Consider the following 144,179-nt stretch of genomic DNA (forward strand, 5'->3'; position numbering starts at 1 on the left):
TGTGTGTTTGATTGCACATATTGGTGTTTGTTGATGTTTGTTGGTACTTTCCTTGGATTTTGGTTTTGATGGTATTTGATGGTAATATATAACAATTGTCAACTTTTTTGTTTCTTTAAATATAGATTTATGGGTTTTGAAGAATATTTATAAGACCAAGAACAGTTAGTTGGAGAATGTCTGTTGGTCGTTGAAAGTGAATGGGTCAAATTATGGTGCTTAATAGAGGATATTGGTGTTCGTGTTTGTTGGAATATAATGCTTATTTAATGATGTGGCCAAGGTGAATATTTAAATGAAGATATGGTGCCAATTATTCACCTTTATTCCAACATAGCCAACCTTTCAAATGTCATTACAGTTTTAAATCATACATTACACAATAGATAAGTTATTTGTATTTTATGTGGGTAATTTGCTTGTTTGTATTATATTTATTGTTTGAAAAGCAACAAAAAGAAAAGATGCCTTGCGTGCATGCATATGGCCAAAATAACAGATACACAAAAAATAAGGACACGTTAAAAAGGGCGTACAAGGGTATATTGCATAAATTCGTAATAAATGTGCTTAATATTTTAATATGTACTAGACATTAAGTACTGGAAATCATTAATAATGATATTTTTGTCTACTTAAAATTTTAATTTTAAGTAAAAATGGCAAATCTGTTTATAGTAATACAAAGGCACTGAAATTTGCTAGTTCGTCAGAGTAAATTATATCAAACGTGTTATAATTGCTTACTTGAGATATTATTATGTAATAATCAGGCAATAAGGTATCATTAGTAAGCAAAATTGTAACAAGTTTGACATGGATTTACTCTGACTAATTATCACATAATTATCTAACACCATCAAACAGCAAAGCCAACAACCTCTTCCCAAAAAAACAGCAAACATTCCCCGTGAAACACCAACAATTGCCAACAATCACATTCAAACACAAACACCAACAAACATCAACAAACACCAACATGTGCAATCAAACACCATCAAACAGCAACATGCTCCATCAAACATCAACTTTATCCAGCAAACACCATAAAACAGCAACACTGTTCAACAAACATCATCAAACAGCAACTTGTTCCATCAAACATCAACATTTTCCAGCAAACACCATCAAACAGCAACATTCTCCAGTAAACATCATCAAAAAGCAGTATGCTCCATCAAACATACATAATAATAATGTTATTTTCATTTTATATATGTAGTGTATTAACATTTTGTACAATACATATCTAAAACTATATTTCAGAATGCATTAATGCCACAACTTATTATAGTAATGGGGACTGGTTTATAGAAATTACATCAAATATTATCCTTCTCTCCTTTTCCATCTAAAACTATAATACATCACTTAGAATGACCTTATGGTGGTGTTTTTTTTTCCTTATTATAGTTAATTCATATATATATATATATATATATATCAGATGTGAGAAAGTAGGAAGTGGATAATTTTTTTGTTCATTAAAGGCTAACACACCCTCATTTGGCCCTTTCGGTGGTTCATTGTCAGAATGATTTCCATTATGCCAAGACTTTCCTTCCTTATATTAGCACACTCAAATACACCAGGCTTCTCTCAACACAATATCCATTTATTATAGTAAAGTGTGTTGTTTTCTATTAACCTGGTTTTATGTGAACATGCTCTTTAGAAAACTGAATCGATATAAATTCATAACACAAGATGTTTTTTCTTCTTGTCTAAGGTGTATCAGTTGTATGATGATAAAGAGTATATGTGATATATTTGTCATTATGGTGTACATAGGGAAAGACTGATGAATGATTCATTCCTAATATTCTTTGCAATATTTTAAATTCTCTTACTGTACAGTTTATATAGAAGTTTTGGCATCCTTCACCATATTACATATTTTGTAAACATATTATAAACACAACCTCTACAGCAAATTACTTTTAAAATGTATTAATGCATACTTACTTTATACTTGAATGTAAAAAATGGGGTTGCTTTCCTGCCTCAGGGACTGGACAGCTTGCATTCTTTGATTCAACTATAAATTCTGCATCATATCAAAGAGTGCTTGAAGATAATGAGGTCATCTGTCTGAAAGTTGACGTTGAACCCGAAAGTGGACCTTTCAACAGGATAATGATCCTAAGCGCACTAGAAAATCCACAAAGGAATGGCTCAAAAAGAAGAAATGGAGGGTTATGGAATGGCCTAGTCAAAACCTTGATTTGAATCCCATTGAAATAATGTGTGGGGATTTGAAACAGGCAGTACATACAAGAAAACCCTCAAACATCTTGCAACTGAAAGAATATTGCATGGAAGAGTGGTCAAAAATTTCAGCAATTATGCAAAACATCTATAAGACATAATTTCTGCTAAAGGGGGCAATACTAGCTTCTGAGGCCAAGGGTGTACTTACTTTTTCCACAGAAGAATTATCACATCTATTGATATTTCTATTGAATAAATTATTGAAAAAGCTCATTTTCCTTGTGGTTTTGTTCAAGTATATCAACTTCATTAATAAGCGCTGTTTTAAAGATGATCAAACGTTTGCTTGTCCAAATATGTCAAAAAAAGCCAACAATTTCCATGGGGTGTAGTTATTTTTTAACATGATTGTATGTAGGGGAATGACAATAAAACTTCACTTGACTTAACTTGATTCGACTTTTCAGCATGAGGCATCAAGGGTAAGACTCAGGTCAATACTTGACTTGCTTATACAGTGCCCTCCACTAATATTGGCACCCTTGGTAAAAATTAGCAAAGCAGGCTGTGAAAAATCGTCTTTATTGTTCAATCTTTTGTTAAAAAAAAAAAAATCACAAAAATATTCTGCTCTCATGGATATCAAACCACTGCAAACACAACAAAGGTTTATATATATATATATATATATATATATATATATATATATATATATATATATATATATATATATACATAACTTTGTTAAATATGTGTGTGTGCCATAATTATTGGCACCCCTTTGAATTCATAGAGCAAAAGGGATTTCAGTTACTCTGTCAGATTATATATTTGAGCTAAAATTAAAGTTGCATCTCCAAATATGACACATTATTATATGTCAGATTTTGTTTTGTTTTTCATTTTATCTCATGAATGAATGAATGAATGCCTTTTATTGTCCCTATACACATGTACAATGAAATTAACAGCCACTCCTTTTTTTGTTCCGTGCCAACATGTACATAGAATAAACAAGAAGAATAAACAGATAAATAAGATAAATAAACAGATAAATAAACAAGATAAATAAACAAGATATTGGGGCGGATGGGGGAGGTACTATGAAATGCACAGTTTTGAGACACTATATACATATGCTGTGAACTCAGTACATGTCTGTGTTTAGAATGGTAATAGCTTTTGGGAAAAAAACTATTCTTAAATCTATTAGTCCTTGTTTTGATGCACCTGTAACGTCTCCCTGAGGGCAACAGATTGAACAGATCAAAACCAGGGTGAGAACTGTCCTTAATGATGGTTTTTCCTCTGCTAAGGCAACGGGAGGTGTAAATATCCATCAGGGAGGGGAGAGGGCAGCCAATGATCTTCTGTGCTGCTCTTACTACTCTCTGAAGCCTCTCCCTGTCTGCTGCGGTGCAGCTAATGTACCACACCGTGATACAGTATGTCAGCAGGCTCTCGACGGACGAGCGGTAGAAGATCAGCAGCAGATTGGAGTCCAGACTGTACTTCCTGAGAACCCTCAGGAAGTGTAGCCGCGTTTGAGCCTTCTTGATAACCGCTGTGATGTTGTCCGTCCAGGAGATGTCTGCAGAGATAAGTACGCCAAGAAACCGGAAGGTGTGGACCCTCTCCACACACTCACCATTAATGAAAAGGGGGGCCAGCTCAGTGTTGTGCTTCCTGAAGTCTACAATGAGTTCCTTGGTTTTCTTGGTGTTTAGAGCCAGATTGTTCTTTGAACACCAGGCTGCCAAGTTTAGGACCTCCTCTCTGTAGGCTACCTCATCTCCTTTTGAGATGAGTCCGACCACTGTGGTGTCGACAGCAAAATTGATGATAAGATTATTGTTGTGGACTGGACTACAGTCGTAGGAGTAGAGACAGTACAGGAGGGGGCTCACAGCCCTGTGGAGAACCTGTGCTCAACGTGCAAGTGGAGGAGAGGTGGGGTCCGAGTCTCACTGTCTGAGACCGGTTGGTGAGAAAGTCCTTTATCCAGGCACATGTGAGGCGGGGGAGGCCAAGGGTGACCAATTTGGTGATGAGAATGTCCGGAATTATTCTATTAAAAGCCGAACTGTAATCCACAAAAAGCATCCGGACGTAGCTCTGTTGCTGCTCTAGATGTCTCAACATGTAGTGGACAGCTACGGCGATAGCATCCTCTGTGGATCTGTTTGCGCAATAAGCAAACTGATCCATCTGAGCATTTTATCTCATGCATTTATTATCATCTGAACGCAGCAGGCCAGACTTCAAAGGCAGCAAGAACTTCAGAGAATGAGCCAACGGCAATAAATAGATTTGACTTTTAGTGTAATAATCAAATCTTGGTGAAAGATAGAGAGATATAATGGAAAATTTCATTTTTCATTACAAGATATGTGTGAGAAGATGTGTAAAATGTGTGAGAAACTGGAAGGTTCTTAAAGGCAAGCAGGTATTCATTGAGATAGACAGACAGACACCTGTCTATTTATGTGAAGATCTTCTAATCACATTATTCCATTATTAATGCAGTCAATTAATAAAGTTAACCTTAACCTCGGTAACCAAAATGAAATCTTTTCATTCAAAATTGCGCACAGACAGACAGACACACACTCTCACACACACACACACACACACACACACACACACACACACACACACACACACACACACACACACACACACACACACAAGTAGTGTAGAGAATGAGTGAGGAAGTGAGGAAGTGAGAGAGCAAGAAATCTTGAGAAAGAGAGAGAATACAGAATAAGAGAAAAAGAGTGCCTTCTATAGACAAGTACCCGATAACACATGGATAACCTGCATCAAGACAAATAAAATCATTTTTATAAGAAATTAATTACCTCAGATTATATTGAGATATTCTGTATCATTCATAAGCATTATTTCTCTGTGAACTGTTATATGGGTCATTGCTTGTAGTCGGTGACTTTTTCTTCTTGAAGGAAACATTTTTCAACTCTTATATACTATGTTAGACAGCTAAAATAAAAAAAAGCTTTGTCAATGAACCGCTGTCATAATATTCATTCATTCATTCATTCATTCATCTATCTTCAGTGCCGCCCTTCTATCATAACATTTATTAGACAAACAAATTACTAATCTACTATTAAACCTCCTTAAATTATATTAGTACATTATTTTTTAAAAATCTGTATTTTTATTCAGTTGTATTTATTTATGAATATTATTCCCCCGTCAATCTGTGCGACTTTTGCTTTAATAAATTAACCCAACCTACTCTGACTTCACAAGAATAAGCATCACACATATTTTAACAATATTCACTTTTAATATTTTTCATGTTTTGCATGTTTCACTTGTACACATGTGAAGCAAAATGACACAGAAAATTTATTCAGTTTCTTTCTTTCTTTTTTTTTTAACATATGTGATTAAATATGTTCAAGGCTGTTTCTCGTGGTACAAGGAAAACAACTATCAAGCCTTTTCTCTTCTCTGTATTGCCACCAAGATGGCTTCCCCTGGCTGTCAGAACAGCGGAGTCACTGGCTGTATTCAAATAACTACTAAAAACCCATCTCTTCACTAACCACTTGATCAATAGTGATCACTAAACCTTCTCTGGAGAGCGGAAAAATCTCAACTTTTACACTTACCAAGGTTTCAGCTTAATCATATACTAAGACCCTAGCCTGTTTGTACTAGCATGAGGACAGGTATTTGGAGAGTGTAAAGCACTTCTGTAAGTCACTCTGAATAAAGTCGCCTGCTACAAATGTAAAATAAACAATGCCCTCCACTAATATTGGCACCCTTGGTAAACATAAGCAAAAAAGGCTGTGAAAAATTGTCTTCATGGTTTAAACTTTTGATCTTTTTTTTTCAATCACAAAAATACTCTGCTCTCATGGATATCAAATAATGGTTTATATATATATATATATATATATATATATATATATATATATATATATATATATATATATATATATATATATATATATATATACATACACACACACACACACACACACACAGTATCTCACAAAAGTGAGTACATCCTTAACATTTTTGTAAATATTTGATTGTATCTTTTAATGTGACAACACTGAAGAAATGACACTTTGCTACAAGGTAAAGTAGAGAGTGTACTGCTTGTGTAACTGTAAATTTGCTGTCCCCTCAAAATAACTCAACACACAGCCATTAATGTCTAAACTGCTGGCAACAAAAGTGAGTACATCCCTAAGTGAAAATGTCCAAATTGGGCCCAATTAGCCATTTTCTCTCCTCGGTGTCATGTGACTTGTTAGTCTTACAAGGTCTCAGGTGTGAATGGGCCGTGGTTGAATCATCCTGCAGGATAATGATCCAAATACCTACATCAAAATCAACATAAAAATGGTTTACTGGCTACAATAAATAAATGAATATATATATACAGTGAGGGAAAAAAGTATTTGATCCCCTGCTGATTTTGTACGTTTGCCCACTGACAAAGAAATGATCAGTCTATAATTTTAATGGTAGTTGTATTTGAACAGTGAGAGACAGAATAACAACAAAAAAATCCAGAAAAATGAATGTCAAAAATTTTATAAATTAATTTGCATTTTAATGAGGGAGATAAGTATTTGACCCCCTCTCAATCAGAAAGATTTCTGGCTCCCAGGTGTCTTTTATACAGGTAACGAGCTGAGATTAGGAGCACACTCTTAAAGGGAGTGCTCCTAATATCAGTTTGTTACCTGTATAAAAGACACCTGTCCACAGAAGCAATCAATCAATCAGATTCCAAACTCTCCACCATGGCCAAGACCAAAGAGCTCTCCAAGGATGTCAGGGACAAGACTGTAGACCTACACAAGTCTGGAATGGGCTACAAGACCATTGCCAAGCAGCTTGGTGAGAAGGGGACAACAGTTGGTGCGATTATTCGCAAATGGAAGAAGCACAAATGAACTGTCAATCTCCCTCGTCCTGGGGCTCCATGCAAGATCTCACCTCGTGGAGTTGCATTGATCATGAGAACAGTGAGGAATCAGCCCAGAACTACACGGGAGGATCTTGTCAATGATCTCAAGGCAGCTGGGACCATAGTCACCAAGAAAACAATTGGTAACACACTATGCCGTGAAGTACTGAAATCCTGCAGCGCGTGCAAGGTCCGCTGCTCAAGAAAGCACATATACATGCCCGTCTGAAGTTTGCCAATGAACATCTGAATGATTCAGAGGACAACTGGGTGAAAGTGTTGAGGTCAGATGAGACCAAAATGGAGTTCTTTGGCATCAACTCAATTCGCTGTGTTTGGAGGAGGAGGAATGCTGCCTATGACCCCTGGAACACCATCCCCACCGTCAAACATGGAGGTGGAAACATTATGCTTTAGGGTTTTTTTTCTGCTAAGGGGACAGGACAACTTCACCGCATCAAAGGGACGATGGACGGGGCCATGTACCGTCAAATCTTGGGTGAAAACCTTCCCTCAGACAGGGCATTGAAAATGGGTCGTGGATGGGTATTCCAGCATGACAATGACCCAAAACACACGGCCAAGGCAACAAAGGAGTGGCTCAAGAAGAAGCACATTAAGGTCCTGGAGTGACCTAGGCAGTCTCCAGACCTTAATCCCATAGAAAATCTGTGGAGGGAGCTGAAGGTTTGAGTTGCCAAACGTCAGCCTCAAAACCTTAATGATTTGGAGAAGATCTGCAAAGAGGAGTGGGACAAAATCCCTCCTGAGATGTGTGCAAACCTGGTGGCCAACTACAAGAAACGTCTGACCTCTGTGATTGCCAACAAGGGTTTTTAAACCAAGTACTAAGTCATGTTTTGCAGAGGGGTCAAATACTTATTTCCCTCATTAAAATGCAAATCAATTTATAACATTTCTGACATGCGTTTTTCTGGATTTTTTTGTTGTTATTCTGTCTCTCATTGTTCAAATAAATCTACCATTAAAATTATAGACTGATCATTTCTTTGTCAGTGGGCAAACGTACAAAATCAGCAGGGGATCAAATACTTTTTTCCCTCACTGTATATATATATATATATATACACACACACATATATATTTATAAAACTGTATTTCCTTTGATATCCATGAGAGTGGATCAAAAGGTTAAACAATAAAGAAAATTTTTCACAGCCTCCTTTGCTCATGCCGTAGGAAGAAGAGGTAGGATTTCTCATGATTAGCTTCCATTAGATCACTTATATAGTTTATATCATCCAAATAAATGAGGGGTATATTCTCTTACCTTAGAGGCTTCCAGCGTACAGAATATTTCCCCATGTTTGAGTCAGTCGTGACTGGTGTGGGTAGCACAGGTGAAGGCGTGGTTTTGTATGTGGGCATGGCTTCTGGCACAGTTACAGGTGTGGATGAAATTTCAGATGAAGAGATTGTTTGATTCTGTTTACAGTGCTGAGAACCTAAACGGCACCGACACAGGCTTTGCTTTCTGCACATGGCTCTGTTATAACAATAAGGAGAACACTTTGCTGCAGAGAGAAAGAGAGCTTGTTAGATTGATATTATTACCCTAGTTGCTGTTGCTGTTAACACTCTTTCCATTGCAAATACTGCTTAAGTATTCACCCCCCCTTTCAGTTTTCAACATTTTGTACTGTTACAAATTAATATTACAATAGACTTTATTTGCACACAGCTTGACTCCATTCAGCTAATTATATGATTTCTGATGGCAAGTGGTTTACTCTATAACTAATTTAGGGGTTTACATTTACTTGGGTCAATATTTATGCAGTCAAATCTTTTACATTTTTTATTTGTAAAATAATTTTGCATACTACATTCATTACCCCCCACTTCAATATTATGGGTTTCCTCACATGAACTGGTCCTTAAACAACATTTCTATTGGATCAAGGTCAGGACCACTTGTGTGCTTAAGGTCAGTGTCTTGCTGCATGACTCATATTCTCTTGAGATTCAGTTCAAGGACAGATGTCCTGAAATTTTCCTTCAGAATTTACTGGTATCATTGAGAATTCATTGTTCAGTTATAACAAGGTGTTCTGGTCCAGATGCAGCACAACAGGCCCAAACCATCGTACTGCCACCACCATGTTTCAAAGATACGATAAGGTACTTATGCTTGAATACAGTGTTTTCCTTTCTCCAAACATAGCACTACTCATTTAAACCAAAAAGTTATATTTTGGTCTCATCCATCCATAAAACAGCAATGTTGCAATATTCCCTCTGTTTGTCTCGTTATTATAGATAGGGTTTTGGGCACATAGCTTTCATTATTAAAAATATATAATAAATATACTATATATGAATAGAGTTTCACAAGATTTTAAACTTAATCACTCACGTTTTGTGCATTTTTTAGTCTTGGGATGAATGATCCATCCAGGACAGCATCTCATTCCGCACACGTTTGGCCTGTGGAAAAACAGACTGATTATGAGCTTTTCATTGTATTTGTAGCAGTTTCTGATTTTTGCTTTGCTGGAAATATTCTTGTTATTTTATTATTTATTTGTTCAGCATTGAGATATCAGAATCAGAATGAGATTTTGTAAACTAAGTGCAGTAAATCTTCTAAGATATGTTTGTTGTCTGAGGTTTTGCATTGGAGCTATAAGAGTAATGTAGCTAACAGGTAAAGCATGCTCGATGCCTCCAGTTTAGCAGCATTAAAACTGCATGTAGAAATCAGTGTCATACAGTGGTGACATCCACATGAATGCCAGGACCCATGGTTTCCCAACAGAACATTGCCCAGAACAGCAGACTGCCTACATGATGTAAAAGCAAAGATGATTCATCAGAACACTTTCTTCTATTGCTCCATGGTGCAGTTCTGATGCTCACATGCCCGTTGTAGGCTCTTTCGTAGGTGAACAGGGGTCAGCATGGACACTCTGACCGGTCTGTTGCTATGCAGCCCCATACACAGAAAGCTGCAACACAGTGTGAGTTCTGACATCTTTTTATCATAGCCAACATTAACGTTTCAGCAATTTGTGTTACAGTAGCTCTTCTGTGGGATTGGACCAGACCGACTAGCCTTCACTCCCCACGTGCATCATTGAGCCTTGGGTGCCCTTGTGCCTGTTGCCGATTCACAGACTGTCCTTCCTTGGACCACTTTTGGTAGGTACTAACGGCTGCATACTGGGAACACCCCACAAGACCGTTTTGGTTATTTTAGAGATGCTCTGAACCGGTCGTTTAGCCATCACAATTTGGCCTTTGTCAGAGTTGCTCGGATCCTTACGCTTACCCATTTTTCCTTCTTCCAACACATCAACTTTGAACCGACTGTTCACTTGCTGCCTGATATATCCCCCTCGCACTCTAACGAGATAATCATTGATATTCACTTCACCTGTCAGGGATTTTAATGGTATATATATATATATATATATATATATATATATATATATATATATATATATATATATATATATATATATAGCTACATAGTGTAAAAAACAATGATACAATACATTGCTATTTATAAAATATAGTAAACAGAGTTCATTTCAAAGTAAACATATCAAGGTGCATGTAAAAAGCATCACTTCAAATTAATTTAAGGCTATGAGCATAAGCTCCTGCAAGACTTGTCTGAGTGTGAGATTAACACTCCACACTGACCCCTCACCCAACACTGAACTCAACAAAAGGATGAATAAGAAGTGATGAATAAGAAGAGGGGCCTCCGTCCATTCAGACGAGAGCTACACTTTTAACACCACTTCTTTTTTTTTTTCCAAGTGAGTAAACAGGATTTGATCAAGAGTCCTCAACTTGGCCTCCCTCTGTTTGTCTAGTTGGTCTCTGGGAGAAAAGCAATTAGCATGCTAACACAAGCTCAAGAGTTTAAAAAGGGAGAAACAGTAAAGCCGTCCACATGACCTAGACGCTTCATCAGCTTGGATTTGCGAAATTGGTTACAGTGTTGTGGTTTTATTGTGGGTCTGCCATGGTGTGTTACCTTTGACATCAGGATTGTAGGCATAGCTAACTTGGCAGATGTCATTGACAGAAACAGCAAAGAGGAAGATGGGGAGGAAGAAGGAGAGAATAATCAAAAAAAAAAACAGGGAATAAGAGAGACAGCAAGAGAGAGGGACATTCAACACAAAAAACACCTTACAGTTAATGTGGTTAATTATTCGCTTCATTTTGCTACACAATCATATTTGTAAACCCAGTTACACTGCATTAATGGATTTAATTGGGTAACACTTCAGCCATCAAAAATAAAACCACATGAATGGTCAAAAATAGAAAAGCCAGTATACTGTAAAGAAGCCATATTATTATTAGAAGAAGAATGGATTTTGTGTGCTCAAGCATTTGGAACAGAGCCTTAATTTGGCTGACATACTGTATAACCTAATCTAGTGTAAACCCTAACTACATAGATGTGAAGATTTGAATTGTCACCTAACTGTTGTGCAAATGTTAGCATGATAATGTTTGCATGGCACTAAGTTTAGTCATCTTACATGCTTGGAAAGCAAATGTGTTTGACCCAAATAAGGAAGTGTTCATGTGGAAAGCTGTTTTTAGCTGGACTTGATCACACACATGCCTAAAACAAATTAGACTTAAACTACACCTCCAACTGGATCTTTGTCCAGTTGTAGCTTTGTGATGTTCTACAGTTTGTTTTTACAAATATTAGTCAGAAATCACATATTTAAGTGTTTTAGAGACACTAAAGGGTGTATGATCATTTAGACATACAGTTATGCGAAACAGGAGTGTGTGTTAGCTGCATTAGTATCACAGCTCCAGTGAATAGATTGATTCAGAACCTAATTTAGTAAAGTCCTGAATGTGGGTTAAGCCGGGTGCACACTGTGCCATTTTTAATAGTCCTTTGCGACTGTTGCTTGTCAGACTGAACATGATCCCCACTGTAAGCCATGTCACACTGTAGGATCTCAATTGTCATTAATGTCAGGTTGTACGACAGACGTGAAACAGGGACGCACTCAAGAAGACTCGTACGGAGTAGGAGAAGCCACACTACAGGACTGTGCCTCGAATCTTCTGACATTGGCAGAATTTAATCAGAGGAAAAATTTTTTATCATAACGGCCGTTAATTGGTTGTCGGGGAACTTGTCAAACTAGTGATCAAAGACTACAGATTCTGGCCTAGGATTATAGGAATCTTTCAGGATTCTCAAAATTTGTCTCAGACGACCAAATCGTGGCCAAAATCATACAGTGTGAGCCCGGCCTTAGTCATAAACGAAGGTAAAAGCTAATTCTTGTTCATGGCTTTTTGATGGGGAGTTTTAGCCTTTCATCTTCATGGATCTTTAAGTGTTTGATTCAAACTATAGCATGTTTGATCCGCTTTAAAGGCATCAAAGAATTTCTGAAAGGATGAAATGATACTATTTATATACAACACAGACACACAAAGTCTAATATTATCACACAAAGTCAGTTCCTTTGATTTACCCCTACTGCTAGGCATTTCAGTTACTTTTATGACTAAAAAACTTCATATAGAGTGGAGTCCAAGAGTCTGAAAATGCTCCTGATTTGCATTCCTTTCAAATTTAATACAACAATTTGCATTACACATTATATTATTGACAACAACTTGAGTGAAAAGTAGAATCTTTGAAATATTTACATGAATATTTACATTTTCAATGTATGTCCCCTTTTTGCTTTAATGACAGTGTGCACTCGAGCTGACACAGACTCTACAAGTTTGTGCAAAACCTTATGATCCATTTTATATCAAATCCATCGGAGTGTCATCTGAACACGTGCTTCAATAGAAGAGATTATGTATGAGGAAAATCTGTCATTTTGTGCAAAGCAGTTAACATGCTCAATATCACAATTTTGCTTAAATTTCAATAGGAACCTAGAAATAGTGCAGAATTGCACTATTCAAGATATAGATTCAATGTTTCTTTGCTTTTATATCATTCAAAATGATAAATCCTCTTGATTATTTACAATTTATATGCAAAAAAATCCAAGATTTCTAATGTGGTCTCAGACTTTTGGATCCCACTGTATGTGTGTTAGGTAATGTTAATTCATTTAAGTTAGAATAATGGTAAACTGAGCTACAGTATAAGTTTTGCTTAACTGTTAGAAACAATGGCTCCAGTGCAAAAGTAAAGAAGGCAGATTCTGATGTCTTTTTAGCTTTGAACACAAAACTTCAGGTACATCTGGGCATTTCAGGAGCTGTGGCGAAGACGTCCCCTTTACAGGTCACCGAACATGCGGTTTTTTTTTAGGGTAATTCCAGCACAGTCATTCCCAGGATCAGCAATGTATGATGAAAGACAAAACAGTCATACCGGTAACTCTTTTTGTTATACTGTAAACTTTGCTCTTTCTTTGTAAATAAAGTAGAGTATGAACACGTAGATAATTGCGAGTTTGTTTGTTTTTTTATAATGGGGCAACAGCAGTTGAAATGATACTGAAGTTAAAAAGAACTAAGTTTTCACAGCATAATTTTTAGCCATGCATGATAGAATTGATGTAAAATCAGTAAGACTTTGAGCTTTTTTAAGTGATACAAGCATTTCATAACTGAATAGTATTTTTCAAAGATGAACCTGTGATCATGGACAGGTATCTGAAGATCTAGAAGTATGAGTGTAAAAGGGTATTTGGCACGAAACCCCTGTGATCATGGACAGACAACTATCTGCAGCAAATGTTTGTTTTTTTTTCCTCCCAAACTGTGAATGATCATTGACCTATGCAGATTCTCGAATAAGTGACACCTGACTGATGAGGCAATATCTGTTATGCTGTACTGAAACCCCTGGAAACATGTGTGTGCCAGCTAAGAGCAGTGGTGGCAGGTTGTGGTATTAGATTTCAGGGCTAAAATGTAATATCTGTCACTATTTCAACAATTAAACTATTAGGGTTGAGCAATGCATCAGTTACAGTACATAATATAAATATGATGGGGGCAAACTATTACACACACTTAAAGGAACATAGACAATTGCATTCTAATGTGTTTTTTTTTTTTTTTTTTTAAGTGTCTCAAATTAATAATGCCCTACTGGGCTCATGCCATAATTCCTCCAAATACCAAACACATTAAACAGAAAACTTGGAGCTTATTTGCTTGACCCAAAAAACACTCAATTACAATGTCTGATATTTGTCCTTTTGTGTACTTTGTAAGTCTGTCTATTTTTCTTATGGTGATGGTGTTATGCTTGGTTCCAAAAAAGAGGATCAACATTCACAATGTGAGTTTAGAGCAAAATTTTAACAGATGTTGGGCTCTTTAATCCATTTGGGAAGAACTGTACATACACACACATACACACATGATCTGCTCTACATTTACATTAAAGCAACCGTTTACCCAACAATTAAATGTATCCACAGTTTCCACTTCACCCAGATTGTAGTTTATCAGAAAGGATATTTTTGATATCTCAAGTTTGTTTCTTTAGCTTTCGACTGGAGCTAATGTAGCTAACAAGTCATTGACACTTATAGCCTCCAGTTTAGCATCATTCAAACTACACACCAAAATCATCACACACTTTTCTAAAAGTGCTCTCTCAAGTTGTTCAGTATCTGAGTAGCAGTATCTTAGTATTAAAAAGACTTACTTATCTACATAAGAATGGAAAACCTATCTACCTCAATCAAAATAAAACGACCAAATTGAACTCTATTTGGACACCACTCATCACCGACATACACCAGGGAATGACTTCACAATCGCTAACAAAACAGTCCCTAGGGACAAACCACATAACCAAAGTCATTTCATAGAAACCAAAGTTGGTGTTATACATGTTAATTTACTCAACTGACATTCCAACAGCTATTCTTTGCTCATCCTCCCCATAACTCCGCCCTCCACCCTCTAGTGTTTTGTCTCGTCTGCTGTGTTGTCTGGTATGTCCTACACACCACTCACCACTCATAATAACCTTTAAAGTACAAGAAAAAAGTAAAATAAATAAAGTTTCAATGGTCCCACAAAAAGGGGAGTGTCAGCAGAAAAGGGGGGGGACCCCTTTGCTTACGTGGTTTGAGGAACCTATATCATCTATATACCTATATTATCTACAAAAATACATCAAGGGAAATTGCAGAGCTATAAACAGTGGCAGGATCTTGACACCAGAACCACTTGTATGTAGTTTGATAACATTCCACACCAGCATCAGGTAGGTGTAGCTTTTAGATTTCACAAATTTCAAGATGGACCTGTACATCAAAACTGTTAAGTACAAATTATATCGTTTTGAGGATGTGATGACTTGCAGGTTGCAAAATGCTTAAATGTAATAAAACGAAACAAAACAACCCCCAGACCTGTGCTAAGGGGAACATTGTGTACATTTGACCTTCTTTTTGGCAAGTTGTTCCTTCAATCAAGCATTAGTCAGTCAGATAATAATAGATCCGATTATACCGAATATTGAATGTAGTTTACAAATACACATTTCTGGGTAAAAGTAATCTACTATAACTGAAATTTAATTGAAGTACACACTCACCCACTTAAATCAATCTGTATTCTTGTTCTGCTAGTGATGTACTGGATGTGTTTCAAACCAGTGGAATTAAGGCCTGAGTTGCTCTCAGTTTGTGAGTTTCCAGGTGATATCAATCCAACGGGTGGCTTTTTTGCCTCTGAAAGACAGATGCATATTAAAAACACACATCCAAATGCACAAATAAACAAATTCCTCCAGTGTAGCATGGTGCATTCAAACACTGGATGCTTTTTACACAGATTTGACACTAAAAGAATTGGACTAAAATTATATTATTTGTCATATCCATATATAATGTCTGCTATGTTCAACGAGGGTTGTATCAGATGATGAATACTGAGGCTCCTAGCGATGTACTGCAGTTGCTAAGACTCCAGCAGGAGTGTGAATGGGATAAAAGGATAAAAGAAAAGAAAAAAAATCACAGTCAATAGCACTCTGTAGGCACAAAGAAACAGCCAATCATATTTAAGCTTGTCATGCAAGGCCACACCTCCTCCCACCAGTGCTTTAAACCAAGGTTGTGTCCCACTCCTGCTTTTAACACACCCTTGTTGACTTCCCCTTGGTTGAGCACCTTTCTGAACTTTAAGGGATACTTTATTCATGAGAGATCAGGTTGACATCACTGAAAACTGAAGGACCTGTTTAAACAGGAGCATAACATTTAACTATGTGCTCAAATTGCATTTAATTCCACCAATTTTTCCATCTGGGCAGCATGATGGTGCAGTAGGTAGTGTTGCCACCTAACAGTTCCAGGATCCCTGGTGCGATCCTGAGCTCGGGTTACTGTCTTTGTGGAGTTCTGAGTATTCTCCCCCTGTACACATGGATTTACTCTGGGTTCTCAGGTTTTCTCCCACCTCCCAAAAACCTGCCATTAGACAGATTGGTGGCCATAAATTGCCCCTAGTTGAGAATGTGTGTGTGCGCATGGTGCCCTGTTCCCTTTACCACAAATGTAGCTGATCAGAAAGGATAAGTTTAGGGTCTAAGGTTTTACACAGGAGCTACACATACACGGGGAGAAAATGTGAAACTCCACACACCTGAGCTCAGGATCAAAACATGATCCTGGAGCTGCGAGGTAGCGCAACACCTTACTGAGATGTGTGTGTGTGTGTGTGTGTGTGTGTGAGAGAGAGAGAGAGAGAGAGAGAGAGAGAGAGAGAGAGAGAGAGAGAGTGAGAGAGAGAGAGAGAGAGAGAGATGAATTGCAGTGCATTTCAGTAATAGGTAAATGTAGTAAAAATTCAACATAGTACATAAAGCGTACAGGTGCTTTTCATTTCTTAAACTGCGCATCCTCATTTCCTTTCCTTGCTTCCCATCCCTTCCTCAATTCTTAGTTCCTCCCTCTGAGGAACCTGAAAGGAAGCAAAAAAGGAACAAGGACAGAAGGTATTGATAAACATTTTTTTTTTTAGATTGAGATGTTCTTTCTCACTGAACTATCCCTCTAAAGCAACTTCGGTGAATTTACTGTCATGTTGCCCAACTGTATTAATGACATAACACTGAATTAACCTTAATTACAACATTATTGTACTGTAAGTGTACACCACATGCTCGCTTGGTGGTGTTTTAGCCTAAACAATATTCTACTCATCACCTGTCTGTTTTTAAAGCATGGTATATTAACTGAAACGCAAACTAAAAAAGATAAACTATAACGGCTCATTCACAATGTACCCACAATCACAAGTTTTTTTTTCTCTCGGGATTTAGAAAAAAACGTTGAGGATTTAAGTAACGACTTTGCATGCACAAAGTCAAGAAAGATGATGTTCTGCTAAAGGTAAGGCGTATTTACTATTATTTCTTCAACATGGTATTTGTGGAATGGGTTTCTCTTTTAAGTGGTTGCTCAGTTAGTGATGCTTGTAAAGTCAATGTGTTTGACTGCTGTGCATCTCTGTGGTGCTAAATTCAGCCATTGATATGGCTCCTTGCAACAGTCTTTCTTGGGTTTATCTCATTTGGTGCATGTGTGCAATGAGGTTTTTTTTTTTACTCAGTCTTTTGCAAACCGTCCCTCTGCACCGCCTAGTGGTAATTTCGCGAATGACTTTCACATGGGACTGGTTTGAAAATGGCTTGTAGTGTTTCCGCTTTGTTGCTTCCTAGTCTGAACGTACCCTCAACTGACCTCCAATCAAACCCTAAACCCACACTAGGACGTTTCCCTGTATGTATCGACTGTGTTCACTACGTAGGTGGAAACCATTACTACAGTAGAGTTAGCGACATCATCAGTGGATATGGCATACGATACTTTCAGTAATAGAACTTTTGACTTAAATTATGAAAGGTCATAAAATATGAAAGAAGAGATGCTAATTTTACAAGAAAACCTTTTTAACGGGAATATACAAATTGGGAAGTGTGGCTTCTTCGGGATCTATTTCCACTGGCGGAGCAAAAATAAACAGAACATGTGGCCATGTTGTGCCCGAAATGCCGCTTACTCAATATTAATTTCTTGTTTATAGAACTTCCAATGGTGCGGTTATACAGAATATCGACACGATTGTGATTAGCTATGACACTCAAAATGCAGGTTCCTGTTTCCGGCCAAATCACAGCCGTTCCGATACTCAGTATAGCCACACTCTTGTTTGTGTGGTATTGCTTAAATATATTTTGTAGTTCTGGGGAAAAAACTCTTGGCAACAACTTCAATTCAATTCAATTTGATTTGTATAGCACTTTTAAAAATGGACATTGTCTCAAAGCAGCTTTACAGAAACATATAAACACAGGATACAGATTTTAAGTGTCTGAATTTATCCCTATTGAGCAAGCCGGTGGCGATGGTGGCAAGGAAAAACTCCCTAAGATGATATGAGGAAGAAACCTTGAGAGGAGCCAGACTCAGAAGGGAACCCATCCTCATCTGCGTAACAATGGATAGTGTGAAAGTAATGGGAAGTTCATTACGGTTTTTATATGAAGTCTGTTTTGTTGAACTGATCCACTGTTTACTAAAGGAGACTTGAGTGCAAAACTATGTGGTAATTGCAGTCATAAGGCCATAGCCCAGTGACCACAGCGAAATTGTCCATTTGAAATTGAGGTCCAAAACCATTCCCATAGGTTGTCTATGTATTACAACTAAGGTGGTCTATGTATAAGAAATTTATATTAATAGTTTCACTGGCAAAATTAACAAGCACACGCACAATCAAACCTCACGTTTTACAGTTCAGACCATATACACCTTGCCAAATGTGATGGACTAGAGCTGGGTTGAACGTAATGAATACGTTTATGTGTGCTAGTCAGTAGGACCATTATAAACAGATGTAACATTCTACAAGTGTCCTCAGGGGGCATTGTTTTTTTCCCTTTATAAAGCATTATTTAATGTTACCAGTTGCCTTTTACTGACTAAAGAATGACGTCTGACGGAGGATTATAATACACAGATTTATCAGCAAAACCCTCAAAAACTGCACTACAGCCTCCAGTAGCATGTAATGGATTACTAGCTGCACTTCATGCTTTTGACCACCAGATGCCACTAGCGTGCAATGTGTTGAAAAGCTTCGAGTAATTAATTCGGTTAATTAACCAGTTAGTGTACGCCATTGATCGTAAAAAAAACAACAACAAAAAAACCCAACTAATTTGCTTCGAAACCAAAGTCGTCTATAAGAAATTAGTATTATTGTATCAGATTTGCTTTGCCTATACCATAAAACAAAATAAAAATACAAAAGGCTTTTTGTTCATTATGTAATACACAGTATTATTTTAGGTTACGAGTTGTTTTTACTGTTAAAAAATGTTTTTAAACGATTGGAATTAGCTGGAACCCGAAACCCCGCTGCATGACCCACTGGGAGCTGCACTTCATACTTTTGACCACTAGATGCAAGTAGCGTGCACTGTGTTCAAAAGATTGGAGTAATGAACACAAACCAGTTTTTCCATACATTTGGGAGACAAGTTTCATTTCACCATCACTAGTGTGCTCTTGTCTCCTCATGCCTCGGAACCTGGACATGACGCTACTCCTGTACATGACATTTAATGTGATTCCTGGATAAAATCGTCAGCATATTAAAAAAAAAACAACAACAACAAAAAAAAAAACTCGCATGAAAGCCGCTGAGGGGCGCAGCAAAACCACAATGAGCATTTTGGCAACAGAGCGCGTGCTCAGCAGCAGCAGCTCTACGCATGCGCGACAAACGTGTTCGTCCACCTGACAAAGATGGCGGATAGATGAGAAATCATAATGATGTCTCGGAATTTTCACCATATTTGCGGGAACGTAAGAGAGCACAATTCTGCTGCAGAAAATATTTAGCCCTCTATGGTCCTAATAAGCAGGTAAGCGCCAAATGAAAGTATTCGCGGTACGTCAACATGTCAGTAGTGCCTCATATCCCAGGGTCTCCATGTAGCTCTGAGGATAGCTAGTTAGATAGCTCAATGCATTATTTATTCATTTTTTTACCTACCCGTATTCGAGAAGTTTCCACCTCCATTATTGGGATTGGGTTTTCGAACATTCGGGTGAGCTGATATCCAATCAGATCATAGAGTGTGCTGTCTCATTAGCCAATCGTAGCCAAGTAGGAAGAATTTGTCGCAAATATGGGTGCGAACCTGTTAGGCAGCTCGGTTAGATTAGTCACTCGCTTCCCAGCAGTGTTTAAATGCTACTTGGGAAAATGAAAATATTAGGTAGCCAATCTAAATTAGTTTTATTTTTCAAAAATTTATTTGAAAGTCGACTATATTTAACTACCGATACGTGTATGTATGTATGTACACACACACAGGCTGCCTAACAGGTTCGCACCCATATTTGCGACAAATTCTTCCTACTTGGCTATATATATATATATATATATATATATATATATATATATATATATATATAATGTATGTATGTTTGTGTATATATATATATATATATATATATATATATAATGTATGTATGTGTGTGTGTATATATATATATATATATATATATATATATATATATATAAATAAATATATATATATTTATATTTATATATATGTGTATGTATGTGTGTGTGTGTATATTTGTTAACACATTTTCTCAGTAGTTAGCTAAGCAGCTACTGTATTGTGTGTAAGTAACATACTGTACGCAGCTATAGCAGGAGCTAAATGTCATAAACACAACATTATAATGCCATTTTACTTCAGAATATTCGTTTTACACTCTAAACAATATGAACGTAAATGCAAGGGGTGTTGATAACTTAATTAACTAGCTAACCTGTTGTCCTTAAGTTCCAAAAGTGTCCATTGTTTCATTGAATCCGGATTGGCCCTATGAATGATCTCCTTGTTATTGCCCATCTCTCCTCCTCGCCATGATCTCATCACGTTGATTTAATTTCTCAGAATATATTCCCCTTTTATATCAGGATGCATTGTGGATTCGATGCGGTTTGGGTGGAGCATGTACCTGTATAGGGTCATGATGAATAATTATCCAGTTCTGAAAGTCATCATGAAATGTAATTTGGTTCTTTAGAGCTTTTTCTTCGAGAGTTTTGATGGTGTAGACAGTGTATATATATATATATATATATATATATATATATATATATGTATATGTATATATATATATATATATATATGTATATGTATATATATATATATATATATATATGTATATGTATATGTATATATATATATATATATGTATATGTATATATATATATATATATATATATATATGTATATATGTATGTATATATATATATATATATATATATATATATATGTATATATGTATGTATATATATATATATATATATATATATATTTAAAAAGACAATGTGTTGTGTACATTTCTTATGTTAATCTTAAAATCTGAAACGAAACAAAAAATTTGATGGCTCATTCTGTACTCCCCCAATTTCCTTCCAATCAAATGAACTCTAGTGTAGTGACGTGATGCCACACACCAGCTGTTAGTGGAGAGGAGAGTGATGTAGCCAATTCAGTGATGGAGATTATTTGGGGGCCATGAGGGAATTTTGCCAGGACACCGGGGTTATACCTCTACTCTTTTACTATAAGTGTGCTGGGATTTTTAATTTTTTTCTGTGGGACCACAGAAAGCCAGGAGCTCGGTTTAACATCTTATTTGAAAGACTGCTGTTTTTACAGTATAGTGTCCCCGTTACTATACTGGGGCAATAGGCCCCACACAGACCACAGGGTGAGCACTGCCTGCTGGCCTCACTAATACCACTTCCAGCAGCAACATTAGTTTTATGTAGCAGGTCTCCCATCCAGGTACTGACCAGGCTCAACCCTGCTTAGCTTCAGTGGGAAACCAAGTGAGAGCTGCAGGGAGGTTTGGCTCTGACACGGCAGGTTGAAATAATGTCATTTTCCACCACGTTTGTCTTGGAAAAAAACACCACCTTGTTCCTCTTTTGTTAGCAACTAGCTAGCTAGCTTGTTAACTGTAATGTGATGAGTGATTGTATATTTTCCTCCTCTAACAGCAAGTATAGTAAATGTATAATAACTGTTACAGATTTAACAAGTGAATATGTCTGCACGATGACTGCTTAAAAGCAAAAACTTGTCTGTACAGTATAATGCATTATGTGCTTTGTTTATTTCTGACGCTGTACTTCGAGGTCAATCCATAAATAGCGGAAGGAACTTGAGAAGAAGTTGAGAATACTAACTCAAGTTGAGGAGTAGGAATTTCAAGTTTGTGGGTGTTTTCATTGGTTTTTACTAGTTGAAGGTTGAGAATTACAAGTTGCACTGCAGCATTAGCATCAAACATGGGTTGTTTGTGTAGTTGTATTGAGGTTGGGTGGGATCATTCTTCTTCCAAACAATCCTTTGTCTTTTGAAAAGATGGTTGGGGTTTACATGCGTGCATGTGCTCGTTCTGTCTCCGAAATCTTGATCTGGGCTCAAACGTATGACTGTTGCAAACTGTTGCACAGTTTAATATATAGATAGTGTGTGTATGAAACGGCGAATGAGCAAACACTTGGATGTACCAAAGCTCTTTCTCAATACGGTTTGATTTTACTGCCTCAAATTAGACAACAGTTAATCTTTTCACTCTCTTCCCCTGCTCATACATTAGCAGGGAAAAAGGTTTTTTTAAAAAAAGGAACAAATGACCCACTGCTCGGCATTAACCCGAATGTCAGACACGACAAAGTCATCGAGAAATCCTACACCGCTGAAACCAAGCTCTGTTTAAACTGGTGGCCTCTTACTGTATTTAGCCGGTTTCCTAAAACGTTTGGATTGGCATATCTTGAATGCTTTTGGTTGTTGTGGGAATCAGTCAAGCAATATGACACACCCCTCCTTGACTTCATCTTCCTAAAAGGAAATATGTCAACCATAAGAATCCAATCACAGCTCTCAAATCACTTTATGAGCGCTATAAGATTGAATTATATAGATGTAGATTATCGCAGTGTTGAGCACTTCTTCATCCGTGCATTGTAGCCGTGGGTGTGTGGGGGTGTGTATTGGTGCAGTTGGTCAGCTGTGTCTATTTTGGTAAATCATCTGGGATTAGTGGTGCCCGCCAGTGTGTAGGAGTTTATTTGGCGACAATTGTATGTCCTGAGACTCGTTTAGACATTTATGGTTTTCATATAGTGTTTCTGTGAAAGACGTTCTTTTGGCATCAAGGTATTTTTTTGTTTTTTTGTTTTGGGCATGTAAAGGCAATAAGCCAGATTGGCCTAACCATCTTCCTCTTCTGTCACGTATTACATCTGTCACGTATTACACTGTGTTACATCTGATAGCCAGGTCCATAAGTATTTGGATAGCAACACAATTTTTGCATTTTTGCCCCTGTACACCACCACAGTGGATTTGAAATGAAGCAGTGAGGATGTGATTGAAGTGTAGACTCTCAGTTTTAATTCAAGGGGTTTAGCAAAAATATTGCATTAAAGTACTTACTTATATTTGAGCCTGTGCAAATGGAGGGACTCTGCAAAAAAAAAAAGTCTGTAATTCCTAAACGGTTAATGCAATATTTTTGTTAAATAATGAGATTCGTTTGACAGCGATTTTCATAATTGATTATTTATAATCGGTTTTATCGATTAATCATTTTTAGGAAATCAGTGAATTGTATTGTGTAATTTGTGTTAATTGAAATGCTGTCTAGAATGCATTTTTCTTCCACTGTCAACAAACTGCAGGTATTGCTCTACGTCACGGACTTCGCTGAGCGACACTGGTAGCTCTGTTCAAATGGCATTTATTAGGAGAAAAATGTTCAGTGATCAGGGATAACTGTTAGGATTTGTCATTAATGAGAAATCCAGCATAGAAGTTTCAGAATGCAATGCAGCTATAACTGAGATCCGGTAGAGTCTCAGTGCTGTGTGTTCGTGATCTACACGCTGACGGTGGTATTAGCATGAAAGATTACAACCTGTTTGAGTAGAGTGTACAGTTGAGGAGTTGAAAGAGGTGGACGGACTTATGGCCGGGGGGGTATTACAAGTTTATTACAAGTTTATTACATGTGAGATAAGAAATTATTTCAACCCAATTCAATATTTTGTGTCCAATTATTTACTTTTCCTCATACTTTTCCCCGACCCCTGCACTGAGCTAAAAGTTAACTTACCTTGCATTCACTATAAAGTGGTGGATGGTTGTCACGAAGATGGCTCAGCAGATTGGACGTGTTGCCTACTTTCGCAGCGACTTTCATCTGCCAAGCTCTGCAGACAGGGTTACCATCTTCTGTTAAGTTTGCCTCAGCATTTTTATAAAATCCAAAATATGACCACTCTTTGGATTTAGTCCTCTTGGAAGGTTGGAAAATCTCCCGAGCGCCGTCACCGCCTTCCGCCATGTTTTCACGCTCAAAAAAACAACAGTGTTGCATGCTGCGTCTGCGTTAGACTCGTGCTGGGTGTGTGGACAGCACTTATCTTGAGTTTTACAAATCACGATAATCACGCACGGTTTTAACGATAAGTAAATGTGACATGGTAATACTAACCGTCGGGGAATTTTATCGTGGTTTACCATGAAACCGATAACCGATTCATTCCTAGCGTCCATGTTCGTTATTTGTTAGCTACAAGCTAGTGAGATATTTATATTGTCCTTCCGAAAACTGCGATCTGTATAGTCACTATTATAGATTTAACAAGCGAATATCTCTGCATGTCGATTGATTTAAATGAAATACTTGTATATGCAGCATAACTCCTTTAACTGTACACTGAAAATCTGGAATATGTGATCAGTTATAGTTACCTAATCTGTAAACAAATGCCATTATGAAATCTTGTGAGGTTGTTGGCACTGACAGGAAACGTAACTATGGAGTTAAATGACCAGGATTAAAACGTGTGTTCGAGTAACACAGTGGTAACGTGGCTGTTCCAGAAAGCCAGCAATCTGGGTGTGATCCTTAATTCAAATCTCGATGTTTTACTTTGTGAATGTCTAGATACTTTGTGAAAATCTATTCTCATTTCAAATATGCACAACTGTATAGTGGACATCGTTGGTGTATTTTGCACTTCATAACCTGCCACACATTCTCAGTAAGAGATCACTCTAGCACACGCGCTCTCTACTTATGCAACCATGCATTTATAATCCTGGCAGAATGCAGGGCTCCAGGCAAAAAAAAAAAAAATCCAGTAGCCATTAGCTCCTAAACCCCAAATTTTTAGGCGCCAATTAAAATTTTCAGGGGCCAAAATATAGTGATGTCATATGACATATGATGATGTCATTGTTAAACGGCTACCTCACACTGCCTTTTCTTTACCCTCTGTACTGTCTGCCTTTGTTTACTCTGCCTCCAATAGTTTGCACAAAGTATTCTTTACGTACACAATATGTGAAATGTTCAGTAGATCATACTGAGTCATATTACCTTAAATACTTAAATGTCCAGTCATTTGTTTCTTTTTTTCACTTTTTTATTCAACTATGTACAATTAGTTGTTTCCCGCTTATTGAGGCTCAGAGTCATGTAGGCTGCATTGAATTTTATTTTCAATTCTCTCATCTCTTTTTCTGTGACTTGATCACTAGCATGGTTGCACTGCTTTCACGATTGGGGTGGCACGAGGGGCAGACCTAGCAATGACACAATCCCTGGCGTGCTTATGTTTTTTACTGTCACCATGCTTCTTCACGGTTTCTTTTTTAAAATGACTTGAACGGGTAATGAACTCTGTTTTACCGGCAATATCTTGTCCTGCTTTAGCACAAAATGTGCATTCCAATTTTTTAACCTGATAAACGTGATGTTAAACCTGTTTCTGTTCATCAATACAGCCAATGCTTCAACCACTGCAGGACAAGAGTGCAGAGTTTATTTACTGCAAATCATATAGGAGTGCACGGGATAGGGCATGTAGACGCAGACACGAGAGGAGATGAGAGTTCAGTATCCTAACACAAAAAGATTTTTAATATTTTGTTTGTGGGTAACGGTGGCCACTGGCGACTGGCAGAAAAAACATGGTCGCAAAATTAAAAAGTTAGTTGCATTGGAGACCATTTTAGTAGCCATCTGGAGCCCTGGAATGTGGTTCGGTGTTGTCCTGCTGGGAAATGCATGGACACCCATAGAAAATACAGCGCATGGATGGCAGCATATGCTGCTCCAAAATGTGTGCAGATCAACCCGTATACCCCATGTAACCCATGTAATGGGCACTGACACACTCCCATACCGTGTCAGACGCTGGCTTTTGGACCTGATGATGACCTTTCGGATGATAACAGCTTGGTTGGTCCTTTTCCTCTTTGCCCCCCAAAAAACATGATGGATGTTATGTCCAAAAACCATTTGACTCATCGGCTCACAACACTCGATTCCATCTCAGATGAGACCGAGCCCAGTGAAGTCAGCAGCGCATCAATATTAATGTATGGCTTCTGTTTTGCATAGTAAAACCTCAGCTTGCATCTGTGGATGCAGCCGCAAATGGTGCTGACTGACAGGTTTACGTGTAATGTCATGATATGCAATACAAATGATTATTTTTAAGACCTCTGAAGGATCGGAGATTACCTGCATCCAGATTTATTGACAATTCCAAAACACAACCCGTTATGTAATGTAAGCAATCGTCAAAATACAGCAAGACACAAATTTCCAAACAAATAGTCCATGAAAGGGTTAAAGTAGAGGAGTACCAGTAGACAGATGTTGAGGTCGGCAAGACTTCGCAGTGACCGTGCAGGCACGGAGCTTATATACTCAACAAAACAGGAAGTGACTTTAAAGTGGTAATTGGGAGCTCAGGGGGAGGGTGGTCTCTGTTGATGGATACGTAAAACGTGCTGTACCGATGAGACAATAAAATTGTGAACCGTGGTAAATGGTTAATTATCTTAATATAAGTTTAATCTTGGCACTGAACGAATAGATATAACTATTAAGGAAAGAGAAATAAATGCTAACATATTTGTTTCTTGTGTGTTCTTTCTGTTAGATTTGACATCTAAACCATGCTAAAGTGGTTTGGCTCTGAAGATGCCGGCTCTTCACCCGGAGTAAGTAACAAGATTTAACTTTGTAGTAAATTTGTAAAGTAGTGTCTTTAGTTTAAACATGATATGAAATTGTGGCATGTTGTTATGCTATGATGCATGCTGTGCTACTCCTTTATGAATAATTTATAGTGTCCTATTTTACTTCAGTGGTTATTTTGGGGGTTATATTTTCTTTCTATTTTTTTTTTAAAACTTGATAGAATTTAGCAAAGTGGATTTGATAAAATCATTCATTGTAATCATATACAGTACTGTGATGTACTGAAAACCGCTTCCTCAGCTTGGATGATCGGTTCATATCATTCAAATTCTTCACATTCAGCGCTAAACTTGCACACTACAAGGCCTGCAGGCCTTGCTTTTGCTTGTCGGACCGATTATAGGTGTAGCTGATTTGATGAGACGCATTATATTATGCCCCAGTGATCTTTATTTGCTCCATTGATTAATACAATACAAGCAGCCAACCACTGTTTATTTTTTGTCAGTGATCACATGCTTATGTGTAAAACTATTTCTCTGCCAAAACTTTTATTAACTGTCATTAATCAATAACAAAACAAAAAAAAGGACCTGATTTTATTGATTAGGTTCAAACTGAGGTGATCTGTTTTATATTTATTTTATTAACATTTTACAAGTGAGTGAAGGATTTTTTTTAAGTGTTGGGGGTTTGAAAAGATTGTCTAGGTTCTTGTAAAGTATAAATAATTAAAGTAAGTATGAGAATAACATCAGTTCAATATATTTGTGGATAAATGATGGTATAATGAACTTTACGTTTAGAAAGAAATATGTTTTTTATATGCAAGTCAAATACTTCGACAGTTCAAGTCAGAATATAAAAAAAATAACATACAATGATGATAAAATTATTTTTAAAAAACCTAAAAAACTATTGACAATAAATATAGTAATGTACTATATTTAATATACTATATAGTAGTATAGTAAATGTATCACATGAAAATGTATCACTTGAATATGAATCACATGAAGATGAATCTCATGAAAATGAATCACATGAAAATGTATCACTTGAATATGAAGCTCATGAAAATGAATCACATGTAAATGAACCATATGAAAATGAATAAATAAATTAAAGACAATAAATATGATGACAATAATATTTACACCAAGGTCAAATAAAAAAATTCTCATAACATGGAAAAAAAATAATAATCTAACATACGTTTCCATGAAATTTTCATCATAATAATGAAATGTCACCAATCCGAGTGAATTCATTGTGTTTACGGATTCTAAAGGAGATGTCTAATTTATTGAAGTTTACGTTAGGTTTATGTGTAAATTTACACACACTGTGAAGCAAGAGTAAGATATAAATATTTTTTTCTGAAAGCATAAGATTTTCACGAATGCCAAATATCTTGTGTAAACGCTCATATGAACGCTTTACTAATAAATCACTTGGTATCCAACTTGATCGATGAGGCCCATTGTCCTCAATGGACTAGAGGTTAGAGGAAGTTATTCAAGTTTGAAATGTTAACATTGTGATTATTTTAAATCTTTCAAAGTCTGTAGCATGAACTGTATGTCTTTTATTTATTAATTTTTTTGTGACTGTACATACAGATTCGGATTGATATTGAAGTTTGCCCTTCAGTTATTCTTCCTGTTTACATGTTAATTAGTAGGCTTGGGCTATTTTACTTAAGGTTGGGTGAAGTGTCAAACATATCGTATTGCAATTCTTGCATGTGTCTTCACAATATATTAGATTTATATCACTACACATGAAGTACAATTAAGGGCCAGAGATTAAGAATGGGAAGTAGTAGCTCAGCAGTTAAGATGTTGGACTTCTGATCAGAAGGTTGTGAGTTCAAATCCCACCACTGTTGGGTCCTTGAGCAAGGCTCTTAACCCTCAATTGCTTAGTTGTATAAATGAGATAATTGTAAGTTACTCTGGATAAGGGCGTCTGCCAAATGCATGTAATGTAATGTTGTCCACAATTCCTAAAAATTGTGAATGTTATATCAATCCATCTTTCCTCCAGTACGGTTTCCTCCCCCAGTCCAGAAACATGCCCTGTAGGCTGATTGGCATTTCTAAAATTGTCCGTAGTGTGTGCATGGATGTGTGAGGGGTGTCCCCCTTCTAATGCTCCGAGTCTCCTGGGATAGGCTGCAGGCTGTACACTGCACTGTGCAGGATAAGCGGTACAGAAAATGAACATATGGATGGATATCATGCCATCATATCATCCAGCTGTATTATTAAGTACAAGATTATCTTTTTCACTTGTTTAGATAGCAGTATTGTCCAAATTGACTTCTGTATCCTTACTCTACTCCTCTGTTTCCTTTTTTTAATATGGAAAAAGGGCTTTTATTATTTCAAATAATCTGTCTGTCAGAGTATTATTGAATGATTAGGCTGCATGTAAGTATGGCTCCTCAAGCTTTCAATAAACACACATTCTTCCTTCTTGCCCCACGTTTTTATTTTCTGTTTGTCTGTGTCACGCTGTCTCTCAGGCCGGCGAGGGTGGTGTTAACCCCTCTCTCTCTGAGGAGACTGAGCGTTTGGCTCAGATGGAGCAGCTCGTGTCTCAGTTGAAAGAGATGATCCGAGAAAAAGACGCAGCTCTGCACACTAAAGATGAACAGCTCAAGGTGATCCACTCTAGAGTACTACATAGTGAATATTTTTCATATGTTACGCAAATACAATTTGATCGAGTATACCATTACAGATGATGCAGTGAGTGTGTCATCCCATCTCCCCATGCCATTCCTACTAAATTAACATAGTATTAATGTTATATGAATACAAATTAGTTACGTATGGAATAAAACACAGCGGGACATGCTGTTATAGGAAAATAATAATAACAACAGTGCGATATCAACCCGACGTTGATTGTTTTCATATAACATCACAAAGTGTTGTGTTTTATTCCACTTACTGTATAACACAGCAGATTGCCAATAATAAAAGTTTTTTATTAATTAAATACCACCATAATTTTTTTAAAGTTTATAATTACGTTTAATGTTGTGGAACGTGTATGACGCAGTTTGCGTTGTAACAGTTATTCTTATATATATTCCCTCACCAGCCTCTCCTTTTTTTTGTTCCTCTTTAAAAGGTAATGCAAATAAAGGATAATAATCGATTTGTAATTGTTGTCTCAGTTTATTTCAGTTGTTGCCTTTTAAATTGATGCATCGATCCAAATCCATTGATCATTACATCCCTAGAATGTAACATTTCAAAACAGTGTATCAACTACTTATGTTTTTGTTAAACTACTTGTGATGTGGCCAAAGGCTTTGCTTTAATGTTTACTTGCTAGAATCATGCTAAATCTGCTGTGTTACTTGGGTACATTATTTTGCGCAGTAGTATATAACGTGTGTGTCTGGTTGCTGTCGTTTTGATGTCATACCGTTGCTCATCGTAGTATTATTTAGCATAGTAGGTGACAAAAGCACACAACCTTTCCCATTGTACTTGATGGCATTTTGGAAAGTCACTTATCATTGGAATGGAATGCAGAGCAAAGTACAAAATAAACACAGCAACAATGGAGTGTTATGGTTATCTGCAGACTTTTGAGCAGTCTGGTTAATCTTTCCATACTGTGAGAGATTAACCTGGGTGTATTACACACATACCAAAGTGTAATAGAGATTCGCAGTTTAGTTATTAATGCTACCTTAGCACTCACCTGAGAAAATGTGAGAATGGGGGAGAGGTCCTAAGAGTCAAATAATCAAATATCATCATTTTGAGAGATTAAGTCTCTTTTTATATTCCAAACAATTGCACTCAACTTTAAAAAAAAATAAATAAATAAAAAAAGCTAACCATTCAGATCATTGCAATGCCTTCTGGATAACTGGATTTTAGAACTCTGGAGACTCCTAATCTGATGCTAATCTGAGACATTTCACCTGTAGTAGTGAAAGTAATGGAACAGTCATTAAGGCGGCCGAAGGGACTGTCAAGGTTAAAGGCTGTAGTAAAAATTGTATAAGAACACAAGGCTAATATATGAGAAGCTAGTGTGATATTTCTTTAAATTGAAACACTTAAATTCTCCTTCTAAATATGATAAATTCTACAGACTGAAAAGGATGCGTGCGAGGCAAAGATGTCTAAGATGCGGCTCCAGAACAAAGCGAAGGTCACGTCTCTAAACTCACAGCTGGAGGAGCTGAGGAAACAGCAGGGGGAGCCAGGGGGGGGCAAAAACAAAACGCCACAACTCAAACGGGTAATGGTGCTAATTATCACTTCTTCCTACATTTTCAAAAGGAAACAATCCCATGGCACACCACTAAAACGTCATAACAGTGATGATCTTGTCCCTTAAATAGTCCTTTATTAGGGATATAATGCTTTACTGGAATCTCTGCCATCATTGAAGAGTTTCTCACCACAGACAAACCAATAAGGTTGTGATGTTGAGACCTTTAGAGAAACCAATATTTCATTTATTCCTCACTTTATTGTCTACGTACCAGATTTACTTTCTCTACAAAGAGGGTCAGGATGAGGATCATCCAACATTCGTAGTTTTAAACAGGTTTTTTGAGTGAATGAAATTTGGCTTCAAGAAAATCCAAGCTATTATACTGTCTGATCACCATTACGTTATGATGTAAGAGCACTTAAAGAGCAGCTCCAGCAGACTTTTTTCCTGTTGTAAGAACCATCTTCTCACCACACTGACATAATCACTGGGGAAGAGAAGTCACCTATGCAAAAGACACTCCTTGTTATTTATTTTGCTGGAAGGATCTCAAGAGTTTTTTTGGGGGGGTCGTTTTCACAGCTCAAATACTTGCCAGAGCCTCTTGCAGTTTTGTTTTTACTCAACATGAAGCACTCTAATGAATTCAAAAGAAGTTAACAGTTAAAAACTCATTGAAGCATTACGAAAAGTGCTGTTTTGACAAATGCTCCACTTAAATGTGAGGTTTTAAAATAATTTTATTAACGTTATTATTTATTTTATAAGCCGACACTGATATTTGGTAAAACACTGATGGTTTCCGTTAACTAACGTGTGTAGACTGGCAGTGGAGAATCGGGGGAAACAGAGCTCTCCGGAGCCAGCAGAGGAAAAATTTTGTTGCTTAAAAAGAAAGTGGAAGACCTCGAGCAGCAGCTTGCACAAAAAAATCAGGAACTGCATCTGAAGGTACAGCAGCTTTGCCCATTTCATGGACAGACATAAAAATGGACTGATGCGTTTCAGCTTATGTTTCTTAAGAGTAATTACATGTATTAGACACAGGAGCTGGAAGCCCAGAGGGAGCGTGGTGCTGAGATAGATGCCATGTTGGTGGAAAAAGACAAACGCCTGGCTGAGAAAGAGGACTATATTGTTCACTTACAGATGGCCATAGGTGGAGAGAAAGCAGTCACAACAGTGCAGCAAATAACACCGGAAAACAAGGCAAATAAAACTCCCTTTTATTTCTTCACATCAAAAAAAACATTAATTACTACATGACAAATAATATCTTAAGCAAGACTCCATAACTAAAGTCCATCTTGGACAGTGTGTTCTTCAGTTTTTTTTTAATACAGCTAAACTCTTGATGTGTTAAATAATTCACTATTCAGTAATAAAGTTCAACTAAGGACATTGCAAAGTCTATTGTTACAGATGAAATTATTATTATTTTATTTGATCATTTTCATTATTTCAGGAATCGTCGGTGCAGGAGCTGCAGATGCTGGTGAACAATCTGACGAAAAAAGTTGGTGATGGAGAAGAGAAGTACAGCCTCCTAAAGGAGCAGAACGACAGTTTCAAAGAGCTGTTGGTGACCGAGAGAGCTCAGTTTGAGGAGAAGGAGAACATGTACAAGCAAAATGTGAGATGTACTTTCTGTTTGTGTTTTCATTTCTTTAAACTGACTCCTGATTACTCCATTAATCAGAGAACTTTACTGTGGGGGAGGAAGTGACGGCAAAGAATCATTCATCCATTGGTTCACATATCCGTCCATCCATCCATCTTTTCATTCAGGCAGTCCTGTCTTTGCCATCCATCCTTCTATCCTTTCATTCAGGCAGTCCTGTCTTTGCCATCCATCCATCCATCCTTTCATTCAGGTAGTCCTGTCTTTGCCATGCCTCCATCCTTCCAGCCAGCCACCCAGCCATGTTTACTTCCCTCCCATTTTCAGTCATTCTTCTGATGATAACAAGTCAATTAATATGTTTATTCATCACAAATTCAACATTAGCATAAAACCAGAAACCTTTGTGTTTTTAAATTACAGATCCAGACATTTAAGGACATCATTTTACAAAAGGACAACAGTTTAATGGAGATGAATCAGTTGCACGAGCAGGAGCTTTTTAAACTTGCAGCTAAGTCAGACGCTAGTGCAGATCTTGAGCAGGTAAGATAAGGAAACTTGGAGAATGCATGTCTTTTTAATATATATTTTTTTTCATTATTAACCCTTAAATGCATGCATGTTTCGCCAATCATTATTACATTTTCAGGTTGTTAGCAGGTCAGCAGAGTTTATATCTAAAGCGGGTGGGTCTCTAAACTGCCCCAATAGTATAAAACTGTCCTTATATTTTATTAACAAATACAAAATAACAAAATACAGCATCTTTCGTTGAACATTTTATTTATCAATAAACATATAAAAATATATACAGCATTAAAATTACGCACTTATAATTCACGCACTGAAATAGTGAAAGTATCGCAGTGTTTTCATTCAGTCGTTTGAGTCACCATAACAAAATTAAAATAATTACAATATTTAGTATTTTAGTAATTGAAGTAATTTTATAATGTATAATTTTATGGGTAAAAACAGGGACTGTTCTGGGGTTGAGCCCAGATATTTCTCCAAGCATTTTTTTCCAGCTCAGCTAGTATCCTTCCATAAAGTTTTGATTTATGGACGCTGAGGTAACTTAGTTGTCAATGTATGACATGATCAGAAAAAGTTGGATTGGGTGTTGCCATTGTTTGGAGGATTACCATATATAAAATATAAAACTTTTCTAACTAGGCTAGTTTGGTGGTGTTAGCCAAAGGGAGGAACAGCTAAGCGATGGGTAGCTTATGTTATATTTTATATAATTATATTTCATTATGCTCTGCTCATATCATGTCCGTAAACCGGAACGCATATAGACATTTAAACACCTTGTTTTTCTGCTCAGCATCAGAGGATGTTATTGTTTCAGTTTCAACTTTACTGGTATAAAAAAAAAAACAGAAAAAATATCAGTGTATGTCCATTGTCCTTACACTTACTGTATGAGCCAGTGGCAGAATTGAGAGCTGTTAGCCAATAAGACACGAGTGTTTCCATGTATTTTCCTGTAAACCCTGTCTGATTGGTCTGGCCTCCGTTCATTGAAGATATAAAATTGCCACGCCACTGTTTTCTTTTACTGACGTTCAGTTACGTAGTGACAAACTGCTCCAAGTGGAGGATAATTCAGGGCTAAAGAAAAAATCTTCAGGGCTACAGTCCCTAATGCCCAGGCCAGGTTATGCGCCTGCCTGAAAACAATATTATCAAGTAATATTATGATTGGCAAATGTGGCACCTTCTGTGCTTCCCCCGGTAAATTCAGCGTCTGGTTCATATTCAGCATCTGGATCATTCGAGGCCATTATCCTGTTCATAATCATCAAAATCAATCGTTTGTTTGCTGACAGCTTCATCATCAGATCTACCATCAAACGACACTTGTATTTGATTAGAAACTTGTTCCGCAGTAAATCGCTAAGCCATGTCAAGATTTGTAACGTTTCTTTTACATCTGGGGTCACTATGATTGACACATTACATCATCATTGTTTACCAAACATTCCCACCTTGAGGAATAAAAGTGAATTGCACTTATTGAGCCATGAGAGATTCAATATTGTTGCACAGAAAAATATACTTACGCTATTACATACCTCGGGTCAGTAGCGACCCTATAGACTTTTACAATAAACTAATTATATAAAACAGATATTATTCTACAATTTTATGTATTTTTTGGTGTTCTATTGTTGATAGTAAATAGATTGAGGAATACGAAGAAGGTGGAGGTGTAATGTGAAAAAATTAACAAGGGGGAGGGTACTGAATGACGTCCCACGTCACTAACGACCCGAGGTATATGTTTAAGGGTTAAGGATATTTAAAAAAAAAAAGTTGTTTACTATTTAACACCAAAGTACGTGTCTACTGTACTGAGTAAGGTATATTATTTTTATAGAAATAAGCAAAATTATAGGGACAAACATTTAAATAAAAGAATGATCTAATTTCTTTTCATTAAAGGGATGTTTTTGACATGTTTGGTGTCCATTTGTTCCTCTTCCATAAGTACGTGTGTTCTAGAAACAGTGGGACAGTGGTGGTTTGGCGGTTAAGGCTCTGGGTTACTGATGGGGAGGTCAGGGGTTTAAGACCCAGCACTGCTAATCTGCTACTGTTGGGCCCTTGAGCAAGGCCCTTTAACCCTCTCTGCTCCAGGGGCACTGTATCATGGCTGACCTTGTGCTCTGACCCCAGCTTCCTGACATGCTGGGGTATGCGAAGAAAAGGATTTCACTGTGCTGTAGTGTATATGTGATCAATAAAGACTCATTATCATTATCATTAGAAATGCAGCCAAATCACATCACTCACTCTACATGACCTCACTAAAGAACTGGTGTGGTTTGAGGCACATGTTTATAAAAAAGCTTTTGAGTTAGACTTGCATCACTTGTTGGCTAAAGTAGCTTTAGTGTAAAACTAAAGGAGTGAACTTCAGACACCAAACAGGGTCACACAGGTTCATTTGATTTATGTGTAAGAAATGTATGTAAATACTTATCATGCTTCACAAACTGTTTACCCAGCTTTCTAAAACAATAAATATTTAAACTCAACCTTTAACTATGTAACATTTCCTAAACCTATAAATACACTATTAATGTTTTAAAAACTCTTTTCTTATAACAAAGCATTTTGGGGGTGATTTCCAGGTCGCTGTGGCCTGCAACAAATGTATTACAGTGCACTGTGTGTGGTGTTTAATACTGCTTCTCTTTGATATCATCCTTTCAGCTTTTGAAGGCTCTTAAACAGAAACTGCACGAAAAGGAAGAGGTTCTTCTGGGAAAAACTCAGGTGATCGACGTACTTCAGGGAGAAGTGGATGGAAGAGATCAACAAATCCAGGTGAGGAAAAGGAAATGATCCTCTCTTCAACTACATTTCCATGCACATGTGAAGACCGTTTCAGGAAAATGGCGTCTCCCGATGACAGGGCGAAATGATGGTTTTCTATACATGTAGTCTAAACTCAAAGACCCCACAAGCTCTTAAAAAATCTGTCTGTCTGACTCGTTTCCTCCTATCTAGGAGTTGAACGAGCGCTTGAGACGCTTACAGAGTGAGAAGGAAAACCTGCAGTCTAAGATGGAGGCTGAGAAACACATCATGCGCACTCAGGTTCGGGACCTCATGGAGAAACACCAAGAGGAGCTGAAGAAAGTGACCGAGAAATACGAGATGGAGATGTCAGAGAAGGAGATCATGATGTCCTCAGTCACCACGTCTGCAGACTTGCCTCCTGACCCATCGATGAACCAGAGACTCTTAGAACTTGAAGGTAATTTTTTTTGTAGTAGTAGCATTTAGCATGTACTGTACAGTACTTTGCAAATAAGTTTCACTGCCCCAGGCTTTTTCCTGACACATAGCCTACGTAGCAAGTAAGATTTGTGGTTTAGGATGTGTCCGTCATTAGGATTCCCCAGACTACTCTCATTCAACCACTTTGTTGAGTTGTTCAGTATCTCAAACAAACTTGTTTATGTGGTTTCTGACACTGTATGAGTGTTATTTATGAATAATAGTGTGAAGAATGTTGCTGAACCAGTAGTACAAGTACAGAGTTTGGTATCTCTTTCCATCCTGCATCAGGTTTGAGTAGTAGGTTTCCAAAGTTTTGTAGTAAGGAGGAGATTGTGTTTCATTTCTTTTTTGACCAAACTTGCTCTGGCTGTTATTAGGGCTGTGAAATACAACTATTTAATGTTAGTATCATGATAAATTATATGACAATGCACAGGTATCATTGATATTGTGACATCTTTTTATAAATTAAAATAACAATTTTTATGTACTTATTTATTAATTAATTAATTTTTTTGGTTAACTAACTGGAAGAAGCTGACATAATGTTCAAATTTTGAACATAATTTGAAAAAGAAATATTTAATTGTGATTAAATCCTTCATTAAAATTGTCAAATGTTTTTACATTTGAAAATTGTTAATTTTCTTAGTAGTAATAAACAAATGTATTGTAGTTTTGACAGATGTTTATGTGCAGCACTGCTCTGTTGCTGGCAGTTTATGAGCAAACCAATATATTGTTATACATATCAAGAATCATATAAGCTCCTTTGAGAATCGTGATATGATATTTTTGTCTTATCGTCCCCCTCTTGCTAAAAGATTTCTGTTTGTTTGTTTGTTTGTTTATTTGACCAACCTATCAAACCTCAGTTTTGTGAGAGCTGTAGGTGCAGACAGAAATGAAACACTGGTCCAGTTTTAAATAAGATGTTTATAAGCATTGCCTATTAAAATGAGATTTGGTCAAGACAATCAAAATATGTTTGACTTGAACAGGCCACTTCTATATGTTGTACTATGACTTTGTGCTAGCGCTAACCTATTTTTTAAAAATCTGTTTTTATTAATATTGTCCACTTATGCAATAATATAAACACATATATTATTGAGTAATTAATTATGTGTTCATAATTGTGCTGTATTTTGTGTGTGCTCTCTTTTATTTTTATTTATTTGTTTATTTATTTATTTATTTTTAAATTAGCCCAAGCCAAGCTAAAGGCAGAAGAGGCCAGCAAATCGGACGCAAAGTTCTTAAAGATGAAGGCCTGGTCCAAATCCCGCATCCGACAGCTAGAAGATGAACTGAAGAAAGCGCAGGTTAGCTATACTGATCAAACTTGTATCTAAAAAAAAAAAAAAAAAGAATTCTAATTAAAATAAACGGGGAAGACAATATATAGTTTACTATAGTTTCAACACTTTATATTACTTTAATTGGTTTGTTATGTCCTGGTTTTGTGACCATGAATGTGAAAGACTTGATTTTAAAAATAAACCGAGTAAATATAAAGCTGCATTAACCTTCCAAATTAAAATGCATTATATTTTTGTGGGTTTTTTTTTTATCTTTATATTTAATGTATAATTGTAGAGTGAAATAAGGTATGTAAAAGTGCTATAGTAAATACCCACTTTCTTCTTTTTGTTCTACTTGTTTGATCTGCCAGTGTGGAAACGTGGCCCCTGATGTAGGTGCACTCCGTAGCCGTGCTAACGAACTTGAAGAGGAGAGAGACGAGCTGCTGTGTAAACTCGAGCAATACGATGAGCTCAAGGCCAAAAACGGTAATAAGAAAAAAGAAAAAAACTAACTTGTTGCACAAAACATCTATTGCCTCTAATTATTGAAATCATTATCGCATAAAACAGTTATAACTATTACAGATAATTGTCTTTACACAGTAAAAATGCATTCTGAGGTGGAACCTTTTGAATGCTATTGTCCTAGAGGTAGAATCACTTTACTGAATTAAGTACATGGTAATGTGATTTACATTAATGTTTTCTGCTTTTTAAAATTTTTTTTGTTTTTATGATCAAATATGTTAGTTAGAAATAAACGCATACTTTAATATATGTTTGTCGTTATATTATATGCCTGTAAAATGGCTCATATACTTAATATACGTTTCTAGTTATTTTATTTGCATGTAAAATGGTTAATATAAATCTTTGGTTGGTTGGTCATGTGTGTAGATGTTTTAGAGGCCAAGCTGGTGGTTTATGAGGAACAGCAGAGAAAAATGCAGGCGGATCTGGAACAGGTCACCAAGAGAGCCGCCTCCCAGGTCAGATCTTTTAATTTATTCACAGGGTACAGCATGTAGGCTGTATGCAGTTGCTACAATAACATGTAGAGGAGCAAGTGTGGGATGGTTTAATTGTATCAAGTGTTCATCTTCAACAAACAACATCAATTCACACAATAGAATTCTTATTTGAACAAAGATTCCACGCACTGGATGTGTCTTATTGTTAGATGATGGATTGCTGAATGTTAAGGATCAGCTAAGGAATCTGACTACTGATGATCTCCTCTGCAGGCGAGTGAATCTGGAAGCATGGATGATGCTCAGAGTCAGGTGATGGAGTGGCAGGATATGATGACGATGGTGGCTGAAGCTGAAGCTGCACGAAATCAGATCCGAGAGGAGAAAAACGTGCTGGAAATCCGAATGAGCCACATAGAGGAGGAAAGAGAGGGTACGGAGAGGGAGAGGGGATAATAGTAATAATAATAATAATAATGGTAATGATAATAATAGCAGCTGTCCACTGTCTGAGATGGTGCCCTATGCTCTATTCTTTATGTTAATATGTGATCATTTCTTAATATGGTAATCATCAAATTCAACATGCCAATTTTCAATACATCATGCTTAAACCTTTCTATTTTTTAAAGATGAATGATATTACCTTTTTTGACATTAATGACATTATTTATTTGGCAGATATTTTTATTCACAAGGGATGACAATCATTAGCATTAGCAATAACATTACATATTTAAACAAGCAAGAGGTCTTACACATTGTGAACCTCCCTTTTATTTTCTTTTTTTTCATGCAAGGGTTAAAGCATGGTCGCTTATTCATGTTTTCATTTTCTCTCCACCGTCAATGAGCTGCACATTGGCCCATCATGCCTCGTGCCCTTCATCTCCCCATCCCTCTCTCCCTCCCTCTTTGTGATTGGTTCAGCCAAAGAGAAACAGTTTCCCGTCAGTTTTGTGCATGCAGGTTTCACTCAGCATCTGTCTTCCTGCTGTACTGCTTCTTGTTTCCCATAATCCTTTTTACTCATCAATGCGGAAACAGGAGCAGTACAGCCGAGGCTGGTGTCTGGCATCATCATTTCCTTTATTTCATCTTCCTTTTTTTCCTACGTTTTCATTTTCTATTTATTTCCTGTATCTGATGAGCTCTTGTTGTTCAGGCCCGGCTCGACACTCACCTGCTGTTTAACACTCTAGATGCGATATATGCTTTTGGTGTTGGTGTTTTAATAATATTTGAATAGGCATGTGTGGATAAACAATATTAACACTATATAACCACAATGAAAGGAATTGCTTTCTTTAAGAAGGACCCTTACGCTGCATTTAGAATGGGGCAGCTGTTATCTCGGTGCCCCTAAATGAACTATTTTCAGCACATGCCTAGTTATAACAAAGGCCTAATAATGGTGAAGTCATATTTAATATTTAATCCTTGTTAGTTGTTTAACATCAAAGTTTTACCCAATTTTCACTTATGTATATACATTTTACTTAATATCATAACAAAGGACGAACTGAATATTTGAGTTGATTGTGGCAAACTTGCTAAATCTGAGTCAATGCAGACCTTTTTCACTTATTAGTAGTAACATCCCTTTTCCCTGATTTGTCTAAGCTAGATTTTCACAATATTGGTTTGCCATCTTTTTTTTTTTTTTTTTTTTTGGCATCATCCTAGCATTTTTTTTTCTTTTCATTTAAATGGTTTTAGATTGCTTGTGCTGGGTCCTAGAGTTGTTAAATTCACATTATTAACACACCCACTTGTTGTTTTTTTTTAAACCAGATTTTCCAAGTACTAATTCTAACATCACTGTTTTAATTCTATTTTCGTTGTTTTATCCTGTGTTCACGCTTGCAGTGATCCAACACAACAAAGCCATCTGTGATGTTCTGTTGCTTTGAGTATTGCAAGTGGGAGCAAAGGGACAATTCTAGCACTAATCTCACAAATGAAGTTCACTGTCCTCTTTCCAGAAAATTGTGCTGTGAAATCTTGATACTGTTTTAAGAGATGCTCCAAAAGTCTGAATTTGAGGGGAAACAAGTAAAGTGAATAGTGTGATAGAAACCAGTTTTACATGATAAATGCATTGATCCGTTGTAAATGGTGCATTCTTGAACAACAAGGATCATCTGAATATATGTGTTTGACTATATATAGTATATACAAATGGCTCTTAGTTGTACACTCAGACTTTTGGGCATTACGATGTTCACTACTGCATGTATGCTAATCTTTATATTTCATTCTGTTTATTCATTCAGTTATTCATTAATAGTCCTCATCCAACAGTAATCTCAGTTGACAGTTTTTTTTTTTTTTTGGAAGACCTACCTTATATCTACACTCAGTGGCTATGTTATCAGGCACAGAAAGGCACTTTGAAGGTACTAACTGTGCTATGGACCTTTTTCTACTGAACGGCACTGCAGAGTTACATAACTAATCCAAACTCTAATGTATGTGTATCCTCGTTGAGTGCTTGTGACATTTTCCCACCACATACCCCTGCCTATTAATGTAGAAGGGGCTTGTCTGGAGGTGGACGGGTAACTAGAGACGATGGGCATGTAGTAAGATATTGCATTCAAGTCACAAGTTGATATGAATTTAAAATCAGGCTTCTTTTGTCATTGAGGCACTGCCATGTGTCTCCCTCACTGGGATAACTTTTGGGTGTGAGACACAAATTTTCATGGTGGCCATCAACCCAAACAAAGTCAATATGCCAGTACTTTAATTGTAGTGTAAATAGAGAAAATATTTGTGAGCAGATTGGTCAGATGATGATAAAAATGCAACAAAAGCACACAGGCTGACACAGTTTTTGTGACTGACTCTAAAATGGCATTCTCCTGTGCATGTAGGGCTTTAGGTATGAAACACAACACTTCTATGTTGTATCCGCTGAGCTAACATGTTGAATTGGAAGGCATGTGGGATTCGACTTAACTTGACCATTGTGAATTTTATGTGGATTAAGGGAAATAAATAAACATATACGTTACTGTTTGTATACCGTGTGTATACTGAGTGTAAAATCATTACACTGCTACTGAAGATTGCTGTGCCATACTGTGTGCTAGAAAAGAAATTCTTGCAAGAAGTTGTGATCAGAGACTCAGAAATTATGAGTCAGGAGACAGGAGGCTGGATTGATCAGATGTTCAATATTTATTTGAGTGCTTGATCTTTATCATATGTAGTGAAGCCAAAAACAGGTGGGGGAGTTCAGACAGAATAATTACTACTTCTGACCATGGTGCGTTCTCAGCCCCATCATGGTGAGACTCAAGGAATAAATACACCATATTCTGAGACATAAGACAAAATTTAAGATAAAATTTAAGATGGAGAGTCTGAGATTTACCTGAATGAACATAAAGCTTTAGCAAATGGTCCTAGAATCAGAAGGAGTTATTAAAAGTCATATATTTCTTTCACTCGGTTTTCATGGTACCTGGACAAGAAGAGAGGCCACATTAAGCATGGGTATGGCAAAGCTCGCTTTGCAGTGGAAACAAAGACAAAACTGCAAGATCAAATAATTAATAAGCCAAGCTGCACTGTCCTGTAGAAAAGTGTCGTTTCTTTGCCACTGTCTACTTTGTTCATCAGTGCAAATGGGCTATCATAACATCATCACTGCACTGTCTTGATGATAACTAGCCGGTGAAGAGTCTCAGCACTGTAGTGACCCTGACACTAGTAGTGAGTGCTGCTCTGGTGGCGGTGCCTGGTTACTTATGGGTAAAGCCAGGCTACAATTTGTGTATAACACATGAGCTACAGTCATTAAGTGTTACCCTTTAAAATGACCTGATAAAAAAAGCCACTGAGTGTAGTGACAAAGTATCTGTACCTAATAAACTGTCAACTGAACGTTTACCTCAAGGCTGTCCTTTTTTCCCCCCGTCACTTCCTTTCATTAATCTTTTGATCTACTTTCTTAGCCAGACGTCACTGTTGCCACAAAACAGATGGGGATATGTTTTGTGCTGATTGTTCACAATGCTACAAGTATACCAATTAGATGTTGATGTAAGCATGCTTTCAGAAATTTCACTATATTATCTAAAACCCAATAGCCTTGCCTTTCACAAAGCAGAAATTGGGAGGAATTTCCCAATGCAATCGAAGCACATTCCCTTGCAGTCAGTGTGTAGCTTCTGGACAATGCTGCCTTTATCATTTATTCTTATAAGATATAGTGGGGGAAATAAGTATTGAACATGTCAACATTTTTTTCAGTAAATATATTTCCAATGAGGTTATTCACATCAAATTTTCACCAGACATCAGTATTAACTCAAGAAATCTGGAAATATAAAGAATTCACAACATTAAAGTCCATAAATAAAGTTATGTGTAATAAAGTGGAACGACACAGGAAAAAAGTATTGAACACGCTAAGAAAGAGCACTTCTCCAAGGCAAGGTAAGGGTTTTTCATTACCAAGCTGTCACACAAGAAACCTCTCATGACGGGTAAAAGCAAAGAGCTCTCCCAAGACCTTCACAACCTTACTGTTGTAAAACATATTGATGGAATTGGATACAGACATATTTCAAAACTTCTGAATCCTCCAGTAAGCACCATTGGGCCCATTATCCGCAAGTGGAAGCAACATCACTCCGTCATCAACCATCCACGCACAGGAACTCCTCACAAGATTTCTGACCAGGAAGTCAGAAGAATAGTCAGAAGAGTAGCTCAAGAGCTAAGGACCTCTCAGAAAGTGCTCCAGAAACCTTGGAGGCAGCAGGTACCATTGTCACAGAGAAAACAATAGGCAATGCCCTCCACTGCTCACGCTCACCCCGCAAGACTCCATTACTAAAGAAAAGGCATGTGGAAGCTTGATTACAGTTGGCTACAACTTATTTGGGCAAGCCTATGAAATACTGGGAGAGTTTAGTCTGGTCAGACGAGAGAAAAATTTAACTTTTTGGCTGTTACACTACACACCATTTTTGGAGAAGAAATGCCACTGCACATCACCCTAAAAACACCATACCAACAGTGAAGTTTGGAGATGGAAGGATCATGGTGTGGGGATGTTTTTCATCACATGGTACTGGCAGACTTCATATAATTGAAGGAACGATGAATGGAGCCCTTTACCGGGAGATTCTTGAGAAGAATCTGCTGCCATCCACCAGGATGATGAAGATGAGACATGGATGGACCTTCCAGCAGGACAATGATCCAAAACATACAGCAAAGGAAACTTTCAGTTGGTTTCAGTGAAAAAAAATCAAGGTGTTAGAATGTCCCAGTCAATCACCTGGCTTGAATCCAATTGAACAAGATTTAAAGACAATATGTTTAGAAGAATTTGCCAAAATCACACCTGAATACTGCGGCCCATTAATTTCTTCATACAGGAAGTGTCTTGAAGCTGTCATTACAAACAAAGGCTTCTCCGTTGAGTATTAAATAAATTTCAGTTAGCGTGTTCAATACTTTTTTCCTGTGTCATTCCACTTTATTACACATAACTTCATTTATGGATATTAATGTTTGGATTTATTTATGTCTGTGGCTTTCTTGAGTTAATACCAAAGTCTGGTGAAAATTTCATGTGAATAGCCTCATTGGAAATATATGTACTGAACAAAAAATGTTGACATGTTCAATACTTATTTCCCCCACTGTATTTATGAAGAAATGTGCATGGCTTTCACTTAACATGCAAAGACGCACTGACGTACAGATGGGTCCATAAACACAAGCGCAGTACTAAGAGCTGTTTATATTTGATCAGTTATCATTGTATTTGTCTTCATTAATGTAACTGTGCACTGTATATTATGTAAATGAATGTCTAGTATCTTGATGTTCAAGTCACCTTAAAACTTTTGCTTGTGTTCTGTAGTTTGTTTGTGAAACCTCTGATGATGCTATGCTATCTGCTACTTGGAGCAAGCTATGGCTGCTGAGTGTAAAAGTGTCCAGCTTTACCACACTTTATTTCTCAGAGGTTTTAACACATTGTCCTGTTGTTAATAATTCTTGCTGGCTTCCTCAGCATGAATTGTCTAGAGCAGTGCTAACGCACAGTAGATTTGTGGCGATTCAGCCTAATATATAATGCCGATAATCCATGACTGACAAACTGCAAGCCAACACTCTCTCCAGTGAAAAATCTCAAGCCAATTGATGAATTTTTTTTATTTTATTACTTTCTTAATCAATCAGTTGTTTGCCATTACACTTGATTTGACTGGCTGCAGTGAAGTATAGTGAATAACACAACTAATAATAGTAATAAGAATAACAATAATAGAATGACGCTAAGAATAATAATGAAAAAAAAGATTGTTTTTTTTTTTAAACAGTTCATTTTTTTATTAAAAATTTTTTGGTGCTTATATGAGGGTGGTTGCAGCACCACTGTAGAAGTATGTTGACGTCAGTTGTAATTCTCAGAAAATTACTCGGGGATTTTAACCTTTAATCTGTGCCAGTGTAAAATCATAATTTCTTAAATAATGCGGATGAGCTGATGGAAAAGTCGTCATTTTAGTTAAACAGCTCTTGGTCATGCGCTCGGACTGTATGTGTCCTCTTGTACTGCTTTCTGGTGGTGCATAGCATTGTGCAATTGTAAGATCTTCATGAAAACTGGTGCTTGTGTGTGTGTGTGTTACCTATTTCTAGTTCTTCATTTGCTCTTTACCCCCCAGTCACACTGTTCTTCATGCAGTCAGTCACCTTCTTTCATTCTTCGGTTACTTTTTCTTTCATTCTTTGGTGAAAATGTTATTAAACCCCTCATAACTTCCTGTGGCACAAAACTGATTGAGGATGACTGGTTCTTTCCTGGCTGCTCCGATCCAGCATTGGCCAATCGGCAGCGGGAGTTGGAGGAGGAGTTGGCTCAGGCTCGAGGGCACCGTCCACAAAAGGGCAAGAAGACGGCAAGCTCCATCCCCCGCAACCTGCAGGTACAAGCAGTGTTGCTATATTAGTACAGTCTGGTCAATAGAGATTCAGGGTAAAACTGGGAATTAAACACAGCTGGAGGTGACTTTTGATAAGAAAATTGGTCAGCAGCTGTTAATTTATTCCACCAAGGGCGTAACCATGGTATGGACATTGGGGGGTCCAACCCATTAAACACGCAATCTCGACTTTTAAAACAACTCATAAAGGATGGCTACCTATGGAACTAAATTCAACACTATATATGTTGTAATTACAATTTCCCCACAGATGCTTCCAAGTAAAGGCGTTCAAAAGGAAAAACATTTTAGGAATTTTTCTTATTTCTTAACGAACTTGGCGGGAGGATATGCAAGTGAATGTAACTTTAATGGTCAAAAACTGGAACTGACGTTAGCCTAGCCTACTTCGTGGGTGTGCAAATATCAAAAATTAATTGACGTTCTTAAGAACAAACCAAGCCATGGTATGATGCCTTCTATACTAAGCTAAGGTTATCTATTATTTAGGTATCTAGTTACTTACTGTCTGAAAAAAAACTTGTATGCTCTGCTGCACTTTTCTACGCTTGGCTGCTGTCTCTATTTCTTACAGACTGAGCTGCTAAAATATATCAACAAACTTGCATTGAGTATGGGCGCAACCAAGTGTACAATTGGAGGGGGGGCACACACCGATTTTCCTTAACAAACGGAAATATATTAAAAAGGAATAGACATAAAAAAAAATAGAATAGATGAAGAAAAGACAGATCCGTTGGCAGATTTCATTTAAGGGGGACATATAGAAAATATTTTCTACTGTATATTGGGGGGGAGGTGGTGGGCGGGGGGGGGAGATTGGTATTTCCTCAACATTGGGGTGGACACGACCCCCCAAAAGAATGCGTGGTTACGCCCATGAATTCCACTTCCACTTAATAAAAAAAAAAAACAAGTTGGATAATATGAAGTAGATGCCTTTTTTTCCCACATGAATAATTATATTATATTATATATTTGTCATATATACATTTTATTAATAAATTATTTGCCATAGTATAAACAGGATTATCTCTGCATAAGGGGTGAGAATGAACAGTTTAATAAGTTTAATAAAAATATATTTTTATAAATATGCATTACTGTATTAACACGAACCGGTATTAGAATAGTAACTTGTTTCAAAATAAAAGTGCACATTTCTCTGGATAAACAATCCACCTCTATCTGTTGCTGCATGCCGGAAATGTTATATAAATCAATAAATCAGTGCACCAGGCAACTGATTATTAGCTGATATTAGTCTGTTTATTTGCTAATTGTTAATAAATAATTACATAATTAGCCTAGTATGATGAATGTTTGTTTATTTGACTATCTGATGGAATTGTGCTGTTAGTTTGTTGTCTTCTAATCAGTTGTGAGGATGAGACAATTTAATTAGTTGTTATTCATAAATAATTAGAATTATTTATTATCATTATGTGCATTATGTATATAAGGGTACTTATTATTTGTTTATTTGGAAAAATGTGTGTGTGGTTTTTTTTTTTTTTTTTCTTGAGTGTCCAAACACTCATGAATATTTCAATATTTATATGCAGATGTGGCAATAAATGAAAATTTCTAGTAGTAATAAATGAATATTTCTAATAAATAAGTTTAGCCATGTTCAATTATGGCATGTTTTTAAACAGTGATTGACTCGTTGCTGTTTCAGGAGGACTTTGAGTTCGACAGGTCAACTTTCCCTGATTCCCACAATCCCTCTGGCAGTGTCACTCCGATGGAAGGGGAGAACATGGGAGGTTGGTGGCCTGAATTCACTGCCTCAAACTCAGGTGTGAAGCACACTAGACAGTTCAGCCTGGCATGTGCTCTCCTCATAGTTTAACATCCCCAAATAGTGTATTTGGGTAAGACTCTCTACAAGTGCTCATGTTCATAAAGCATTATAGCTTTTTATTTATTTATAATTTGGTTATATGATTATGATTTTACTGCTGAAATTGATAACAAAATCAAGTGCTTGCAGTTTTTCTTAAATCTCTATGATGTTTAAACGTTAGAAAGGTAATAAAATGTTTTGTTTGAACTCATTGAAAAATCAGGAACTTGTTACTTAACTATGAGGCTGTATTAGGCATGCACTGAGGTTATTCACGATATCTCCTGCCTTATTATTTCTATTTATCCTTTGTATTATGTTTAGCTTTTCTTATTGGTCAGCATTTAACTATAAATGAGCCTCAGCATCACCATGCAACATTGATTATATCTCACTGCATGCTTGGATAAAAATACAAAGAAAAAGTGCACATATTTAGCAAAGTGGGAGTATACTAGTATGGCTAAATTGCTCACTTTGTAATACTAGTCAAAAAGTTGAATATGCTGCCTTGTCAGTTTGTGTTACATAAACCAGCTGAATATAAACATGGGAGCAAATTAATGCAAATTTCCAGTGAAAGAATTTTCTCACTCTTTGAATTTAACTCGTATCTGGTGAACAATCTCACACAGAACCTTTATAAAGAAGATATCTTTTCAACAGGACAGACTTTATCTTAAGTTACTAAGGCAGCCTTCTGAATGGGTGTCATGATTCTTAGTAATATCTATTAAGTTTTAAATAAATTGATTTAAATTTTGAAGCTTTGTTAGGCATTAAGCAAATTTCAAATATATATATATATATATATAATATGTAAGTAGTTATTATTATGAACATGGGCCTTTTATGTCTTACTATTTTTTTTTTTTTGTGGATTTGTTTTTTTTCATTTGACCGTTTATTTATCACACTTCACTCAATCTTATTCAAATGCATATTTTGTATTTTTTATCTTTTTCTAATCCATCAATCAAACCAGTGTGATGGTCTCTTTGGTTGACACATTTTTTTGTAGTTTTGCTTTATTTTTGTAGATTATTCGGAGCATGTGCGTGCTGGATGAACTGCCTAGTCTTGGTTCTGTAGACTGTAGTCCATGTTGAATGCCCTTAACAGATTTATTTTCGTGTAATAATGTTGGTGTGTATTGCCTTCATCTGTGGTAAGTGTTCATTTATCCATTTGTGTTTTGTGTGGTAAAGCAAATGTGTTGAAGGTTCCAGCATTTTCTATGTAGCTTGAATGTATTCTAATGCTGTGACGTATTCATAGCATAATTAAGACACGCTTAAGTGTTCTCAAGTGGCGCAACATACAAGCATCCACCGTATCGTGCAGAGACATGAGTTCTAATCCCGACGGTGCCACAGCCATCCGTAGCTTGCTCTTCAAGAGAGCAAGAGGCCATTCTGTCTGCGTGATTGGGAATGGCGTACTCTCTGTCCCCAATCAATCACAGCGAACTGGTCGATCATGGGCATCTGTTAGCTCATGCATGCAGAAGGGAACAGATCGTACTTTCCTCCATGTGTGTTATGCTGCCCTTTGATGCAGCAATTCGAAAAAACGCAGATGGCTGGTCTCATGTGTCTCGGAGGAAGCACGTGATAGCCTTCACCCTCACTGGTAAATGTCATATGATAAGAGCAACCTGAGAATTGGCCAGGATTAAATTAACGAGACTAAATTGGGGGAAAATCTGATATTTTTAAGCCTCCCAAATAATGCACAACATCTCAACATATGATTTTCATTCATAAGTCTTCCCAGAAGAGTGGAGGTTATAATATAACAGGAAAGTATTACATATATATTACATCTGGAAGTAGATGTTCAGAAAGTGCATATAGATGTAATGGTGTCCACAAACCTTTGGCCATATAGTATACCTTCTGTGTACCTTTTTTTTTTTTTTTTGCTTCCCCTTATATAGTATGCATGTTTTAAAGTTATGTTTTCAAGTTTAAAATTCTAAAGTTTCTCAAGTTCAAATTTTCATGAATGGAAATGTAAAGTAACATTTCAGATTTTCTATTTATTTATTTATTTATTTATTTATTTATTTAGGTCCTGTTTTTTTTGTTTATTTTGACCCAGTCTATATCTGATCTTTTAGAGGGTCTGAGGTCTGTTGTGGAAGAACTGGAGCTTGAAAGAAATCAGCTGCAGGAGCAAATCCTTGGACTAGAAGAGCGGTGTCAGGACTTGGAAGATCGACTGCAGTTACAAGCTCGCATTGAGTCCCTACAGGTACACCAAATTTTCCAAGGATGATTGGGTTATTTAAAAACATGGCCAGTCAACTTTCAAGCAGTTGGCATGGTTAGCATTGAGGTACCATGTATGTTTATATAAGGCCTCTTTAGTCTTTAGTTGTATTTGCAAAAGGTGCTTGGATCTCAGCTTGCAATTATGTTTATTTTTTATCATCGCTTAATCTGTTGAATAATGATTACCTGTTACAATTACATTGTCCAATGTAATTAATATAACTAATGTGTCAAATGGTTTATTTATTATCTCTTCATCTAAACAGTACTAAATTAGTAGCCTATACATACACGTTGCCATACCATTAAAAGTAAGCAAAACCTAACAGGTCTTCTTAAACTATTGATCTAGTGTTTCACATAATTAACTGCTTTTACTGAACCGTTGAAAATTTTACAAGTTGCTTCCATTATGTCATAATAACATCAACTGCTATAATCAGTGTTACTTACCAAGCTTCTCACTGCTTTGAAAGGCGTCTTCAGTTTACATATACTGCATTGCATGATGCTTGCGTTATTCATTTATTTATTTAGTTAGTTAGTTAGTATAGAATATTTTTGCTATTTTATGTATTAATCACTTTGCTTCTTGTGTTTCTAAGGAAGATTAAAAACAGTTTTAACATTATTTTATTTTAGTGATAGTTTGACTGACTGAAATCAGTGCTGCTCACAGACTTAAAAAAAAAAAAAAAGCTGTAGCTTAGCTGAAGCCATTTTTTTTTTCTTACAGTTACAGTCAGGTTGATATTTCTTGTTCTTTTTCTAGATGACACTTTTTGTCCGTTGTCCATATTTGGACATGCAGTAATTTGCATGTGCTCTTTCCAAGAACTTTGTAATGCATCCTTCTAACACAGGTGACCTTCGATGTAGATGGAGGAGGTTGGCCATTTTGGGTTTCTCAGGTGTGTGTTTTGTGTGTGAGAAGGTGTGTATATGTGAGAGCAGGTGTATGCATATTACACACGGTGTCATTTAATCTTGTGGCTTGGTTGTGTTTGTTGTACTCACTGCTCTCGTGTTTATGTTTGGGGTTTTGGTGATTTTGAAACTAACTTCCAGGTAAAGTGGTTTTCTGCCATGACCTTCACTATTTTACAGTACCTTTTGCCTTTCAGAATGAATCTGAGAAACTGCAAGCTCAGCTTAGCAGCCTGCGCAGTCAGCAAACCAGAGATGCTGAAAAGCATCAGCTCCTTGTCACAAGTTTGAATGAACAACTCAAAGGGTAATCTTTTTATTTATTTATTTATTTCCTTAATGCAAACATGCTAATGATATTTATCAGCTATATTTGATCAGCCCAATTTTTTTTCACTTAAGTCTAATGTTGCCAACAAGTAAGGAACGCGTTTGTAGGATTTATGCTCATGCAGATTGCATTTCTAAGTCATCACACACTCATGAGTCATGATATCACTTTTTTTCTCAGATTCAGATTGGAGGTAAAGGCAGAACTGTTTAAGAGTTATCCTGGACAAATAATGTAGTCCTTTTTTTATTATTATTTGTATATATATAGCATTATATCTGATTATATATGTGTGTGTTTGCTATGTATGGTCTAAATTGGACTACCCCTTTATTTATGCCTTATCCTGGGCAGATTTAAATGATTTATTTCATTATACTTTATCAAATAGAACCAACTAAATTTGTTAGAAAATATTGATGGAGGCTACAAACAGAAGTGAGTGTGGAAACAGGCAGGATTGCTCAAACTCTCTGCGGGAGTGACCAAGTCTCACGCACATCTCTACTGGAAGCTTTTCTTACTTGTTTAGTTGGCACTTGGTTTGGGACAATTGTCGTTATTATTGGAAATTGCAGATTGCGGAATTGCATAAATTAAATATCTTTTGGAAAATGTGGTGCCTGCAGCTTTAAAGATCGACAAAAAATAAATGTGTTATACCTTGTAATGTGCATTTCCTGTTGGCACATGCTTTTGCTTACGAAATTTAAAGGGGGTTAAATTAATACAGTGAATCAATGTGTTGTTTATCAGGGCTACTTCGCTATACAAGAATTCAATAAGTATCTCCACTGCTGTTCACCACAGAGCATATGCATACATCATTTATATAATTTTACATACATTTTATAATTTGCTTAGATGACTTTGGTTTTATAAACATTCCTTAAGCATCCAAATTTTTAAAGAGGTATTAATTAAAAATAAAAAAAAACAGATTAAATACTAATGCTAGTCAATAACCACTATTCCATTATTTATTTATTTATTTATTTATTTATTTATTTATTTATTTATTTATTTATTAACTGTAATGATGTTACATGTACATGAAATACACTACCGGTCAAAAGTTTAGAAACACTCATTCTTTATTTTGAAAGCATTTTTTCCCCCACATTTTAGAATAATAATAAAGTCATCAAAACTCTGGATTAAAACAAATGGAACTATGGTAATTACTTTGTGATTAAAATAAATAAATAAATTAAAATAATTTTGTATTTTAGCATCTTCACCCTTCCAGAAATGTATTCTTGGCATTTTCTCATCCGATTTCTTGAGGAATCCCCCTGAGATGCTTTTTTAAACAGTATTTAAGGAGTTCCCACCTATGCTGGACACTTATTGGCTGCTTTTTGGAATATTTTACTCTAATATTTTACTTTAAAAATTATTTTTTTTGTAAATAAAATGTTAGTTTTCCAGTGAAAGAAATGAATATGAATATGCACAATTATATTTTTGTCTACAACACTGATTTCAAACATTTAATCATACACCTTCTGATCAAACGGATTTTAAGATCATGAGAAACATTTCAGTCAAGTGTCTCCAAACTTTTGACCAGTAGTGAAGAATGAGCCCCTCATAGAACAATTGCATATTACACATGATCACACAAACCTAGTTGGGACCCACCATATATTGCAGCATCTTAATTTGTCACTGATGCGAGTGTATTTTTTTTTTTTAATGCATTTTTTTAACTTGCCAAATAAATGCACTTTAAATACTTCAAATTATTCATTTGTAACAAAACTCCCAAAAAATAAATCCCACTGATAAAATTCTGGGAGAAATTATTAGAACTTTTAACTGCAATAAATCTAGAATTAAATGATGATCAGGTACAGCTTGTTTTACATGGAATATGTTCCATATAATACCATTGTTATATGCAAATACTACCAGAAATTTTAGTTTTTATTTTGTCCCTCTATAAATTAATTAATTCTGTAAATCAGGCTAAGCAGCACACAAGAGACTCTTGAATCATCTCTGATGGAGAAAGAGCACATACTCGCCCAAACATCGGAAAAACTACAGCTTATCGACAGTCTGAGAGATGGACTGAAGGAGAAGGAGGAGCAACACAAAGAAGTTGCTGATAAACTACTACAGACTGAAAACAATGTGAGTAATGTTGCAGTTTTATAAGCTTTACACTTTAAATGTAAACTTTTTTTTTTTTTGGAGATGATTAATTCAGTTGGTTTTCTTTATCTAGCTGACTGAAGTGACCAAGAAATGCAGTACATTTGAGAAGCAGTGCACAGAAATGAAAGCAACAGTTGCAGAGCTCATGCAGAAGCTTAATGTGCTGAAGGAGAAGGTGAGCGATTTTATTAGTTTGAATATTAACTTCATAAAGGCCCAGAGTTATATAAGCAACTGCATCTAGTTTAACATGCAAGCTGAATGTGTCTTCATCTTAAATTAGAACTGCTGTTCATAGTAAATCAATGTAGGTAGGCCCGATAATATAGAGCCCTGGAGATGACTTAAAAATAATATTTAAAATAAAATTATTTTGCATGAGCACTGTGCTAAATCAGGGTCACAAAATAGGTGGAATTTGATGATTTGAATGTTTTACTCTTTGTGCACATGTTTTTGTGTGAAAATCCCAGGAGATCAGCAGTTTCTGAAATATGCTAATTGCCCATGTAGCAACCCACAACCATGCCACTGTCAAAGCCACTGAGATCACATTTTTACCCATTCTTATGTTTGATGCAAACATAAAGCTCTTGACCTCTATCTGAATGATTTATGGATTGAGCTGGTGCCACATGATTGACTGATTGGATAGTTGCATGAATAAGGAGGTGTACAGGTGTTCCTAAAAAAAGTGGCCAGTGAGTCTATATAAAAATGTAAAAGTGTGCATTTGGTTTTTTTTGCTGCTGTTGGTGGGAAAAAGTGAACTACAGCAGCACAGTGTGCAAACTGCAATTTTAGTGGCAGGACAAATACGGAAGATTAAAATGCTTGCTATGTCACTGTGATGTACACAGCAAAGTGTATATTGTTTTTTTCTTTCTCTCTAAGCAGACGGGTTTGTAGTTCAGAAAATACAGAGTATGAACCGACAGCTCATGACATTCTTTTTTTTATTATGTCTTTTCAGACGCAGAGACAAGAAGCTATGATTGAATCGTTGCAGAGTGACTTGGATCAAACCAATGATGAGCTGGACAAGCTAAACACCACACATTTAGAAGAAAGAGTGCAGCTTATTCATGATCTCCAGAGCTGCGAAAGAGAAATTGACAGCCTCAAAGATATTATTGCAGACAAGGACAAGGAAATTTCAGCTCTTTCAGGCAACATGATGGAATACGCAGAGCAAATTCAAGAGCTTAAACAGAAGATAAGGCATAAAGAGGAGGATTTAGTTCGTATTGAGAGTGCTCTGGTTAAATCAGAACAGGAAGCTCAAATCATTAGAGAATCACAGTCTTCTGACCAGCATTCCCTTAATATGAAAGTAGCTGAGCTGATGGACCAACTCAGGGTCTCGGAGAGTGATCTAAATGAGGCCCGAAAAGACAAAGAGTCAAAATTAAATGAAATTAAGGAACTGCTTAATCAACTGGAAGAGGACAAGCTCACGATACAAAATCTCAACATGGAAATTCAGAAGCTGAATGCAAGTCAGTCTGCTCACCTTACCGAATGCGAAACTCAAATTTCATCACTGAAGGAACAAATGCTCACTGCTACTCAAAAACTTCAAGACTCTGAAGATGTTCTTGTACAGCTAAAGGACACCAGAAATTCCAATGAGAAGCTTAAAGAGCAGATCATCAACCAGGAACAGACTTACGAGAAGGAGATGAAGACTCTCAAGGAGGAACGTAACAAGCTGCTGGCAGAGGTTACAAAATATAATAACGAACTTAAGTCTTTATCCAGTCAGCTTCAAGAACAGGTCAAGTGCCAGGAACAGGTAAAACTTGGGGTTGAAGAGAAACTGGAAACTATAACATCGCTGGAGGAAAATCTTAGGACTGTGCAGGAAAAGACAGAAGAAGAAAAGAAGATACTACAAAAAGAGTTGACTGGCAAAACGAAGACCATTTCAAAGCTGGAAGCAAAGTTGAAATCACTTAAGGGTGAAAATCTAGGTCTTCAAAAATCTCTTGAGGAGAATTCACAGACCCAAAAACAACTTTTGCAAGAATCTCAGGAAGAAATGGATGTACTGCACAACCAGAATGTCAGTTTGCAGTCCCAAGTGGAGGACCTTACCAAACAGAATCACGTTCTTAAGCAGGAAGTTGAGAACAAGGTTCAGTTGCTGCAACAAGTTTCAGAGGAGAAAGACATGCTGCTGAGGAAAACAGCAGAACTTGAATCGCAGCATGTGGAAAATGGAAAAATGCTAGAAGACCTGATTAAAGATAAGGAACAGCTCAATGATCGAGTCACAGAGCTTGAGCAAAACAAGCAGTCTCTTTCTGAACGTCTGTTGGAGAAGACAAGCGAGTGTAGTCAGCTTAAAGAGTTATTGGAGAACAGTAAAGAGCTGGTCGGTCTTTTACAAAGCCAAATTGAGGCCTTGAACACTCAGGTAAACCAATTCAACTGTAAAATATCAGAAAATGAGATGGCTCTGGTTGAGAAAAGTGCACAAATAGATGCTCAGCAGAGTGAAATTATGCAGCTACAGGAGACCTTGAATTCAGGGCAATTTGAGAAGGATAACCTTTTACAGCAACAAGCTTCTCAGTTCACTTCTTTACAGAGTGAACTTGCACAACAGAGGGATCTTTTTTCAAAGCTTCATATCGAGTATGATTCCCTCAGAGAAGAAAGTACACAACTCAGTCAAAGCCTTCAGGAGCGAAACACAGCTCTCAGTGATAAGACTCATGAGTGTCAAACCCATATAAATGAACTGGACAAGAGGAACGCATCTCTCGCTTCCCTCAGCAGTCAGTTAGGGACCATGAATGAGCTTAATGTCAAACTTGAGGCTGAAAATGGTGACATGAAAAAGTTCCTAGAAGAGTTGCTTGCCAATAACAAGAAACTAACTGAAGAATTGACTCTCAGGCAGGCTAATATTATTGAGCTTCATAACAACATTCAGGCACTGAACACGCAAAACCTACAAATAAGAGCTTTATATGAGAATAAAGAGAAGGAGCTAGCTGAGTTAAGTCAGGTTGTGTCTGAAATGGATAAAAAGGTAGCAATGACACTGGAAGATAAGGGAAATCTTGCTTCTCAAAGCTCAATCCTCACTGAGCAAAATAGTAACATTCAAAAAGAGCTAGATGATTTAGCAAAGGAAAGAAGCTTTTTAAATGACAAAATATCTGGGTTTGAGATGCAGCATGCAGAAAACCGTAAAATTATAGAGGGTTTGCTTAAAGATAAAGAAGAGCTTAGCAAAACAATAGAGCAAAAGCAGGAAACTGTACGTGAAAAGACTACTGAATGTGAATCTCTCTCAAGACAGTTAAAGGAGAGCAAAGAGACCATAAACCACTTGAATGAACAGGTGAAGATGTCAGATTCTCAATTTAATAGCAGTTTTGCTGAAAAAGACCAAGTAATTTCAGATCTCCGTAAACAGCTCAAGGGTGATCAGGACCAGCTTACTCAGCTGCAAGAAACTCTCTCATTACTTCAGGAGCAGGGCAGTGCTCTTAAGTCAGGACTTATGGAAAAAGATGCTGCTTTACAACAACAGTTTAAGGAGTGTTCTTCCTTACAAGGTGAGCTTAATCATCAGCGAGAGCTTTACACAAACCTCCACACTGAGAACGAGAAGCTTAAAGGGGAATGTTCACAATTGGTCCAGGATTTGAAAGTGAAAGAAGGTGAATGTTGTAATCACACTGACGAGCTCAACAAAAGAAAGGGGTCACTTATCTCACTTAATAGTCAGTTGGCATCCACAAATGAAAATGTTGCAAAGCTTCTCTTGGATAACGAGCATCTTAAAAGTTCTTTGGAGAGTCATTTAGCAGAAAGTGCAACACTGAAAGAGGAACTGACCCAGAAACGAGTCGAGCTGGTGAATCTTCAAGATAACATTCAGGCACTAAGTGAGGCAAATAGTACAATGAAAGCAGAACTCCAAAAAATAGTGGGAGAGATATCCCTAAGGAAAGAAGAAATCTGTGCTCTTCAGAGTCAATTGTCCAACAGGGATGGCGATTTAACATGTTTGACTCAGCAGCTAGCAACCGAGCGTTCCAAAGCCGAAAGCTTACATCTGGAATTGCAGCAAAAAGAGGAGTCATTTAGACAACAGGAGACATTCTTGAGTCAATTACAGGTCAGATTTGAATCAGACGAAGATCAGATCAGCCAGAAAATGGAAACCATTGCTGAGCTACAGAGGGATGCTCAGAACTTACAAAGATCACTTCAGGAGAAAGATGTCTTGCTGCTCAAGAAAGATCAAGAGATCGCTCAGTTGGGTGAAAAGATAACAGCAGAATTAGAGGTGTCTAAAGCACGAATGAAATCTGACATGGAGGTCATCTCTAAATTACAAGGAGACTTGCAGATGTTGTTTGAGAAAAATGACTGCCTAATTGCTGCTGTAGCTGAAAAAGATGCTCTGTTGAACAATGAAGTAGAAAAGGAGCTGAGCATGAAGGCTAGTGCTGCCAAGCTTGAAGACAGAATTTCCCAACTGACTTGTGAAGCACAGGGCTTATCCTCAGAGACAGCACAACTCAGGGTCATAATAGCTGAGAAAGATCAGGTCCTTCTTGACACTACATCTAAACACTCCGCAGAGGTCAGCAACCTGAATGAAACCCTGAAAGTCAAAGATTTAGAAAATGACAACTTAAGACAAGAGTTGGCCCGACTCCAAGAATCGGTTTCAGTATTGAACAGCAATCTTGGTGAACAGTCTGCAGAGGTAGCAAGACTAAAAGCAGCCCTTGAAGAAAGTGGTTGCACTATGGTGGACCAAACTAAAGCTCTTCAGGATCTTCAGAGGAAGGCTGATGAGGCTGCCTTGTTCAAGAGTCAGTTTATGGAAAGTACAGAACTAGTGTCTGAGCTGCAGAGTCAAACTCAGGCACTCAAGGAAGAGACTGTGAGGCTTTCCATAGCAATAGAAGAGAAGCAAAGTGCCTTAACAAACCTTCAGGATAAATTTGCTTTTCAAGTGGAAGAACTTCAAGAAGCAAAGAATCTGCTGTCCCAAAAGAATGAAGAATTGTTGAACCTCAGCCAGATGATAAGTGAACGAGATGGACAAATATACGCCCTTAAACAGGATTCGTTGTCGTTGCAGAGTGAGATCCAACAACTACGATCGTTTAGTGCTGACGTTTCAAAGCAAAAGGATGATGCATTAGTTGCCCAGCAAATGAACGCCAACTCCCTGACTATAGAAATTGAGAGATTAAGGGAACAGCACCTTCAAGTTGCAGCCCAAGTTAATTCCCTGACTGAGAACCTTGAGCAAAGGGAATTGGCTCTACATGCTATTAATAATCAATACACTGCTCAGGTAAAACATACAGAGCATGTCATGTCAGAGATACAAAAAATGAATGAGTTGTGCAAGAAGCTGCAAGAGGAAAACAGTTTGACCAAGCAGGAGCTAGAGCGAGTCAACAGTGAAAAGATACAAAAGGAAGAAGAGGTCCATAAATTAGTTCTGGAAAAAGAGGAGTTCAGAAGGAATTACAGTTCTGAGATTCAGCGGACACAAGAACAGCTGCAGCTCCAAAGTCAACAGCAACATGGTAGCATGGAGAATATGAAGACAGAGATGGAGCAGCTCCAGGTCCAGGTTAGTGCCAAAGATGATATTATCACCGGATTGAAATCAGAAGTTCAGAGAGTTGAACAAACTCTTCAGGAGTCTGAAAAAGAGTGGCTTTCAGTTCTTGATAGGGAAACACAGACTAAGAATGTCCTTGCTGAGCAGCTCAAAGAAATTGAGCATGAATTGATGTCCAAAGACAGTAAAGTGCATGCTCTGAAACAGGACCTAGATCATTTAAATGAAAAGTTAGCTGAAGCCACACTGGCTATTGAACAAGGCTCAGAGAGACTTAAGGAGAAAGAATTGGATGCTTTAATGAGTCGAAGCAAATTAGAGGAGATTGTGTCCACCGTTCAAGTAAAGGATAGAGAGAATACTGAATTAAGACAGGTCTTACATGATAAGCAAATAGAGCTCCACAAATTGGAAAAAAGCCAGGAGTATGCTCAGAAAGAGGTATCCCGTTTAACACAGTCCATGTCAGATAAAGAAGTGGCTTTTGTAGAAGAAAATGTTTCCTTGCAATCCACAATTAAACAGTTGCAAGAAGACCATAAGTCTCAAGTATCTTCCTTTAAACAGGAATTAGCTAAGTTAAAAAAGGAGCTAGAGCAAAGGCATGTGGAGGGCCTAGACAATAAAAGGGATAGTGAAAGCAAGATCGCTTCATTGTCTGAAAGTATTAAAAATCTTGAAGAAAAACTCATGACAGAAATCCAGAAATCAGAAATGCTCAAAGAGACTAATTTGAAACACAATGCACTTATCCAAAAGAAAGATGATGAAATCAGTTGTATGAGCATTCAGATCAGTCAGCAAAAAGAACTGCTCACTGCACTCAGCCAGCAGTTAAAAGTGAGGGATACATCAGTAACACAGGTGGTCGCAGCTGCCTCAAATGAAAGGATAAAACATGAGGAGCAGAAAAGCAATCTGCTTTCACAGCTGGAAGAGACAAAAGGACATCTGTCTCTTTGCCAAAGTCAAATGGAAAATACAGAATTGGAAAACAAGACTTTGGTGAAAGACAACAATGAACTTAAAATTGAAATTTCCAGTGTAATTAAAGAAAAAGAGGCCATGAAGAAAAAGCTTCAAGCAGCGCTTGTTGTCAGAAAAGATTTGCTGAAGAAAATAGAGGAACATGAAAAACAAAATGCAGAAAGTGCAGAGAACAAAGTAGAAATGTCAGCTTTGCAGGAGAAATTGGAAGAACTAAAGATGCAAATACACTCTCTCAAAAAAGAGCATAATACAACTGTTTCTGATCTTAGTCAGCAATTAAAGGATAAAGACAGTAAAATCAGTGAGTTATTGCTCTTCATGTCAGAAAAAGAGCAGATCATAGTGCAAATGGAAGACAGTGCTCATTGTTTACAAGGCAGATTGAAGGAACAGGAGGAGAATTTGATCTCCACGCTCCAGAAACTAGAAGAACAGAGGCATTTAATTGACCAGCTGCAAATTACCAGCGGTGAAAAAGATGTTGCTTTTGAGACTGAGAAGCTGAAATTGAGTGCCAAACTTGAGCAACTTGAGAAAGATGTCAGCATGACCGACAACGATGTAAGGAGAGAGATATCACGTCATACTGAAGAATTAGAAAATGAGTTGACCAAGGTAAAGAAGGAGAAAGCCGAGCTGCAGAAGAAAGCTCATGCTGCATTGTTGGCCCGCAAAAAATCTCAAGAAAGTCAGAAAATGTTAAACGAGGAGCTTTGTGAAATCAAGGCCAACTTCAAATCTCTTCAGGAGAAGCACGATCAGCAAACACATGAATTTATGGCTGTACAATCGAGTTATGATCTCAAAGTTCAAGAGCTGGAATGTGTACTACAGAATTCAAAATGTCTGCAAGACAAAATAGAGACCTTAGAGAGAGGGATTGAAGAAAGAGAAACATCCGTGCAGCATTTACGAGTGTCCTTAGAAGCACAGTCAGTGCAAACATCATCGCTTCTTGAAGAGCTAGAGTGTTTTAAACAAAACCTGGAAAATGTGAAATCTGAATTGGCTCGTAAAGATGATTTACTAATCAGTTTGAAAGAACAGTCCAAAGAAATGGCAGAAAACATGATGTGTGCAAGATCTGAACTTGCTAAAGAAATCACAGAGAAGAATGATGAAATTGCAAAGCAAAAGGCTTACATCCAAACTACTGAACAGCAACTTAAGGACCTGCAACAAAGCATGACCAAGCTGCAGTCTGACAATCAAAATCAGTTGGATATGATTAATGCATCTGTTGAAGAAACACGATCATCCGTACTTTGTGAAGAGTTAGAGGGTCTTAAACAGAAATTAGAAAAGATAACCTATGAAATGGTCCATAAAGATGAACTACTGGTCAAGTTGGAGGAAAGATCCAAAGAAATGGTTGAGAAGTCACTGTTTGAAAGATCTGAACTTGTTAGAGAGATCAATGAGAAGAACCAAGAAATTGAGAGCCAAAAGTTATGCGTTCAAACAACCGAAAGACAACTTGAGCAGCTTAAAGAAAATATGACCAAGCTACAGACTGAGAATCAGAATCAATCGGCATCTTTTGAAGAGTTTAAATTGAGTTTGAAGGCAGCTGAAAGTGAAGAATGCAAGAAAAACCAGAATGACATGGAAAGACTTCGTCAAGAAAGAGATGTCGTAACAACAGAGCTGGAGTCTGCCTTACAAATGGTCACTCAGAGATCGGAACAAGTGCAAGCTTTGCAGAATGAATTAACTGTAACTCGGCAGCACGTTTCTTTGGAACGATCCCAGTGGCAAGAAGCAAAATCTGAAGTTGAGCAACTGAAATTGGAAATAGAAACACTACAGAGAGAAAAAGAGAGCTGCATCATGAACTTTGAAAAGTCCAAACAGGATTTTGCACAACTTGAGTCACTGATAAAGCAACTTGAAGCACAACACAAGGAGCTTCTGATTAAGAATGAATTACTTGACAAGAGGGTTGCATCAGACAATACGCCATCCGTACCATCTGAATGCTCAAGAGTGACCTGCGAACAGCAATCCCATTTTAAAGAGGGTTCTAATAATACTCTGTTAGAGTTTCAGTCTCTGATCTCAGAAAAGGAGGCACTCATATCTGCTCTAGAACAACAACTTCAGAGACAAATTCATCTCCATGAGGTAGAAATGGAAAAAATGAGAATTGAAGTCAGTGAGCGGCAGCAAAAACCAGCAGAAATTGGAGAAAATAAGTCAGTAGATCAGCTAACAAAAAAACTTCAAGCTGCTTTGATTTCTCGTAAGGAGCTTTTGAAGGAGAACCGGGCTATCACAGAAGAAATCCAGAAACTACAATCAAAGAATGAACATATTCAAAGTGAAATGTCATCTTTAGAAAGTGTAGTTTCTGAACTCAGACGTCAGAAAAATGAACTGGAAAGTAACATGTCCAAGCTGAATGCTGAAAAACAGAACCTTGCCACAGATGTGGATCGAATTCTGAGTGATAATCACAACTTATCTGCAGCCTGTGAAAGCCTTAAACTTACAATCGAGAACATCACCCAACAGAAGCAAGCCTTCTCATGTCAACTAGAGTCCCTAAAAGATTCACAGACTGAGGAGTTATCCGAATGGAAATCCAAGCATGCCGATTTGAAGCAGGAGTATGAATCTCTCCTCCAAGCTTATGAGAATGTTAGCAGTGAAATGGACAAGATGAGGCAGCTTCTTGAAGGTGCTAAGAGAGAGAGACAGGAAGCTCTTTTAAAGTCTCACAAATATGAATCTGAAAGGGACATTCTTGGAAAGCAGATTGGTGAATTAGAGGAAGAAAATGACAAAATTAAAGAAAAAATTAGAAAGATTGTCAAGTTGAAGCAACAAAAAATTGAAGAGCTTGAAATGGAAAATGAAAAGATAAGAAAGGACCTGATGTCTTTTGATGACAAACAAAAATGCACAGTTTATGAATTAACTTTAAAAAATAATCAGTTGGAAAGTGAAATGAAGTCCCTTCAAGAATCATCAGCGGAGCTCCGAGGACAGATGTGTGAACTTCAGCAGGATAACCAGATCTTGGCAAAGGAACTCAGAGAAACAAGCTTATCTCTTGAGAAGTGGCACAAGGAATCGAAATCGACTGAAAGTAGTCTGCAGCTCAAATTAAGTGAGGCTCTCCATTTGAATGAAACTTTCACAGAGCAAATAGAGACTCAAAAAACAGATTTAGCAGTACATAGTGAGATGGTTGCACTACTACAAAAGGAGAAATCAAATCTTACTGAGAAATTAAAACAGTCAGAGCATGAGCATGAAGTAGAGGTGCGTGAGCGAGACAAAACTATATCAGATCTTCGGCAGGTGATCGAAAGAAATACACAAGAAACCATAAACCTAAGTGAAAAGGTTACCATTTTGGAAGATGACAAATGTATGCTGCAAGAGGAACTTGAGAACGTCCAAGAGACATCTGATAAGGTAAAAAATGAAAACGAGTATTTGGAGACTGTGCTTCTAAAAAATTCTGAAAGAATTGATGAATTGACTGAGGCAGTTAATGTCTTGCAATCACAAAGACTGCAGCTCTCAGCTCAACTGAAGGAAGTCAAGGAGGACAAGGCAAAGGTTTGTCAAGAAAAGGAACAGCTACACTTGAAGCTTGTGAAAGAATTTGAAGAGAAGCTCAAAGCTTTGCAAAGAGGCACCGAAGGGTCTAAAAACATGAAGAGGGAACTTCAAGAGTTGCTAAAAGAAAAGCATCAAGAGATCAACCAACTACAACAGGATTGTATTAAATATCAGGAACTGATTTTGAATCTAGAAAGGTCTTTAAAGCACTCTGAGACCCAATATCAACATGTACAGAAGGAGCTCAAAGACATGACTGAGAAGGTCACAGATTTGCAGAAGGAGAATGGGAGTCTTGAAAAAGAACTTAAAATGCACAAAAATATTCTTAACGAGACCAGTAAGGAACTGTCCAGAGTAACATCTGAGAAAGATGTACTTAAGCAGAAACTTGCAGAGAGGCAAGAACGGTCCGAATTTGAGTCAGCGGAAAAGGAGAAGTCCTTGGAAAAAATGGCAGAACAGCAGCAAGCCCTTTTGAAAGAACAGCGGTCTGAGCTGCAGAAACAAATCAATGACTTGCAAGAGCAGAATAACAGGGAAGCTCAAGTTATTGCATCCTTACACAAACAAGTTGAGTCCAGAGATTTGCAGATTAAAACTCTGAAGAGAGAAGCAGAGACTAATTCGGCCAAACTAGCAGTGTTGAGTGTAGATCCAAACATTAGCGATGCTACAAAGCAATGGGACAGTATATTCCAAAAAGTCTTGCATGATAAGGATAGCCAGCTTCTTGAACAAAACTTGGTTATTATTCAACTGTCAGAGGACAATAGCGAGAAAGCTAGAGTGCTAAAAGATATGCAGGTTATGAACAGGAAATTGGAGGGGACTTTGAACGAATATTCGGTTGCAGCTGCAGCACACCAGAGGCAGCTCTTTGTAATGCGTGCAAGCAATACTGAACTCAATCAAAACCTTGAAATACTTACAAAACGGTCATCCGAACAAAGTGCCTTAATTGAGAGGTTAGTAAATGATAAAAGCACACTTGTGAAACAACTTGATGAGCAAAAATACTCTGTTTCCCAAGTAAAGTCCAGTCTTGAGCACTCATCTAAAATGTTATCAGACAAAGAATCTGAGCTCCTTTTAGTCCAGGCCCAGTACAGCAAACTTCTAGTTGACTTGGAGAAACAAGAAGCCATTTCATTGCACTTGAAATCTCTTATTCAGAGCAAAGATTCTGAGATATCCTCTCTGTTATCCTCAAAAGATGGGCAGTTGTCAGGGTATCTGGAGCAGCTTCAGGCTAATCATCATGCTCAATTAGCAGGCTATGAGGATAGATTAGCTGCTCTCTATACCAAGAAAGAAAGTTCTGAGAAAGAAGTGAAGGTTTTAGAAAGCAAAGTCCGAAGTCTTCAGACCAGATTGGACAGAGGTGTTCAGGAGAAGGAACAGATGCTAATAAATGTTGACACTTTAAGGAACTCAATATTGTCTTTGCAGTCTGAGAAAGAACGTTTGACCTCAGAATTAAAGCAGATTAAGGAACAGGGTAAAGAAGAATCTGCTGAGAATGTGACCAAGAGCTTAAAACAAGAGATCAAAACCCTTCTTCATCAGATGGATGACCTCAATTCAGAGAATGCTATGCTCAAAGCGCAGCTCATCAGATACAGAGAGGATTTAAACCAGGTGTTATCCCTTAAAGACAACCAGCTGAAGGATCTACTCAAAAAGCAGCAGGATTCAATAAGAAACCTTGAGAACCAAAAAAGAACTGTTGAAATGCATCATCGTGATGCCCTCCTAGAGGCACAGAAGGAAGCAGAGGAAATCAAAGCCTTAAAAGAAGAGAAAGCTAACCTACATTCTCAGGTACAAGAACTGGAAGACAGTTTATCGGCCTTACAGAAGGAGAGACAGGAGACAAATGAGAGTAAAGTGATTGCTGATTTGCAGCAAGCCATAGCAGCGAAAGCTTCTGAATGTAATGAACTTCAGCAAAAGTTGTTTACCCAAAAAGTGGCTGCAGATGACTTAAACAGGAGCCTAAAGGAAACTATCAAAAAGTCTGAGAGAAAATTGGTGGAGGCTGAAGAAAAATATAATGAAGAACTAAGCACTTTTGAGCATGAAGTTAATTTGCTGAGAAACGAGAGAGAAACTGCAGACCAGAGGGTTGCAGATTTGGCCAGAGACATTATGCAAGCAGAGCAGGATTTGTCTGAAGCTAAAAGCCAAAACAAGAATCTGAAATCTCAGAATGAATCTCTTGGGAAAGCCATGGCAGCGCTGCAAAATGACCGGGATCAGCTCATCGACGAGTTCAAGATTTTACGCAGCAGATACGATGAAGAACTCAGGGAAGCTACAGCGTCCATGAATAAATATGAGCATCAGCTAAATGATTCCACCTCAGAGATATCAGCTCTTGCTACAGAAAAGAATGTCTTGGTTCAAAAGCTTCTGGCACTGGAAAGCAAAGATCCACACTCCAAATTATCGGCGCTGGTGAACGATCTTTCACAAGCAGTATCAGAGAAAGAGGCCCAGCTTAAACAGGTATCGCTGGAGAAGAGCTCCTATAGCAGACAGGTTAATGCATTTTCTAAAGCAATGGTCAGTCTGCAGTCTGACCGAGACAGACTGTTGGAGGAACTCAGGAAGACCAAGAAGGAAGTCGAACATGGACAGCAAACAAGCCCTGATAGACTCAAGTCTATAAAATCGGAGGATTCCAATAGCCTTAGCATCAGTGTTGGTGCTCTTCAGACTGAGAGAGATGGCCTGGTGAGTCCTAGGCTGTGTCTCTGATTAGATTCAGTACTATTTGTAGCATGTGGGCATTCACTAAGGGCATGCAAGTCTGGTTGGTGTGCTTTGATGTGGCTTTGATTTTGGATGTGCTAGAGCATGGGATTCTGTCTTTAAACTTTTTTGGTTCAAAATGACCCATTGTACATTTGAACCAAAAAGTAGCTGTCCCATTTCTTCCATCTCTTTTGCACCAGGCATGGGAATGGCCTTTGAGGCCCTCTTTCCATCAGTATTGCTTATGTAACTCATCACTGAGATTTAGTGGAGATCAATTGGGATTTGTACCCTTACAATCCTATAAAGTACAAGGAGATGGCTTGAAGCCATGGGACAGAACATTAAACAGATTATGACTGTTTTCAGCATTTTAGATTTTTTGTATTTTCTGCTATAGCTTTTAAAGACAATCTCTTTTTTTCCTTCCAGCTTAAGGAGGTTGGAAATTTGCGGTCTCAGAATGCCGAGCTGGTGGAGTTGAAGCAAAAATATGATGACCAACAGAGGGCGCTGCAACAAGCACACATTTACAAACAACAGTTTGAAAAAGACATTCTGGGATACCAGGCAGAGCTGGCAGAGCTGAGGTAATTCTAGGATAATTCTCTTTTCTTTTCTTTTTTTTTTTTCTTTTTTTTTAGAGAGAGAGAGAGAGAAAATTCTGTCACTCTTCACTAACTGTGAAGTGTGTTCCTCTTGGCTGAAAGCAGTATAGACAACAATACCATAGGGAAGTAACTGAATCTGTTAATTATTATTTAGTAAGAGACAACTAAAGCTTGGGAAGATTGATGCCAACTATCACAATGACTATCGGGTTGGACGTCTGCAGGTTTAAGAGCAACAACAATAGTGTTGTATCTCGAAAATATTTGTTTCATTGTAATACTATCTTCAACCTGTGATAGTTAGGGGGCACGATAGGACAATGGAATATTACACTATTGCAATCACAGTCTCACAAGCTGAAGAATTACAATGTGTTCCTGACTATGAGGCACACTTTTCCTGCTGTCTATAAAGCTGTAGCCAGTGGAAAACTTAAGAATCAGCATTAGGAAGTTTCTGTTATTTTCTCATTCTGGAATCTTGCCTTGTGGTAGCTGAAGTGAATGATGAGATTTAATTATTAACCACTGCAGTGCATCAGACTTTATTAGATTTTCCAGGCCTGAGAGAAGGACTAAGATCAAAATTGTACAGTTTTAGAGACAGTATTAATATGGGAAATTAAAAGCCTTATACATTATTGCAGTTTATACAATAAAATTATTGTTGTTGTTTTGTTGTTTCAGTTTTCAGTTAAGTAATGGATTTTTATTTATAATTAGGATCAAATAAGGGGTAAATAAGGCAGTAGCGTTTGATCGGAGGAACTATTATATGAAGTCATAGTTATTCTTTCCTTTGTTACACAACAGGACTATTCAGGTTTTTTGTTTCTGCGACCGATGCTGGTCCTCTGTGTTAGTTAAACAAATCTGTCAATGCTGGTGATAAATGTAGCATGATGGATATGTCCACACTGTCCTTTCAACATGCCTGAGTGCACTACCCAGAGCAGTCTATATTTAAAGATACGTATTCTAAAGGACAGAGCTGTCACTTAGAATAGCCTGCTGCATCATTCTTTAAAATGACCTGTTTTTAATAAATAATTCATTAGCTCTTAATGAAATATTGTTGCATTTTAACGACACTCAATATTGACTCCACTATGTGCTACTCATTAACCTCCCTATAGCTTTTTGAAATATGAAAGGTCTTTCTATCCTATGATCAGTATGATAATCTATTAAATAGAGAAATAATCACAGTGCGAGTTTTAGAATGTGATTACCTTCACAATTCAAATTCAATTTGCTAATTTTAAAACATTTATTAATGTTTAAATGTTATTTCATTTTAATTCATTTAGAATGTGTATGACGGGCATTTAGTTAACACTACTTTTTTGAATGTTAGTTTACATTTTAACAGGACTCGCATGCTTCTTATTGTTAGGGTGTCAGTGACACTGACACAAAATGCCTCTGCATTTGCATGTACCTTTGGTACAGATTGTATTGTACAATGTATTGTAAATAAAGATTTTTAAACAGATTGCCACTGTCATGTTTATGGTGAAAATATCTTCATCATCATCATCAAAGTGAATTCAGTTACACGGACAAAAATACTTGTATATAAACATGGCAGTGATTGTCAGTTATTGAATGGAAATTATTGTTGTTGATTTTTAGATTAAACAGTGCCCCAAAATACTCCCTCAATAAACTAAAACAGGATGGGTAACCATTCTTAGGCTTCTACTGTTATTATCGGGACTGGACTGACTTAGAGAAACAGACATTAGTGGCACACACACACACACAGGAGGTCATTAGCACTATGCTTGGTATGATGTGCAGGAAAATATGTGTATCATTTCATGGAAGAAAGGTGTGTGTGTGTACAGTGACATCATTGTGTTTTTTTTTCATACCCCCAACCATGCAGGTCTGAAAAGAGCCGACTGCAGTTTGAATGTCAAGCTCTCAGGGAGAACAGCAAGGTAACATAATACAGGCCTTATTCCATACAGACAGGAAGGTCACACAGTTCTATATATAAAGTACATTGATAAATTTTTTGATTTTTATCAGATCAACACTAAAGTATGCTAGAACAGGGATGGACAAATTGTAAATCCATTAGCTAGCACACCAGGTAGGTGAAAGCTCTGTGTGCTTGCCAAGTTACTTGTCTTGGTTCTCAGGAACTCTATTTGAGCAAGCTAAAAGTGGTAGCTATCATAATCTAATAAAGTATGCTGAGCTGGTTAGCTACTTCAGCTCATTAATACACAAATGATTAAATACATTTCCACATAAGGGATGAATTGGCCATGGTCAAGTCATCTGGTAATTTATGTCATCTGTGCAAGTTAATTATGAGTAGTGTGCACTATAGTTACAGCGCCAAGTCTGCACCACAGTGACAAAATTGGGGGTGGGCTTTCATGAACGTGTGTGTCTGTGTGCGTGCACATGGATGTGTGTAGGAGTCAGGGCTTGTTTCAGGTAAAGGCACATCTTCAGAGCAGGTTGTACAGCTGCAGACACATCTGCAGCACTGCCTGATGGAGATTCAGCAGCGAGATATTGGCTTCCAGCAGCTTAACATCAAGGTGTGTACTCAAACCAGCACACAAAGCTCTTAATATCTGCAAAAATAACATACTATAACATATATACAGTTGTGGTCGGACGTTTGTATACACTCGTGTAATTTTGGTCCTGTGTTGATTACAGAAAACCTCAAATGAATTAAAACTTTTGAACCGAATTCTTTTCTTTCTTTTTTTTTTTTTTTTTATAAAAATGTATGTTGTACATGTTGTACATTGTTCAAAGAAATTTTTGACAGCGCAATACTGCCATGACATTCATGCCCATGATGAGTGTATGTAAACTTCCGACCGCAACTGTATACAGTTGCAATCAAAATTTTATATATATATATATATATATATATATATATATATATATATATATATATATATATATATATATATATATTTGATAAGCTTTGTCTGTTAGCAACTTTGAAACCCCTTTAATCCATACAGTTATTCTTGTTACTCTTTCCTGTTTGTCATGTTTTGTTTTTGGGAAATTCTGTTAATCACTGCACTTATCTTAGACCTTATAGCAGCATTGGAGCTGTGTTTTTGAAGACATTGATGATCTCATGGGGGGCATGGTGGCTTAGTGGGTAGCACATTTGCCTCGCACCTCTGGAGTTGGGGATCCATATCCTACCTCCACCATTTGTGCATGGAGTTTGCATGTCCTCCACATGCTTCAGGGGTTTCCTCTGGGTACACCGGTTTCCTCCCCCAGTCCAAAGACACATGCTGGAGGCTGATTGGCATTTCCAAATTGTCCATAGTGTGTGAATGTGTGATTGTGCCCTGCAATGGGTTGGCCGGTCCAGGGTGTCCCCCACCTTATGCCCGAAGTTCCCTGGGATAGGCTCCAGGCTCCCCCACATCCCTGTGTAGTATAAGTGGTATGGATGGTTGGATGGTGATCTGATGTTGTAAGTTCTGGTGTTGCAGATGCAGCAGGCTGTGGAGGAGAAAGCTGCTGTTTCTGCTCAATTGAGAGCCGTGTCTCAGACTCTGAGAGAAACCCAGCTTAGTCTGAGTGAGCTGCAGAACCGCTATTACTGGATAGCAAATCAACAACAAATCCAGCACTCACCCTCACAGGTATGAAGTATTTATTTATGCATGTGGATGTCCTTACGTGAGCAGTTTTAAACCCTATTGTACTGTTCACTACTTAGCAGTGTTGTGTCACTTTGCCACAGGCTTAATGTGGAGTTTCCGTTGCTACATTGGGCCCGTTTATCCAAATTTGGATAGACTACAGTTGTTCAGTGAACAGTTAATATTAGCTAGCTAGTTCATTTTGTCTAGGGTTTGTGTAGGGATGGGTTTGTATAGGGTTTGGCCTGGGCGAGGTTTAGTGTTGAGGGTGAGGTAGGGTTAAGGATTCTGTTTAAATGCCGAGTGACATTTACATCAGTTGATAACACCGGAGACTCATGTTAATAACATTGATCATAAGAATTATTGTCTTTCTAGAGATTGCACTTTTTCTAATCCAATACTGATACAGATACTGAAACATCGAGTGTCAGCTGATACCTATCTGATGTTGTTTTAAAAAAAATCTCTTAATTGGTAAACATTTTCATTTCTATAAACAAATTTCTTTTCCAAATCCAGTTCCCATTTTGTCCATTTGTTACAGTATCTTATATACAATATGTTTTCTCTGAAAATCCGATCCACCATTTTTGCTGGTATTGGCCCGATACTGATGCAGGGTATTGGATCAGTGCCATCTCTACATCTTACCCATTGTAAAACATTTATTTGATAAAGTGTCGCTAATGAATTTCTATAAGTAGATATGGTTTAGAGATGCATGGTACTCGGGATAATATTAAAACCAGTTAAGATCATTCCAGTTGGATAACAAAGAGATGACAACAGCTTCATTGAATCAATGTATAGTCTGTTAATACTGTTTGCCCTTTTTAATTAAAATAGATTGTATTTTTATTGCCTGTTAGTCTGCAATAAAATAATTTGTATATTTTCATTGGTATATCTTATTTATTACAGATTAAAATAAATGCAAATGAAATAAACAAACAGTAGTTAATTTTAGACAGTTAATATGTTGGGGAATTTCAGTGCAGTTGGAATGGAATTTGTCAATGCAATTGTCTCCCTTTTTACTACTGGGAGTAGAAGACTTTAAAATATAACTTGTGGTTGAGTATACAAATCTTAATTCAGGAAACTTATAAAGTTCAAATTGTGAAGGATTTTTTCAGACCACCACACATTTGTGTGAGGCCACAAGAAAGGCTGTGAAGTTAATAGCTTGAACAGATGCAACATTAAGGAAATACGGTATTATTACAAGAAAGAACACTTTTTTTTTTAAACACAGAATTAATGTTTTCACAGGGTTCAGTGTGTGTGGAAGTTGCTCCTGGAGCCCCTCAAGAAATCAGCAGTGCTGCGAGTGATCTGGATGGACTGGACATCAGAGAACTCAAGAGCAGGTGAAATGAGTATGAGAGAATGCAGAAACAAGACTAGATAAATCTGGGAAGTAGCTACCATTAAATCGAAATGGTGTAACCTTTGACGGGCCATTGATACACTATGCAAAAGATACTTTATGGAAAGTGGAATTTTTCCATATTTAAGATGAAAAAAGCAAAGAATGAAAACATCATCTTCTGTGTTTAGACTGGCAGAAGCAGAACTCCAGCTTGACTCCACCCAGCAAAATGTGTCTCTGCTCAACGACAGGCTGGAGGAGGAAAGGGTGCGGAGACAGGCAGCAGAAGAAGCACTGGGATTGGCTGAGCAGAGGTTTACGAGGTAATAGGGCAGATAATTTCGACTCCATCAATGCTTTCTTATGCCACATTCACTATATAGAGCAACTAAACATCATTTTCTGATGTGTCTTGGCTTCCGTTGCTTGCCAGACAGATAAAGCCATGAATGTCTTCGCTCACAAGATATGAACAAGGGTTTAAATTAGGAATATAAATCAATGTATATCAGGTGTTTATCAGGGCTACTTTGTTATACAAGAATTCAGTGCATCTTTGCTGCTGTTCAACTCAGAGCACATGCACACGTACTTTATATTCTTTTATTTCAATTTTGTTATGAACTTGGTTATACAGTTGCAATCAAAATTATTCAACCCCCATTGCAAATCAGGTTTATTGCCAAAGTTTACAGACTTTCAGCTGTTTTGAACAAATCAAACAAAAGCAATTGAAGTAGTTCAACACAACGAATGCTTCAAGTGGTTTCCCCAAATTAAACTGAAAATGCAACTTATAATGATTTCTCCGGTTTCAAAATTATTCAACCCCCTAAATAGAATCCCTCACAACAGCGCAAATATGCAAAGGTGTTGTCGCGAGCACACCTGATGCAACTAATTAATCGCTTCATTAATTGCACCAGATGTGATTGAGCTGGAACACATGAAATACCTTGACGGGGCAGAAAAAGGAAGCTATCAATGGCTGCAACCAGATTTCTGAGAAGGCAGGTTGTGAAAAACCCTCGAGTGACTGCAAAAGACCTGCAGCAAGACTTGGTGGCAACAGACACTGAAGTTTCAGTGAGACCAGTATGGCGTGTACTAAACGCAGAAGGTTTCCATACCAGAACTCCAAGACGTACACCACTACTGACCCAAAAGCACAATAAAAATTGGCTCAGAAACATAAATAATGTTCTGTGGAGCGATGAAACAAAAGTGGAACTTTTCGGCACGATGGATCAGCAGTATGTCTGGAGGAAGAAGAATGAAGAAAGAATACTCTGTCCACAGTCAAGCATGGAGGTAGCTTGGAGATGCTCTGGGGCTGCTTTGCATCCTCTGGCATTGGAAACCTGCAGTGTGTGGAAGGCAAGATGGATTCATTGAAGTATCAGGAAATCCTAGGAGAAAACCTCATGCCATCTGTGAGGAAGCTGAAACTTGGGCGTCATTAGACCTTCCAACAGGACCATTATCTCAAGCATACCTCAAATTCCACACAGGCTTGGTTGCAGAAGAAGTCCTGGAAGATTCTACAGAGCCATCGTGGTCACCTGACTTGAACTCCATAAAAAGTGTCTGGTGGGATTTGAAGAAAGCGGTTGCAGCACACAAACCCAAGAATATTACTGAGCTGGAGGCCATTGCTCATGAGGAATGGGCTAAGATTCCTCAGGAATGCTGCCAGAAGCTGGTGTCTGGCTATGCATCTCGTTTGCAGCAGGTCATAACAGCATGAGGGTGCTCTAATAAGCATCAAAGATGCTTTCCATGAAGGGGGTTGATTAATTTTGAAACTGGAGAAGTCATTATAAGTTGCATTTTCAGGTGAATTTTGTGAAACCACTTGAAGCATTCGTTTTGTTGAAGTATTTCATTTGCTTTTGTTTGATTTGCTCAAAGCAAATTTTATTTACAGTCCTGACTTCAGTTTTGCACACAGTAGTGACCTTGGTAATTAGTCGGGGGGTTTAAAAATAAATAAATAAATAAATAAATGCTAATACTAGGAGCTACAGCCAACTTGTAACCAGTTTCCGGTAATTTTTTTCTGCTTTGATGGCAAACTCCCCAAGCAAACGGCCTGCATTAACATTAATATAAATGATTATTATTTTGAATAATACTGTCTGTGTGTCTGTGTGTGTCAGTATGGAACCCAGCCCTTCCAGATCTTCTCAGCGAGACTTCAGTATACAGTTAGAGATGGAGGAGGAGTGGGAAGCTCTGATTTTAGATCCGAAGCAACACCTGCTTACACGCACAGTAAGTCTCCCAAAATATAATGCCCAAGTCCCAAGTAAGTGTTCTGATATCCCGAAATCCCAGATGAGGTGAAGGCATGGAACACCCCAATGTTCAGTCTGGCTTACATGTCTACTGACCAGATTTACCCACATGGGGGCACAGTATACATCTTTGCATCTACCGAACTGAACGATATGAAAGTAGCTCAAGAACTCATTTAGCCAAGTTTCAAGTGTTCTATTTCTATTTCCTGTGCAGCTGTGAATACAAATAATTCTTGTCTGCATTAATCCATGTCATTCATCTTTTTATTGTTGTTTGTTGTGATAGCAAAGGCATTAATGAAGTGTCGATTAGCTCAGGCATCATTAATGTTTCCATGGTTATGTCTCAAATTCTTAAAGACTGTGATTAATAGACCCTTTGGACTAATCATGAACTTCAAATACTTCTTCAGTGTTGTCAGTGTTCATTAATGCTTGTTTAGGCCATTCTTGATTGTGATTGGTCAGAAGGTGTTGCTGAATTTTCTATAACTGTAGGTCTGACATTTGTTCCAACTGAAATTCAAATGACAGTGTGTAATTGTTGATGTGAAGTTTCCTGTGAGGAGTTTAATGTACATGAATACTTGTTTCATGGACATACCACAGCATTAAAAGTAATTATAAATCAATAAAAAGTATAACGTTTCATTTCTTACATGTCTGTCCTTGCTGAAAATGTTTATGATTTGCTATTGTCTTTATTTCCAGATGAAGAGTGGTGTCCACTCGTGCCGCCGCTGGTTGAGAGGCCGCAGTCTTTACTGCTCCAAGATGCTGACATCCAGAGCAAAATCCCGCTACTTCTTCCTGACCTACCTGCTTGCACTCCATATTCTCGTCTTCATGTGTTTCACTGGAGCTTTATAGGCATTTAAAACCAACGGCAGATTGCTTGCTCAAATGAGGAACATAGATTTCAACTTTCGACAACAATGAGTACTGCAGTTGTGGTCAAAAAGGCTGAGTCCTCAACCACGACCTGTTTTTTTATTTAATCAGTTATCAAACACCGATAACTTAACAACTTAAATTTTCTCAATCACTCTTCTCTAGTAGAAGTGTAAAAGAGTGTGTTCATATTATGTTTGTACACAGTCGATATTAATATTGATAACAAACCAAAATGAGCAAATCAAGCAATGGATACTCTCTCAGAATATCATTGCGTAAATTCTGCTCTTCTGCTGTAGCTAGTTGGGGTTTTTTTTTGCTTTGTGCAACAAAAAGGATGAAGCAAAGCATGCAAATTAGCTTGCTTTCCCCAAACCACATACAACTTCATCAAACAGTATGTAAGAATAGTACCGCTATGAATTAACTACTGATTCAGCTACACAGTAAGTGAGGTGTTATTTCCACATACTGTATACTACAGTGGGTCTTTCCAAAATACTTTGTCTTCCGTGTGTGTGTGTTGTTTTTTCGTTTGTTTGTTTGTTTTTGGGTAATTGAATACTCACTACTTATATATACACACTAACTGATTTATAGTGGCATAGAATGTATCTGTCTTAAAAGCGTCATCTTAACATCAGCTGGGTGTACAAGATGGCACCATAATCAGAGTTCAGTTTCGCATAAATACTTCTTACACCTCTAAACAATACATCTGCCTCCATGCTAAACTAGGGATTCTTCAGTCATGAGGCTCAACTGAGGGACGTTTTGGTGTTTGGTAACTGATGGTCGTTTTAAACAGTTTTGGTAACACACTACATAGAACAAATAGCCTGAGCTGAAATGTCAGATGTCACTGCGTAAACTGATGAGTGCATCTGTCATTTTCGCTGCTGATGAGGTTCTTGCACTAAACATTTATTTATAGATTGAGGACCATCTAGCTGGGCCACCAGTCACATTTCCAAGTTAGGCGTGTGTCAATATTACATTTTGATATTGCCATAATTGCGTAACCTTTAAACATGGTTTATGATACTATGATAATATTGTACTTAAACAAAAATACCATCCTCCTGAGTTGGATCAATGTTTGCAAACATATGCTTTCACCATCAATAGCAAGTTCAATTAATCTGAACTAAGACCCTTAGAAGACAGCTTTTTAAACTGCACAGAATTTATTTTGCTGCACAAAATGCTGCCTGTATAGGCAGCCTCCTCTAGGACTTAACACAAGAGGTGTAATAATATTGTGCATGTGGAATATTGCAATATGTTATGTGACCGATTATCAGCACATGCGTAGTGCGTGAGTGAGAATTTGGATTGTTGGTTTTTTTTTCTACACTGAAGTGAGTCTAATATGCTGGAGAAGTGTGTATGGGATTTAAAGTGGTGAGTATTTACTACACTACGTGTGTGTGTGTGAGAGAGAGAGAGAGAGAGAGAGAAAGAGAGTTACATTTCCATCATAGCTCCTTTAAAACTCATGTCCATCGTGTGCTGAAATACAGTTTTTGCATCACACACACTTGATGCGAGAATGCTGTGTACATTGTGTGTGTTTGTGTAGGTTGTGCCTGTTGCGACTGCTTGGAGGTTTGGACACCGTGTGTGTATTTAATTATACTGTGAGATTAAAGATGGCGAATGCATGGTAAAAGAAGCATTAATGACAGCATCTGCAGATTGTAGTGTCTCCTGCTCCAACATGCCTTGTTCAGCTCATCGGTTCCTTAACCCAAACTTCATGCAGTGTTTTTGCACATTAGTCTGTTGGAGCAATGTGTTCCCAGTATTTTTCTGCTTTAGCACACCAAATTCAACTCATCAGATCATTAACATACACTTCCTACTTCACTGTAACACTCAAGCGTGCATTTTGATCTGAGAAGTTGCCTGAAAAGTAGGTGAGTTCAATCAGGTGTGTTAGAGATTGTTTTAGTAAGTTCATGCTGCTGAAAACCTGCTCACTGCTCATAGCCATTTTTCTTAGTGTTAAAACTGCTGCAGTGCATTGTGGGTAATGTGTACATTCTCTAAAAAGTGCGAGAATAAAATAAACACAGTGGAGAAGTCCTGTTAGATTGTATTTTGTGTGTTCACTCTTTAAAAAAAAAAAAAAAAAAAAAAAGTTGGCATTCTAGTAAATCCAGTAAGTAGACATGTACAGAGTGCATCACAGGAAACTAACACAATGATGTACCTAAATTTGTCAACTCATTAAAATATATAATTGAAAATAAATGAGTAGTTGCATGTGTGACGTGGGTGTGTACTGAGGGGCCGAGGTGAGTTAGAGCAGGAACAACTGTAACGTGCAGAGCACAGCTGGAATACACTGCTGTATATTATGCTATGTGTGTATATATTTTACAGATGTACTATATTTAACACTGTTTACAGGCTGATTTACTGTATAATGCTGTTCTACTCTAAAGTGATCTGTAAATATGGGATGATTTAGAGAAAAATTGATCTCTATTTAAAATGAAAAGTACTGAGTATTCAAATAGTCATTTTCTATATAGGGTCTATTTTTGAGGAGAATGAATAGACTCATGGAGCGAGACTGTGTCTGTCCTCAGTTGGTGGGCTAAAATGTGTGCAATATGGTGGAATTTTTTTTTTTGTTTTTTTTAATGAAGTTCATTTTAAATAAAGCTATTAGAAAACCTTATATTGAAACAGTTACTCAGTTCAATTTTATTTGTATAACATATTAATAACAGATAGTCCCTCAAAGCAGCTTTTCAGAAATCTGGATGAAAATTTCTACTTGGATCCCTAATGGGCAAGCCAGAGGTGATAATGTTGAGGCAAAACTCCCTGAGAAGACGTGAGGAAAAAATTTTTAGAGGAACCAATTTTGAAAGAGAACCCATCCTCTTTTGGGTGATACTGAATAGTGGGATATTAGTTTCTATGATTACTGCAGTTCTTGGGTTCAAGCTTACAGTATCCAGGTGAGATTATCCACTGAAGAAAGGGTAAGTGTTGGGCATACATTCTATTTGGGAAGTGACTTTAGGGTAACTTGTCCACTGCAGCAGACACCATTCTGTTTTGTTAGCCTGATGGTGGGTCTATGTGTGCACAGGTGGTAATAGAAATGGCTGGAGGCAATGAGACATGTCTAACCTCAACCTTTTTATTTACATTTAAAAACACCAGTCTTTTTTAATGAGCTCTGTTATTTGCTGTATATCTTGGTACAAACTGACCTGAATGATGTCTCTGTAATAGAGCTGAACAGATGTAAAGTAAGACTTCATATGCTCTGGTTTCCCTTACCCTAACCGTAGCCCTTAAGTCTAAAGGGGTAATGCAATAATTATGCAGTAATGATGAAATAATAGTTTGGAAGCTTCTGTTACTTCTATAGTCATTCACGATTACCGTAGTTGTTACACAATGGAAATTCCTGGTAAAATATCACCTTACCCACAATCCTAAAGCTTAAATCATCAATATATCAGATATGTGAGTGTAGTCAACTAAACACCAGAACTGTGATCACCATCCCCACCCAAAAAGAAAATCAGGAACACCAAAAGACTCAGAATACCTTGGAAGACCTCTATGATGACAGATGATAGAAGAATAATTTTCCTGGTGAATTAAAACTCGTTCACAACAGTTGGCCACATCAAGAACACCCTCCAGGAGCTAAGGTGGCGTATCTGTAGCGATGTCAACAATCAGGAAGACATCACCAGAGTAAATACAGAGGGTTTGCGACAAGATGTAAATCCCATTGGTAATTCTTAAAAACAGGAAAACCAACATAAAAAGTATAGTGTTTCGTAAACTGTTCACCAGATTTGGATGTACATACATTCAAGCTGAAAACCAGCATTTGAGCCCGTATTTACTTTCCACTCCAGTATATTGTGGTAGACAGCTAAAATAATAACATTGAACATAAAGTTCTCATGGATTACATTATTAAACAGTACTTAAATGGAAAAAGCTATAGAGCCATAGCAAAAACAGTATAATTGCTTCAATACAATGTTCAATTCAGTTCAGTGTATTGCCCAAGGATACTTCAGCATGTGGAGACACATGGGCCAGGAATCGAACCACCAACCCTACAATTAGCGGACAACCTGCGCTACCACCTGAGCCACAGCTGACCTGGTCAGATTAAGGTAAGCAGTCGTTTGAAAAGACTTGCAGGACAACCTGAAAGCAGTAGGAACAGCAGTTACATGGAGAATAATAAACTGCATTGCAATCATCTCCATTCCTACACCTCATGCAAAAATCTTCTGCTAAAAAATAAGCATAGAGATGTGTGACTAAAAGTATTTACAGAAATCAGAACTTTTTCGGAACAATACGCCAGTGAGCCATAACATTAAAACCACCTGCCTAATATTATGAAGGTCCCCTTTGTACTGCAAAACAGCTCTGAGCCATCAAGGCATGGACTCCACAAGACCTTTGAAGGTGTACTGTGGTATCTGGCACCAAGATGTGCAGCAGATCCTTTAAGTGTTGTAAGTTGCGAGGTGGGGCCTCCATGGCTCAGACTGGTTTGACCAATGCTCAATCGGATTGAGATCTGGTGAATTTGGAGGCCAAGTCAACACCTTGAACTCTTAGTCATGTTCCTCAAACTATTCCTGAACTATTTTTGCAGTGTGGCAGGACACATCCTGCTGAAAGATGCCACTGCCATTAGGGACCACCATTCCCACAAAGGGGTGTACTTGATCTGCAATAATGTTTAGGTAGATGGTACTTGTCAAAGTAAAATCCACATGAATGCCAGGATCCAAGGTTTCCCAGAGCAGCACTCATCTCATTATGTTTGGAGAAAGAAGGGTTGTGAGTTCGATACCATGAAAACCATCAGTACATCATTGAAAAGATGTACATATTAGAGGAGAATTTATCTCATCAGCCAAAAAACTAAATCTGGAGAGAAGATTGACATTTCAAAAAGATAATGACCTAGACATACACAATGTACATTACAGCAGTTATGCAGTTATAGACAGTGGTTCCTTTACAAGAATCTGTTTTTTTCTCTCTCTCTCTATTGAAGTTTCAGCTTATGTTACGTTACTGAGAAACTGCAAACACAAAGTCCTCTGTCCTGAATATCGAAGACTGTATATATTTTAAGTAACATTTATTTTTTTAAGTCATTCATTATTTATTTTATATTATGTAGAGTGGCATCCATAAATGCCCGTGAGAATGAACTGTTTTTATAGAAATGATAACATGTAACCAGTGCAATAATATAATGATCTGAATTATGTATTATTTTAATTATTGTCAGCACTACTGTCAGAGCTATACAGTTACAAAAAAAATTAAACACCTTCTGACCAATCAGCTTTGAGAAGTTAACATTCTGACCAATCAGATTTGAGAGCAATGCAGTATAATTGTGAATAATCTATGGTTTTCTAAATCATATGTATGTTAAATGTACAGTATATTCATTTTGGAACATGTTTATGTTCATTAGAGAAAACAAAAAGCAAATAAACCTTCATCGTGGGAAAAACAATTGAGTATTGAGTGACTTTAAAATTGAGCTGAACTGAACATAGCAATTTGAACATGGTCAGAATTAGAGATTTCTTTATAGCAAAGCGCTTTTGGCATTTATGATTGACAGCACAGGTCAGAAGAGACAAGGCCATTCTCCTCCATTTTAACACCACAGACTTATTTATTTATAGATTATGTGTGTGTTGGGCCTAACTGACAGCTTTATTCTTCCAGCCTTCACTTTTATTTCTGTTCACTAAAACTGTTAGTTTGTTGTTCTATATGGCAACATTGTAGATTATGAACACACACACACTTTTTAGGCCTTAGGTCTTGATCTGATGTATTGATTTGCTTTGGGGGTGACGCAAGCAAAAAGCGCAACTACAGTGTCCAGCGTGTGTTAAACTCCAGAACACATGGATCATATTTCTGCTCTCAAGTCAGCTGGCATACCCACAAATGGCTCCACATGAGCCAAGAGGCGGTCTCGCCTGCAGAGCTCCTGCCAGAGGTCAACAAAGCAACCTCAGCTCCAGAGCCCCAGTTGGAAGTCAACATGGCGACCTCCTCCCCAGAGCTCCAGCATGAGACCCATGATGTGGTCTCATCTCCAGAGCTCCAGCAGGTCAAGTTCCTGTCTGAGGTCGACGAGACAGTCTCCCAAGTCACGTTCCTGTCTGAGGTCAACGAGATGGCCTCCCTAGCCACGTTCCTGTCTGACGGCGACGAGATGACCTCCCAAGCAAGGTTCCTGTTCGAGGGCAACAGCACTACCTCCCATACCATGTTCCTGCCTAAGGTCGACGTCATGACCAACCAAGTTCTGCTCATACCTGAGTCTGCTGAAACAGACAACCAAGTTCCGCCTGCAGAGTCAACGAAGAACGACTCTCAGCCTCCCCATCCAGCTGAGGGCGCTGCTCAGCCTCCATGTTCAGCCGAGGACATTGCTCCGCCTCCCATTGTGGCCAAGAACTTCACTTTGTTTTCCTGTTCCGCTAAGGATTTCGCCCAGCCATCTGACCCCAGTGAGCCAGTTGCCAACCCACTGCCTGCTTGCTGCCTGAATGAGCCACGTCCGCTTCCTGGATCCTCTGGGAAAGGATCACATCATAGACAATGCCTGCCTCAGGTCCTTGTACATGGTGTTCACATTTTGCCCAGAGGGCCCATGTATTGTCATTGGATGTTTCCCTTATGTGTCATCATTAGTCTCAGCTGTTTTGTGTTCACCATTGATTGTTATTTAAACCCTTCGTGTGTCTATGTTTGTTGTGAAGTATTACGTGAGTGTGCTCAGAATACAAAGCCTTTGTTCCTCATTTCTGTGCCATAGTTTTGATCCTGTTCTCTTCCTCATTATTTGATTCTAGTCTAGCCTCGTTTATGCCCATTTGCAGATTGCCTGACCCACTACCAGTGATGCATGGTCTACTCCAGACTATTAATGTAATTTTGAAACTGGAGAAATCATAAGTTGCATTTTCAGTTGAATTTGGGGAAACCACTATCATTGTGTTGAACTATTTCACTTGCTTTTGTTTGATTTGTTCATCGCAAACAGCTGAAAGTCTGTAAATTTTGACAATAAATTTGATTTGCAATGTGGGTGGAATAATTTTGATTGCAACTATATCTACACATCCCAACTTTTCCTCTAAGCACCCCCTTTGAATGTACTGTAACAACAAAATGGAGGGGGAAAAAGAATACAACTTTCCACCTGAGTTTGAGTTACCATAGCCTCTCTCTACCATAACCTTGATCACCGTCCACCATAGCCTTCCTTACCATCCACCACTGCCTTCCTCCCCATCCACCACTATCTTCCTCAACATCCACTATAAGCCTTCCTCGCTCTCCACCATAGCCTTCCTCACTCTCCACCACAGCTTTCCTTACCGACCACCATAGCCTTTCTCACCATCCACCATAGCCTTCTTTACTAACCACCATAGATTTTCCTCACATTCCACCATAGCCTTCCTCACCATCCACCATAGCCTTCTTTACCATCCACCATAGCCTTCTTTACTAACTACCATAGCCTTTCTCACAGTCCACCATAGCCTTCCTTACCGTCCACCATAGCATTCCTCGCTGTCCACCACAACTTTCCTTACCAACCACCATAGCCTTTCTCACCATCCACCATAGCCTTCCTCACCATCCACCATAGCCTTCCTTACTGACCACCATAGCATTACTTGCTATCCACCATGGCCTTCCTTACCGTCCACCATAGCCTTCCTCACCATCCACCATAGCCTTCTTTACCATCCACCATAGCCTTCCTTACCATCCACCATAGCATTCCTCGCTGTCCACCATGGCCTTCCTTACCGTCCACCATAGCATTCCTCGCTGTCCAATATAACCTTCCTCTGATGTTAAAATACATACATATTTAGAATGTATCATCCGTCTGTTGTCTTTTATTTTTTACTTTGTATAACTAGGTTATATATGTTTCATGATAATTAAGGTAGTGTGTTACAGATCCTGGCACTAGTACATTTTTGCATGGAGAGAAATGTTCCTCAAACCAAGTCTGGACTCAGGAACTTTTTATGAACACACACATGCACAAGACCTACCACAGAGAGTCTGATCACCTTTTCACCCTCAAACATCTAACTGCTGACGCCTGCGTAACAAATGACCATCTAATATTAACTAAGTGTCTGACATTGTCTCTGTGCAGAAGAACCTGCACATGTCCTTTCCATTGACGGCAAAAGCATGTCTGTCCACACACAGAGAGAGAGAGAGAGAGAGAGAGAGAGAGACTTTGTGTCCAAAAAAGGTTGTGGGTTTTATGAAGGTGTGTGTATAAATACTGAGAGCAGGTGAGCACATTGTCCACTATCTAAAGGGAGCGAAAAAGTCTCTTCTTCTCCTCTACTAAGTGAGTCTGTTATTCATTTACTTTCACTTTTTTTCATTATTCATTTATATATCTTCTAGCTTTTTTGGTCTTTCTTTGGTTTTTAATTTTATTTAGTTCTCTTTTTAATCAATTTGTAAAAAATGTAAGTTAAGAACCACGTAAAACACTATGTAATAAAACTCCTTTTTTGACTACATAGTCATATTAGCTCTTCTACTAAAATTAAATGGTACTTCAAATGTCCAAAATACCAAAAAAAATTTTTTTAATTTAAATTGGCACATTCAGTGGTACATATTTGTGAAGGGATCTATTAGATGTACTATTCACATAACTTCATTTTTATTTTGTTTTCTTTCTTTCTTTCATGTGTGTAGGTCCTCAGCTGTGTGAGAGAAGATGTGTGATGAGGAAGAAACCACTGCACTGGTGTGTGATAATGGTTCTGGACTGGTTAAAGCTGGATTTGCTGGTGATGATGCTCCCAGAGCCGTTTTCCCCTCCATTGTTGGCAGGCCTCGCCATCAGGTTATTGAGTTTTACAAAGCAGATCTTCAGTAATGTTCCATTGGGGTCTTTCTAATTAAACATGATTGTTAGGAGTGTATTGGTTACAGTTGCAAACTTCTTCTTTTATTCTCTCTCAGTGATGAATAACAGATTGTTGGACGATATGTGTTTCAGGGTGTGATGGTGGGTATGGGTCAGAAGGACAGCTATGTAGGTGATGAAGCTCAAAGCAAAAGAGGCATTCTGACCCTCAAATATCCCATTGAGCATGGCATCATCACCAACTGGGATGACATGGAGAAGGTAACACTGGAATTTTTTTATCTGCTTGTATACAGTGGGATCAAATGTCAAGTTTGCAGTATCACACTAAATCACACTGTGATTTAGCAACACACTAAAGCACATTGTACAGAACAAATATTTCCAAGCATTCTCCATTTTATTGCTCAACTTTCTTGCATTGACTTACATTTCCACCCACTGTGAGGCCTGGCTGGGGTTTGATTACTTTTAGTAGCTTTGCTAGTATCACTCTGGCATGACAGTTATATGGTTCTGAGCAACAACTGAACAGTGACATTCTAGCATGTACACTATACAGTTTGTCCAATGTCCATTGTATGTCATGGGCTACCTTGACCTGGCTATTAAATATACTTACCCTGCTGAATTTAGCGTTCAGCACGTCAGTGGGGTCCAAAAGTCTGAGGGCATTAGTGAAAATGTTTTCTGTTTGGCATTCTTTTAAATTTTACACAAAGATTTACATTATAAATGATATTATCAGCAATAACTTGAGTGAAAAGTAGAATCTTTGAAATAATTACATGAATTTCAGAGTTTCTTAGTATTTGTCCCCTTTTTGCATTAATGACAGTGAGCACTCAAGCTGACACAGACTCCATAAGTCTGTGTAAAACCTTATGATCCATGTCAGATCAAATCCATTAGCCTGTCGTATGAACATGTGCTTTGGTTGGGATAAGACTCATGACTCTCTCTCTCTCTCTCTCTCTCTCTCTCTCTCTCTCTCTCTCTCTCTCTCTCTCTCTCTCTCTCTATATATATATATATATATATATATATATATATATATATATATATATATATATATATATATATATATATATTCAAGCAAATTTGTGATATTGACCATATTATATGTGTGTGTATATATATATATATATATATATATATATATATATATATATATATATATATATATATATATATATATATATATAGATAGATAGATAGATAGATAGATAGATAGATAGATAGATAGATATACCCCACTGTATATTTGGCCACAATCTAAACACCCATCACATTTTTACATGTGGGTTGGATTGTTTTTTGTTTTTTTTCTTTCTCAGATTTGGCATCACACTTTTTACAATGAGCTGCGAGTGGCTCCTGAGGAGCATCCAGTCCTACTCACTGAAGCTCCTCTCAACCCCAAAGCCAACAGAGAGAAGATGACACAGGTAAGTGTCATCTATCTATCTCTCTGTCTGTCGGTCTATCTGTCTGCCAATCTGTTTATTTATTTACCTATAGAAAGAGGTGTGGTGTGATGCATTACCACCTGAAGTTAATCATTTTCCTACAACAGCACGTCCAGAAATGTGCCCACACTAACCATTTAAAAATATATATTAAAGAACAACATGCCATACTTTTTTATTTTTTCCATTTATAGATATATTTATTATTGTGGAGCTTCTGAGAAACAAGTTCCTGTTAACACTTAAGTCATACCAGCTATAAACAGTCATTCCACCCCATTCTTTAAAAGTTATTAAAACAAAAGGAATGCAGCTTGTTACCAGGAAACCACAAAATGCAATGTTCTTTGTCCCTGAAGACTTGCCCATGGTGGAAAACTTGACTGACACTGGAGACTCCTTCCAAAAATGCTGAATAAATGTCTCCTTACAGAAAACTTCACCGTATCAATGAGTATTCATTGTTCTTTGTTAAAAAAGAAAATGTTTTTAATGTGTTTATTATTAGAAATAGATTATGTGGAATGCCCGCCATACCTGGGAATTAGCCATGACTATAGCAATGATAATGCATTAAAAAGAGCATATTAATTCTGTGATTTGCCTAAGCAAATGATTAACAAACCATTTTAAATGTAAGGGTATGGCTTCCAATTTGAAATGTAACTCATGTCAATAATAACGGAAAAGGAAGAAAGTATTACAGAAATTAACCGAGCTCATCTCTGTGCTGCTACACATCAGCAAACAAACATAATGCAGACTAACATTATGTTAAATGTGATCAGTGTTGTAATGCCCACTGTTTTCTCATCTGTGTGTAGATCATGTTTGAGACCTTTAATGTCCCTGCCATGTATGTGGCCATTCAGGCTGTGCTGTCACTATATGCATCCGGCCGTACCACTGGTGAGAAAACACATTCACGCACACACTAGACTACATTTACATTTAAATTTAAGGCATTTGGCAGACACCCTTTTACAGAGTGACTTACATTTATCTCATTTATACAACTGAGCATTTGAGGGTTAAGGGCCTTGCGCAAGGGCCCAGCAGTGGCATCTTGGCAGTGCTAAGATTTAAACTCACAACCTTCTGATTAGTAAGTCCAGTGTCTTAACCACTGAGCTACCACTGACAAAAGACTAGACTTTTAATATTACATTGCAGTTTACTGAGACATGCAGTCACTTATTGAATCTCTGTGTGTGTGTGTGTGTGTGTGTGTGTGTGTGTGTGTGTGTGCGCTCGAGATCCTATTAATATGGGGTGTGTGAGTGTGTGTGTGTGTGTGTGTAGTGAGGAAACAGGAAAGCACATGCATGTCCTGATTTTGTCAAATTACAGGCATCCATGGACCAACAAAGGCACAGATTAAGCTATATGTAATCATCCAAATGCAAACCTGATGGTTTATCATGAATTACTGTTTTTAATGACGCAATACAGTAAACAGCATGTTAAAGAGCTTTGCTCTTTACATATAGATAATGTTAGAGAAATAACATTAACATTAGCTAAGTAGGTAGCAGAATAATGTTAGCATAGTGGAACGTTTAGGCTTATGATCAGCTTAGCTATCGGTGGAAAACTATGCTATCTTAAATTCAGTAATGATGAGTTTTGCGACAGATGAATCGAATTAACTTCCTCCCTTTGTTGACCCATGGATAGCATCATGCATCAAACTTTTAATATGACATTACGGAGTTTCTTTTCTTTAAAAAAAATCCTTTCAGTTACGTTGTGTGTGTGTGTGTATATGTAGGTATCGTGTTGGACGCCGGTGATGGTGTGACCCACAATGTGCCAGTGTATGAGGGTTACGCTCTTCCTCATGCGATCATGAGGCTGGATTTGGCTGGTCGAGATCTGACTGATTATCTGATGAAGATTCTTACTGAGAGAGGTTACAGCTTCGTCACTACAGGTGATCATGATTTCCTACCAACTGTTGTTACAGAAACACTTTCAAACAGTTGTTTTTGTGTGTGTGTATGCAACATTTTGAAATAGAGGTCATCATCCTTGTCATGTGCCTAAAAGAATTTTAATCCCACTGCATGTTCATCAACAGGTGGTTGGTGTGTGTGTGTGTGTGTCTGTGTCTGTGTGTGTGTGTGTGTGTGTGTGTGTGTTCAGAGGTCTGGAATGAATATACAAATGGAATGTAAAGTTCACTGAGTGCTTCCATGTTTAAAGAAGATGACATTAACCCTTAAAAGGTTGTGATCATGTCTTTCATATTGCTGAATAATTTATGAATTATTTGGTGTAAAGACTTACGTTCAGCAGATTTCTGTCACTTAACGGTTAAAAATCATTACACAGCAGTGTAATGATTCAGTCAGTGAGAGAAACAGCTAGAACAGTTTAAAGTGAACGCTTTAAAAGGATCAGAGAGTTTATCACAGCAGGGTTAAAACACCACTCATTAAATCCACTCATTCCAGGCCAGGTTTCAAGCTTGCCATCTCACACTCGAAAATCGCATTCCTTGTAATGTTATAATTAATTAATACCAGTAATGTTAATGGAATAGCTGTGTCAGATTTCCTTATATGGGTATATATGAACATACTGATATATTGTCACCTCTGTAAATAACACAGTCATTGGAAGTATTCTAACACTGCATGTAAGCATGCTACAGAGGCATAATGGCACATTGTTGCCACACACATGTCTATTTACAGTAATTGTGTGTGTGTGTGTGTGTGTGTGTGTGTGTGTGTGTGTGTGTGTGTGTGTGTGTGTGTGTGTGTGTGTGTGCAAATCTTGTATATTTTTATGTCTTATATATTTATACAGTATGTTTTTGTATAATTTGTACACAGAATGGGCTTTTAATATTTGAAAGTCTCTGTAATATTACTAATCAAAGACTGTTTGTTGCTTTTTGCATGTTTTTATGATTTTTTATTTTTTATCTAAATGTATTCTTCTTCCTCAGCTGAGCGTGAGATAGTGAGGGACATTAAGGAAAAGCTGTGCTATGTTGCTCTGGACTTTGAGAATGAGATGGCCACTGCTGCTTCTTCTTCTTCTCTGGAAAAATCATATGAGCTCCCTGACGGTCAGGTCATCACCATCGGCAATGAGCGTTTCCGCTGCCCAGAGACTCTCTTCCAGCCTTCTTTCATTGGTCAGTTCAATTTTTATGTCTTTGTTCTGTTGGCTCAGCCATAAACCAGTCACATAATAATAAAAGTATAGAGGTGCTAGAAGTTGTTAGGAATGTGTTGACTGAGTTCAAACTAAATGTATGGCACCACTTTTTCCTTCAGGTATGGAGTCAGCTGGTATCCATGAAACTACATATAACGGCATAATGAAGTGTGACATTGACATCCGAAAAGACCTTTATGCCAATAATGTGCTGTCTGGAGGCACCACCATGTACCCGGGTATTGGAGACAGGATGCAGAAAGAGATCACTGCTTTGGCTCCCAGCACCATGAAGATCAAGGTAATGTTCCCTTAATAATTGACATAAATATTATGTACATCAGGATCTTTCCTTCAAATATTGTCATATATTTTTTTGCCATATAGTCCACCTACATTGATGAATTGTTAGTGCCCTTTAACTTGCCTGAATGGATGAATTCCATTGAACAAATGGAATTTCAATAAGCTGTCCCCTAATTTTACTTAACTTACACATTTATTTATTTAGCATTCATTTTAAGGCAGCAGTAACTTTATTTTTAAATGAAACAACTGCTATTAAAACAGTAAAATGTTGTGTTTATACTGCATATACAGTGCCCTCCACTAATATTGGCACCCTTGGTAAATATGAACAAAGAAGGCTAAGAAAAATTGTCTTTATTGTTTAACGTTTTGATCTTTTGTTAAAAAAGTTCACAAAAATACTCTGCTCTCATGGATATCAAACAATTACAAACTCAACACAGGTTTATCTTTGTTAAATATAGGTGTGAAACCATTTTTGGCACCCTTTTAGTGAATACTTTGTGCTACCTCCCTTTGCTAAGATAACAGCTCTGGGTCTTCTCCCATAATGCCTGATGAGGTTGGAGAATACATGGCAAGGGATCTGAGACCGTTCCTCCATACAGAATCTCTCCAGATCCTTCACATTTCAAGGTCCACACTGGTGGACTCTCCTCTTCAGTTCACCCCACAGGTTTTTCTATGGGTTTCAAGTCAGGGATGGGATGGCCATGGCAGGACCTTGATATTGTGGTCAATAAACCATTTTTGTGTTGATTTTGATGTATGTTTTGGATCACTCTCCTACTGGATGATTCAACCATGGCCTGTTTTAAGCTTTCTGGCAGAGGCAGTCAGGTTTTCATTTAAAATCTGTTGATATTTGATAGAGTCCATGGTGCCATGTATCCTAACAAAATGTCCAGGTCCTCTGGCAGAAAAACAGCCCCAAAACTTTAAAGAGCCACCAACATATTTAACCGTGGGCATGAGGTACTTTTCCATATGGCTACCTCTCTGTGTGCCAAAACCACCTCTGGTGTTTATTGTCAAAAAGCTATATTTTGGATTCATCTGACCATAGAACCCGATCCCATTTGAAGTTCCAGTAGTGCCTGGCAAACTGAAGATGCTCGAGTTTGTTTGTGGATGAGAGTAGAGTCTTTTTTTCTTGAAACCCTTCCAAACAACCTGTGGTGATGTAGGTGACTTCGGATTGTTGTTTTGGAGACTTTCTGACCCCAAGATACAAATAACTTTGCAATTCTCCAGCTGTGATCCTTGGAGATTTTTTGGCCACTCAAACCATCCTCTTCACAGTGTGTTGAGACAATATAGACACACATCCAAGTCCAGGTTGATTCATAACATTTCCAGTTGACTGGAACTTCTTAATTATTGCCCTGATGGTGGAAATGGGCATTTTCAATACTTGTGCTATTTTCTTAGCCACTTCCCATTTTGTGAAGCTCAACAACCTTTTGCCGCCCATCACAACTATATTCCTTAGTCTTAACCATTGTTATGAATGATTAAGGGAATTTGGCCTATGTGTTACCTCATATTTATACCCCTGTGAAACAGGATGTCATGGTTGGACCATTTCTGTTCCTAGTCACCCAGGTGTACTAAAAAATTTAAAATATCAATGGGATATTTTAAAAAAATATATTAAAAAAAAAAATATTTTTCTCATATGAATTCATAGGGGTGCCAATAATTGCTGCACACCTATATTTAACAAAGATTTTTTTTTTATAAACCTGTGTTGTGTTTGCAATTGTTTGATATCAATTGGAGCAGAGTACGTTTATGAATATTTTTAACAAAAGATCAAAAGGTTAAACAATAAAGAAAATTTTTCACAGCCTTCTATGCTCATATTTACCAACGGTTCCAATATTAGTGGAGAGCATTGTAACCATCCTGGAAAACCCCAAATAACAATTGAACTGAAAACATCACAGATCTCAGGTCGTGTAGGCTGATGTTCAGTTACCTAAATAAATAGAATCATTGCATTCATAGACATGAATGCATAGTCATTCATAGACATTCATAGATATTCATAGATATTCAAGTGCAATGCTGACTTTACATTTGGCCAAATTCTATTAGAAGGTGCTGCTCTCTCTGAGGCAAGCAATTCTCTAAATGCTGTCTGTGTAGGCAGACTGCTACAAAATTACAGAGTTCAGATATATAACCAATTACCAGTTTTCTGTACTCATACTTTGGTATGATAGATTAGTGCTACAAGCATAGACTCAAGCATAGAAGGGGAAGCTACACGCAAACATTACATAATGTTCTTCCACTTGCTTCTTGGTGTAACAGATTTATTCTAGATCTCCAGATTTACCCCAAATCCAGAATGATATCTACTACACCTTTAATCAGTCTGTTTATTTCCCTGACATATATTATATCATTGCACTATGTCTCATCTTAAAATATGTGGATTAAATCTTGTTTTAATATGGCTATGAAGGTTTTTGGTTACTTTGAAATGAGTCAAACTCTCTCTCTCTCTCTCTCTCTCTCTCTCTCTCTCTCTCTCTCTCTCTCTCTCTCTCTCTCTCACATATGTAGATGATTGCTCCTCCTGAGCGTAAATACTCAGTCTGGATCGGTGGCTCCATCTTGGCTTCTCTGTCCACATTCCAACAGATGTGGATCAGCAAGGATGAGTATGAAGAGGCTGGACCTTCCATTGTCCACAGAAAGTGCTTCTAAACACACTCTGAGGCACTTCCACGCATGCACACAATTCACTCATACCTCAGCTCACACCCTCATGAGGATTTGTGAATACACTGTCAGTAGTGTGGTTCCAGGCTCCTATTTTTACACAAATTTGACATTTTGCTGAATTTTTAAAAGAGCGCTTAATTATTGTGAAACTTTTGGATTATAGCACCCCTTTTAATATCCAGTTTCAGCAGAGCACTGATTAAGTCTGTAACTCAGAACATGATTGTGTTTACGTTCATGTTTTATTTTGATTTTAATTCAATGGCAATAAATTTTGGTACAAACCCACATTAATTGTTTTTGCTATTTTTTGTATTGGTAAAATGAAGAAAAATAATATTCTGTCTCAGTTGTTTAACTGGATTCTCTTTGTCTACTTTTAGGACTTGTGTAAAATCTCATGATGTTTTAGGTCATATTTATACAGATATATAGAAAATTCTAAAGGTTTCACAAACTTTCAAGCCCTACTGTATTCATGCATTGTGTCCACAGTTATGGAAAATGAAGATTCGATGTTTTGTGCATTCTGTGATGCTTTTCTGCTCACCACAGTTGTATAGAGCGATTATATGAGTACATATTACATCCTTCTTGGCGGCCTGAACCAATCTGGCCATTTTCCTCTGACCTCCCTTATCAACAAGGTGTTTTCACCTACAGGACTGTCACTCACTCAAAGTTTTTGGTTTTTCGCACCATTCTGTCTAAACTCTACAGACTGTTGTGCGTGAAAATCCTAGGAGATCAGCAGTTTCTGAAATACTCATATTCATGCCACAATCAAAGTCATAGAGATCACACGTTTTCTTCAATCTGATGTTTGATGTGAGCATTAACGGAAGCTCTTGACCTGTATCTGCACGATTTTTTTTGCATTGCGCTGCTGCCAAATGGATTGGCAGATTATATAACTGCAAGAATGTGCAGGTGTACCGGTGCTCCTATTAAAGTGGAAAATGAGTGTACGTATGCATACTTATTTACAAATATTAGAATATAATATATACATATACTTATATATTGTTATAATATACTTGACTAAATATTCATAAAGTCTGTATGTGGTTATGAATGCAATATGCAAATCTAGCTTTGTGAATATCTTTACTCTTCTTATGTCTTAATAGCGTTCAAAACAGTGTTACTATGAATGCAGACTTTAATACACTGAAACCAGTGAAGACACTGTAACCCAGAGGTAAAATAGGCAATAAGTAAAATAAATAAATAAATAAGTCCTGAGTGAAGTAAATATGCAATAAATATGTTTATGTACAAGTGATTGTACATTTTATGTGATAACTATATACAAGTGCGTTATGCTGAAAAGATCGCTTGTGAACTAAAAAGGAGTTTTTTGTAAACATTTATCATCCAGTACGAGAGCATATTGTTATTGGGACATTAGCCTGTGAATCATCGTAGCAGTATACTGATACTTACTTTCTGTTACGGGTGTAAACTACTAACAGTGTGGAATACCACAAGAGAGTCTAATTTGGAGGGCATGCTAAAGCTAATGTGCCGTTCCATTGCACTGGTCAGGTTTTATTGTTGGATTCAGATGTTGAGTGATCGCGGTTACTGGTGGAGTCCGAACCGGCGGTGGAGATTCTGGAGATCCTTGGAGAAACTTTTCCGGTACTGGATGGCGAGCCAACCCCACTTGATATAGAGCCTGTTTATAACTAGAAAGTTGCAACCTAGAGACACTGAGCCAGAACTGTGTGCACACTGACACTTGCTTTCCCTGGAGGAAGACACCCACCTCGCATTAATCCAATATCGGTGCAATCAATGGACTGTGAACCTTTATTTTAACAGACCCGGGTCTAGTCTAATTTGAATGCACTCACAACTGTATTGAGCTTTTATTATTTTGATACTTTTCTTCTTTTGTATATCTGGGATCCCACTTTTCCACTTTTCCATTTTATTACTTTGCCATTGCACTTGTTCTTATTGTGACATCATGTTGTAACAAGCACCACCCAGGGACTCTGCCCTATTAGTATAGATCCTCCCCTGAGTGAGCTGCACACAATCCGCCATGTTCTTATTATGATATGCAAAACAGCAGTCAAGAAATGAACTAGGTCTCTATTCTGTTTATGTAAAGGTCTCTATTCTGTTTATGTAAACGTATTTCCACATTAATTTAAGATTATTGTGCAAAACAACAGCGCAAAACATCAGCAATAGAACTAAAACCAACCTCAAACTGTAAACAACAGATCTAGCCTCAATCAAGAGCAAAGTTTTGCAGGACTACATGAATTTTAATGTAACTGCTATACACATAGAAAATTAGACTGCTTTCTATTTAAGCAAAAGTGGCAGGTTTCTCTTCAAGAACAAAAGTTGCTTAGCTTTCTGGCAGGAGAGACGCTTCCTCTTCTCATCAAGAACATGAGACGCTGCACTGAATAGTCTCTCACTCTCTATGCTGGTACTTGGGCCAGATAAATACCTGAGTGCAATCCGCGCAAGCAATGGAAAGCGTAGCTGCGCTTGTTGTGGCATTGCTGTGGATCAGGGCACTTTCCTGTAGAATCTCGTCAAACATGTCAGAAAGTGAGGGAGTTTGCGCCTCATCACTGGTATGCACCCGTTTCTCTGGCACACTTTGCTCTGTGCTGCGTGTCGATCCTTCAGCAGCTCCAGCTCTAACTCTATCATTTCCCATGCATGTTACTTTTTCTCTGCGTCAAAATAGTGCTCTTTAAAATGTGGATTTAGTGATGTTGCAATGCAATGATAGCGTGAGAGTGAAATTTGAGCGTCGAGCACTGAGGGGCAGGCCATAACGGCATATATTTTCGACTCATATTTTTGGCCTTTTTTCTTTTTGACCCTAAAACTGAAAATGCCATTTTCGGCAGCCAAAATTTCAGTGCATCCCTAGTAACAAGCATCTATATAGAGATAAAACAATTCAAATCACACATGGTTAACGGAAAACATAATCAAATAGTACCTGCTGTTCATGCTCCAGAATTTCTCGTTTGATATTCCTGTAGCGCTTATCTCGAAAGTCGTCATCAAGGTAAGGCAGGGATTTAAACCTGGGTTCTAGGGCTGTGGCCATTTGGAGGTAATCATGAAGATTACTAGTGTACCTCCTTGCCAGGTCATTTGTAATGGCTGCTTTGGCTTCTTTGACTGTTGCACTGTCCTGGTCTCCTGGTGCCATGGATTTGAGAATCATCTCTTTCAGAGGAAGGATCATCGATATAGTGGGGGTTGTTTCACTGCTGATGCGAATTGTCACTGTTTTCAGTGGTTTGAGGACCTGAATCAGTTCTTCTGCCAGTTTCTGTTCACTGTCATTCAACATTATGTTCTTGACAGATGCTTTCAGACTGTTGTCCAGTACGGCAGAATAGATGCTTGCTGCTATTCTGTGTATCTTGTTGTACTATATTCCACCAAGTTGTGACATCATGGAGTAGCTTGTGTCTGGAGCAGTCAAAACATGGTGGTCTTTGGTACTTTTGTGAAAAAAAGTCACTATTTTTGTGACCCTCCCCAGAAGGCAGGACACCGTGTTGATTGACACTGCTTTCTTGGCTGTGAGGTTTAGAGCATGTGTAAAGCAACTTATCTGTGGCCCCAGTCCATCAGCTTCATGGATTGCATTCACAATATTTGCAGCATTATCTGTGGTTACTGTGAGTTTGGCCTCCCTAACTTCCAAGTATTCACTCGATTTGTCAACTCTTTTGCCTCTTGTATGACTTTCATACAGGGGACGAGTTTGGAGTATTGCAGTTTTCAATTTTGCAGTTTGAATACTTTTCAGTGGGGATATTTTTGTCCTTAAGGTCCTGAGTATAACTATTTTATGTATCTAGTTTAAAACAGATTTATGAAAGTGGAATATTAAAATTCTAATTCCAATACACACCTTTTGCTAAATTTATGCTGTTTGAATTAACACAGATAAAATTATTTTAAAAAAATAATAATAATTAAAAAAAAAATAATGTCCATAAGGACACACAAGGGTTAAGATATTTTGGAGCACATTTCCTTCAAAAATAAAACTTCTCCACTGCGTCTTCAGTGGCTCTGATGCCTGGAGTACATGAAGACTCTTATGTTCATTCTTACAGCCAACAATAGGACACTTACAAAGCTTACTAAGCTGAGACATTCTTCTTATCACTGTAGCTGCTCCAGCACAGAGAACATTGCGGACTGTGTGCAGCTCACTCAGGGGAGGATCTATACTAATAGGGCAGAGTCCCTGGGCGGGGCTTGTTACAACATGACATCACGTTAAGGCAAAAATGAAAATGGCTCATTTTGAGACACTGTTTATGATTTATTAGGAATATAAAAAGGAGTGGGTGGATTTTTACCATTGTAGGGTGCTTATGTACACACACTACCAACAGAGATTTATGTTCAAACACAATTTAAAAGTGAATTTTGCATAATAGGTCCTCTTTAACCCGTGATCCATTCAAGTGACGATTGAATGCCTCCTGTTCTTCTGAGAGATTGGGTCCAGAATAACCTTTGATGAGCCAAGGCAGAGGTGGATAAGCTGGATCTCCTGTCACTAGCAGAGGCACCTGGACTCCCTACACATCGATTGTAGCGTGAGGGTGTCTCTGAGTAATACAAATACAGCAAAGCTCATTTACTGTGCCAATCAAAAAAGATTTAACACACCTCATGTGGGCCATGCATGTTTTCATTATTTAAACAATTTGTTGTTTAAATGGCAAATATTTCAGCTTCTGTATATGTCAAATTCCTTCCCATTGTTATTACCTTTAAATCTTTTAATACCCCAAGTTACTTTCAAATTACTTTCAGTGTGTAGTTCAGTGATATTTAGAGTGGTAAGATATTGAACAACAATGTCTAGCTTGTGTTAATCATTATGACTGTGCGTGTAGCATTACTTATACTGGTAATTGAATCCAATTGCTGAATGGTCTTGACTAGGTTAGGCTTACCTGAACAGATCTGACGTTGCGAGCACAGCTGTGTCAGGGGCACTTCCAGGCGTGCCAACACAAATATCTCGTATCATTCACCTGTCATCGACAAGTGCCGGGAGAACAATAGATGGCCACCCTTTGCAATTAATATAATCATGGTAGTCATCCATTGGTGGAAGAATAGGGATGTGCTTGCCGTCCAGGAAACCATAAACCTGCGGCACAAGATGGCACAAGGAATGACAGTATGCTATCTCTCTGGCCTGCGCTATATTCGGTGGCCTTATATAACTCTGCATTTATTTTTCTTTAATAGTTGTGCACACAGCATATACACATCTTTGGGATGGTCATTTTGCTAACCCCGAAAGATTCCCCCACTACCCTGTAATCGGCTCAGGTTGCCAGCTTGAAAAGGGTGATGGCAATCTGCTTTTGGGTCAAAACTGGTGCTCTGTGGCTACCTTTGATGGACGCAACATCTGAACCAATTAACTACCACAGCATCTCAAATGTGGGTTCTTGGAAGTAACAAGAGGAATAGTGTGGGTTCCATCCAGGCCATGACACTGTGGGCCAGCGCTTTATCTCACCTAACCTTAGTGGGTAAGAAGTATGCTCATCCAGTTTACATGCGGTTTGTGGATTTGGAGAATGCCTGTGATAGTGTACCTAGACATTTGTTGAGGGAGGTCCTGCAGGAGAATGGACATGAGTGCAGTGACAGTTCTATCTGCTTTCTTGGTTAGAACTTCAAAAACATTTAAGGTGTGTGAGAATCTGTCAATGGTCTGTCTCGTCTCTGCTCCTATTTGTCTTTCTCATGGATATGATACAAAGATGCAGCCAAGGTTAGAGTGATGTCATTACTGTCTATATAATGTTTGGAGAATATCTTTCAAATATTCCATCGCTTCTGAAAAAAAATAATATCCGTTTATTTAGATAAATCATGCACTTGCAAATTTCGCAATTGTTATGCACAGTTAATTACAGTTTCACATGCTTTTAAATGCTCCTCTCTTATAATCTAATGTGATGGAAAACTTTTTGCAAGTAAAGTTTTTGCAAGTTGAACCCATGTCAGATACAATCACACTGAATATCAATGATCAGTTGGTGTGGTGAATATTTGGAGGATGACTCCAGCTGTCCAGAATGTGTGCACAGATGAGCAGATGGTAATCTCACATCTACCTGAGATAAAATCGGATAAAAGAGAAAACACAAACTACATTTGCCCATGTTTGAGAGGGACAATTAGCTGTACTATGCCCACATAGAGAAAACTAGGTAGAAGCTTCTCCATAATTAAGTGCCTAATGTGCACAAGAGTAGCTTGTCCTCAGACATGTCACCAGAGCTGACCAATGCAATTTGCAGTGACGAAGCTGTCCCTACTCCTGAGTATAAGGAGAGAGAATAAAATCATGATCATATATATATATATATATATATATATATATATATATATATATATATATATATATATATATATATATACATATATATATATACACATACACACAGTATCTCACAAAAGTGAGTACACCACTCACATTTTTGTAAATATTTGATTATAACTTTTCATGTGACAACACTGAAGAAATGACACTTTGCTACAAGGTAAAGTAGTGAGTGTACAGCTTGTGTAACAGTGTAAATTTGCTGTCCCCTCAAAATAATTCAACAAAAATGAATTGAGCTGACAACAAAAGTGAATACACCCCTAAGTGAAAATGTCCAATTTGGGCCCAATTAGCCATTTTCCCTCCCTGGTGTCATGTGACTTAGTGTTAGAAGGTCTCAGGTGTGAATGGGGAGCAGGTGTGTTAAATTTGGTGTCATCGCTCTCACACTCCCCAATAATGGTCACTGGAAGTTCAACATGGCACCTCATGGCAAAGAAAACTCTGAGGATCTGAAAAATAATAGTTGCTCTACATAAAGATGGCCTAGGCTATAAGAAGATTGCCAAGACCCTGACAATGAGCTGCAGCACGGTGGCCAAGACATACAGCGGTTTAACAGGACAGGTTCCACTCAGAACAGGCCTAGCCATGGTCGACCAAAGAAGTTGAGTGCACATGCTCAGCGTCATATCCAGAGGTTATCTTTGGGAAATAAACGTATGAGTGCTGCCAGCATTGCTGCAGAGGTTGAAGGGGTGGGGGGTCAGCCTGTCAGTGCTCAGACCATATGCCGCACACTGCATCAAATTGGTCTGCATGGCTGTCGTCCCAGAAGGAAGTTCTGGTGAACTCCTTGCCCAAGAGGGTTAAGGCAGTGCTAGAAAATAATGGTGGCCACACAAAATATTGACACTTTGGGCCCAATTTGGACATTTTCACTTAGGGGTGTACTCACTTTTGTTGGTAAAGGTTTAGACATTAATGGCTGTGTGTTGAGTTATTTTGAGGGGACAGCAAATTTACACTGTTACACAAGCTGTACACTCACTACTTTACATTGTAGCAAAGTGTCATTTCTTCAGTGTTGTCACATAAAAAGATATAATCAAATATTTACAAAAATGTGAGGGGTGTACTCACTTTTGTGATATATATATATATATATATATATATATATATATATATATATATATATATATATATATATAACAGGACAGAACAACAGAACAATGAAAAATGCTATATGGCTGAGCATAAGAGGAAGAAACAGCAACAGATAATAGAAGATGACAAATGGAGAAGGCCTCTCTAATCCTAATATTACAGCTGGCAAGGTGAAAGGGCCCACAAAAAAGTACTGAAGGGAAAAAACTAAAATAAATATGAATTACTATAGTGTTAGAACAGTGTTTTTGCCTACACAAAGATTGAAAGGCAGGACTCCTCTTTGCCCATGCCCACTGCCAGTCAAAATCGAATTTGGCAGTTGAACGCATGCAAGTGCTGAAATACAATTGCACATTCTAATACATTATAAATATAATTTTACTTGCACAATTTTCCAACCCATATTACACACACATTATTGATTATGGGTTATATTGCTATCTTCATGCTATAAATGTAAACAAAATTTAAGACATTTTTCTTTTTATCTAAGGACATGTAGGTTGTGCTTGTGACCACTATGTGGCAGTATTTGTTCATCATACTCATACTTTGGAAATGCATATTCTATACTATTTGCATTGTAAGTGGATTGTGAACAGGTCAAGAAGAATGAAAGGATGGTAAGGTGGAAGAGGAAGATGGATAGAAACATGGGTGTGAGCATTTAGAGAAGGATGGATATATATAGAGAGAGGGATAGAGAGAGAGAGGGATAATGAGCAGGGAGAGGATGGATGAAAGGATTTTGAGGAGGGAGGAAACAATTATGTGAAGATAATAGAGAGCATGTAGAGGCTTCATCATCTTCCAATTTGTTTGACCATCTTATGCAGATAAAAACAAAACATTCATTCATTCATTCATTCATTCATCAGGATCAAGAGGGTCTAGAGCCTAGATCTAGTATAACTGGATGTGAGGTGAGAATACACCCTAGATGGGACACCAGTCTATCAAAGGGCATCATGTTCACACACGTGCATACTCTTTCACACATAGAAGCAATTTTGAACAGCCAGTCCACCTATCAGCATGTTTTTAGGATGTGAGCGGAAACCGGAGGAAAACCATGTGGGAGAACATGTTAAACTCCACCCAGGCAGTAACCCGAGCTCAGGATGGAATTGTGAACCCTGGAGCAGTGTCACTATGCTGCCCCAAATAAAACATTAGGTATTAAAATGCTCTCTTTGCATCTTTAGGATTGCGATTGAAATTGGTAGATAATTGTTACCCAGTTTTCATACATTACCCTTATGCCACACCTCAGTAGTGAAAAAAAAAGATTCTGGAAATTATCTTCACTTGTTTCATTAGACTCCCCATTTTGGCACACAGTTCTCTATTACTGATTGTAACATTAATATCATATTAGAATTTGACCTGTCTTTATAGGTGTTCTTAAATTTCTATATTTCCATTTTTAATACAAACACAACACTATTCTTAAGTAGCATAGTGTCCTTTAATTAATGAGCATTTAGAAGTGGCCTTTGAAGTAACTGTTTAAATGACTACAAATGGCCATGATGAGCATTCTCCTTTCAAGTCTCCTGGGCCCAGTTGTTCAAAAAGTTGAATCTGGATCAGAATGATCCGGATTTGAAAATCCCATGTTTTGCTATCCAGGATCAAGTAATCCATCTTACTTTTGTGTTGGTTTTTCAAAGCAACATTGGATTGGATCACCCTGATCCAGATATAAACCTTTCAAGAGTACCAAATCCAGATTACTAGAGCTCTAAATCTGACTACATACCACAATGTAGGCTACTAGCTATGTTACGAACAACAGGTAGATTAGCCAGCGTGGGGTCACTTTAAGTGTTTTTATTTGAAGAGACAGAAAACAGCATAATAAACAATACAAACATCCCCTTCCTTTTTCAATTTCTTTAAACAGTCAGACCCTGCATATGACCCACAACAAATAAATACAAACAAACAAATATACATTATTCACAAATAAATTATGGATATTTTGAACACGTTTAAATCATAAAAAGTCTGAATGTCCAACAGTTAACAAAATAAGAATGTTCAAAGTTCTTCACGTGTGGAGAGCAATAAGGGATGCAATTGTTAGAAACTACTTTTGACTGGTTCATCTCTGATGATTGTGTCATTGTAATTAATATACAGTGACAAATGACAGTTAAAATTAAATATATTATTTTTGTTTGATATCGACAGCTGTTTTAGGGATTATTTATGGGGACAAAATCTTTTTTTTCTTTTTTACTTTACTATACTGAAAGGCAGTAGCCTAATGTATACTTTATCTATTTTATCACTGTAATGGTTAAACAAATCCGTGCAAAATATAAATAAATGTATATACTACAGGATACAAATATTGTATTATTTGACCAGTTCTAAAGTTTTATTACATTTTGTTCCTGAAATCCTCCGTGAATCCACTCTTCTGCTGGGATCAGGATAATCCTGATTGTTTGGATAACAGGTATCCCAATTCTACTAAAAAGTTTTGAACAACACAGACTAAAGGTTTGATCCAGATCAAAAGCAAGATTGGATTACATGATCCAATCTGATTTCGGAATCCGTTTTTTTCTTTTGAACAACCCATTTTCAAGATTTGATCCAATCCGATAGCAGAAATCCGATCAGATTACTTCTGAACAACTGGGCCCTGGTTTCAGTTATTTCATCTTGACTGTGCCACAGATCTCATCGGAGGAGCTCCCTCACCGTAACAGAGAGTACATTTATCCCTCCTTTTATGTGTGTCCTTGTTTCATGACTATGATTTATATCTGCTTGAGGGAAGCATTGATATAGCGGAGAGACAGAGAGAGAGAGAGAGAGAGAGAGAGAGAGAGAGACAGAGAGAGGTGAGGGATCATCATGAGGAAAACCGTTATTTTTATTGTATGCATCAGAAAACCATGTGAAATTTCTGACTTTCTACCTTAATTGTAAATGCTTTATTTCTTATGAGTTAACTAGCTAGCTAATTATCCAGCTGTCATGATCAGATATCTAGCTAGAGTAAAATAGCACAGTTCCAGCTTTCAAGTGCAAATGGGATTCAGAGAAAATGAACTATGGAGAAAGGATGGATGGTTGTGCCCCTTAACTCAAACCCTTTAAAAAAAAAACATTATTATTATTATTATTATTATTATTATTATTATTATTAATAATAATAATAATAATAATAATAATAATGATAATAATGATAATAATAATAATAATAATAATAATAATAATAATAATAATAATAATAATAATAATACTGAGCCACTGGCTTAATAATTAGCACATTTGCCTCACACCTCTGGGGTTGTGGGCTCGGTTCCCACCTCCACCCTGTGTGTGTGCAGAATTGCATGTTCTCCCCATGCTTTGAGGGTTTCCACCAGGTACTCTGGTTTCCTCCCCCAGTCCAAAGACATGCGTTGTACCCAATGACACTATACAGTTGCATTTCATTTAACACTTGTTTAACCAACTTCGCTCAAGTAATGGAACAAACTTTAGGATGGACACGATGTTCATCCAATGAAATGAATACTGCTGAAAGATCTCATTCAAAATGGGTTAGAGTTCATTTACACATGACAGGACAAAATCATATGACCCCTGCATATCATTTTGTGTGTGTGTGTGTGTGTGTATGTGTGTGTGTGTGAGAGAGAGAGAGAGAGCACGTGAGTGAGCAATGATCACTGGACGATTGCTGCATTGAATTCATGTTCATGCATGATTTTTTTTTCCTGCTCTGCCCTATATAGTGTCCTAGTTTATAATGAGGTCTGTCTCAAGTGAGGAGAGAAGCAATCATTTGCGCTCTCTCTCTCTCTCTCTCTCTCTCTCTCTCTCTCTCTCTCTCTCTCGCCTCTTCTTTACCGTCTTCCCAGCCTTCTGTTCTGATGCTGTTTTATAATTTTATATGTCCAATTTTATTAAGGCCCTATCTTTCCCCATCTCTGCCATCATTATTAATGTTTACAATTAGTTTACTAAGGCCACTTTGTCAGGAAACCATATACACTGCAAAAAAAAATAAATTTATTTATTTTATAAAAATAAAATAGTAATCGAAGATTTCCTGAATATAGGCAAATGTACTAAATATTTCTTATTGTGAGATTATTATAAATATAAGATTATTAAACTCATTATTATTCTTTAAAAAAATGCTTAAAATTAGAAAACAAATCTGCCAAAAAAAATCATGACTATTTCAAGCTTGAAATTAGTAAAACAATGTCTAGAAATAGGTTTTAAAAATGTTATAGTTGATTTACTGTAATTTTTTGATAGTAAATACTAGATAAATATGACTATATTTAAGATATTTTCATTTGTTAAGATGACTTTTTGTTTCTGCAACATAGAGAAAAAATCACATTCAAAACCATTTCAAAATTCTTGTCCCGGAGTTAGCAATTAGCTCATTTCCATCTGCAGTACCAGATAAACATAATGATAAATGTGCCACAAAATCTCAAAAATTAGTCACAGTTCAAACACTAATCAAACAATTTTGTAATCTCCTTACTGTATGTTTGATTTTGATTTGCTTTCGCACTGTTCTGTTATTTAACGATTCATTATTTATGTTATTTTAAAAATTCTGTTTTTTTTTAAAAATTATTATTATTTTTTTTTTTTTAATTAATGGACCAATGATCCAACTCCGAGAAAAACACAATTCAGTACATCCTGGCCCTGCAAATAAAACTCTATCGATCTATCTAACTTACCATGGGAGAATTTGCTTCAGGGCCAGAAATGAAAATAGCTGAAAAGAGTACTATTCCTGCTTAAAAAAAAAGAAAGAAAAAAATTCAGATATAAAAATACTCAGGAGTAATATAAATATGTCTGTAAATGATAGGATATACAATACACAGAATCCTTTTTGTGGCTAACACCTGATATTGGATCAGTGACTACTTGTTCCTATATGATATCTTCTCTACAGTAGGAACACACTGTACTGGAATGATATTAGTTGAAGTCTTATAGAGAAATACTGTATTGTTTAGGATCTGTATTCGAAAGGTGGAGAAACAGAGAGAGAGTGCGCGGACAGATGCAGTGAATGAGAAATGTCTTTTCATTAAGACTTTTAAGCATCCTTAACTCATGCATTACAGCTGGTGTACAATAGCAACAATTTTAGATATTTTTTCCTCCCTTTGATTTTTCCTTTCATTTCTGCATTCGTCCTGCATTTTTTTCTTTCTTTCTGTCTACTATCTACATAGTGTTTTGTATTCAGGTGGCACATCAAAGCATTGATGATATATTACCTGTCATATATCAAGAAGGTACTCTGGACTTCAGTTCCCATCAGCCACTGCACTGTACTACATCAATGTCACATGACCACCTGCACCTTGTAAGGATCCGGCTAGATTCTCACGGGTTGCTCAAGAAAGTTAATATAACTCAGCTGGACAGGAAGCGAAAGTGCTGTTCTCTGTTTATTGCATTGAAGGATACCATAGGATTATGCATGGTTACAGGTCAGTCATTAGAAGAAGATTAACCAAGTAAAACATCCCAAAAATGGTACCTTAACATGAGACCGCGAGTCAGCACACAATGTGGAGGTCACAGAGAGAGAGAGAGAGAGAGCAGGGCGGCGACCACACCCCTTGACCCCACATGACATCATCATAGCCAATAATTATATACCCCCCCCCCCCCCCCACTTAAAACAAGGGCTGTCCTCACGCCATAACATAAAGGAAACTTAACAGTGCCTAGGTGCCTGTGTGACAGCTGACATAAGTAGGGCTACAGAAAGCAATACCATTAATCACATCTTTGCCTGTTCCATATAACTGTAGTCCAACATTCTGCAACAAGAACAGCATTTCTTTTTTTTTTTTTTTTCAATTAACATTTTCAGAACTTCATATTGTTTGAAATAATAACGTAACATCAAAACCTCAAGGTACATAGGCATTAACAGTATTTCAAAAACAAAACAGTATGTCACATTACCCTATTAAGAAGCAATCACTCTTGTAAGACAATAGACAGTCAAACCAATATAAGGCCTTCACAGACATAGCATTTAAAAAAAAATATAAAGCAGAATAAGACCAGAGAATGAGAAAAACTGAAAACATATCACTTCAATATTCAAATAGAGGAGCAAAATAAGGATTTGTCCACCTGTTAACCTCCCAGTTACAGGTAACCCTTGGTGTGTGCCTAGGGCGAAGGGCATATGAGTGCGTTCCTGTGTGAGTTGGCTGTATATGCATATGTGTGAGGTAAGGAACCTCTGTATGCCTAGGGCCAAGGGTGTATGAGTGTGTTTCTGTGTGCACAGACTGTGGGTGAGTGAGGCGCACATCAATGTGAGGTAAGACAAAGTCAGGATGTGTGGACACAGGCGAATTGTCCAAGGAAGCCTGTGCCACCACTGGCTTTAGGTAGCCCGCCGGCTTCTGGTTGTTCGGCTTGGACAGCTGGCAGGTTACACAGGACAGTACATACTTTTTAACATCAGCCTGCATACCTGGGCAATAACCCGCTTCTGTAAGTGCCCAAGTGTCTTGGTTACACCCAAGTGGCTATCCATGGGGTGATCATGGAAGTATATCAGCAGAGTGCACTTCAGAGCTTCTGGCACATAGAAGCGTAGATCCTTGTGTGGATGAAGCCGGCAGGAAGTCCTCTTGTCCTTAAAGTAAACCAGCCCGTCCTGAATACAGAAGTCTGGCGTATCCACACAGGAGCCGCTCACCAAGTCAGTATATATCGATGAGATGACTTTGTCAGCCTGCTGCAGTGACTGAAGCTGTTCCTTGTCTTCTAACACCATTAGTGGCTGGTGCCTTAGGTTTAATGAGCCAACTGTGGCGTAAGGTGGTAACAGGACTATAGGTCCTGAAGGGTCACTGGTAGGGTTTCGCGAGAATGCATCCGGAACTAGATTGGCCGAGCTGGGTCTGTGGACAACCTCAAGGTCAATGTCCTGCAGCCACAAGCACCATCGAGCCAGCCGTCCTAAGGGGGAGGGCCTTGTCATCAGCCACCTCAAGCTATTGTGGTCCGTCACCACTGTGACACTAGAGCCCTCAATGTATGGAAGAAAATGTTCCAGAGCCCAAATTACCCCCAGGCATTCCTTCTCTGAAGTGGAATATGGGTGTTCCGACTTGTGCAGGGTACGGCTCGCAAAAGCGACAGCCCTCTCCAAGCCATCCTCACCAGTCTGGGTCAATGCGGCACCAAGGCCCACATCACAGGCATCCGTGTGTACTGCAAAAGGCTTCTCATAGTCAGGCAAAATTAGTACTGGGGCTGTTGTTTTAAATAATCAAAAGTCACCTGGCAGTCAGTGGACCACACAAATGGGCCACCTTCCCTCATCAGGGCAATCATCGGCTCGGCAATACGGGCGTACCCTGAGATGAAACTACGGTAGTAAGTCGTCATTCCTAGGAATTGTCGCACATTTTTAACTGTCTTCGGTGTGGGAAACTGTTTAATCGCGCCACCTTACCCTCGTCAGGGCCAAGGCCTTTTGGTGTCACCGGGTAATCCAAGTAGTGTAACTTCGGTGTACAAAAATGGTGCTTAGCCAGCTTCAAGGAAAGACCTGCATCTGCCAAACACCCTAACACACTGGCGAGGTCTTCCAGGTGCTGGTCGAAGGTTGGTGAGGCGAGCACAATGTTGTCCAGATACACCATACAGCAGTTGTGGGTGAGCCCTGCCAATACAGTATTCATCAATCTTTGAAATGCTGCAGGTGCATTTGATAACCCGAAAGGCATAACTTTAAACTGATAGAGCCCTTTGTGTGACATGAAAGCTGTCTTTGGTGTTGCATCTCAGGCCACTGACACTTGCCAGTAACCCCGAGCAAGGTCCAGCATGGAAATAAAGCTACCACATGCCAAAACATCTAGAGAGTCATCCACTCTTGGAAGTGGGTAGGAGTCCTTCACTGTATATTTGTTCACTTTCCTAAAGTCTACACAAAATCTTGGATCTGTGCCTGGCTTTTCGACTATCACAATTGGAGAGGCCCAGGGCCCTGAAGCAGGCTCAATAATGCCATCCTCCAACATTCTGGAAATCCGCTCATCGATAATCCTTCTTTTTGCAGGTGAACTACGGTAGGGAGGAAGGCACACTGGCTTTGCAGTTCCAGTGTCTATTGTGTGCTCAACCAATGAAGTATGTCCCGGCTTTGCCACAAAAAGATGAACAAAGTCTCCCAATAGGTGTGCCAGTTTTTTCTTGTCTGCTGAAGGCAGGGCTGCGTGTTCCACCGCTGGACCAAGATCGGTCTGGACATCTTTAAAGGTGAGGCTAGCTACGTGGCCCTCCAAATCATCAAACTCCAGCAAGCTTAGGTCTGGCACTGAGGTGGCATTATCTCCCGCTGAAGACATCGTTCCTCTTCTTTGCTGCGCGCCATATGTCACTCCCCCTTCCTGCTCCACGGAGGGCATCGTTTCCCCCTCATGCTCCACAGAGAGCATTGTTCCTCCCTTTGTCCTCGCAGAGAACTTCGCTCCCCTCCCTAGCCTCGCAGAGAACCTCGCTCCCCTCTATGGCCTCGTGGAGAACATCGCTCCCCTCTCCTGTCCTGCAGAGGAAGTTGTCCCGCTGTCCAGCCCCACTGACGATGTCGCCCTGCTTACCTGTTCTGCTGAGGACGTCACTCTGCTTACCTGTTACACTGAGGACATTGCGTTTCTTTCTTGCTCCACTGAGGACGCCGCTCAGTCTCCTAGTTCTGCTGGGGACATTTTGCCCAAGGGGCCAGGACCACCAGATGGAGGGAGTACATTTTTGGGCGCTCCGGGAGAAGCGCCCTTTGGGGGGGTTCTGTCATATATCAAGAAGGTACTCTGGCCTTCAGTTCCCATCAACCACTGTACTGTACTACATCAATGTCACATGACCACCTGCACCTGAATCACGTTTCTGTTAAAGAGCACGCTTATATATAGCCACTGTTTGCACTGCTTCCTTGTCTTATGTTTGTCTTACATTACCGTCCATTTTACCATGTTTTAGTTCTGTTAGTTCATGTTTAGTCCTTGTCACAATGTTTTGCATTAGTCATAGTATCTTTTGTGTTTTGTTGGTTTATTTAATAAAACGTTAAAAATCTGCGATTGCTTCCGTATCCATCTTTGAGACGTGATATTGCCACATGTAATCTATTGCCATTTTAGAGGAATATGACATTTGTTTGTTGGACTGAAGGACAATTAAATGGCATGGTTCATCTGAACCAGCCGATGCTACTTTACTAATTCAGTTTTATGTCCATTTCCCTGAAGCTTTTATTCAAAGCAACTCACAAATGAGGCAGTATACAACTGACCACTGGAAGGCTAAGGGTTTTGCTCAAACAGCCAACTAGTGCTGGGAAATTACAACCGTCTGATCAACAGGTGAAGGCCTTAACCACTGTTCCAATTTCATAGGGGTATTATGTTATATACTGAAATTTGGTATGAATTGGTAATCAGTGGATAATGCAGGTAAAGTGTTAAAGGTGTTTAACATTTAGAAAATGATTACAATAACAACAAACCATATGGTATGAAGGCTTATATCAGTCATGTCCTGTTCAGTGCACCTTTAGAAGTGGGGTTAATTGTGAGAATACAGATTCATACAGTGGGACTATTAACAATAAAGGTAATAGTAGCCATTGAAGAAGATGAAGAAGCTAAATTTACAGTTACTTATTTAGCACAAATATGTATCCAAAGGGACTCATAAGTGAGGCAGAATCCAAACCAAACACAGAATTTATCTGTTTGTTTGTCAGGCTATAAGAATTGGTCCACAATCAGTCTCGAGAGTTGTCAAGTGTGACAGAAACTGGATGGTGAGTAGAGGAAAAAATAAAGAAATTGTCTTTTCTCTCTGCAGGGGAGACAGGTGTTGCTAACTTTCATAACCCATGAGGTGAAGATTTATGGCATGTTTTCAGATAGCATGGCAATAAGATTGCAGTTGGATTCATGCTGATGCATGACAATCACAATGACATGAGGATAATTTTCAGACCCTTTTTTTTTTTTTTACTTGTTTCCCTTGCTCACACAGATGAGGTTAACTATCTGCAAAGAATGGTATATTAAATAGGTATGAGCTCTGTAATAGAGATCATATGATCTGTGCAGAGGAGAACGGAACAGCACAAGCACCGGAACAAGCTCCATTCATTAAGGACATTAAGATATATTCTTCTTCAGAGTTTGTGCAACATAAAACATCAAGGAAAACTGACCAAGCTGTCATGCACTTCCCACTCATGTGACTATCATGGATGGCACCAGCCCAAAATTATTTTCACCGTTATGAAAGTGTTGTAATGCATGTTGCTTTTAACAAAACCCTTCAGAGCTGCTTCCCACTCTCTGAACTTCTCACGGTTACCCTTTCTAAAAGCAGTGATGTTTTTGGCCTCATATCCATAGACTGTATATAAATTCTTATATTCAATCTGTCCACACGTCTCTGCAGTGTGTTCCTGTTTTGAGTTACTGTTGATTGCCATAGTGTTATGGCTAGTGCAATATGAAGGGGAACAAACTACATAGCTAGTTAAAGAAAGCCTGAAAAACCACCCACATGTTTGTGTATAAATTGCATGAAGGCCCCGAAGAGTTAACGGTGAAATTGAAGGTAAGTTGAAAATTGCAGCTATTACCAGAATAAGAATGCAGACAGGCAAGTGAAACAACAACAGGAAGAGCAGAGAGAGACAATGACAATAGGGACAGACAGGAGGGAAAAGTGAGTGATAGACCTATCATAGAGACAGAATCACTGAAATCTGTGTACATGTAAAAGTATATCAGTGTTTGTTTGTTCTTTAAATGATTTTGACCAGTATTTATTTTGTCCATATAGTCTGCAAACTGTCAGAGGTGTTTGGGATGGACAGCATAAGCAAGGGGCAAATTGGATCTTATGAGGGTGGGTATTACATCACTATTATGCAATTATTTATAATTTCAAACGACTGTACTAGAGCTCAACACTCTTTGCAATTAACTCTAACCTGTACCTCCTATTATGTTCCTAATTACTCATGAAGGATATACATTATCTCACAAAAGTGAGTACACCATTCACATTTTTGTAAATATTTGATTATATATTTTCATGTGATAACACTGAAGAAATGACACTTTGCTACAATATAAAGTACTGAGTGTACAGCTTGTGTAACAGTGTAAATTTGCTGTCCCCTCAAATTGGGCCCAATTAGCCATTTTCCCTCCCCGGTGTCATGTGACTTAGTGTTAAAAGGTCTCAGGTGTGAATGGGGAGCAGGTGTGTTAAATTTGGTGTCATCGCTCTCACACTCCCCCATAATGGTCACTGGAAGTTCAACATGGCACCTCATGCCAAAGAACTCTCTGAGGATCTGAAAAAGAATTCTTGCTCTACATAAAGATGGCCTAGGCTATAAGAAGATTGCTAAGCCCCTGACACTGAGCTGCAGCATGGTGGCCAAGACCATACAGGTTCCACTCAGAACAGATCTTGCCATGGTCGACCAAAGAAGTTGAGTACACATGCTCAGCATCATATCCAGAGGTTATCTTTGGGAAATAGACGTATGAGTGCTACCAGCATTGCTGCAGAGGTTGAAGGGGTGGGGGTCAGCCTGTCAGTGCTCAGACCATACACTGCACACTGCATCAAATTGGTCTGCATGGCTGTCGTCCCAGAAGGAAACCTTTTCTAAAGATGATGCACAAGAAAGCCCGCAAACAGTTTTCTGAAGACAAGCAGACTAAGGACTTTACTGGATTACTGGAACCATGTCCTGTGGTCTGATGAGTCCAAGATAAACTTATTTGGTTCAGATGGTGTCAAGCGTGTGTCGGGGCAACCATGTGAGGAGTACAAAGACAAGTGTGTCTTGCCTACAGTCAAGCATGGTGGTGGGAGTGTCATGGTCTGGGGCTGCATGAGTGCTGCAGGCACTAGGGAGCTACAGTTCATTGAGGAAACCATGAATGCTAACATGTACTGTGACATACTGAAGCAGAGCATGATCCCAGCATGAATTCCAGCATGATAACGACCTCAAACACACCTCCAAGACGACCACTGCCTTGCTAAAGAAGCTGAAGATGAAGGTGATGGACTGGCCAAGCATGTCTCCAGACCTAAACCCTATTGAGCATCTGTGGGGCATCCTCAAATGGAAGGTGGAGGAGCACAAGGTCTCAACATCCACCAGCTCTGTTATGTCGTCATGGAGGAGTGAAAGAGGACTCCAGTGGCAACCTGTGAAGCTCTGGTGAACTCCATGCCCAAGAGGGTTAAAGCAGTGCTGGAAAATAATGGTGGCCACACAAAATATTGACACTTTGTGCCAAATTTGATATTTTCACTTAGGGGTGTACTCACTTTTGTTGCCAGCAGTTTAGACATTAATGGTTGTGTGTTGAGTTATTTTGAGGGGACAGCAAATTTACACTGTTACACAAGCTGTACACTCACTACTTTACATTGTAGCAAAGTGTCATTTCCTCAGTGTTATCACATGAAAAGTTATAATCAAATATTTACAAAAATGTGAGGGGTGTCACTTTGGTGAGATACTGTACATTTAGATGGAAGCAATGTGGAATACTCAGAGGAGATCATTTAAAGAGAGGACGTGGCCTGACAGGGAGATTGAGAGATAATATGTCAAACAGTTAAAAGCTAGCATTGCTAACAAGAGAAGGCCAACATGAAGCTAATGGATGCCACAGTGTTTGCAATGTAAACAATGCACTCACAGAGGTAGAACTGAAGAAAAGAAATAAGAGGAGGCTACTTCAGCTTTGGACAACAGGATACCTGTAGTTAAAACCTGTAGTCACAAGCTGCTACTGTAAGTGGATATCTCCACATGTCCATACATGTCGTCCGACATGTATCCAAGGCGAGAAGAAGTAAGCAAAAGATTTCTGTTTGACAATGATATTTATTGCAGATGTGTCCACATGTGCCCAATGCACACAAAAAGAGTTATCCAGGTAATTCTCACTGCTGGTGTTTACGAGGGGTTGCCATGCTTTGTCAATTACAATTGTTTCTGCTCCCAGTCTTGCTTTGCCAGAGAGAGAGAGAGACAGAGAGCAGAGAGAGACAGAGAGACAGAGAGAGAGATATTGTTTCTGCTCCCAGGCTTGCTTTGCCAGAGAGAGCGCTCAAAAGTGTGCAATAAATCAGTCAATGGCATTGTATTTTCAGAAATAAGGCCATTAATCAAATAGAACAAGTAATAGATTACATCAGCTCAAATCAAGGTAATTCTGTTCTCTTCCACTGAGCTCAAAGAAAATGAACTCCACTTAAATCAACTAAAATAAACTGAGCTCAACTAAATTCAAATTGTCAACTCAAATAGTCATTTTTACAAAAAAAAAAAAAAAAAAAAAAATCCAAATTCAGTCCAACCTGATTCAATTAAACTCTAGCCGGTAGTAAGTAAAGTGAACTTAGCTCAGGTCAACTTGTCAGCTCAACTCTGGTGAACTTATGTCAACTCAATGCAATTAATTTTAAATTAACTCAAGAGGTCTACAGTATGTTTGTGCCAGTTACAGTTAGTTGTAGTTGTACATGTTGACTTTTCAGTTGCCAATGTTTTAATGCTTTTTTCTGGGTGCAAAGGCACAAAAGAGTGATATTTGAAATTTAGATCACCCAGCTTCAATATATCAGACAGAATTAGCTGTAACACACAAAAATGAGGGTTAAGTCTGCTTCACCAGACCTTATCCCAACAACTTGACCCTGAACCACTCCCTCCTGGTGAAGTGGAAAATGTATGTCTTTATCTGTAATGTTTATGCCCCTTTTCTTGAAATACTCCCATAATTATGAAGCTAATCATATGAGAAAATGTGAATAATGCATTAATAATAGTTAAAACATTTATATTTAAAACACATAAAAAAATAATACTTGCTTATTTTGTGTATTTATTTTTAAAATAATGTTTGCAATGCCCAAACTAGGCCAGGAGTCAGTCAGCCAGCTCAGTCTCTGTATCTCTTTCATTCTTTCTCTCTCTCTAATTTTTTTTTTTTTTTGGTTGGCAGTAATGTCGCACCAGGGCAGAGGTGACTCAGTGCTCGTTAACAGTTGGAGGGTTGTGTGTTCAAATCCCAGCACACCTAAGATGTTACTGTTGGGCTCAAGAACAAGAGCCATAACCTTCATCTACTCAACTCAACTGTAAATTGCTTTGCATAAAATGATTACATGTGTACAAAGATGTTTTTCCTCTGAACCAACCTTTAAGATTTAGTTAAAAGTTTACTGAAAGAAAATTACTTTTTAAAATGTTATTGCATAGGAGAAGGAAATTATTTATTAACAAGATCTCGGAATCTTAATATATGAATGTATATATAAATAATAACATTACACTATATACAGACAGGTCCATAAATATTTGTACATAAACAAAGTTATTGTTGTATTAGCTATTGTTAGATAGGATATTTGAATTTTTAAATAATGAATTTGAACTTTAATCTGAGGGTATTTACATCCAAATCATGTATACGTTGTGGGAATTATATCAAAAGTAATTGGACAAACTACCAATCATTAAATAAATTGTCATTTTTAATACTTGGTTGCAAATTCTCTGCAGTGAATGACTGACTGAAGTCTGGAACCCACAGACATCACCAGATGTTGGTTTTTTTCCCTGGTGATACTCTGCCAGGCTTTTACAGATTTTTGCAACTGTCTTCAGTTTCTGCTTGTTCTTGGGGCATTTTGCCTTCAACAAGTGAAATACATACTCAATTGGATTCAGGTCAGATGGTAAAAAAAAAAAAAAAAGTCTTTCCAAATATGCTACGGGTCATTGTTCATCTGGACTGTGAAGTGCCGTCAAATGAGTTTTGAAGCATTTGGCTGAATCTGAGCAGATAATATATCCCTATACACTTCAGAATTCATCCTGATGCTTTTGTCTGCAATCAGATCCCTCATTAAACGCAAGGGAACCAGTTCCATTGGCAGCCACACATGCCCAAATTAAGATGAAGTGTTATGCTTCATATCATGAGCAGTCCCTTCCTTTCTCCATTTTCTTCCCTTCCCATCTTCCTGGTAAATGTTGATCTGTACATCTGTAGGATGTTGTTCCAGAACTGTACATGCTTTTTAAAATGTTTCTGGCAAACTCTTATTTGGTCCTTCCTGTTTTTGAGGCTTGTGGTTCTGTATTTACTCTGGTGAAGACTTTTCTTGATTGTTGAATGTTGACATTGATACACCTACCTCCTGCAAGGTGTTCTTGATCTAGCCAACTGTTTTGAAGGGGTTGTTCTTAACCAGATATTGGTCAATTTGTGACCAAATTTTAGGTCACAGGTTGATCTTTTGGGCCTTTTGGGGTTCCTGAGCTCACCAATGTTTATATATATATATATATATATATATATATATATATATATATATATATATATATATATATATATATAAACATATTTATATAAAAAAAATAAACAACTTAGCATATTGTGATTTAGTATGAAGCCAATTTGCCAAGTTTCTATGTGGCTCCATTGCATGTATAGTGTGTGTGGGTGGATGTGTATGCGTGTGTGTGGGTGGGCACCAAGTGAGGGCTCTGACAGTGTTTCACACCTCTTCTACTATATAGGTCAGTTGCCATGGTGAGGCCGAACAGTTTCAGAGGGATTACTTCCTGAACATGACAGAACCAGTAAATGTGTGTGTATGCGTGTGTGTGTTGTCATGTTTTTATGATAGTGGGGACACCCAGATAGGCATATCTGACAGTTTTAACCTTATAGGAACATTTGGCTGGTCCCACAATAGACAAGGAAAACTTTTTTCTTTTTATAGTGTTAGATTTGTGTTAGATTTCACTGTAGGCATGGCACTGAATAGCTGCATTAATAACAATGTCCGTGGAGGTCCTCACCAGGACAGTAAGATGTATATCAGATACATATTGGTTATAGCCTTAAATATAGAAAGAATGAATGAATGCATTAATTAATTAGAACCTGTCCTCTTATTTCTCTCTTGTTGCTTCTTTTAGGCCACATCCCCTAAGACATGCCCTGTACCTCCATCTGCCAGGTGTGCATTTCAGGCCTCTCCTACGTGGTCTGGAAAATGTGTGACTTGAGTGTTTCCCAGCTGGATAGTAAGGATTGACCATCACCATATGGAATCCATCTGCCAGCTGTGCAATGCAAGCCATCCCTTCCTTCTATCTTTTCTAAAAGCTTTCCAAAGTGTCAAGTATTGATAAAAAAACAGTGTTGGCTTTCTTGTATAGATGCTCTTTTCCTATAATATGGTGTATAATTTGAATGCTTGATTGTTGTTCACTGGGCTTGCCTGAGGCATGGTTTTATTTACTGTTGTGGAAGACAGGCAGTTGTCCCCCAAATTATCTTTATACTTGTACTAATTTTGCCCCTGTACAGGAACTGTGGCCTGGCTCTTTAGGACTCTTCTTTTAAAAATCCTTCAATCACCTATAAAGATAAACACCAGATAATGAGCCAAAATGAATGGTTGGAAATGTTTGGTTTTCCATCCATCCATCCATTGTCTGTGCCACTTATCCTACACAGGGCCACAGGGAACCTGGAGCCAATCCCAGGGGACTCAGGGCACAAGGTGGGGTGCCAACAGGTTGAAGTGCACAATTGCATGTTCTATGCACAATTTAGAGATGCCAATCAGCCTACAAGACATGTCTTTGGACATATAATTTCCCTTTTTCTCCTGCTCAACCATCTCATTTTATATTGTCACTGCCTCTTCTCCTATCCTCTATCCTGTTTTTAGCCTTTTCTCCTATTCTTTCATTTCTGTCTCCTCCTTCTCCTATTCTTCTTACTATTCATTCTACTGCTTACTATTTAATTGTCATGTTTCCTCATCTGTCCTCTCTAGTATTTCCTCCTACTTGCTCCTCCTCTTATTCCCTCTGCTTTTCCGCCTTGCTCTTCTTGTTGCCCCTCCTCTTTCCAACTACTGTTCTTTTCTCCTCCTCCTTCAGCTCTGCTCATCCTCACTCTGCGCTCTTACAGTACAGTGGAAAGAGACGGGGTGATGAGCTGTAGACTGTAAAGGAAAGAGGAGTGACAGAAGAGAGCAGCAGGTGGATTTACAGGTAAAACTGTGGGCTTATTTATAACTGCACCAAATGAATTTGAAGTGCTGTTTTTCTTGGTGGGTTGTTTAAATAGTCTTTAAGTTTGAAGTATAATGGGAACATAGCAAGCAAGGGACAGTTTGCTTTCGCAGGATGCTGTTTCAATTTTAGTACAAAGTCTTGTTAAGTCCAGTTTCCTCATCTTTCTGCTGGTGCAACCAGCTACATTTATGGCATTTATGGCATTCTGTGCCACATATTCAGGGAGGACATCTATCTCTCTACTTTGCAATCCATCTTTTCCTTTGCTAAATTTATTTTATGTCTGGATTATGCTTTTATACTGATTTGTTTATGAATTTATGTACTTGTTTCCCTGGAACTGAGTACATGTGAACAGTAACCATTTTAACAACAGATGGATAAAGAGGGGATAAATGAATAAGTATTAGCTGATGTGTGATCAAATGTGGTGGCAGTATCTACAGCCAATAATTAAATAATCAGATGAGATTGCATGAAAATGTGCATGTGAATATAGATAAAACAATGTGAATGTGTACATTTTTAATAACAGCAAGCATTTAGTGAAACAAGGCTTATTAACAGGCATCTAAACTTGCCTGCAAGCAATATATACATTTACATAAAGTATATACAAAATCAAGTACTATATATGGATTGAGTAATTAAGCAGCAGCAAAGATTTACATAAAAGAGCCTTAGCGAAGTGAAATTAGAGGGGTTTTCTGTCCTGCAAAGGGTGTTTGATTAGTACAGTGATTTTTTGGGGGAAAACCTCTAATGCTTCAGGGAAATGTAACATAGAGAACTTCACAGTCAGATAGGGTTTAATATGTGTATTTATTATTAAGTCCCCAAACGGTTCAAGTGAAGGTTTTTAGATGAGCTTTATATAGATATTGTGGTCTGGTGCAGCTTTATCTTTTTCCTTTTTTCTTCTTCTTTTTTTTTTTTTTTTACTTTTTAATAATTGCATTTGTGTGTGTGTGTGTGTGTGTGTGTGTGTGTGTGTGTGTGTGTGTGTGTGTGTGTGTGTGTGTGTTTGTGTGTGTGTGGCATGTTTTTATATCTTGGTGGGTTTATATCTATATTTGTCTGGTCCCCACAAAAAAAAACAAAAAACAAAAAAAACACAGCTTTTTACAAAACTACAGCTTTTAATTAAACAACTAAAAGAGCCAAAAGGTTTCCTTTGGGTTGCTGAGGTAAATGTTTGGGTTAGTGTTTACGGAAGGTCCTCAGAAAGCTAGAAAGAGAAAAGTATATGTGTAATGCTGCTTCTATCTGGCTTTTATTTATTTGTTTTTTTGTTTTTTGTTTTGTGTTTACTTATTTACTTACTTCCTTTGTGTGATTGTCTTTGTGATTGCTTGTGGGCTTTGGGAATATAAATTCTAAATTCATTTTAATCATTATTTTATTTGTATTTAATTTTTAATTGGTGTGAATACAGTACATTGATGCATTTTCCTATAGTGTTCTATATGAATATCAGATGGGGAAAAACAGGGTCTATTTTAATTTTAAAGATCTCTCTTTTCTCCCAGAAATCTTTCATTCTGAGATCTAAACTGTTTCTAGTTTTCATTTTGCCTAGTTTCCAGGAGTAAATTGGTGTGTGATAGCTGGGTTTCACATGAAGAGGGTAATTAAGTACTTTTAGCTTTGCAGAAAGTCACACCTGTCCATCATGCATGTAATCTGAGTGTAATGTTCTATTTTTGAAAAATGTGTTTCTGTATACTGTACATGTCTTCATTTCAACGATCCTGTATTTAATTCTCCTTTGTTGATTTACCATTGGTTGAACTCCATGGGTCATCTTAAGGGCTGTTTCATTCCTTTGCGGCTATGAAGTTCATTAGAGAAATGTCAGATAAGGGACGTCAATATCACTTTAGAGTTCATCAGGACAAATTACCTGGGAAAAAAACTCTGTTGCAATTTCATTCTCAAAATTGTTGGTGAAATTTTTTATTAGTGGAAACAGGGGCAATTAACTTAATAATTAAATTAGACTATGCATGTTTGTATTTGAATTAGGTTTTATTCCATTGATTTCTCCACTGGTATATGACATGGGTTAATTACTTTATGTTAGTCTGTTAGTGAATTAGAGACAGTGTGCATCTTTGTAAATCTGTGTGCCAAGGTGCCAAGCAGAAATGAATTGGAAATCTTTTGAATTACTGAGTGATCATTAAGATATCTAGCTAGCTTGTTTTAAATAACCTAGCTAGCCAGAGAATGATGGGTTGTCTCTGAAGTATGTTAGGTAAACGTACATAGCTTACTGTAGCATATTGTTTAAATAATATATTTTTCAGTAACTACTATGAACTATTCAGTAAATACAGTGAAACTATTAGGAAAAAATAACTACACAAGTGAAGAAAACAAGTCAGAAGACTTGTGGATAATGACCCTACATTAAATATTTCTTGACTATGTGATAAAGATGGGGGTAGAAAGTGTTCTAGAAAATGTTTAGGATTACTGATGCTGTGTGTTCCAGTCTCTCCATTGGCTGGCACTTGTTTGATAGCTACATTTCAGAATATTTACCAATACTACAGTTGATAGAAGCACAATCATTCACATTTTAATAAAATGATCCTTTTGACTAATACTACAAGCTGTATTGTGTGTTTTATGTGTACTAGTGTTACCATCACCAACCATTGTCAAACAGGTTATCGAATTTCAGAGAAAAAAAAGTGTGAGATAAATGTGATGGAGAGAGAGAGTTGTGTGTCCTCTTTTTGTCCTCATTCAGATCTGAATGACAAAAGAAAAGAAGTGTATTGTGTTTCTTCTAGTGTCTGACCTGCTGTGATGATTATCTATTATTCACACACAACCACTTCTGCATGAGTCAAACGTGCAGGTAAAGTGGTGCTCGTCATACGCTAATGATTCTGATAGTACTCCATATACTTTCTTAATACATCTCTCCTATTGAGAATATCTAATGTTATCTCCCAAATAGAGCTGCATTATGTAAAAAAAAAAAAAAAAGCATATTGCAATTATATTGATACACTGAGGTGTCTCTCTCTCTCTCTCTCTCTCTCTCTCTCTCTCTCTCTATATATATATATATATATATATATATATATATATATATATATATATATATATATATATATATATATATATATATATACACATACATATGTGTATGTATATGTATATATATGTATATATAGTATCTCACAAAAGTGAGTATACCCCTCACATTTTTGTAAATATTTGATTATATCTTTTCATGTGACAACACTGAAGAAATGACACTTTGCTACAATGTAAAGTAGTGAGTGTACAGCTTGTATAACAGTGTAAATTTGCTGTCCCCTCAAAATAACTCAACACACAGCCATTAATGTCTAAACCGCTACCAACAAAAGTGAGTACACCCCTAAGTGAAAATGTCAAATTGGGCCCAAAGTGTCAATATTTTGTGTGGCCACCATTATTTTCCAGCACTGCCTTAACCCTCTTGGGCATAGAGTTCACCAGAGCTTCACAGGTTGCCACTGGAGTCCTCTTCCATTCCTCCATGACGATCATCATCATGGAGATGGTGGATGTTGAGACCTTGTGCTCCTCCACCTTCCGTTTGAGGATGCCCCACAGATGCTCAATAGGGTTTAGGTTTGGAGACAAGCTTGGCCAGTCCATCACCTTCACCCTTAGCTTCTTTAGCAAGGCAGTGGTCATCTTGGAGGTGTGTTTGGGGTTGTCATCATGCTGGAATACTGCCCTGCGGCCCAGTCTCCGAAGGGAGGGGATCATGCTTTGCTTCAGTATGGCTGAAGAGGGAAAATTGGGAGTTACACTGAGGTCCCAGGAGGTCTCCAATTTGAACTTGTCCCTCTTAATACAGCCAAAAATATACTATCATACATACCCCCAGTCAAATAAAGAAATGGAATTATAGACTGACAGTTTCTTAGTCAGGAACAATGCACTATTTTCACAAATCTTTTCTCCAAATTCCTCAGTATGTGACAGCACAGTGTCCTTTCCCCTGAAAACATGACACAAAATTGTTTATATAGGCAAAATGCAAATTCCCTGACTCCTGAGCACAACAAAAGCAGCTTTAACCCAAATTGTGAATATGCTTTTTTATTTTTATTTTTTTTGTTACACTGAGTTTTCAAGTGAAAGGCACCCCATAACTTCTTCATTACATGCAAAGCTCTTCATAAGCAGTGGATAAAGTTTGTTTATTTGGCAAGCTTCTTCCAACATTTTTTTTTTCTCAGAAGAGTGTTGCAAAAAAAAAAAAAAAAAAAAAAAAAAAAAAAAGATTAGTGCAACTGAGCACAGCTTATTTATCTGGTGGTTTAATGACATTAAATAATGAATCAAAGCTCCTGAGTGGCATGTTTACCCTATCCTAATGATTCCAAAGCCATGCGATCAAGAGAGCATAACTGGCTCTGCTTTCTGTCAATTAAAATCACACTAGCTAGTTAGTCATCAGTGTGACTTCCTGTTTTTTAAAGAGTTCAGTTACTGCTCTCCTCCTAGTGTGTTCAGCTTCAGTGTGATGTTTCATCAGCAACGATGCAGTGACAGTGCTGCACATGTCTATGCATATAACATAGAGTTAAAGTTTAAATGTGTGGCTTTACTGGAGTTTGCTGATGTATGTTATACAATGACCAATAATTATCTAATTTGAATTGGGGACCTCCTGGAACCTCAATGTAGCAATTTAATTGCAATATGTTACTGTTTTTTACATAATGCAGATCTATTTGGGAGATAATATTAGATATTGTCAATAGAAGAGATGTATTAAGAAAGTATATGGAGTACTGTCAGAATCATTAGCGTATGACGAGCACCACTTTACCTGCACGTTTGACTCATGCAGAAGTGGTTGTGTGTGAATAATAGATAATCATCACAGCGGGTCAGACACTAGAAGAAACACAATACACTTCTTTTCTTTTGTCACTCAGATCTGAATGAGGAAAAAACTCAGTTTCTGTCCCAAATTACATGTTCTTTTACTCTTGACTGTTTCTTCTATTAAGAGCCCTTCTGTCAATCACTAGCGTTTGAGACCCATCCAATTACCGTATGCTTCTCTGCATTATGTAATATTGTACATGCTGCTTCCAATCGATCACTTAATTATATCAACTTCTCTAATTAATAATTAAAAAGTTAAAAGGTTTTTGGTACAGCAGATCTGTAAAGAATTCTTACCTAATAAAATATATTTAGAAACATCTTATAAATGTTATAAAGTAGACAGGCAAGTGTTTAACAGAACATCTAAAAGTAGTAGGTAGAGAAAATTATACCAAAGTGACTTCTTTTTATTTAGGTAAGGACGATCCAGTGTGAGTCATGCAAAGTGAGAATGGCGAACAAGTTATTTCCTAGTCTGAAGTTGGCAACATTAAAAAGATTATTGCAGTAAATAATTTTGACAAATATTGCACCCTGACACTTTGATGATAATTAGGAAAAATTGTTTACAATTTATTATTATTCAAATTCTCACATAATAACTATTTGTTCTACATAACAAAGCAGACAGATCAGACCAGTAGACAGTATATCTAATGATTTAATACCAGACTTTGTCTTTAGCTGATGGTGTAGTAAACTTCACCTTCTATCTCTCTTTTAATTGTTTGCTGTTTAAACCAGCCACAATGGTTTCTTCCCCTTAGCTTGCTCTGATTGGCTGATGGCCAATTTTTCTTAATAAAATCAACAAACAAAATGTCAGTGTCTATAAATTTCCTACAGCTCTAATGAGGTATGACAATATTAGTATACGCCAACAGACTCTTTTATTCATGCATTCATCTTCTGTAACTGCTTTATTCCTGTCAGGGTTATGGTAGGTCTTAGGGACACTGGGCATGAGACAGGTATTCACCCTGGATGGCATGGCATACACACACATTCACACACTTATTCACAGCTGGGACAATTTAGAGTAGCCAATTTGTTAAGCAGCATGTTTTTTGGGGGGAGGGGGATTTGAGAACCCAGAGGAACCAATTTAGATACAAGGAGAACATGAAAAAAGTCCACACAGACAGTGTCCGAAGCTAATGATTGAACCCAGTACTATGGAACTGTCAGGGGGCAATGCTAATGAATAACTGCAGTGCTTTTATTTAATCTCATCCATTTTATCATATTTTCACACTTTAGACATTTCTTGATGTCTCATATAAAGGGTCAGAATGGTCAGACATTATTTCACAGGAGATATTGAACCTTTAAGCTTCTACTAGTAAAATATTTATTATTTTTTATTTTAAAAAGTAAATTGGTTGCTATAGAGGGTATGCATGTGATGCACGTGAGTGGCAAAAAGTCTGAGCTGCAGCATTAGTGTACAGTGTGAATTCCGCAAAAACATAGAAAAACGCATCTAAAATGGGATAAGGCTGTTGTGCAATTGACTGTGCTAACAGATTCAGCAGGAATTCAGAGCTATCTTTTTGTCTTTGGAGTGGCAAAAAAAAATCCATTCCTTCTTTTTTTACTAAGTCGAGCAGTGTACTGTAAGTGTAAGTTCTTTCAGCATGTAGTGTTCATGTTGTACAATGCTGAAAAATTTGCTACATATTTCTTTTTAAACGCTGCCTATTTCCACTGATGAATAATGGGGGCTCATTCATTATCTGACTGTGTTTTACCTTCACAAATATATAACGCTAGTAAGTGTAAGCAGTGTTAGCTACAAACAAACTAGAACTAGCTAGTTTATGGGTTACCAGATAAAATTATATAATAAAATAAAAATATGTGTACATACCTGTTCACATACAACTAGAATGTTTATTTGTGTTCTTATCACTTTAATTTCTCCAACAAATCCCGACTTGAAGTAGGATCAAGTGTCAAGGCTTTTGTATGCCTTCAGACTTTACTTAGTGTATTTCCCGGGCATTTTATATCAGGTACATATAAATGTCAGGAAAACCTATTTCTTCCCACATGCCAATGTCCATGGACTACAGGTTTTGGGGCAAGTTGTAAGGGTCACTGTCGAGTCCAACTGCCTTAAATTTAAGCCGATAATAGTTAGTTATACAAGCGTTTTCGCAGCTTCCCCTATTAAAACCAGCCATTTTGCTGGATGTTTTGCCACTCAGTCCAGCTGAGTGAGCATGTTCCAGTGGGAAAGTGATGTCAATGCATACCCTCTATTTTCCCACTTGCATAAGCACATAGGTTTGTTGTGTTAACTATTTACCCCATATCTATTTGTGAAATTGGGTGCAAGGTTTTGTTTATTTATTGCAACTTTTAACTATTTGAATCTAGTTGGCTGAACCACCCCACACACACACACACACATAGAACAATAGGTAGAACACTAGCTTTTTCAGAAATTAGTTATTTACTCGTGTCATGTCGATTCAAATTTAAATGCACATTAAATTTAGCATTAAATGTCAATGTCAATGTTAAGTGTCAGTGGTAAATTATATTTGAAAATCTATTCACTAATATCCATTCATTTATTTATCTTCAGTAACTGCTTTATATTGGTCAGGATGGCTCTTGGTTTGGAGCCTATGCTGGGAACACTGGACGCAAGGTGTGAATACACACTGGATGGGACACCAGTCAATTGCAGGCCTCTATACACACTCATTCACAACTAGGGCAAATTAGCGCAGCCAGTCCACCTACTTTTATGTTTTTTTGGGGAGGCAGGTAGGAGGAAACCCACATGGACACAGGAAAACATGCACAGACAGTAACCCAAGCTCACGGCAACTACCTGCTGTGCCACCCTAGTCACTAGTAAATAAATTTGAGGGGGAAAAAATAAACTGCTGTATTTCAGGCAACTTTCTTTTTCATCTCATATCATTTTGAGTGACATCCATCATTCGTTTTTCTCAGGAATGTGTGGATGTTTTTTCTCATTTCTGCTGCCTCATGCTGCATTGTTTTCCTTTTGTCTCATCTGTCAGTTCATGGATAAAGGATGATAGACAAGATAATGAATGAGAGCTCTGGGGATCAATCAGTGACACCACACTTCCTGTATCAGTCTGTCAAATGCTGCTCGCTCACGTGCTCACACACACACACACAGTGGGGCACTGAGAAAGGTAACAACTTGAAAACTATTGATCTGGGCAGCATTGCTTCCTCAACCCAAGTCTAGCCTTAAGCATGAAAAATGAATGATTGAAATAAACAAAATTATCTGGCAAAACATCAAGACAATACTATGATTAGGAAATTAGCAAAAGCCTAGAAATAAACACAATAAACATAATATTATGGGTTTGTTTTCTCATAATGAGAAAATTAGGTTAATATTCCTGTGTTCTACATATTTTAAAATGTATTTTAGATGCACTGTTCAATGTACTATACTAAGTCATAATTGTGAGACATTTTCTTGTTATTTTGAGCTGTTATTTTTTTTTTGTTATATTGTTATTTTGAAAATCTTTGTCTTTATTCAGATAATGATATTGGTCAGTCTACCTAGTGTACCACAAACATTAACCTGCCTGATGGCTTGATAGTTATGGCTTTATTCTTACATATGGGTAATGTTTTTAATTCAACAAACATTTTATGCTCAAATCCCCATATTCTTGATTACTTCATATAAACAAAAGGCCCAGTATACAATCTGATACACAACATAAAAATATTATGAAAAGAATCATAAAAATGAGCCTTAATTTTGCAATGTGTACAAAAGGTCTGTACAAACTGAACAGATATATTAAGTGTTATAACAGATATAGTAAGTGTAATTATAACATTTCATATTGTGTCCAGGATACAGAGACTTTAGCATATTGAAAACCAGTATGTTAGTGTGCTAGGGTGCTTGCAACCCCAACACACACAGCTCCTGGCTTGGACTCAACAGATATTCTGGCTAATGTGAGGCTGTGTCTCAGCCTCACCATCTGTCCCTCTACTCTATCTCTCGTATCATCTAACACATACACACGTGCACACACACACACACTCATCATGAATATACACATACATTTGGGATTCTCTATGCTTCTACAATTTCCATTCAAAACACAGCCTTGGAGAGATCTCGCCTGCATGAAAATCTAGGGTTTTTAGTGTTCTGACTTTTATTAAATTGGAGACACACAGATACAGTTGTACTGTAAACCTTCAGAAAGCAGCTCTAAGGAATATATTTTCATCAGGGAGGGGTCAGATGGAGAGTGTGATGTGATCCTGCTTCCTTTATGCCCCCATTGGCATTTCCTGTAGATCTCCTATCCATGTTCTAAATCATATAGCAAACAAGATGGCAAAACAAATAGCAGACTTAACAGGCTATCTACATAATTTTTCCCTATTCTGGAGAAATATGCACAATCTATAATAAACTAAGATGCATACAAAATTCACATCATTCCTAAGATAAAGTTTATTATTTTCTTTTACATAAAAGGTTTTATTGCATTCTGCAGTTTCTCAGTAACATAAGCTGTCACAATTTGACTTTTATAAACAAAAAATGTGCAGAAAATGACAAACTATATTCTATAACAGAATGTGCCCACATCAGTGCTTAATGTGTAAGGCATGAGGCAGCACCAAGCGAGAAGTGATCGGACACATAGACAGAGAGTGTTGAATGCTAGCACATACAGTTGAGGTCATAAGTTTACATACACCTTGCAGAACCTGCAAAATGCTAAAGTTAAAAAATAAATAAATTCAATAAAAAATAAATAAATAAATGAATAATAATAATAGTTAATAATAATAATAATAATAATAATAATAATAATAATAATAATAATAGAGGGATCACAGCAATTTTGTTTTTTATTTAGTTTTGCCCTGAATAAGCTATTTCAAATAACAGATGTTTACATATAGTCCACAAGACAACAACAACTGAATTTATACAAATGAAAAAGTTCAAAAGTTTACATACGTTTGCTTCTTAATACTGTGTGTGTTTACCTGGAGGATCCACAACTGTTTTAATGTTTTGTGATGGCTGTTCATGAGTCCCTTGTTTGCACTTAAACTGCCCACTGTTTTTCAGAAAATCCTCCAGGTCCTGCACATTCTTTGCTTTTCCAGCATCTTCTGCATATTTTACCCTTTTCCAACAGGGGCTATATAATGTTGACATCCATCTTTTCACACTGAGGACAACTGAGCAATTCATACACATCTATTACAAAAGGTGCAAACATTCACTGATGCTCAAGAAGGCAACAGGGCCAGGGGGGTGTAACATTTTGAACAGGATGACATATGTGTAGGTATGATAACCATGGAACAGTGAAGGATCTCAATCCGGACCGCAGAATCTCTCACCATCTTCAAAAAAACAGCTAAAGACCCACCTCTTCCCTGAACACCTAACCAACTCATTTATATTAAAAAAAAAAAAAAAAAAAAAAAAAAAAAAAAACAAACACATTATGCATATTTGCACTTTCCACCTCTATTCTGTGCACTTTGCTTCTTCTGGAACTCAATTAATGGATCTTGTATGGTAGCACTACTATTGTTCTCTGCTAGATACATCACTTTGCTTGTACTTTTCTCATTTGTTAGTCGCTTTGGATAAAAGCATCTGCTAAGTGAATAAATGTAAATGTAGGATTGCATCCATAACATTTCACTGATGCTTGTGAAAGGATGTGTTAAGCTTCTCAGTATGTTCTCAGCCTCACAGCAAACATTTTGTTCAGAACACCTATAAAAGTTGTACATTATGTTTGAATACTTTTGATTCTTTTTACCAGAGACCCAAAAACGGAATTTCAACCTGTTTTGGGGGTGCCGAAGCATTAAATTTATTTGGATGTCACACTCCATAGTAGTGGTTAATGGTTCATATGAATGTAGACACTCAGGGCTTTAAGAATTTGAGAAATTTTTCGTTAGTATTTTTTTTTTTTTTTTTTAACAAGCCCACTAGGTTTAAATGTTATCATTTTATTGTGGCAGTTGTACACAGTGTTTTACTATCAAAAAGCTTTAGTTGTGCTATCTGTTTTATCTCTGTTCCAATGTTATTGTGGAGAGGTGTGAATTCTTTGCCCCGCCCCTTTTCCATTGCCCTGCACACCAGCAGATAAACACAGAGTCTTGATACTCTACACACAGAAACTGAACACTGTTCTGACTAATCTTATAACAGACTTGCAGTGATAATTCATTTGTTTATGCTGATTTGTTTATACTATCTGATAAGTCAACTGGAACTCCAACAACATAACATGAACCTAACACCATGACTATCAATTAAAAAATACTTTTAGCTTGCCTTGAAAATTACCCCACAACGCAGTCATGTAATTTACGCTCTCCTCCCAATGTCATAGATTTGCTTTGCTCATCTGAGACAGCTCCTTAAAATCCCCCAATGCACATATGATATGCGGTTGTAGTTTGAGCAGTTGGCCAACAAGTTTCAGAAGCTGAAACAACATGAGAAATGACAACATAGTCAGTAGCCTTTTTGACCATATCCAATATCCACTGATGTCTGATGAATGGGATATTCAACAAGCACATATGGATGTGATAGCCAGGTGTCCACATACTTTTGGCCATAGTGTATGACTATTGCTGTCTTGTGGCCATGTGAATTGTCGATACCTGATATAAAAAATAAAATAGATATTCTCATGGCCTTTTCAGTCACATGCTGCAATTCATGACATCACTTTCACTTTCTGTCATGAACCATGGTAGCTTTAAATACACACAGATAATGTTAATCTGAATGGACTGCCCCTGAGGCCAGCTCTGAACTTTCCTCACGTAAGCATTGATATTACTTTTCAACTTAAGTTGCTGACTTTTCTCGTATGGTCAATTGTTCTTAAAATATATAATTTTTCTCTATTTTTTAACAAAAATTTCTTCTCTATCAGTCCCTCTAGGATTTTGCAATTGCAGAAATTAAGACAAAATCAAGGAAACTCCACAATTTTCGCGGGAGCATAAAAATTTTCAAAATTACTGCAGATTTTCCACAGATTTGGACCAGGACGCATCATGTGACGTCATCACAACGTGTCATGTAATATCACAGCGCACATTCAACTAAAGTCCTCTTCTATTCACATGTATCGAACATGAGTACAGCTAAAAGATTTCATTTACCAATAAACATCACTGCGAAAGAGTGCAAAGCTATTTAGTGCAATAGCAATTTCACTAATTCAAGTAGTTTTCTGCCAAAAAAGCAAACTCAGCAAATTGACTCACAAATTTTGAAAAAAGCCTCAGCAAAATCAGGCATTTTTGGGCCAGGACAGGCACAGAAAAACTCTGCGAAATCCTGGTTGGGATGATTTTTGTTACGGAACGAGACTTGGACAGGAAGTACCCAATAAAGGTCACTGTTCATGACTCCACTATCAGAAAATCACTGGGCAAAAATGGCGTCCATGGAAGAGTGGCGAAGTGAAAACCACTGTTAACTCAGAAGAAGCTCTTGTCTGAATTTTGCCAAAATACACCTTGATGATCCTCAAACCTTTTAGGATAATGTTCTGTGGATTGATGAGTCAAAAGTGTAACTGTTTGGAAAACAAGGGTCCCGTTACATCTGGCATAAACCAAACACAGAGTTCCAAAAAATGAACATCATACCTACAGTCTAGCATGGTGGTGGAACTGTGATGGTGTGGGGATGCTTTGCTGCTTCAGGGCCTGGGCAACTTGCTATAATTGAGGGAAACGTGAATTCTGCACACTACCAGTAAAACCCTAAAGGAGAATGTCTGATCTTCAGTCTGTAAATTGAAACTCAAGCGCAACTGGATTATGCAGCAAAACAATCATCCAAACATACGAGTAAATCCTAGTCCTAGAATTAAGTGAAAGACTGATCTCCAGTTATCGGAAGCATTTGGTTGCAGTTATTGCTGCTAAAGGTGGCACGATCAGATTTTAAGTTTAAAGGGGCAATTAGTTCTTCACATGGGTGATAGGTGTTGGGAGAGAACTTTTTTTTTGCTTCAATAAAAAATAAATAGATAAATAAAAATTGTATTGTGTGTTTACTCAAGTTGCCTTTGTTTTATGTTGTTTTTCGTTTGAAGATCTAAAACTATTTAGTATGAGATATACACAGAAACAGAAGAACTTTTTTTCCACAGAAATACTTTTTTCACAGCAGTGTATAATCCTATTTATCATCATTTTGGTTTGTTTTACCCTTTTTACTACAATAGTAGTTCATGATTACTATTAGGCTAGATCATGTTTCGCTGTAGCAAACAGGCAAACAAGTAATTAATTAAAAGTGCATAAGATCGATGTCTCGATCAGAATAACCCAATTTACTGGAATTGTATAAGAGAAAATGTCAACTAAATTAGTCAATATAAACCCATTTAAAATAAAATGCAATGACTGTGGGGACTTGTGCCTTATTTTTTTAAACAGGCATCCAAAGTAACCAGTTATTAGCATTTTGACCCTTTTCTTCACTTTGGCTGCCTTTTAGGTACATCAGACAGTTTTTAATTGTGCAGTTCGCTTTTTTGGCCAGATGGCTGCTGAGTAAAGATATGAGCCTCCACAGACAGACAGCAGGACCTTGGATTAGCAAGAGTGAGTGAGCGTTAAAGAGGGAATAAAAATGCAAGAGTGAAGGAGAAGGCAACCAGAGTGAAACCAACCTGTCTCAGCACGCTTTTACCTCCATGTTACCACACAAAACAGAATGTAACCTAATTTACCCATGAGCTTGAGCCAATATGAGTACTCATGTCAGTGTGTCAGGTAGGGAGAAAAAAATCTTTAATTGGGTATAATTGCTAGGCAAATTGTCCAAATCAAATTATAATTACTAAAATCTCAATATGAAATTCCTCCAGCCATATGGTCCTCAAATTAGGGTCCAGGGACTCCAGGGGCTGTGAAACATTGCCAGGTCCACAATTTTTTATATTTTGTTACAGTTCTGTTAATCACAAACCACTTTTATAAATGTAATTACATTTATTGAGGGTTTGAATAGTTATTAGCCTGTTTGTGGGTTCACTTTATATGAAAATGTTTAATTCAAACCTCAATAACTCAAAAACACCAAGTAGGTCTTAAAAATAATGTCAACCTGAATCTAATGATAAGTCGTGAATTAAAAAAAATATCTATGTGAATGTTTGAATAGTTGGATTATGCCCATAAACTAAATCAGTACCAATGGGGTCATTGGCATAGATAAATACAATCATGTGAAAAAATAAATACACCCCATGGAAATTGTTGGCTTTTTAGACATATTTTGACAAACAAATATTGCATTTTGCATAATTGTCCACCAATCACTGACACTGGCTTGCTGGAATTTTTGACCACTCTTCCATGCACTATTCTTTGACTAGGCTATTCCATAACCCTCCATTTCTTCTTTTTGAGCCATTTCTTGGTGGATTTGATAGTGAGCTTAGGATCAGTATCCTGTTGAAAGGTCCATTTTCGGTTCAACTTCAACTTTTGGACAGATGGCCTCAAATTATCTTCAAGCACTCTTTGATATGATGCAGAATTCATATTTGAATCAATGAATGCAAGCGGTCCAGTCCGTGAGGCAGCAAAGTAATCCCAAACTATAACATTTCCACCACCGTGCTTCACAGTTGGTATGAGGTGTTTCTCCTGAAAAGATGGGTTTGGTCTGCACCAAACATGTTTGCTGTTACTGTGGCCAAACAACTCTATCTTTGATTCATCTGTCCAGAGCACATTATTCCAGAAGGCCTGGTCTTTGCCTATATAATTATTGGCAAACTGTAGTCTTGCAAAGGCTTTTTCCTGGCACACCTCCCATGAAGGTCATATTTGTGCAATCTCTTTCTGATTGTAGAAGCATGCACTTGGACACCAACAGTTGTGAGACTTACTAGCAGATCCTGTGATTAAATTTTGGGGTTCTTGGAGACTTATTTTTGCATCAGATGCTCTATTAAGTGCTAAATGTTGGTGTGTTCATAGTTAAAACGTCTATTTTTCTTTGTCGCCTTCATGGGAGTTGAATATGAATGTATGAAAATCGATGGCATGGCCAGAGAGGCAATTTAAATGCTAATTTTGCCAGTGAGAAGGTCAGCTAACATTTTGGATGGAATAATGGGGGTTAGCACAAAACATGTCAATTGAGATGCTAATTAAAATGTAGTGTCAGGTTTGGGCTGTACAATTTTTTCTATATTTGTGAATCTTTGGGTTACTCGTTACAAAATTGGAATTTGTACTTTATTTAAAAGCAAGGATATATGCAGGGATAGTCTGATAGATAAATAAACTGATGGATTGATTTTTGACCGCTAAAGGTAAATGTCATTGGCTATGCAGCTTACATAACCTGGGAACATTACATGGGTTTTATTGCCATCTTTGGTTTTATAATTAAACAGAACAGAAGATATATGGAGGTAAATTTATTTATGGCTTCCTAAATAGGTACCAATCTGAGAGAAATAAATGAGGTTTCTCTGCTTATATTAAATGTGTGTGTGTGTGTGTGTGTGTGTGTGTGTGTGTGTGTGTGTGTGTGTGTGTGTGTGTGTGTGTTTATAACAGTTATAATAACAGTTTAAGTAAAGACACAGTAACAGTTTAAGTAAAAGCAATAACAGTTTAAGTAAAGACACAACATGTGAATTGGCTAGTGCAGAGGTCCCAAAACTAGGACTCATGACCCTAAGTGGGGTTGCTTGATTTGCAAATAGGATCATGCGAGAAACTCACAATCTCGTCTTTTGTTTTCTCATTTCTTTACAAATTAATATTATAAATATCGCTCTGACCATGAAGACACGTGTTATTGACATGTTGCTGGAAGTTACAGTCTAATCAAGTAACAAAGAGTTTAAAAAAATGGACAAATTACTCCAGTAGTTCCTCAAAAACAATGACTCTGCAACAAAATAAATCAAGAAAAAACACACAAAAATATGGAACATTTATTGAATATGAATTTACAATTGTGACGTTAATGAACAAGGGGAAATCAAAATGCCTCGTCTGTGGCAGAGTTTTGATAAATGACAAAAGCAAAGTACTCGAAGTTCTCTGTAAAAGATAAACTCCTTTGATAGTTCCTATATGTGTGAAGCGGGATTCAGCGCTCTCTATCCTGAATTAAATCATTTGAATCTGGATGTGACAGTATAAATGAGATGTTTGAAAGGCTGTGCCGAGAAATGCAAGCTCACTTTTCCTACTAAAGTCAGTGCAAGGGCATTCCTTTACTTTCAATTTTCACTTATTGCAGAAAATTCATAATGTCTTTTTGGGGTTGTTGTTTTTTTCCATTCTATTTGAGCCAAAGATTTGATAACTCTGAACCATATATAATTTACAGTGGTGCTTGAAAGTTTGAATTTTTTGCATAAATATGACCTAAAACATCATCAGATTTTCACACGTCCTAAAAGTTATACTGGTGATCCCCTTGTGTAGCAATAACTGCAACTAAAATTGTCCGGTAAGTGTTGATCTATCCTGCACATCGACGTGGAGGAATTTTAGCCCATTCCTGGCTTTAATTTTACCTTCAAATTAACTGCTAATCCTAGAGTTTCACATACTTTTTATCTCAAAGATATGTAATATTGGATCATTTTCCTCAATAAATAAATGACCAAGTATAAAATTTTTGTCTCATTTGTTTAATTGGGTTCTCTTTGTCTACCTTTGGGACTGTGTAAAGCTGATGATATTTAGGTAATATTTATGCAAAAACTTTAGAAAATTCTAAAGGGTTCATTGCCGAGATGTCCACAGAGGGGACAGACTTTTCTAGAGAGACTTTGGTGTGTATAAACGAGAAAGAGTGACAGAAGCAGTTTGCCAGCTTTTGTGGTGTCCCACTGCCATTATGCACAAGGCAGGCTTTAACCTTCTTATCAGTAGACAGAAAGAGACAGATAGTAGAGAAGCACAGAAGGTCCCAGATTAAAGAAAAAAAAAAGCTTATCATTTATTAACTTGCAAGACACACAGAAAACCAGCACCACAACCAGGGCTCAGTTTGGCTTCTTGGGTGATTGTGTCAATATTTAAATCTGGTTTGACATAAATTAGGGTGTTAAATTAGTAAGGTCGTTAACTAACTAACTAACCGATTCATGTGGGTTTTTCCATAGTAGCTAGATTTTTGGTGTCCACCGGGATAGGAATGGTGGTTCCCCCATTGCTTGATTGCACCATGCCCTTGAAAATAAAGTGGGATCACACTAGTAAAAATGCTCCTGTTTGGCATTCTTTTTCAATGCTTTTCATTACAAATGATATTATCAGCAACACCTTTACTGATAATTACATCGATTTCTAAATATTTATATGAATTTCAGAATTTCGTAGTATTTGGTATGTCCCCTGACTCCACAGGCTTGTGTAAAACCTGATGATCCATGTTAGATCAAATCCATCCCCATGTCATCTGAACATGTGCTTCAATGGAAGGAATAAGACTCACAGAAGCAAATGACATTTTGTACAAAGCCGTTATGGTCAATATCACAAATTTACTTAAATTTAAACAGTGATCTAGAAACTGTGCAACATCTTGAATATTGAATAGTCAAGACATATATTTGGCCAGTTTTATATTTTCCCCATTTTCTCATGGAGGTATAAAAAATGATGGAAAGCCAGACAGAAATAAAATCACCAAAGTACAGGATGAGTTAATAGTCACACACAGAGATCTAATACTATATAAATAAAGTGAGTGGATGAGTAAGTGAGCAAATAAAAGAACGACTGAGTGAGGGAGTAGATGAATAGCAGTGTGGGTCAAAGTTTTAGTTTAATTTATTAGTTATATAAATCTTTAAATAAATTCATTGAATTCAACTGCTTGCTTATTCAAAATACTACATATGAATTTTCATGATTTATTATACACTAATCAGCTATTTCTCCCAGCTGACACTTATTAATGAAGAATCCATCCATCCATCCATCTTCTACCGCTTACTCCTTTTTAGGGTTACGGGTAACCTGGAGCCTATCCCAGGGAGTATGGGGCACAAGGCAGAGTATACCCTGGACAGGCACCCTCACAATCACATACACATCCACACACCCATTCATACACTACGGTCACTTTAGACATGCCAATCAGCCTACCACACATGTCTTTGGACCGGGGGAGGAAACCCTCTCAGCACGGGGAGAACATGCAAACTCCGCACACACAAGGCCCCGGCAGGACTCGAACCCCGGACCCTGGAGGTGTGAGGTGAACGTGCTAACCACTAAGCCCCCGTGCATGAAGAATCCATCAATTGTTTATTCATCTAAGATTCTTGGCATTCGTATTGTAATAATATTTTAGTCTTGATCTCTTCCTCTACAATGAGACAGAAAGGACATAAAGGAGAGATGGACAGAGTGGATGTAAAAGGAGGGAAAGAGGACATAGTGTTTCAGTGCTCCATTTAGACACTCTTTATTTAGCTAGTGTCCCAAATACGGCCAACCGCAGCACTGAGTTCAGCTTGGGCACCCATAGAGTGTGATGTTTAATTTTCTGGGTTTCTATTTAATTTGAACAGTTTTTGTGACTTTATGAAGGACAAGAATAAGCAAATGAATGTCTGATCAGATGAGTGACTGGCTGAATGACCAAGCACGTGAATGAGTGAGTGACTGAGTCAGTGAGTGAGTCCATACTTATTACAATGAGTGCATGAGAGTATGAATTAATAAATGAGTGATTGATTGTGTGAGTGAATGAGTGATGTAATAAGTGAGTGAGTTACTGAATCATTGAGAGAATGAGAAAGCAAGTGAATCATTTAAGAGAGTGAGTGAGTGAAAATCATGGAGAAAGTTATTTCAGTGTGTAAGTGAATCATTTATTGAATAAGTGGATATATAATTTAGGGTGTGTGTATAACTGAGTTAATAGGTGGGTGAGTAGAGAGAAAAAGTGAATGAATCATAGAAAGAATGTGTGTGTGTGAATAATCTAGAAAATAAGAATTATTGGTTAAATGAGGGTGAGACACTGAGAGAATGAGGGAGTAAGTGAATCATTCAGAGAATAAGCAAGTGAGTCAATAACTGAGAGAATTAGTAAATGAAGACAATGGGCCACATTTATTAATCTTTTAATAATAAAAAAAATGTGTGTACATGTTTGCATTAGACAAACTAAAATAAAATTTTCGACCAGATTTTTAAAAGTTTCAGAAATGCTGATTTTCTTAGTACTCATGTGCATAGAGCAAACAGAAATACTTTGGAGAACGTAACAAGCTGTTTCTTGAAGATGGTGACAGATTCTGTGGTCCGGATTAAGGTTGGAAGTTCATTCAACCATTCAGGAACAGTTAGTTTGACGGTTCTCGAAAAGGACCTTGAGCCACACTAAGTAGGTACTACTATCCGTCGGTCGTTGATTGATTGCAGATTGCATGAGGGAACGTAAGCCTTCAGGAGAGTGTTGAGATAGGAGGGGGCTGTTCCAGACAAGGTCTTGTAGGTGAGCATCAAGGCCTTGAATTTGATGCGGGTGGCTACAGGAAGCCAGTGGAGGGAGATGAAGAGGGGTGTGACATGGGTTCTCTGGTTGAAGATTAGGCATGCTGCTGCATTCTGAATCATTTGAAGGGGTTTGATGGAGCTGGCTGGGAGGACGGAGAGTAGTGAGTTGCAGTAGTCCAGTTTTGAGATAACAAAAGCCTGGACTAGTAGATGTGTAGTCTGTTCAGTGAGGTAGGGTCTGATTTTCTTGATGTTGTACAGGATGAACCTACTAGACTGTGCAGTCGTTGAGATGTAGTGTGTAAATGTCAAGCTGTCATCCAGAATCACCCCAAGGTTCCTGGCTGTCCTGGTTGGCTTGAGTGTGGTAGAGCTGAGCTGTACAGTGAGTTTGTGGTTGATTGAGGGACGGGCTGGGATGACGAGAAGCTCAGATTTTGCCAGGTTGAGCTTAAGGTGGTGTTCCCTCACCCAGACTGAGATGTCCGACAGGCAAGCACAGTTTCATGCAGAATTATTGCAAGTTGCCCAGGCCCTGAAGCAGCAAAGCATCCACACACTATCACCCCACCACCATGCTTGACTGTAGGTGTGATGTTCTTTTTTTGGAATTCTGTTTTTGGTTTATGCCAGATGTAACGGGACCCCTGTCTTCCAAAGAGTTCCACTTTCGACTGATCAGTCCACAGAACATTCTCTCAAAAGATTTGAGGATCATCAAGGTGTGTTTTGGCAAAATTCAGACGCGCCTTTATGTTCTTCCCTTTTAAAGGGAACTCCACGTTGCGTTACCATAACACTATGGGAGTGCACACGCAACTGCCATCTGAAGCTTGTGTAAAATCATGCCTCTATTTACAGGCCTGCCATGATCAGGTGACGTGGCAATTAAGCTCATCGCATGATATGTATATGGCACCTGTGAATCGTGCCATCAGCCTTATTATCTTCAGTGAGACTGCATGTCGGTTGTTTGTGTAACAAAACAAAAAGACGCTTAATTTCTCCTATATATTTTCTCAAAATCTCTGAACTTTTCTATTCCTTTTTAAAAAAGAAAAGAAAAGAAAAAGAAAGAATGAGCGAGAGAGAATTCAGAAAGCGTGTTACACCTTGCTCCCGTTTCATCATGGGGGAAACACACTTTCTGTGTGAAGTGTTTGGAGGTGGAGCATGCCACGGCAGCCCTTGAGGGGTCTAACTATGAGCATTGTGATCATTTTACTATTAGGCAGCTCCGCTTGCAACTTGCTCTCTTCTCATCTGAAGGGAGATGGGTCTCAGAGCCTCATGGATCTGGGCTGGCTGCTGCCGAGGCAGCCAGCCGGCTCAGGTCCTTGGGGTCTCGTATGGATTTGGAAGAGGTGCCGGAGATGAGCGCGGCTCTATCTCTTCCTCTGTCTTCCGGGTCCGGCTCTCCGTCTGACTTTGGAGCTTGCGCCACGATTCCTCCTTCCCCTATGGAAAGCCAAAACACCCTCGCTGACTCCGAGGAGTCGGTAGGGGATGCCATTGCACCAAAAACTGAGAGCAGCTCTCAAGCATATAAAGAGCTGCCTCAGGTGATTACTAGAGCAGTTGAAAAGTTGAATATAGACTGGCCCGGGGAAGAGAAAGTGGCTCGTAGCAGGCTGGATGAGCACTTCCTCTCCAGTGAAAATAAATATAAATCTCCCTCACACCGCAGAAAACTCCCCTTTTTTCCAGAAGTGCATAATCAGATATCACGCTTCTGAGGATAACCATACACTAGCCGTGTTTATAACCTCGAAATGTCTGATTACTTAGCCATCATGGGGAGTGAGCAGCATGGCTATTTACCGATGCCGAAGGTGTAGTAGGCACCTCTCTCCATCAGTGGCAGGTAATTTAGGGGGGCCGACTTTGCCTTCCAAGCCAAGTAATGCCATCACCGACAGGTTTCATGAGGCAAAACAACAAAGGGCAGCATTCAGCCAGTTCCTTCCCCGTCGTGTCGAGTTCGCCCGGGCATCCATGAGTGGAGCCTGGGCCAGTGCTAGCGTGAGGGAGGCACAAAAGGCAAGTGTGGTGGCCCGCCTCCCCCCCATGGAGAGCCAGAGGGACCGGGCGGCCACAGCCGCGGCCTGCTAACAGGCCTGATCTAAGAAAGATCAAAAAACAAAGCAGGCAAGGAAGGAACAGACCTGATGGGCCACTGAGGGACGTATCAGGGGACAAGACATTGTTAGGGCAGATAGCCCCCAGTGCTACTGTAGGGCCTCCCCTAGCCTTTCAGCCTTCTCTGGTCAGTGAGCTGTCACTGGGCAACAAAAATCTGATGCTTTCCCTACAACAGAATGTGGAAAAGCTAACATCACTAAAAGACCATCTGGCAGCGTGAAAAATACTGCCAAATGTATCTCCATGGGTTCTGTCTACCATAGAAAAGGGTTACAGGGTCTAGTTCAGAGCTCGACCCCCAACATCAAGATGTTGTTCTCACCCACATGAAGAGCTTGGGGCTCAGGTTGAACCTCAAGAAAAGTATGCTTTCTCTAGTGCAGAGGACAACTTTTCTAGGGGTTATATGGTAGGATCAATCCTATCAACATTGAGCAAGATAAAGCTGGGTCTGGGCATCCCCATCAGTCTCTACAAGAGACTGTTGGGCCTTATGGCAGCAGCAGCCAGCGTCATACCGTTGGGCCTATTGCACATGAGACCGTTTCAGTGGTGGCTGAAAAGTCAGCGGTTTCATCTGAGGATAAAACCTGTGAGAGTAATCAGTGTCACACGGCGATGCCTACATGCTCTGAATATTTGGAGGTGTCCCCAGTTTCTAGCCTCAGGTCACACTCTAGGGGCATCTCCTTATCGTAATGACAGACGCCTCTCTCACGGGCTGGGGTGCAGTCTTAGATGGCTGTCCAGCTCACGGTGTTTGGAGTGGCTCTCATCTGGAGTGGCATATAAATCGCCTAGAAATGGGGCCGTATTCTTAGTTCTTTCTTCCTCAATTAAGAGGTCACCATGTGTTAGTTGTGACAGACAACACAGCAGTGGTCTCATATATCAACCACCAGGGAGGGTTATGTTCGTGCCCCCTGTTCAGGCAGGCACAACTAATCCTTCTCTGGGCAGAGGGAAAGTTCTTGTCAGTGAATTCAATGTACATTCCAGGCAGCTGGAATGTGGGACTAGACATCCTGTCGAGGCAGGGGCCTGAGGCCCAGGGGTTGGAGGCTCCCTCCACAAGTGGTGGAATCCATATGGCGGAGGTTCAGACAAGCGGAAGTGGATGTGTTCGCCTCCGTGGAGACAACACACTGCCCGCTGTGGTTCGCCCTCACTCGTCCCACACCATTGGGGCTGGATGCCATGGTGCATATGTGGCTGAGGTCACGTCTATATGCTTTTCCCCCGATCGCTCTGCTCCCACAAGTTCTAGCGAGAGTTCGCCAAGACCGTCTACATTTGCTGCTAGTAGCACCTTATTGGCCTGCTCGAATATGGTTCTCAGAGATAATATCCCTGCTAGACGGCACTCCTTGGGAGATTCCCATTCACAGGGATCTACTGTCTCAAGCCGGAGGGCTGATTGATCACCCTCGACCGGAACTATGGAAACTGTGGGTCTGGCCCCTGAGGGGCACCAGCTCATAGATTTGGTCTCACAACTGAGGTTGTATAGTCCATGTTGAACACTAGAGCACCATCCACGAGGAAATTGTATGTGCTCAAGTGGCGGCTTTTTGTCGTGTTGTGTGAGGAACATCAGCTAGACCCAGTGAACTGTGCATGCAATTGCTACAGTCCTGGAGTTCTTACAAGGACATTTCTCAGCGGGGTTGGCTCCTTCTACAATCAGGGTTATATATATATATGTATCGCATGTGACACGTTTAATTGCCACGTCACCTGATCATGGCAGGCCTATAAATAGAGGCATGATTTTACACAAGCTTCAGATGCCAGTCGTGCACACGAGGGCACTCCCATAGTGTTATGCTAAACACAACGTCTCATTCCCTTCTCAGGGAACAGGGTTACTTGCGTAACCCAGACGTTTTTGCCTCACCATTCTTCTGTGGATGCCATTTTTGCCCAGTGTTTTTCTGATATTGGAGTCTTGAACAGTGACCTTTATTGATGCAAGAGAGGCATGTAGGTGCTTTGATGTTGTCCTTGGGTTTTGTGACTTCCTGGATGGGTAGTTGCTGTGCTTTTGGAGGAATTTCAGGGTTTGCTCACTTTCTTTATTTTGCATATTATTTAATTAATGCCAATAATATTAAATGACTGGTTTTAACAGAATTTTCTCAATTATATTCCTAGTCCTTGACCTAGTGAACTAGCATGAGGATGTGTTTTTGATAGAGACTTCAATGCACTCCTGTAAGTTGCTCTGGACAAGGGCGTCTGCTAAATGCTGTAAATGTAATAAAAACAAGATATTTATACTCAAGAGTATATTCCATATATATAAAAAAGTGCAGTAATCCATGCAAAGTATATGATTTGAAGGCAGTCAGGTCGAGGTTTACATTAGTCAGTCTTCTTATGTGTAAATTTACACACACTTAAGTAGGGTATGAACCTTTTTCTCAGGTTCATTTATCTCTTTAAAAGTATGACCTGATATGGAGTCAGTTAGTGCACTAATTTATGTTGTGGGTTTGTTTTTTCACATTATCATCCCTACTGCTTTTCAGAAATGTGTTACCTTGCTTGGCAGGCAGGTTTAAGCCAGTTTCCTTTTTCAGTAACTCTGTGACAAGTGATAATTTAGAGACTCTTAACTGTGGAAAGAAACAACATAATATACCTGAAACTGCCCTGTTGTTAAGTCTGAATGAATAAGTGTCACGACAAGTATCACATTCATTTCTGTCCAATTTTACCAGTTAATTACAGCCTTATTATATGCATGTCCTCATTTTTCCATAACCTCTACACAGCAGGTTAAAGCAGGTTCAGAATTAATGATATATTGAGAATATACTGTATACATGCATGACTTAAAATGGAATGTCACCATTAGAATATATGAATGAAATGTGTCCATATGGGTGTATGTTTCCATTCATTACTGTTATGTTGAATATTATGAGCAGAAAGATTTCATTAAATGGATTTTACTCACCAAAATGGTTACTTGTGTTGGTGTTTAAAACAATAGTGGAAATGGTTTTGCCAGGAAAAAATACTGCAATTATGCACTAATTGTGACTAATGTTATGTGACTTTAGTATCAAGGGATTTTCAGACACCATTCACCACCGTATCAACACCTATCCTTCAATAAACCAATAAAGCACACTAGCAGGCAAAGCAGGATTATGACAGAGCAGTACAACTGGAATAAGGAGGAGACTATAGCTTAGGACCCAATATTAGTATCCAGGGTGTACCTGGCCTTGTGCTCTTGTGCTCCATGGGATAGGCTCCAGGTTCCCCTGAAAGATAAGCAGTATAGGAAATGGATGGATGGATAATTGAATGCAGAAATTAAGGTGAGTAATCACCTGACACTGATATTACAGTGGCTGGTTGTAACAATTTATGTGATTTGGCTCTTCTTGATTTTATTTTTTATTTCTTCACCAGGTAGCAAAAACATGTATCTCCATATATAAATTGCACGTAGCAAGCAGAAAACACACACGTAAGAGCTTCTACATTGGCCAAAACACACAAGGAAAAGCATTGTGAAGAAATCTTATCAGCAATCACAGGCATTCAGATGGGATTAGATTTCTCAGAGGATCACTGAGTTAGCCAAAAAACAGTAGGCTGTTTTTTGCGCTGGAATTTTTTACAGAGATTGTGTGAGAAAAACACAGATTTGGCAGATTCGGATGAGATTAACATCGCAAAGTATGCCTGTAAAACACAAATTTCTCTAACATCCCCCTCGAAAACTAGTCCCATCCGAATAGTGCTCAAAATGCATTTTACCACATGGTTTGGGGTGATTTAGTGGGGCATGGATGTTTTTGTGAAAAGGAGCTTCCATGTAGCCAGCCTACCCCTTAGCCTAGACATGTGGAAAAAGACAATATGAAGTTCTCATTTTGTCCTTTTGTCAATTTTGGAGGGACATCCTGTTCTTGGTAATGTGCCCAATTTTCTTCACTTGTTGATAATGGCCTTCATGATGTTCCATGGTGTTCCATGGTATATATAATGCTTTGGAAATTCTTTTATACCCGTCCCCTGATTGATATCTTTCAACAAGTGAGATCCTGTACATACTTTGTAAACTCTTTGCAGACCACGAGTTCAGCAGTCAGATGATACCAAGAAGATATCAAGAAAATCCAAATCGGGTGAACTTTATTTATAGACTTTAATGTTGAATTTTTTTATATTTCTAGATTTCTTGAGTTAAAACTGATGTCTGGTGAAAATTTCATGTGAGTAGCCTCATTGGAAATATATTTACTGAATAAAAAATGTTGACGAGTTCAATACTTATTTCCTCCACTGTACATTTGGAATCTGTTGCTGTTAACAGGGACATCACTAGGGATTTCTAATGGGGGGCTAAGGCTCTTTTAGGGGGGTCTGGGCATACTCCCCCCAAAAGATTTTAAAGACACCAAAACGTCTTTCTAGTCATGTATATTTTAGAGTAACAATGGGTGTAAAATCTATAGAAATAAGGTTATTTTTGGTCAAGGTATACCTGTCTCATAATTTGTGTTAGAGACTGATCTAATATGACTTACTTAAATTCTATCAAAATAAAGAAATTAAAGTCCACTTTGTCCCAATCCATCCAACACCAACAAAAGGCAAAAATTGCTGTAGTACAGTATGTAGCCAAAATACTTTTTGGATTTTATTTATAGAGTGAGTGAGTGAGTGAGTGAGATGGCAATCAACGCTACATTACTGCACACTGTCTTTGTTAATTACATTAACTATGTTTGCATGGGCAGTTATAATAGAGCTACTGTGTAGTTGAGGCACAGTCTTATTTGTCTGTCCGAGTATACATGACATGATGCGTAATCAAATGATTGATACAGTTTGGTGCGATCCCTTCTGATTCACCTCTTGTAATGATCTAGGAGTATTTCCCTTTAAGACCAGGAGGGGCACATGACTGCATCATTCTGCACTCTCGCTGCCTGTGTGTGAGTCTGCAGCAAGCGTGTGAGTGAGCAGCTGAACTGTAACCGTAGTAATGGTCAGCATAATTAATAAAACCAAATTAAAATTTAAAAACAGTAAACTATGTCGTGTATGGATCACTCCCCCAGGACCTAGTGCCTGCCCAGGAACAGGTTTTAGATGTGGTGGAATTGAACCATTGATGCAAACAAAAAAAAAAAAAAAAAGAAAGAAATGAAATACTGTCTGATATAGGCTATTGATTTGCTTCAAAATACTGAATATTTTGGGGGCCAAAAAAATAGACCTAGCAACATCCCTGGCTGTTAACTCTCAATATGAAATCAAAAGAGCTGTCACTGGCAGGAAGCAAGAAATAATAATAATTAAAAAAAAAAACCAACCCCTTCCCTTCAGGGTCATAGCAAACTATTCAAATCAACTATTTCATACATTCTTAAGAAGAAAGAACACACTGGTAAGCTCAGGAACACTGAAAGGCCTGAAAGACCACAGAAACTGAGCCCAGTTAAGAACACAGGAGTTAGGTGTATCTGTGTCAAAGTCAAAAATCAAGAGAAAACAATCAGAGCAAATACAGAGGGTTTATCACAAGCTGTAGACCATTGGTGAGCCTAAAAAAAAAAAAAAAAAAAAAAAAAAAATCTAAATAAATTAATTAAAACCTGTACAGTTATGGAACAACATTCAGAACTGTGGACAGATGAGACAAAGATCAACTTGTACCAGAACGATGGAAAGAGAAGAGT

The 144,179-nt window shown here is 37.9% G+C and overlaps 3 protein-coding genes and 1 non-coding gene across 5 annotated transcripts in view; 3 read left to right on the top strand and 1 right to left on the bottom strand.

Moving 5' to 3' along the window:
• Positions 1 to 6,257: 6,257 nt before the first annotated feature.
• Positions 6,258 to 16,085, bottom strand: LOC108264074 (uncharacterized). Its single transcript, XR_008393914.1, has 3 exons — positions 15,723 to 16,085; positions 8,463 to 9,619; positions 6,258 to 6,575 (listed from the first exon to the last, which is right to left on the bottom strand). It is a non-coding gene; the product is annotated as an uncharacterized LOC108264074 (transcript).
• A 3,823-nt stretch (positions 16,086 to 19,908) lies between these two features.
• LOC108264295 (golgin subfamily B member 1) lies at positions 19,909 to 78,173 on the top strand. Of its 2 annotated transcripts, none has more exons than XM_047155041.2 (29): positions 19,909 to 20,063; positions 27,203 to 27,263; positions 29,774 to 29,911; positions 31,369 to 31,518; positions 32,320 to 32,448; positions 32,539 to 32,706; positions 32,963 to 33,130; positions 33,542 to 33,664; positions 36,347 to 36,460; positions 36,644 to 36,893; positions 38,129 to 38,244; positions 38,595 to 38,712; positions 39,124 to 39,215; positions 39,471 to 39,630; positions 46,053 to 46,159; positions 47,859 to 47,979; positions 50,149 to 50,282; positions 51,427 to 51,536; positions 53,531 to 53,699; positions 53,794 to 53,898; positions 54,697 to 66,636; positions 67,090 to 67,247; positions 69,160 to 69,214; positions 69,704 to 69,829; positions 70,763 to 70,915; positions 72,191 to 72,288; positions 72,479 to 72,613; positions 74,450 to 74,564; positions 75,302 to 78,173. In XM_047155041.2, the coding sequence occupies exons 2-29, from the start codon at positions 27,219 to 27,221 to the stop codon at positions 75,458 to 75,460; spliced, it is 15,456 nt and encodes a 5,151-aa protein (XP_047010997.1). In that variant the 5' UTR covers positions 19,909 to 20,063; positions 27,203 to 27,218; the 3' UTR covers positions 75,461 to 78,173. The 2 variants fall into 2 exon arrangements, with proteins under 2 accessions (XP_047010997.1, XP_053534045.1); XM_053678070.1 differs by having other exon boundaries at positions 47,859 to 47,946.
• A 5,592-nt stretch (positions 78,174 to 83,765) lies between these two features.
• Positions 83,766 to 92,425, top strand: LOC108264857 (actin, alpha cardiac muscle 1). Its single transcript, XM_017466793.3, has 9 exons — positions 83,766 to 83,918; positions 84,278 to 84,428; positions 84,585 to 84,713; positions 85,790 to 85,900; positions 86,746 to 86,830; positions 87,693 to 87,854; positions 88,878 to 89,069; positions 89,212 to 89,393; positions 91,976 to 92,425. The coding sequence occupies exons 2-9, from the start codon at positions 84,300 to 84,302 to the stop codon at positions 92,117 to 92,119; spliced, it is 1,134 nt and encodes a 377-aa protein (XP_017322282.1). The 5' UTR covers positions 83,766 to 83,918; positions 84,278 to 84,299; the 3' UTR covers positions 92,120 to 92,425.
• A 24,338-nt stretch (positions 92,426 to 116,763) lies between these two features.
• LOC124628034 (SH3 and multiple ankyrin repeat domains protein 2) overlaps positions 116,764 to 144,179 on the top strand; it is a 161,987-nt gene continuing 134,571 nt past the window's right edge. The window contains exon 1 of the mRNA XM_053678083.1: positions 116,764 to 116,841. The gene's annotated coding sequence lies outside the window, so the exon portion shown is untranslated. The remainder of the gene's footprint in view (positions 116,842 to 144,179) is intronic.

This window comes from Ictalurus punctatus, chromosome 4 (assembly GCF_001660625.3).
Source record: "Ictalurus punctatus breed USDA103 chromosome 4, Coco_2.0, whole genome shotgun sequence".
Classification (NCBI taxonomy): domain Eukaryota; kingdom Metazoa; phylum Chordata; class Actinopteri; order Siluriformes; family Ictaluridae; genus Ictalurus; species Ictalurus punctatus.

Bases quoted from the DNA above. Each gene is read 5' to 3' on its own strand.
- LOC108264295 (XM_047155041.2), top strand. From the start codon at position 27,219: ATGCTAAAGTGGTTTGGCTCTGAAGATGCCGGCTCTTCACCCGGA. The intron at 38,713-39,123 runs GTAATAAGAAAA...TCATGTGTGTAG, and splicing joins TGAGCTCAAGGCCAAAAACG to ATGTTTTAGAGGCCAAGCTG. The intron at 53,700-53,793 runs GTGAGTAATGTT...TTCTTTATCTAG, and splicing joins TACTACAGACTGAAAACAAT to CTGACTGAAGTGACCAAGAA.
- LOC108264857 (XM_017466793.3), top strand. From the start codon at position 84,300: ATGTGTGATGAGGAAGAAACCACTGCACTGGTGTGTGATAATGGTTCT. The intron at 86,831-87,692 runs GTGAGAAAACAC...GTGTATATGTAG, and splicing joins TGCATCCGGCCGTACCACTG to GTATCGTGTTGGACGCCGGT. The intron at 89,394-91,975 runs GTAATGTTCCCT...TCACATATGTAG, and splicing joins CCAGCACCATGAAGATCAAG to ATGATTGCTCCTCCTGAGCG.